The 111,340-nt window shown below is 46.0% G+C and overlaps 1 protein-coding gene and 1 long non-coding RNA gene across 2 annotated transcripts; both read right to left on the reverse strand.

Moving 5' to 3' along the window:
• Positions 1 to 45,343: 45,343 nt before the first annotated feature.
• LOC142584805 (uncharacterized) lies at positions 45,344 to 87,492 on the reverse strand. The gene is made up of 5 exons (XM_075695079.1): positions 87,125 to 87,492; positions 79,372 to 79,491; positions 57,734 to 57,842; positions 51,659 to 51,791; positions 45,344 to 45,576 (listed from the first exon to the last, which is right to left on the reverse strand). Exons 1-5 carry the CDS (start codon positions 87,275 to 87,277, stop codon positions 45,432 to 45,434), a joined length of 660 nt encoding a protein of 219 aa, XP_075551194.1. The 5' UTR covers positions 87,278 to 87,492; the 3' UTR covers positions 45,344 to 45,431.
• A 19,124-nt stretch (positions 87,493 to 106,616) lies between these two features.
• Positions 106,617 to 109,379, reverse strand: LOC142584176 (uncharacterized). The gene is made up of 3 exons (XR_012828716.1): positions 109,046 to 109,379; positions 108,360 to 108,422; positions 106,617 to 106,952 (listed from the first exon to the last, which is right to left on the reverse strand). It is a non-coding gene; the product is annotated as an uncharacterized LOC142584176 (long non-coding RNA).
• Between the last annotated feature and the right edge of the window lie 1,961 nt (positions 109,380 to 111,340).

A 111,340-nucleotide genomic window follows, 5' to 3' on the forward strand; every position in this document is an offset into this window, starting at 1 on the left:
TTAGTTAATTAGTTAATTAGTTAATTAGTTAATTAGTTAGTTAGTTAATTAGTTAGTTAATTAATTAGTTAGTTAGTTAGTTAGTTAGTTAGTTAGTTAGTTAGTTAGTTAGTTAGTTAGTTAGTTAGTTAGTTAGTTAGTTAGTTAGTTAAATGGGGTTTAATGGCGCAAAAGCGGCTGAGGTTATGCTGCGCCAAACACGAGGTGTTTTAAAATCCAGTTTATGAAGGAAAAGGCTTCGTTAATTTATATTTTATCTAAAAAGCCAGTGTCACCTAGAAATTTACGGACGTCACATAATGGTACTAGTGGACCATCACCTAAAATTAGAGCAGGGTGTAAAGGTATGTGTAGTTGATATAATTCGTGCAATAGTGTTCGTCTGTGTGTTTCAGTCTCCGTACGTGTGAGTAATATTGCATAACTGTTAGTGGCTGTTGACATTTCTCGCATGTTGGTGCGTCCTCTTTCGTAGGTAAGTAATTGTGTGTGAGGTGTGTGTGGCCAATGCGTAGTCGGCATAAAACTACTTCGATGAACCGCTCCTGATGATAGCATGATAGCAGCACTCGCCAACTATGTGTTTCGTGAGATGTAGCTTGTTGTCGGCACAACGGTCCCATTCGCGTTGCCATTTTACCGTTAAGGCTTTTCTAATTGCCCGGATGCTATCTTTATATGGGACAGTTGTGTTTGTAATGTATTTGTGCGCTGCCATCAATGCATATCTATCAGCTGCTTCGCTACCCGGTATCCCAACATGGCTTGGGACCCAGCAGAAACGAATTGACCTCCCGTACTCGTTAAAAGCCACCACGTTTAAAATATCTCCAATCAGGGGTTCACACTCAGATTTCAGATGCCTTCAGTGTGCTTAAAGAATCTGTGTATATGACTGCATTCTTGTGTTTATCAGCGATAATCTTTTTCACAACAACCCAGATGGCGTAAACTTCGGACGTGAAAACAGAAGTGTGTTGTGGCAATCGAATACTTGTTCCTCAATTTTCCGTTACGGCCCCCACACCCACGTGATTTTTTGTTTTAGAGCCATCAGTGTAGTATTGCATGTTATTTTGATATTTGTCCTGAAGTGCACGGAATTCTCGTATAATGTGTTCGTGTGGGATGTCTCTTTTCTTTAGATGTGTTAACGTCCAATCACATAAGTGTGTCAAATCGTACCACGGGGCCAACCGTTGTGGTTTCTTGGCAACCTGGAGGACTTCGTGGGGAATGTCATAGTCCCGACAGTATTGCTCATACAGCAGGACAAGTGGCCTAATCACGTTCGGTTTATCTGTGTAGTGTAAGCGTGAGTTGCATTGTGTGAGGATGTTGTAGCATATGTGTTGCGGTGATTACTGAATTCTGAGTACGTAGGAAAAAGTGAGTAATGCTCTGCGCTGCTGTAAGGAGGGTTCATTACACTTGACATATAAACTTTGATTAGGTGAAGTTCTGTAGGAACCACTTGCCAGTTGCAGTCCAAGGTTATGTACTGGATCAATTCGTTGGATGTAGGACTGTCTGGCTGAGCCGTAAACCACGAAACCGTAGTCTAAAAGGCTACGCATGAGAGACCGGTAAATACGTAAAAGACTGGTTCGGTCGGAACCCCAGTGCTCATGAGATAAAACTTTGAGGATATTCAATGCTTTATTTCCCTTAATCTTTAGTGTTTTAATGTGGGCTAGGAAGTTTAGTTTGGTGTCAAAGGTTACTCCTAAAAACTTATAGCCTTGTTTCACCGGCAGTATGACGTCATTCAATTTTAGGGCTGGATCGCTGCGTAGCCCTCGTTTCTGAGAGAACAAAAAAGTAACTGTTTTCTGTGTGGAGAAACAGAAACCATTTTTGTTAGCCCATTGTGTAAGTTTATTTATTGTGAGTTGAAGCTGCCTTTCACAGGTTAGCAAATTTGAAGCACGGCAAGCCACTTGGAGATTGTCTACGTGTAAAGAGTGCATAAGAGACGACGGTATGATCTTGTTAACCGAGTTCATTTTTACTATAAAGAGTGTCGTGCTGGGAACACAGCCTTGCGGAACATCATTTTCCTGTTTAAATGTATGAGATAGTACTGAGCAGTGGCGTAGCAACAGGAGGGGCCGGGAGACCGTGGGCCCCGGGTGCAAGGGGCCAGTGGGGGGGTCATATGCCTGAAGACTCCCCTCTCTCCGCCGGCTTGACTGGGCGTAAATGGCAAAGAATGCTCCGGTATCCAGTAGCCCGAGCTCATGTACCCAATGCGTTAGCCGCAGAATTGTCGACTGCAGCTCTATCAATACGCCACGAAATAATTGCGTGAATGTGCGGGCTAAAAATTTAATTCGCAAAATGGTCGGTAAACTATTCGCCTTAGCGGAACGTTTCATGTGGGGTGCGCTCATGCCGTGCCTTCATGCTGGGAGCAGGAGTCGCTAAACATACAGTGAGGCGTTGAGGCTTTTGGGTCCCTCTTCCGTTCAGAACGCGCAGCGAAGACGAACAAAGACAGCAGCAAGAGGGCGTTCAACGAGCGCGCCCGGCGCTCGCGTTTACGGCGAAGCGTTTGTTGAGAGCGACGTTGCATAAGTGCGGCCGTCAAAAGTCGCGTATGGGGTTCTCTGTATCGTCTTCATTCTCGGTGCGGCCGAAGAGTTTGGCGGCGTATGACTCGACCGGCTGTATATAATCGCGGGCGCCGCGATGTTCAGCTCGCTTTTACTTCCCCTCTCCCGCTCGCTCCGAGAAGCCGCTGCGAAACCTGCCAATATGTTTAACACTTTCCTTCTTACCCTCGAAAGTAGCTGCACAAAATTTATAAAATAAACGTGAATTTTGTAAGAATATTTCCCGATATTCTATGAAGTTATCTGTCTTTGTGATTACTAGGAACTCTGTAGCCTGAAAAATATGGCAGATAAGTAATAACCATATCTTTAATAATCCCTCAATTAGTACTTATAGAGGAAGCACTTCAATTCCAGAATTGAGGACTCAGAGTCATATTATTAACTCAACAAAAACTTCTTAAACAAAATCGCTTTGGGTGCTACAACCTACAGTACTTTGGCACTGCGGGCGGCGCCCAGTATATGGCAGCAGTGAAAGAAATATGAAATAGTGGACCAGTGAGGTTGATCCCTCAACCCTCTGCATTGCGAGTGCAGACCAACAGGTTTCGCTGGCACGGGCTTCATCGAGGTCTTCCTTTTATTTTTTGTGGTGACGCCAAGAATCGACGCGAAGCGTGCTCTATTCTGTTCCCAATTTTTGGTGGTACCGCAGCTCGGATAATCACGTTTGTCCGTATAGCAGCAAATAAAAACAAGGCTTTATGGATCAGAATGAAGAAAACTCGTAGTTGTCGTAACATTGGCGCGCGCGCAGCAGGGAGGCAGGTTGCGTTTTCCGTTTTTCTAATATGGTGGGGAGATCAGCGTCACTCAGACACAATTTAATTTTTGTTTTCGTTCAGGGCTGCCCACAGCCAGAATACTGCGGGCCATAGTACCTACGACGATTTTTGTGAAGTTGTTTTTGGGCAAGATATGAATGTCGGGCGTTAATTTCGCAAATGAAATGTTGCCGCTAAAATTGTTAGTTAAAACTTTAGAAAAAAAATTTTTTTACTTGTGACGTGAGCCGTATTTGCCACGATGCCGCATTTGTATTGGTTACCAAGCCTTACAGTATGACAGAAGATGTGCACATGCCCTTATCACAAGTTATTAGTGCAGCACCCTGTGTTATTTGGCGCAGAAAAAACAGCGTTTACTGGCCTCGAGCTCCACCACTGGAAAAGCTGGCGCCACCGTCGGCGTGACGCGTTACTAGGGGTCACGTGGACGTATCGGCCGCGTCGGCTGCTTCGGGAGCGCCGAAGCGAGCTGAAAACGAGAGTTTAAGTTCCCTCGTACGCTGCAGTCCTCATTTAGTGGCGAGATTTTGCCGCTTCGAGTGTCTCCTTTACAACGATTGAAAGCACTACAACAGGTAAGGTCTGCCTTTGAAGGCGCGCAACATGGTACGCTACTACTCGGTGCCGCAGTACCGGTCGTACGCAACGGAGCCCGGTGTCAGCCTTATCCATACGTAGCCGCAGGACAAGAAGCTGCGGGAAGCTTGGCTCGCGAAACATAAGACCGGCAAACGGTCATCGGCTACAACTCGGGTATGCAGCAAGCACAGACGCGAGAAAGATTTCTGCTACGGTGCGGGGTCTGCGATGTTCGAAAAAACGCGCAATGAGACGCTCGCCCAAGTCCGCTGCCCGACTAATGTCATGACGGTTTGGTCTATGAACATGTCGATGCTATAGATACTGGCAAGTTCACTGGAGAGGAAAGGCAGCGGTAAGAAGCACATTAAAAAAAAGCAAGGCATATGGTCATGTTTGTGTTATGAATTAATGCACTGGATTATAAAAAAAGGAAGCAGTGGGAAATCGCACGCTGAGAACACTGATAAACATCTGGTGCGACGCAACTCAAGGAATAATATTGAAACGTCCAAGAATTTAGAAAAAAAAAAAGAAAGGTTCAATCGTCGCGACGGCACATCACAGTCCCCGTAGGCGTCGAAGTCTCTACAATTAAGTTATTTTTCAAACAGCTCTTAAAGCGCCCACGCAACAATGGTTGCTTGTATACTGTCAAATGCTCATATTCTGCTGCCTAAAGCTCATGGCACGGTGCGAAAACGCGCACACGGCGAAAGCGAAACCGTGCATGGACAATCATGCAGACGCGCAGTCGGTTGCTGCGAAGCTGTGCGATCGCTGCATTGCGGCTTCATTCTATTACGCTCCATTTAGTTATACAAACACTATAAGAACATATTTCACATAGTTTGCTCTCAGCGCTTGTCTACCTTTCACGCAAAAAGCCGGTTCGGGAGACTCCATCGCGGCGACCGCGCACAGTGGCGTCCACTGTACGTATTCGGTAAAGAGATAGCGTCTGTAAACGATTCTGTGCTTTCAGTTTGCCCAAGATTATTATTTAGACAGTAAAAAACTTCTCTCGTTTCGAAAGTAGTTACAGAATGTCCGGGAGAGCTCCCACGTGGTGTTTTCAATGAGCGCTGACAGCAAAAGCTATGAGGAGCGCGCCGAGTGATCCCTCATACTACGCCAGCGAGGCGCTTCCGATAGATGGCGACTCCGTAACTCCCCGCGGCCAATACCTGCTGCATTCACGATCTCTGGAAAAGAAAGCGAAGGGGAGGGGGACCCGGGGGACGTGCGCGGTATCCAAGGCGGCTGTACTGGTGCTTAAACCCGGAAATTGTCGATATCCTCGCCTTCCTCGACTACACCCGGGGGGGGGGGGGGGGCGACAGAAGACCTATGGGCCCCGGATTCCAGACGACCTAGCTACGCCACTGGTACTGAGCCCAGACGTACCTGAAATGTTCTATTAGACATAAAATCAGCTAGGCAGTTCAGCATTTTACCCTGGATGCCGAGGTCAGCCCGGTCTCTTTCCATATCTTCCATATTCCATAATTCCATATCTCCAAGTGGTATCATAGGCTTTTTCTAAATCGAAGAAAACTGCAAGACAGTGTTGTTTGTGTAAAAATGCATATCGAATTTCATGTTCTAGACGGTCAAGATGGTCAGTGGTTGAACAACCCTTTCTATATCCACACTGATCGGGGTCAATAAGGTTTCTTGATTCTAAAATAAATGAAAGTCTTATATTGATTATGCTTCCATATGATTTTGCCAAACAGCTTGTGAGGGCAGTAGGTCTGTAGCTGCTTGCGGATGGGGGGGATTTATCGGCTTTTAGAAATAGAACTACTATTGCCTTTTTCCACTCTTCCAGCATTATTCCAGATTCCCAGATTAAGTTAAAAAATTTAAGGAGAGCGTTTGCAGATGCTTGAGATAGATGAGCCAGCATGGCGTAGTGAATACGGTCGTGACCTGGCGCTGTGTTTTTCCCTGCAGAAAGAACTCTGTTTATTTCTTGTTGTGGGATGAGGGGGAATTGTACGGTTCATTTGATGCGCCAGTAGTGGGCAGACAGACAGACAATGAACTTTTATTCAGGTCCTGAGGGACTAGCCGGCGGAGACCCGTTGGGGCCCCCGGCTCGCCGCTGGCTGCTCCCATGTCGGAATCGGGAGGCCAAGCCTCTCCGCTCTTTCACGGGCCCTCTGGACGGCCATGGACTGGAGCTTGAGTTGCGTACTAGATATGGCCTCGTCCCAGTCCCGTTCGCTGGTGAGGGACGTATACCGTAACGCAGGACACTGCCAGAGCATATGAGGTAGAGTGCTAACCTCCCCACAATCTGGGCACTGTGGGTAAATTTCTGGATAAATCCTGCTTAAGAAACCTCGCGAGGGATATGACCTCGTTTGAAGCATCCTAAGCGTGATCGATTGAGATCTGCGTAGATTTGGGTGTGGAGGCGGGAAGCGCCTGCGTTCTTCTTTATAGTGGGAGACGATCTCATGAAAGGTTAATAAGGGGTCGCTGTGGCCGAGCTCCTCCGGATCCAATGTAGCCCCACCGCCGTCGCGGCGCGTTAATTCTCGCGCACGGCGGTGAGCAATCTCATTGGGGTTCGGGCGACCCGGCAGCACGTTGTCGCCCATGTGAGCGGGGAACCATATAATATAATGCAGGGGGTCACAATTAGTTCTGCATTTGCTTTTCAGAATCGCCTCCACCTGTCTCGCAACCATTCCCGAAGCGAAAGCCCTGACGGCCGCGCGTGAGTCAGTGTAGATATACGGCCTTTTTGAATTCTGCATCGCCAGCGCAACCGCCACCTGTTCTGCCACGTCGGCCGTCACAGCGCCTACCGAGGCCGCAGATAGGAGCTCGCCCTTTTCGCTGACCGCCGTGACCGTGAACTTACCGGAGCGCCCATATTGAGCTGCGTCCACGGAAGCTTCCATGCCGACCGTTTTCTTCAATATCGCCCTGGCACGAGCTGCTCGCCTGCCCGCATTATGCTGTGGGTGAACGTTTCTAGGGAAGGGACCGACGACGTAGGTCCCTCTGGAATTCCCGTCCAGCTGAACCGCCTCGCTGCGACTGTAACGCGGCTGCAAGCCCGCCGCCTCCAAAAGGCGCCTACCGGCGCTGGAGCCCGAAAGCCTTGTGATCTGCGCCGCTCGTTGCGCCTCTATGAGTTCGAGGGTGGTGTTATGAACTCCGAACTGCATTAGCCTGTCCGTGCTTGCCGTGACCGGAATACCCAGTACCTTCTTGACGCTTTTCCGCATCAACGTGTCAAGCTTGTCCCTCTCAGTCTTAGTCCACTGCAGGGCCGAGACCACATAATTGATGTGGCTCATAAGAAAAGCGTGATGCACCCTAAGTAGGTTGTCCTCGCCTAGGCCCCCTTCTTATTGGAGACTCTCATGATTAATCTGAGAATATTCTCGGTTTTGGCGGTAAGATGCGCAATGGTTTTGGCATTACAGCCCCTGGCATCGAGCAACAATCCTAGAACTCTAATCGAATTCACCCTGGGGATCTTCTGGCCGTCCCGCGTGTACACATCTATGGGAACCTGCTCGAGCGGCACGAGCCCCCGAACCCCCTGCCTTGCCGGTCTGTATAACATGAGCTCTGACTTGGTCGGGGAGAGTTGGAGACCCGTGCCCTCCAGGAAGGACTGGGTCACGTCCAAGGCCTCCTTGAGCGCCTGTTCCACGGTCGCCTCCGAGCCTCCCGGACACCAGATCGTAATGTCGTCGGCGTACAGCGCGTGTCCCACGTTTGGTACGGTGGCCAGCCGCTTCGAGAGTCCGTGCATTGCAATGTTAAACAGGAGGGGGGAGATCATCGCCCCTTGTGGCGTGCCTCTATTTCCTAGCGAGAATGGTTGTAATTTGGTCTGCCCCACCTTGACGACCGCCGTCCTGCCCCTCAGGAAGGACTCCACAAACGCGAAAAATCTACCTCCCAAGTTCAATGCCGAAATCTCATTTAAGATGAAGTCGTGCGACACGGTGTCGAAGGCTTCGGACAAGTCTAGTGTAAGAATGCCCCTGACGTCTCTAGTCCTCTTGTCAATAACCTGTCTTTTTAGCAGTATATAGCATGACGTCCTGCGTGGAAAGAGATGGTCTAAACCCTACCATATTGTACGGGAACAACCCCTCGCGCTCTATGTGTTTTGAGATCCTGTTATGTATAACGTGCTCGGCAACCTTACTTAAACATGAAGTGAGCGAAATGGGCCGGAGGTTGTCCACGCTTGGGGGCTTCCCAGGCTTAGGAATCAGTACCACCGTCGCTTGCTTCCACGAGTCTGGAACACTACCTTCCTCCCATACCTTGTTGATTTCCTTCGCAATGGTGCTAATGGACCGGTCGTCCAGGTTCCTCAAAACCCGGTTGGTTATGCCATCCAGCCCAGGGGCCGACCTGCCATTGAGATTGTGGAGCACCTCCCTGATATCTGCCTCAGAAAACGGATCATCGAGCTTTGGGGCGTCCTCCCCCACGTATTGAGGGCATTCCCGTAGTTCATCCTTCCCTACCGGAAGATACTTCATTGCCAGGTCTCGGAGAAGGGACGCATCGCAATCACCCCCCTGTTTTTGCTTATGTACTAGTCTATCTACGGCGAGTCTCTGATTACCCTTGGTCTGTTTATCATCGAGCAGGTGCTTAAGAAGGTTCCATTTTTCCTCCGTGCGCATTCGCCCGTCTGCTGCCGAGCAGGCTTCGTTCCATTGTTGTCTGTTGAGCTCCAGACAGTGTGCCTCTATGCTGCGATTAAGCTCCGCGATCTTCTTTCTCAGCCTGCGGTTTAGCCTTTGCGTTTTCCACCTCTCCAGCACAGACCTCTTGGCCTCCAGGAGATGCGCCAGGCGTGCGTCCATCCTGGGGGCCTCAAGGTCCGTGGATATTTCCTTGGTGGCCCTTTCAACGTCTCTCTTGACCTGCGCGAGTAGATCCTCCAGTGCACCGTACTCCGACTCATCTTCATCCCGTATCTTTCGGAAGAGATCCCAATCAACGTACTTAAATATCCTAAGCGGGGCCGCTCTGATCCTGACTGATAACGCTACAATGTGATGGTCGCTCCCTAAATTTTCTTGCAAGTTAGTCCAGGCTGCGTCAGTGTTTCTAACAAAAGCCAGATCTGGCATCGTGTCCCTCGAGACCGAGGTGCCTATCCTCGTGGGAAAGCGGGGGTCCGCCACTAGGGTCAACGCGCAGTCTTCTGCCGTGCTCACTAAGTTCACTCCCTTCGCCGTTTGTCTATTATAACCCCAGGCCATGTGCGGGGCATTGAAGTCCCCTGCCACTATCAGAAGGCTGTCACCCGCTATGGCGACTGCCCTGCCGAGGAGTCCGCGAAAACTCTGCCTCTGATCTGTCGGAGAGCTGTGCACATTGAGGACGAATATGCTCTGTTTGATCCTGCCGCCAGGGATTATCTCAACGAGCTGCGCCTCCAATCTAGTGCTAGCATCAGCACTGCCTATTGTGATCTTGCGCTCCTGGAAGGAAATTGCCTTCTTAACCATCGTTATTACCCCTCTCCTACGGTCTCCTCTCGTCGAGACGACGAGGTATAACCCGAGAAGGTCGCCTCCTTGTAAAGGGTCTCCTCTAGGAGCAGGACATGCGGTTTGTCCGCTTGTGCTTTCACAAACTGTTGTAGCGAGGCCTTGCGCCTCTTGAAGCTGACGCAGTTCCATTGCCACACAAATAATTTTTCTGTGTTGTCCGCCATTGTGCCTCTATTTAGTAAGCATCCCCTTGAGCGCGGTGCAATTGCCCGACGCCTCGGAATCCTGATTTGCTTTCTTAACCTTACCGGCCACCTTCAGTCTGCTTACGTCAACAAGTTTAGCCTCCATTATCCTCATTCTGCGGTTGAGGGTAGCAATGGCCTCAGACTGCTTCTTGATGGTCTCGGATTGCTGCTCGATAGCTCCGGACTGTGTTTTAATCGCCTCCGCTAATCGATCGAGGAGTTCCGCAAGCGATCTTTTCGCGATGGTCGCGGCGGGCATGGAAGCTGACACGGACGCCTCCTCCATCAGCTCCACCGCAGCCTCGGTCGACTCGGGAGGGGGTGCCTTACGCTTTGCCAGACCCAGCACTGGTTTTAGTGCTGGTGCGGGCGACGTGCTGCTATGACCGTTATGTGCTTTACAAATCAATTCGAGGTCTGCCCTCAACTTACGCATTTCCTCCTTGAGCTGCGCGTTCTCCTGCTTTAAAGCCGCAAGACGCGGATCTGCGACCATCTGCTCTGGCAGTGTACCATGCGTTACCTTCTTTCGAGTCGTAGTCTCCGTGACCTTGTCCACCCAGGTAGGCCCCTCCTGGATGCGAACACTGGAGCGCGAGCGTCCTCTGGAACGGGAGCGCGCTCTGCTGACGGGGCGCCCGCTGGATCGGGAGCGCGCTCTGCTGTCAGAGCGCTCCCTGGATCGGGAGCGCCCTCTCATTGCCGACAGGCCCCGGGAAGCACGCTGGCATCACGTGATCCTGCAGCCACTTGCGCCTCTCGGGCGCGCCGCCTCCGACGCACGATGTACGGCACCTGGAAGCGCTGGCAGCACCTGCGGTCGGCCGTCGGGTGCGCGCCTCCACAGATGGCGCACTTTGGGTCGCACTGATGATCTTTTGGTGGGCAAACCATGCCACAAACGCGGCATTTCCTTTTGTCTTCGCCGTTAGGGCAGACGTCTGCTCTATGGCCGAGCTCTCCACACGTGTAGCAAACGTCTACTTGCCTGCGATACAGGGCGCAAGGCAACATGACCGTCCCGCAGACCACGTGGTTCGGCACCCTTTGTCCTTCAAAGAGCACAACGATCGTAGGGGTCTTCTTGATTCTTCGTACTCCTAATGCCTCGGGGTTTCGGTGGTTGACAATCAGCGCCTTTAGATCGGCGTCGTTGATCTCGGGGTCCACCCCCCGCACCACTCCCTTGCAGGTGTCATCCGATGCCGCCACGTATGCTGCCCCGTCGAAGGGGCCCTTCTTCGTGTGGATCCTCTGGATCCTGGCGTAGGCGCGCGCATTCACTTCATGCGGCGTGGAAATAACTAGGATGTTCTGGGTGCCGTTGGGGCACATCGTGTCATGCCGCACTTGCGCCGGCGCCAGGGCCGCCGCCATGGCCAGCGCCCGAGCAAGTTGTATCAAATCCGACTTTTTCAAGTCCAGCCCCCCTCGAGGTCGGACGATGATCTTGAATTGCTCCCTCCGTAATCTGGGGAGCCTCGAGGCGACCCCGATACGCTTCAACGCGCTCCGTAGTGGGGCAGTGCGGCTGCCGCGTTTCTCGCCTGTTTTCTTCGCTTCGGGCCCCGGCATCTTCGGCTCGCCCGGCCTGGTCTTCTTGGATTGGATTCTATGGATTGGTGCTATGGCCTCCAATCCACGCTTGGATTGGAGGCCATAGCACCGCGTCTCGCCGCGACTCGCCGAGCGTCTCGAGCGAGCGTCTCGCCGAGCGGCCACCGCTCTGCCGTTAGGCTGAGCGCGTTAGGTTTAGCGGCGCGCCAGCGTGGTCCACCAGTAAACAGCTCGGAGAAAAGTCACAAAAGCACCCACCGGTGAAAGTTCGGTGTCCTCCGGTTCCTTGCCGCCAACCGCGTCGAATAATGCAATTGTGTAACGTGGCAGCCAAAAGAACTTGCCAAAAACATTTAACAAAGCGGGAGCCGATATTCAGCCGTCCGCACTGGTATGGTATGGTATGGTATTCCTTATGCCATGGTGCACTGATGATGATGATGATGATGATGATGATGATGATGATGATGATGATGATGATGATGATGACCTCAAGTTATGGCTCATACCCACACTGGGGGATTGGCCAAGAATTGCGTGCTGAAACGTTCACCTATTCTTTTGAAGTGCTACTTATTCGATGAGAAAAAAAATATAATGAAAGAGAGATAAGAAGACATAAAAAAATACAAGACAAGCGGCTCTTCTTCTTCGTCCTCCCAGTAGTGGGCAGCTTCTGTTTTTCAGCAGACTGTATTGTAAAATTCCTTTGTATAATTCCCTGAACTGGATACATCGCGGAAATGTTCTCCAAGTATATCTGTCTGTTCTTGTATTGTTGTTTGTGTGCCTCCACTTGTAAGTAACGGTATTGTGTAAGATGAGTACTGTCCTCTAAATTTCCTCACCTGGTCCCACATTCGTTTCGATGTTACCGTACTATTAATTGAAGAGATGTATTTTTCCATGAAGATTTGTCAGCATGTCTTCGAATGAATCGTGGCTCGTTTGAAGTTTAACAGGTTGTTATAGGTGGGGTACCTCCGCAGGATTCCCCAGGCCTTATTTTGTTCTTTTTTAGCGTCGGTACACTCCTTCGTCCACCAGGGGTTTAGCTTTTTGTGCACTCTACCCGATGACAGGGGTATGGCCTTTTCTGCCGCACAGTTTATAACCTCAGTGATTTTTTTATTAAGCTCATCAATACTTAGCTCCGGTGAAAAGACATCTTCCAGTATCGCGTTCTCCATAAAGACCGGCCAGTCCGCGAGCTGTAGTTTCCATCGGCGTGGTATAGTTACTAGGGTTTGTGGTGATGATAGGTGTTTGATGAGTGCGGGTAAGTGGTCGCTACCATATGACGTGTCGAGAGCTTCCCATTTAAAATCAGTAAAAAGAGAGGGCGAACAAAAAAATTGGAGGCTTATCAAGGTTAAGGCCAGTGGATGCGAAGCATCCACTGGGCTTAACCTTAGCGTATCCTTAGCGTTTGGAGGCATCTTGACCGCATAAACGCCCGGCGCAAAGACGCTGGCGCGGTTGCGGGCACAGAGACTGACGCGACGGCGGGCGCGCGCCGCTTCATCCCTGGCGTGACGTCACATATCACGTGATGCAGCGATGGTGGCGCCGCCGCCGCGTCGCGCGCGACGGCGCGAACCGAAGCGTGGAGGCCTCCGCCGGGCGACGTCCGACGGCGCGATATGAGGCCCCATCTGCAGCCGGTGTGACGTCATCACGTGACGTCATGTCACGTGACCTACTTGAAGGTCACTTGAAAGTCAATGGTGGCCACCGCCGGGAGGCGACCGACGGCGCGATATGAGGCCCCATCTGCAGCCTGTGTGACGCCATCACGTGACGTCATGTCACGTGACCCTACTTCAGGGTCAATGGTGGCCACCGCCGGGCGTCGCGCGAAGGCCCGAAACCTACGTTAATATGCTTCGCATAAAATTGGAGAACGCTTAAGCTTCGCCTTCAAGAGTGGAACGCGACAGCGTTCCCGTCGACCCGCCAAGGGGTGTAAGACAATGGGCTACGGCGCAGCGATCACTTACGAGGCTCCCCGCATCGGACGCGGTGAGCGTCGAGCAACACAGCGTTCGGCGCGGCAACGAAACGTGCGCCTGAGCAAGCGGCGCACGCCTGAGCCTTAGAAACAGCTCGTTTCTAAGGCAACACCGCATTCACTAGAGGCGCTTTTGTACCGCTTTGAAGCATCGAATAAAGAAAAAAAACTCGTACTTGTAGCTGAGTGGTAGCGTCTCCGTCTCACACTCCGGAGACCCTGGTTGGATTCTCACCCAGCCCATCTTGCAAGTTGTTTTTTATTCATGAAGTGCCTGCCGGGATTTATCGCTCACGGCCAACGCCACCGACGCCGACGACACCGGCTTTTCTGCGACACGAGCTCCTTAACGCTGTCGCGTTAAAAAGCTAAATCTAAACAACTAAATGTGCGGGACGTCAGTGAGAAGTAAGTTGGCGCACCTGAGTTTAAGAGACAGATATTATTTGACAGAATAAAATCTTCAACGAGTTGCCCTCTTTGGTCAGTTTTGACACTGCCCCAAAGAGTACAATGAGCATTAAAATCTCTTACTAACTGATCTGTTCGATTTTCTAAGTCTTCAATAGTAAAATGTGTGTGGGGTGGTATATATAGTGAACAAATGGTGATGGTTTTGTAGGATAGAATGGTGACAGCTACGACCTCTAAAGATCTATTTAATTGGACAATTCGGGTAGGAGTGCCGCCCTGCACGACTATAGCCACTCCACCTGACAAACGGCTGGAACATTCGCGGTCCCTTCGGTCAACGGTGAAGCCTCTAAGGAATCGACTGTGTTTAGGGCCTAAGTTTGTTTCCTGTAGCAAATTGCGACTGGCGAAAACTTATTTGTTATGTCTTTAATGTCACCCAAATTATGAATCAGTCCTCTACTATTCCAATGCATGATAAAAGCCATAGTGGCAGAAGTTAGAATGTTAATTTATATATGTGTACTAAGTAACTGTAGGTGACATTTATTAGCGGAAATGTACTATTGGAAGAAGGACAACCGTTCAGGTTACCGGTCCCATTGTTCGCGTAGTTATTTTGATCTTGTCTTTCTTAGTGCGCTCCAAATAGCGCTGATCTTTTGGTGTCGATGACGCCGGAGTTTTTTTTTTCGACCTCCATAGCCTTCTCCGAGGCGCTGGATGATCGAGAACCAGGCGCTGAGACGCGCGTCTCAGGCCTGGGTGTTCGATTTAGCCTGGGGCCCTGTGGAACCGGGGTCTACAGGCCGGTCTGTTATGATGATGATGGAGCAGCACTGGCTGCTGCCACCAAGGGGACGGATGGAGTTACTACTGGGCCACTGTCTGCGGTCCCTGTAGACACCTGAGACCACTGCGGTTCTGTCCCCTGTCGCACTGCACTGGCGTAGGTTGTTTGCGGTAAGTGTGCTAGTTTCTTTCTTGCTTCATGGAAGGAAATCTTCTCTTTCACCGTAAGTGCAATTATCTCTTTTTCTTTCTTCCAGCGAGGACAAGATCGTGAATATGCTGGATGATCTCCTTTGCAGTTTGTACAGTGCGGAGCAGCATTGCAGTTCTCGGACTGATGGTCATTGGCGCTACACTTTGCACATGTTGATTTACCTCTGCATGATTGCGATGCATATCCGAACCTCTGGCACTTGAAACACCGCCTCGGGTTTGGCATATATGGTCTTACGTTGATCTTCAGATAGCCTGCATCAAGTGTAATAGGTACAATACTGGTACCAAAGGTAAGTATAACGTGTTTGGTCGGGATTTGTTCGTTATTTCTTCGGAGAGTTATCCTTTGAACCTTGATTACATTCTGTTCTTGGAAACCTTCCAGGAGTTCTTCATCGCTCAGGTTTAAGAAATCTTCTTCTGATATTACGCCCCTGCTTGGGTTAAGCGAACGGTGTGCTGAGATTGTGACTTTGATGTCACCGACACTGGCGAGATCAGCGAGCTTTTCTACTTGGTCTTTGGTTTTGAGTTCAAGGAGGAGGTCCCCACTTGACATCTTTGAAACCTTGTATTGTTTTCCCATTTTTTTCTGCTAGGCATTTTGCTGCTAGGAATGGGGATATTTTTCTCATTGGCAGAGGTCCTTCACTGTGGATCACATGGTAGCGTGGGAATGTTTCTGCGTTGGTTTTTAAAGTGAAATCAAAAATTGCTTCGGTGCGCCCTCTTTTGTTAGGACGATCTGGAAGGGGGGGAATGCATTTACCATGTCATTCTTAGAATATTCAGCGGCGATGGTAGCCACCCACCACCGAGCCCAACAAGGGGACGCTACGAGGTTAGGAATATACCTGTATACGTCAGCTATACAACGCCGCTATAACCTAATATATTTACCCAAGGTTGGGTAGATACCCACGGTTCACCCTTGCTGCCTGGAAAATGAGAAGTAAAATGAAGTGAGTAGAAGACAGGAAAGATTCAAAGTGGGAGAAAAGGACGAAGAGTGGAGAAGGGGACAGGAAGCGGCAACTACCGATTTCCCCCGGGTGGGTCAGTCCGGGTGTGCCGTCTACGTGAAGCCGAGGCAAAAGGGATGTGTTGCCTCCGCCGAGGGTCCTTAAAGGTCCTGACACGCAGCATCGGCTCAATCCCCAGGATCCACTTTTCTCCGGACACGGCTAAGCCACGCACGGTTAGACGCGGGAGGGTCCAACCCCCATGTGCTCGGGTACGTGGTGTCGCAACACACCAAACGCCTGCTGACGCAGACGCCCCTGCGGGGGTTTATTTGCGTGTAATAAAACCTTTTGCATGGCCGTGAAACGTTTTCGAGCACTTCCGGCACGTTTACGACCTCGCTCTGCCAACTCTTCCTTGCTGAGGATCCGTTTTAGCGGTATTCTTAACATTCCGTTGCATGCCGCTGCGATTTTAGACCAGCCACTGCAAGCTAAGTAAAGAAAATCGGACCAATCGCAAACGCTGGCCCCACCGTCTTCGTCCAGTTATCTATTTTCAATGAGCTCGCTGGGCCCCATTGAAACCCTCTCCACTTGAGCGTGCTCCTCGCCTCCTGGCAGCCAATTAAAAACAAAATACCACTCAATGTAGGCAATTTCTTTAATGAAAAGAAAATTGACCTCCTATAAACTAAAACTGCGTTTGATTGGGCTGTTCAGGCAACGCTGCGGGTCAACGCCCGATGCTTGCGTCGGTGGTTACGCAAATTTGACGTCAGGAGATTGGAATAAAAACATATTGGAATAGTTTTACGTTTAGGGCGCTTAGTCTCTGAAAATGGTCTATTATCTAATCGGTTTAACACCCTCCGAAGAACACCGCGTTCGTTGTCATAGAGATTAGAAAAACAGAACACGTGCTCGATGGTATCTTCACAGCTGCACGAGTCACAGATCTTTGCGTCGGTCATTCCAATAAGCAATGTGAATATTGAATATTGAATAATGAATAGTGAATCCAGTGAATATTGCATACCGTGTGTACCTGACGTCTGGTGCACATGGCATGCAATATTCACTACCTAAATCTTGAAATCTGTACACGCGACTTCGATCATAGATGTGAAAATGCGCAGCACAGCTCTAACAAGACACAAATGATAATGGGCAAAGTAACAACTGTTTCATTCACATTTGGATGAATGAATGAATATTGCCCGCGGAAAGTAATGAACAAAGCAAACCCAATAAGGAAACAAAAAGAAAGAAGGCGTGATGCGCGCATGATCTCTCACAAGTTTCTATACTTTTGTCTAGGTTGAGCAAAGGACTGATTGCGAGGGGTATGTTGTGTTGAAATCCTTCTTTTTTTTAAGCGCGTATTGGTGCATGCAAGCTTGCGATCCTATGCCACAAGGTGTGCAGCGATAGCTGTCCCCATAGATGTGGGCAACTTTGTGCAAGATCTGCGTTCTCTGAACCAACTAGTGCAAGAAAGAATGCTTGGAATCTTGATTACTGTGCATTCGTATTTACGAAACTTCATCGATGACGTTCCACTTTCTTATCATCCTCTTCTTCTTTTGCGTGCCTCTTCTTTTGCGTGCGCCTACTTAATTACGTGCGGCCAATTCAATTCGCGTCGAATACTGCGCCACTTCAACCTTGATGCACTTACCTAGGTCCACACGAACGCAAGCGCTGTCAGCCTAGCGGCTATTATTGCTAAACTCAAGCACGACCTTAAATCGTACGTAGCAGCGCATGCCACTCCCAGCAGAACGAAACTACCGCATCGACTCATGTAACGCCTGCACCATTTATTACGATTTTGACGACGCGGGGCCTTTCCACGGGAGCGGACCATTTGGTCAAATATTTTTTTCGACTACGATTTCCGTGAACTTGTACGCTTTCCCACGGTGCGCCCTGCTCGGTTTGTTTGCTGCAGCAAGCTCCTCCTTTTGCTCGAGCCATTGACGCACGCATTTGTCGTCAACGCTGAAGTTGCGGCCGCCTGCTCGCTTGCCGTGCTCGTCGAAGTACGTGACAACCTTCAGCTTAAATTTAAATGCAGCGTGGCATGCCATCAAACTATTCCTATCTATTGCGGGCTCCCAGCTCCTTACAGATGAGTTTAAGGAACTTGCTGCGAAAATTGCCCGCACAAAGAAAAAAAATGGGGCCAGCCACTTGCGCGCGGCCACAGAGTAGGATGGAGGAGCAGGTCGTGACCGACGTCCGTGGTCAAAGCGCAGCTCTCATCATCCAGCAGCGGCGCACGAGAACTCGCTGATGCGTGCGTGCGGCATCAGCGCTTCGAACGCGATTGCTTCTCGGGCGGAATTTGTTTTCTCCAAATTAGCTCTGTCAAGTTAGAGGTGCAGCCCACACGCTGGTGAGTCCAACACTCCAGCTTATACGGTATTGCTTTCTTAAAGGGAAGCTGAAGAGTTTTCCAGAAAAAATGGGTGAAGAGATGTACGTAATGGTTATCAACCCTCCGAATTCGAATATCACATCTAAATTGAGCAAAAGAAAGCGCAAACAGATTATATTTCGACGAAAAGTGCAGCAGCAGACTCGGGGCAGCTGGCGCGCCTCGTTTCCGCCTGTGATTGGTCGGGCACCTCGTGACGTCAACAATAGTGTTCGTCCGGACCGACCGTTGCCGCCACACATGAAGCACGGTGCAAGGTGGTTTGGCGCTATGGTTTGGTGAGACGGTAATGGTAAATTTCGAGAGCTTGCGTTTCTCTGAGGACTTCGGCGTTGCTCCCTACATGTACGTAGCCGGCCTCTCCAAGAAGCAAAAGATGCTGGTAGCAAGCAGTGCTTTCGACGCGAACTAAAGCGAAGTTTTAGCATCTCCTCGTGTTAGAAATGTTCTTTGGTGAGTATGTTTCTTGCAAAGCTGTATTCAGCGATCTAGTGAGTTCGTTTCTGGGCAAACAACTGTACTGTTATGTTCCTGCATGCCTCCTCGTGGAACGTAAGCAGGGATGAGATTGTCGCCATTAGTGCGCTGCATCAAAGCTTTCCGCAATCTACACAGACGGTTTACATGCGGGAAAAGTTTCCCGGCTCTTGTAGCACGTGTAGTGACCTTCATCAGAGCGCTATCCGCACGCTACTCGTAACCGGAGCCGTAAAGGCGGCGAATTCCGTCGGCTACGTGAGACAGCCGGTTTCTCTCTGTGTGCGAGGGGGAGCGCAGCGTCCTGGCGTACGCCGGCTTTCAAACACATGAAAACTTTACACTTACAATGAGTTATGGTAGCTTAATATAGGCTGTTTCCCAACGCACGTGCGAATAGAAAATTAAGGGCGGTTTGCGACGAAACCTGCGTCAAGGGTGGGAGATAAACCTGTACCTTCCGTTCAGCGTGCTAACACGAAGGAGCTAGCAGTAAATCAAAGTCCAGGTTTGGACGAGTGCGTGTATCCATAAGGTCTTCCAAGACCGGTCGCCATCCGTCCGCCCGCACCCGTCCCACCTTTCTGCGTTCGTTGCCCCGACCTTTTCGCGCTGCATTTAGTAAGCCTGCTAGCAGCAAAACGTACTCTCACTCATTCACGCATTATTGATAAACTCTGGTACTAATCGTCGCCACGGAAGTGGTTAGAGAACAGTAATGTTGTTCTCGAGCGCTTGAAATTATTTCGACTCACAGCAGCCTCCCACTTACCTGCAAGCTTCTTGTCTTGCGGGAAGCAATGGAACATCATCGTGGCCGCTTGTGTTCGTACAACCGTAGGCTGCACAGAACGCCGGCATGATCCGCCCACCACTTCAATTGATGCTGCGCAAGTCAACTACCACTCTACATGCGCACAAATAAAGGAATGCAGGGTCGAGCGAAGCAGATTATGATGGCACGCACGCAGAAACAAGCGCCGTCAGGCGCGGTCTCGGAGACTGCGAAGGAACGGAACACCAGTGCCGACGTCACTACGTCGCGGTTTCCGGTCTCCGCTCGCATCGTCAGCGTCAGCAGCAGCGCGCGGCGCTCGACGGGGGGCGGAGCGATAGTGCAATTTTAACCGGCGATTACGTTGCTCCTAAGTGAAAAATCCCGCCCAAAATTTTACCTGCATGGTTTATAAGGTTCCCACATCCGTATATGAGCGTCTTATTGAATTCGACAGACTTTGCAGCTTCCCTTTAAGCAAATGAAGCATACCCCACGCATTGCAGGAATCGATGTTATGCGAAGAATTTTGCGCGTAGCTGGCTATCCCGAATCGCTTGGAAGTACGTAAAGCGTTACCAGGTGGACCGCTGCATGCGCGTAAAACGAACGGCTAGGTCCCTGACGGGACCGTGTGACAAACAACAAGAGGACCATGAGGTTACCCGGGTTCTTTCTTGAATGCTGTTGAACGACAAACGGCACGTCCACAGTTACCTTATGCTTCCTCTTGTCAAAAGCGCGCCGGAATACCATATATCCCGTCCACAAGTGAAGCTCTAAGCTGTATTCTGCGTTCTTACAATGTTCAAGTGGCACACCATTCCAAACCAGAAACTACGACAATCGCACGTCAATGTTAAGGACAAATTACCACAAGAGAAATTCCCAGGTGTTGTGTACGGTTTCCCATGCGGGGATCGTGACAACGTGTATATTGGCGAAGCTGGTGACATTGAAAGGCGTCTTAAACAGCGCAATTATGACTTGAGAAATGAAAATGTGAAATTCAGTGCCTTGGCTGAGCATGCCGTTTCAAACGGCCGCGCAATCGACTGGGGGAAGGCACGTGTCCTTGCCAGGGAAAAAGGGCTCGAAACAACAATCCCGAAAGTCGACACCCTACGAATACTTGGACTCCACATTCACAAGGACGGATCAGGAGCTGCCAGCCTACCGAGACTAGAACGCCCCCTTTCACAACTCACACACCTCGTCAAGAGGATCCCAAGCCAAAGAAGCGGGCTCAAGCAGCAAGACACGCTAAGAATAATACAAGCACTGCTCACCAGCCGCATCACATACGGCACACCGTTGCTGGCTTTGAATGACGCTGAAATAGACAAGCTCAACATCATGATAAGGAATGCAATTAAAGTCGGCCTGGGACTCCCTGCCATGGCCTCTACTTCACGTATCCTTAAGATGGGCGTCCACAACACGTGGCAAGAGCTCGACGAAGCACAGAAGAACAGCCAACTGGAACGACTCAAGCTCACCCCCACAGGGAGATCAGTACTCCGACACCTGAACTACAGCGAGACGCACGTCGCAGACACGGACCAGAAAAAGCGAATCCCACCGGACGTTCGAGAGTGCATTAGCATCGCACATCTACCGCGCAACATGCATCCCATATATCACAAGAAAAGAAGACAGGCTAGAGTCAACGCCATCCAACGAAGTTTCAAGCATGACCCGAATGCCCGCTACACCGACGAGGCCAAGTATCCGCATCGAAACGCGTACGCTCTCAGCGTCGTAGACTCCCGAGGCTGCGAGATAGCATCAGCAACCATCAAGGCACGCAACCCGAAAACGGCTGAAGAAGCGGCGATCGCTCGTGCCACCACCACATGCACAGACGCAGCGGTTATATTCACCGACTCTCAAGCCGCATGTAGAAACTTCTCGAGGGGCTGCATCTCGGCCGATGTAATCAAGATGCTAAAAACGCGAAGCACTCCGCTCCCGTACACCTGCGTAACGTGGGTACCCGGACGCGAGGGACTAGAGGGGAACGAAGCGGCTCGCGCCACTGCCCGCAAGCACGTCAGCCTAGCTGCCCTCTCCCCACGCGTTCTCCGACCCGCGACAGGAGAGGCGCAGGCCGTACCCACCAACTATTCGGCCATATTGCAACACTACAGACTCGAGCGTCGAGTGTACCCTCCACCGCACCCTAAACTCGGCAGAGAAGAAAGCCTGATACTTAGATGCCTGCAAAGTAACCCGTACACTCACAGAACGATAATGCACATAGCCTCTACCCGATGCTCCACGGCTACCTCTACCCGCTCTGCAACGTACCCGACACTCTGGCACACTTGCTGCTGGAATGCCCGTGGCAGGAAGGCCGCGAAATACAACCGAAAACGGACGCAAAACAAGCACAAGAAGCAAACTACCTATTCTAAACATGAGAGGCCAAGCTAGCCCTCGGGGACCTGAAAGACCAACGACAACGCGTCGCCAGGGCCGAGAGGGTAGTCGAAGCCAGAGGGTTCCTGAACTAAGGAGCCTTCCCACCTTAGGGTGATACCGGGCCTTGCTCGGTACACTGTTTCGTATAATAAACGTTTCTCTTGCCCTCTCTCTCTACCTAATTACATAGTTAGTCTTAATAAATTAGCCAACTTCTCAAGTATTATTAGATGAAACGCGTCAATGAGAAAATTGGAGAGCAACATGAACAACTCCCGATACAGCTTTCTGTTGCTCAATACGCCCTACATAAAAGTTTTTTTTTTTTTTTTTACCGTGACATAAGCCCGCGAAAATGCGCAAAGTGCTTCGAGCGACGAGTCGCGCGGCACTTTCGGCATATGCTTAAGTGTTATGGGAACTCGGGTATCGGAGCCAGCATTCGAAGAAGTGGAGGATGAAGTGACTTGTGGGCGCGAGCGGTGGCTCGAGGCTCGGCAGGGGTCTCTTGGGTGCGGCCGGCCAGGGCCTGCTGACGTGGACTGAGGGACTGCGCCGTTCCCACATTGGCGCCGGTAACCTGGGGCCCCGACTGCGTTCCGGGACGGACTATGATCGTGGGGAAGGTGCGCGGCGCCCGTTCTACGGCCAGTAGCGACGCCTGCCTGGCATGGTGCGTGAACATCTCCACAACGCGAGCTGCAGCTCTGGCGTTCGCTGAGGAGCTCCTCCTCTGTTAGCGTCATCGGGTCTGCATGGGACACTGGGGCGGAGCGGTCTCCTACGCGCTGCTGAAGCTCCCGGCGCCACCGCTGGAGAAGAGACCTGCAGGCGCGGTTGCTGCATCAACGCGACGCAGTACAGCGTCAATGCGACAAGTCGTCGAAGCACGCAGACCACGCGTGGCTTCAACCTCGGCGGCGCGGCCGCGTCTAGCGACTCGGAGACGTCGGAGAGCGACGACGACTAGACCGTTGACGATGAGGAAGCCGCCAAGGCACGCGAAGGTAAGCTATCGAAGAAAACGGCTCGGAAGAACCGCTCGTCGGGTAGCGAAGCCGAGAACAAGAGCGTCGCGTCGTCCTCGTCTAAGCCCGAGAAGGCCGAAGTCTCGAACTCTGGCGGCGGTTCCTCGGTGCTGGCTGGCGGCAGCGGCATCGCAGACGACGATGACGACGATCCCTAAAGAGTTTGACAGCTACGGCGAGAACCTCACGGGCGCTTGAGGTCAGTTGCCAACGGTAGTGGAAGCGGCACCGTTCGAGCGACGATCATCTGCGATCTTCCCCTCCTGTTGACTGCGTGGTCCAGTGCCGTGCGGTCTCTGGGCGGTGGAATGGCAGCGACTAGGCGTCTGATACTTCCGGCGACATGCATGCTGCGTGCATTTGTCAGAACGAAGTCGAGGAGGAAGATCGGACCAGGTGTGCCTACGGGAATAGTTTCGGACCTTCTGGTTTACAGTGCCCCGTAAGTTGCTGTGTCGCTGTCAAGCTGTCACGGGTTTTCAAAGCGCGAAGTGCTCGCGCGATTTTCGACTGAGACCTAGTTTTTCAGTTTTTTGTAGCACTGTTTAATTTATTGCGCCCATAAAATAGTTCGTGCTGATTCGCGCAAAACACAGGCATCGGAAGCGGAGCGCTGGTGGTCCAGGTGGTGATGGTCCAGGTGGTGCCGCCGTGTAGGCACGTGCGGCGCGGACCATCCATTGACATTCGAACGTGGGACGTGTGGGAGCAAGGACATTATTTTGCCTGTTCCTTCTCGACTTCTTCATTTTCTGGCTAGTAGTGTTTTTTATTGTCACGCACCACTGATATGGATGTTAGATGCGCTGACTTGGCGCCCTGTAGAGCGGCCAGCATGTCTGAACTAGGAGATGAACTGGACACAAAGAAGGCCATCATCCGCGCTCTGCTTATTGCCGATAAGCGATCGGTGACGGTGAGAAGCTTCCTGTTTGCATTTAAGGATAGCGAGGGCCAAGAATTGCCATACGCAAAGTTTGGCTTTGGAGACCCACTAAGCTTTCTTCGTAGTATCCCGCAAGTTGATTAGTTGCACTAACCAACTTGCGATTTCTATTGCCGCCATCAATGACACGCAAACTTAAGGGTCACCTTGCAGGATGCGTTGTGATATTCTATAGTGTATTGCTGCATATTTCGTGTATGTTGTCCGACTCTTTTTGTAGGGAATTTAAGCCCTAAAAGTATGTTTAATAGATAAATACATGTACACGAATACACACGCAATAGATTGTACAGAGATCCTTTACAGTATTGCAGTTGGTCGGGCGTCGCACGCGCCAGAGGTGCGTTCGGCTCCCGCTTGCGATAAGTTGTCTTTTCGTCCATTTTAACTTGCCTTTCTCTTTATTAAATGTAATGCCTAATTTAATCTTTCTCTTTAATTCATTTCCTGATGCTTGTATAACACCTTATTATATGCTACTGTTGCTTTGAGGTGTCAATTATCATAACTATTCTTGTACAGGGGGTCCCGATACAGTCTTTGACTATGGGACCTCTTCCTGCATACTAAATACTTGTAATTTGGCCCAACTTCTAACAATAAATTCTGATTCTGATTCTCTTCAAACATTGCAGCAGAAATATTTTTCCAAAAATGTTTCACCTTCTCCGCACTTTCCTTGGCTTACTGTCGCTTGGCTTCACACAGTCATTGCGTCATGCAGTATTCCAGCTCGAGAAATCCGCGCCGACGTTGGCAGTTCTTAAAACATATACCAGCCAATTCACACCTGTGTAACATGTTGAGTCGGTAAGGACGTCATAACCATCAATAACAGGAAAGCTCTCCACCCAGACTCGCCTCAGAAAAGCCGCCCTCGGCCTTGCAAAACCGCGCGCTACATCGTATTACGAGGAGACGCTTTTAACATCTTAACGTGCGTTGACAGAGCAGTTCGGCTACGCAAAGTGTTGCGAACGAAAGTGAACGCGACTGGAGATTTTGATGTAAGGCAACTGTAGTGTCACTTAAGTTACAGCGAACCTCACGCAAAAGCGTTAATTACAAGGGATACACGCAGGAAAACTCACGTGACATTGCATGTACCGTGTCTCATGACAAGAAGCACGCGGGCTCCCCGCTCACTCTTAGCAATGAAACAAGAAGGACGCAGCCTTGAATTAAAACTCCCTCCGATGGGACGACAGGAGGTAAAGGAAGAGAAAGAAAGGCCGGACGAGAAGCGGCTTTTCCACGCGTTCTCTTCGTCTTTCCGACGCGCTGTTACGTCATTCAATCAGCTCGTCCTGCACGCACGGTACGCTCCGGTTTCTCCGCTGCGACTGCCAGCTGGGCAAGCAGCAACGTACTCGTATTTCACAACGGGCGGCAAAGGAGACTGAAATATTAAACGCATAGACGACGCAAAGCATCTCTCGCAACTCGGGTTAGCTCGTACAACAAAAACTGCTCAGTGTGCACCGAAAACAAAAGAAGAAAAAGAGCACATCCGACATTCTGAACACGTGCTAACGAAGAAAATATGCGATGGGGATAACTGAACAAACCACAGCATATATGTAAGATGCGTGATTAAAAGAAACCAGCTGAGCTCTTCTGATAGTAACCACATATTAGGCGTTTTATAGCGCAGTTCTTAGGTGCCCGTTCCTGCGTTGAGAGTCGGCGTGCCTCACCTTCCCTCGTAACCGAACGAACGAGCAAACCGAAGAATGAAGGAGCGAACGAGGAGTGCAGCGAGTGATGAAAAATGGCGGTAGCGAAGAGAACGCGAGGAGGAAAGCGGAGGAGGCTGGTACAGCGAAACCATGAGGCGTAAAGCGGAGGAGGAGGGTATGGCAAAATCGTGAAAAGAAAATCGTAGTGCCGCGCAAGATGCGCTCTGCGGCGACTATGGCCACGAGATGGCGCCAGAGCAGCGCGCGTCATCGGGCTTTCTCGAGTGACGCCGAAGGGAACAGACGGGTCGTGTAGTGGAGCCTTCTCACCGCATCAGGAGCAGGGCGCCAAAGCGATAAGCTTTTTAGTTTATATTTCGCTCGTTTGTTTTTACGAGCGTTAGGTTAGCCGACTAATCTTTATTGTTTTTCATGCTTCTCAGTTTATAGGTCTTTTTGTTTATATATAAGTAGGTAACGAGTAATCGTATTTTTTTTTCTACAAATAGGGTTACTTTGTACCGCGCCTTGTTAGTACAAAATGATGGTTGGTACTAGGAGAAACCCACGCGTACGTTGTTCTGAGTGCGAGCGCTCTTACGCGTTGGAAGAAACGCGGTTTGAATGAGTTCGCGAAGGGGACGGTGCAGCTTTTATCTGTAGGATGTGTAGACTAGGGTCGCGGCTAGACCGTCTGCAGCAGGAGAAGGATAAGCTAGCTAAGTGAGTTGGACAGCTATAAAAGGAACTCAAGAGCGAAAAGAAGCAGAGGAAGAAAGTAGAAGCAAAGCTAGCCAACGTAGAAGTGAAGCTGAGGGGCCCCATTCCGCAAAGCAATGATGAACGCTTCGATGTGAGTATGGCAAACGGGGCTGGCAACGAAGCGAGAGCCGATACTACCACTCCGGAAAGCAGTGGCGGAAATAACGGAAACGTCAGTGATGGTCACAAAGGGGCTACCACTGACGTGCCAGCCACGGCAACAAAACGGAACTGTGAGGATGAGACAAGGGGGTGAGCATCGCGATCCCGGCTGCAGCTGTCGGCGCCGAGGAGGAAAAGCGCCTAGTTATTTTTGTTGTCGATTCAAAAATGCGAAAAGTAGAACTGGTGATAATAGAGAACGAAGGAGCAGGCGAGCGAGCGCAGATTAGCAGGCTTCCGGGAAAACCGATTAGGGAGGTGGTAGTGAGAGCCAAGGAACACATGGTGGGACACCAGGGTGCCTCGATGCGCGTGCCCTCTCACGGCGGCGGAGGGGAGCGCGCACATCGAGGCACCCTATGGGACAGATGGGACACAGTGGAGGAGCGGCACCTAGTGGTGATAATGGGCGGAGCAATTGACGTACTGTAAGCACGAGGGGGCGGGTATCGCGAAGCAAATAGACGAAGGGGTCACCGACCTACGGAATGTTTCAAAGTAAGCACAAATAGCAGTATGCACGGTGCCAGAAGTTGAGAGGAAAAGGTATTCAATTGGAAGGGCCGTGCTTGCAGTGAACAGGAAAATTTGGACACTAGCTAAAGCAATGAATTTTACAGTCATTGACAGTCATTCAGTCAGTGACAGTCATTGACATTGACAGTGCACCGAAAAAGCCACGAAGGTGCTTTTGTGCATCATGGGATGCATTTTAGCGACAGTGCAGCAACAACGGTTGGATGTCGATTCGCGGCGCGGGCTGTAGCTTCATTAGGCGGGCTTCAGACAATCTGGAAGGAAGGCCAAGCATACAATGCAGCGACACACCAGCAAAGGACAAAATTACACCACAATGAGTTAGGAAAAGACGCACAAAATATAATAATGTAGAAGGTAAAATTTGTTACATAAACCTGCAAGGTGGTCGCCAGCAGGAAAAATGGCTGGAAATTTAAACGCAGCTGAGTGACTAAGCGAATTAGCGTGTACGACTTGACCAAAACGCATCTACGAGATTCGCAGTAACCACCTCTTATGGACAATTTTGTATGGTAAGGATGCCACAGTTTGGCTGAGTCAAGGAAAGGCAAAACCGTAGGTATTCTAATTAGGAGACGTCTAAGGCGCAAAGGGTAAAATAGACATGTAAGGATCATTTATGGATCAGCGGCACATGGAAACGTAAAAAGACGTGGCTTGGAGTAGCTTACGTATGGACCTGTAGTGATAGCAGGTACAAAAACAATTGATTGATTGCATAAGAACCAATATTAATGAGCTCAGGAATTCGGGCCAGGTGATATTAGTAGGAGATATGAACGCACACATGGATGATATAGGCCCACATACTGATTACAACGGTTCTCTAGTGTTGAATCTGTGCGATGAACATAACCTTATTGTAGTTAACAGGGAGAATAAGTGTCATGGACAAGTGTCATTTCGCGTGCGATGCTCTACCAATTAAGCTACCGCGAGACCATTTTCCTATCCCCTTTCTTGGGTATTTATGACGCACTGTCGCGGATTGTGCCTGCTGGCCTTGTGGATTTCCAAGCCTCCGCCCGTACGCAACTTCCTCACACAACATTGGTCATGTGCGACACATCGCAGGCAACTCCTCGCCCTTTCGTGCCCCATCAGTTTTGGCGACCAATATTCGATTCACTGCACGGGCTAAGCCATCGCGACATCAGAGTGACATAGAGGCAGACCGCTTCCTCTGGTCAGGGATCAATAAATATGTCCAAAGCTTAGCAAGAAGCTGCCAAGCCTGTCAGGCCGTGAAAGCTTTATTTATTTATTTATTTATTTATTTCATAATACTGTGAGCCTTTCTCAGGCTCTGACAGGAGTGGAATGAACAATAGGAAGTACAACAGGTTTGGTGTTATGGTACATGAATGAAAAGACACATAGCTTACATACATAATCGAATCAAAAGTTTGCAGAGCTTTAGAATCATACAATTCACGACTCATAATCAAGAAAGCTCACAATCATAATGATGAAAACTCATAATCAAGACGCCCGGCATACGCATTCAACGGTGCAGCCATTTCTACCACCAGAGAGCCGTTTAATAATAATATTTGGGGTTTTACGTGCTAAAACCACTTTCTGATTATGAGGCACGCCGTAGTGGAGGACTCCGGAAATTTTGACCACCTGGGGTTCTTTAACGTGCACCTAAATATAAGCCCACGGGTGTTTTCGCCCCCATCGAAATGCGGCCGCCGTGGCAGGGATTCGATCCCGCGACCTCGTGTACAGCAGCCCAGAGCCGTTTCGATCACGCGCATTTAGACTTGGTGGGCTTTCTTCCGCCCTGTCAAGGTTTCAGGTGCTTCCTCACATGTGTTTGCCGGTACTCAAGGTGGCCTGAGGCGATGCCTCTACAAGACATCGCGGCCGAAACAGTCGCAGAAGCATGTGCTGCTACGTGGGTGTCGTGGTACGGTTGCCTTTGCGCATAGCTACTGACCGAGGCCGACAATTCCAAAGCTCGCTTTTTTCTGTCCTGGAGAGACTGCTCGACACGCGCCTTCAAAATACCACGGCTTACCACCCATAGAGCAACGGCATGGTCGAGCGTTGTCTCCACCGGCAACTGAAGGCGTCATTGACCGCCATACTCGAAAGACAGCACTGGGTGGAAAGGCTGCCTCTTATACTACTGGGACTGCAAACAACAATCAAGGATGACCTTGGAGTCAGCGCAGCCTAGATGCTCTATGGGCCAGCAATCCGCGTTCCAGGCCAGTTTTTTATCACACAGCAAGGCAATCAGCCAGCGGCTGCACAGCACTTAGAGGCTACATTCCTGGCTCGACCAGATTCGACCTCCCACGTATTGCCTGCGGGCAGCCTGCGTTCGGTTCCTCGGCAATCTTTCTGCGGCGCGACTCTATCAAGCCACCATTGACTCCTTCCTATGAAGGTCCCTTTCGTGTGGTTTCGCGTTCAGAGAAAACCTTGAAGATTGACGTTAGCAGCAAGGAAGAGACAGTGCCGTGCGACCGCGTGAAACCAGCCTATCTTGAACGTTAACTCTTCATTACTTCCGCCATTCACACCTAAGCCTCCGGCACATCTAAGCCTTCGAGAAACGCTTGTAGCGACCGTCCGCCACTTCGTTGTCATCGCCGTGGAGGCCATTGCCCCTTGCTCCGGAAATCCAGATTGCCTCGCCATGGAGGTCTTTGCCCCCTGCTCTGCCTTGGAAGGAAAGCGGCTGGCCGACTGGGGCGCCACTACCCCCACTCAGCACACGTGATTTCACTTACTTTTCAATAAAGCCAGTCGACTCTCCATTCTGAAGCTGTAAAACGTGTATTTCTTGCCTCCGCCAAACCGAGCTCCCAACACTTACATCTACTCTCGATTACGGGAGTGCCAGCTATTTATGAAACATTCATTTGGTTCAATAAGGCATCAGTGCTTGGCGGAGGGCCTAGAAGAATGAGGATATATGCTGCACTTCCGCATACGTGCGTGCGCGCGTGTCCGACGTCGCTTATGGTGCTGGTGCTTCGTGTAACGTCGTCTAACGTCAGTTGGGGTGCGTTACTTGCCTAACGCCGGTTGTGTTTGCCTTAAGTACGTCGGCAACAGCTCCGCCGTGCATCCATGGTGGTAGGGTGGAATGGAGACGGATTTTTTTTTTAATGGGTAACCATTTCTATACATATGCTCAACGAGAAACCCGTTGTTCCGTCAGTCTGTCAAGTAAGACGAATCGCTATAAATAAATTAATGTATAAAACAGAATAACTGCGATAGCAAACACGTTGGCGGTGGTCAATGAGCACACAATAAGTTCACGTTGGTGATAATTAAGGAGCAATGAGTGCATAGATCGATCTTGTCACAGTTTGTAATGGTTTGACGCAGATGGATAAGGTGCAAAAGAGCGATAACGGCTTATAATGGTCAGGACAATCCTGTAAGGTCAATAAGCACCGATAAGGGAAGGGTCGGATCAAGTCCGATAAGGTTGATAAACACCGATAAAGTCGAAGACGGTCAGATCATGCCAGATAAGATTGACAAGGATCAGATCTATTGCAATAAGGTCGATACCGACAAGTTAACTGTTGAGAAGGCTCGGATTGAGTGCTATAACGTTGACAACAACCGATAAGAGTTTGTGTAGGTGGGATCTAGTCCTATAAAGTTGATAACGACCGATAATGGTTGATAAGAGTTTATGCTGGTCGGATCAAGTTTCATAACATGGACAACACCGGGCTGCGTGGAGATGAGCAATTGGCACAATGCCTACGCATACTTAGACAACTGCCAAAGGAGTTTCTGCGTGAATTTTCACAGCGTAGCTCTATGCCTCGACCGTCCAATTGATGAATTTCTTGTGTCCGTAGGCAAAAATGTGGGCCGCTCCCAGAGCTAGTGCAACACCAGACCGACCCGTGGTATGTGGAGCACGCTTCACGCTCTCCGACCTATAGTTATAACAACAAATGTTAGTAAATTACATACATCAATCAAGATGCGCATTGTTTCAAGTCGCCGATAACCGGAATATCTTGTGAACAGCACATGGGCTCACGAGCAGGGGGCATTGGACAAAATGTATGTACAGTTAAACCACGATGTAATGAAGTAGGTAAAATATTCGTCAATTTGCTTCGTTATGCCGAAATTTCGTTGTATTGAAATTTGACCTTTATGTAAGTAAATACAGTAGCCTATCGCTTTTTTCTTCTCTTTTTTCACGTGACGGAATCGCACAATTATCGGTATTAGCGGCCAATCGAAAAAAAAAGCAAGTTTGAATTTAATGTAGTAGGGAGTCCCATTTTGATGTAGTTGGGAGTCAGCGACGAACGATACGGTTTTATGCCACGTCGATATCTTCACATCGGCGGTACGAATTAGGCGAAGCCAGTCACACTTTCGCGTGCACTCCGCCCCCGTACCTGATAGCGTCGCCCGGACTCAGACCACGCTATCATGACAAGTGCCCGGTCACCGAAACTCGAGATTACGCAACACTAAACGCGCCGGAATACAGCTTACATGATGTCACGCCGTCTCTTCAGGCCCACTCTTTGCGCACGCGGTTGAAGCCTCTGAAGCAGCGTTCGCGGCTGCGTATGCGTTCAGCCGCGCTTACAGATATGCGCAGCCACGGCCGCGACGAGTGCCAAAAATCGCGAGCACGCCAACTTACCCTTGGTGACATTTGATCATGGTTGGAGACTTCACTGTGAACATTTCGAAAACCAGACAAGAAATGGTTCACTCAGTTTGTGCTAGAAGAGTTTGGATTGAAGTTCCACACCAGTCCAAGTCACTCTACTCAACAATGGTCCTTTATAGCTTTAACTTTGACCAAGATTTCATCCAAGGTTGTAAACAAACCAATCAGTGTATATCACGGCAGTAACAAAGCTATCGTCATTACCATTACCAAATGATGAAAATAAATAAATGTACCCTGTATAATGTGCTACTGCTTCACTGGTCATCTACCTTCACAGGGTGGAATGGCTAAGGCACCCAATAATTGTTTCCCAAGCTCCATATTTGCTAATCGTCGTCATTTTACGTGCGAAGATGGTGTGGTGGAGTTTCAGCTTCTGTACAGGAACTGTACAGAAGCGGAACGTGTACAGGAACTGGAAAACAAATTAGAATCTGCTTCATCTGTTCATGCCCCAACAGCTCTCTAAAGTGGCTTTTCTAGCATCATTAACAAAATTGATAACCTAGAAAGCCAGTGGCGTAGATCAAATGTTTCGTTTTATGGTGTTACCGATACTAACGAATCCGAAAGCTGAGAAAGTTCAGAGCGACATGTGCATGAATTCTGCTATCATAAGCTTGGTGTCACTGTGAATTCCATTGCTAGGGCACACCGTGTGTGCCATTTTTCGACTGTGAAAAAACACCCCATTATAGCCAAGTTATTCAACGATAAAGGATGTGAGGCTATATTAAGTTAAGGCAGCAAGCTGAGGGACACAGGTTTCAGCATACGACACGGCTATCCCCAAGCCGTTTGTGATAAATGCCGGAAACCTGATATTATCTAGATCGATTAAAAATCAAGGTGACCGCGTGCGCCTAACATTCGACAAGCTGCATATCAATAATGATACTTATGTGTGGGTGTCGTGGGTAGCCGTGCTGTACCAGTTCGCCATCCCACCATAGCATGACATGTGCTCACTGATAAGTCATCTTCTTCAGAGACTACGTCATTTTCGCCTAATGTGTGTCCTAATTTAAAGAGTAATACAATTTCCCGTTCACAAATATTAGAAGTGTTCTTTTCAAAACTCTCGCTCTTTCTTCGCTCATAGATTCTACGAGCACTCCACTTCTAGTATTGAGCGAAACTTGGCTGGACGATACCATTCCTGATGATAACATTCTTCAGAGTGAATCTGAATTCTGCTTTTTTCTGTGTGACATAAAAGATAGAAATGGGGTGGTGTCCTTACAGCCACAAAGAAACAATTATCTGCTGTTTGCCTTCCTGTTGCTACTTTCCTTAAATGTACATGGACAAGGTGTACATTCGGAGTTACTGATATTATTATTGGTGCTTTCTACTGGCCGCTCAGTATGTCTGATGTATTTTCTGGTGAATTCCATAGCATACTCAGCGACTTACATGTGCGCTTTCCAAACTCTATTTTCCGCGTATTTGGCAACTTTAATTTTCCAAGCATTGAATGGCCCACTCTCTGTGTTAATTTCAGTGATAAAGAAGCCCAAACCTTTCTTCATTGCTCAACTCATTATTAGTCCTGCCCGTCGCTCCACTACCACGGCAAATATCCTCGATCTTGTCCTAACAAATAATCCTGACATTCTTTCTGATATACTGCATTTAAATGGTTTATCCAATCACGACATTATCACGGGGTTCACCACGCATCCATTTACTGAAAAGAAAACTGCCATTAAGCAAATTCATTGCTACAATCGCGCCAATTTTGAGGTGATTAACTCGGAACTATATACCTTCTCTGGGAACTTCCTGGCTCAGTATTCATGACGCACAATTGAACCAAACTTGCTGTTGTTCAAAACCACCTTGTCTCACCTTGTTGATAAGTGTGTGCCAATCATCACCATCTGAAATAAAAATTCACCTTGGTTCACACATCATCTTCGTAGTCTTAATAATCAGCAAAAACGTTTGTACCACCAAGCAATGACCACAGGTATCCTGTCATCATGGAACAAGAACAAGAATTGCGATAAAGGATATCACTCCCTAATAGAACAACCCGTCGTAATTCCTTCGGTCATGACCTGTCTACTATGTTAACAAATGATTCTCATTGATTCTGGCGCATCATCAATCCGAGTTCCTATTTTGATATAGCACTAATTAATGCTGACAGACAAGTTACTGAAATGGAGTGTTCGCAGCTTCTGAACGATGCATTTTCATCAGTGTTCCCCAATGGAGATATAACTTCCTCGCCAATATTAGAGACATTGCCTAACATTTCCATGCCAGAAATTGTCATCAGTGAATCTGGTATTCTTGCCCTGATGAATAACCTCAAAATTACTACTAGCTCTGATCACTTTGGTTTCTATAATAAGATACTTAAAACGCTTCTCTAAACATCTTTCAAGTGTTATAAGCCCCGTTTTCACAATCATTATCATCTGGAATTATTCCTCATGACTGGCGAATAGCCAAATACTAATTTTTAAATCAGGTGATCGCTCTGTTGCACTTAACCATCGTCCTATTTCATTAACTAACAACATATGTAAACTTCGCGAGCATGTCATACATACACAAGTCATCAAGTACCTAGAAGACTGTATCATTTTCAAGTATCGGGGCGGTTTTCTCCACGGTCATTAATGCGACACTCAACTCACCGAATTCACTAACGATATATTTCCGCATATAATGAAAGATTCGAAGTTGACGCAATGTTTCTTGACTTCTCTAAAGCTTTTGATCGCGTCCCTCATCACAGGCTTCTAATCGAATTAACACACTTAAATATTCACCCAAATGTTCTTCCATGAATTAAAGATTTCCTCTCCAACAGACAATTCAACTGTGCTAATGGCTGTAACTCATCTTCTGTTCCTTTCACATCTGGAGACCCCCAGGGCAGCGCACTTGGTCCCCTACCTTTCTTAATTTTTATTAATGATCTACCCAAATGTGTCTCATCTTGAATTCGGTTATTCACAGATGATAGTGTTATATATCGTAATATTAGTAATGACACTGCCGCCTTTCCCTGCAAATTGATCTTGATGCAGTGACCGCTTGGTGCTCCTTGCGGCTAATGTCTTTAAATACGTCAAAAACCAAGCTAATATCATTTACCAACCATTACACTAGACTTCCTACCGCCTACTTTCTCAATAATGCTAGCGTAGAACTTGCGCACACTTACAAGTATCTTGACCTCCATCTTCAGTCTGATTTCACTTGGCATTACCATATTAACAACGTCTTAGCACCAGCTAACCGAGCACTCGATCTTCTTAAGCATAACCTCAAGCATGCACCTTCACACTTAAAAAAGCTTGCTTATATTACGCTGATCCACCCAAAAATTGAATATGCTTCTGCCATAAGGAATACCGATCAAGCATACACTATCAACAACATTGAATCTCTGCAAAACTGTGCTGTTCACTTCATCTTTTCTGATTATTCACGCTTCAGCAGCGTCACATCATTAAAACACTGTGCTGAGTTGGAACCACTATCATGTCGATGCCAGTTTGCTCTCCTAACCTTATTTCATAAACTTTATCACCATTCCACGCTTCACGATGACTTCTTTTCACCAACCTCTGCAGCCTTCCCACGCCGTGACCACACTAACAAAGTAAAACGCATAACGTGCCACTCATCGCTCTATGCAAAACCATTTATTCCTTGCGCAATAATAGAATGAAAGAACCTACCATCATGCATAGCCACTGAAGTTAACTTACCATCTTTCCAAACCTTGTTGCATGAAATCAGTTAGTGGTAGCAGATTAGTTATTATTGTTATATGTACATATTAACATATTGTGTAAAAAAGTTCTTGTGATTTCTTGAATTAGTGCGTATACCCCCTGTTCATATCTCTTTATTTTATGTTCCTTGTGCATGGTGTTTATTTCATGTAATTTTATTTCTTGTGTGTATTTCATGTTTGCGTCCCCCCCCCCCTATATAATACCCTCGCATGAGGGCCCTTAGGGGTAATGTAAATAAAATAAAATAAAGTATGCTAAGCAGCAACACTAGGTCCGTTCATATGGCTGAAAAATTGTTTAAATATTCTGGTTCCATTTATTTGGCGGATTAAAGTCGCTTTCTATCATATATGTATAGGGAAAACTTGTATTTCTACAGTGGTAACACCGAGTTACGACTCAACCTAAATATATTGGCGATAAGGTATGTCATAGGAGTTTATAATTGCTACGTGTATTTGCGTTCTCACGCATCAGGCAGTAGTCTACAGTTGCTTTGCTCCACTTTCAGACTTTTCACCTCTGCCTGTCCTCTAGGCCTCTTTTTCACTCTACATTAGAGTGTTTACGGAACTGTTTATGTCTGCGCGTAGTCTTGTATGCTCTTGTACGCCTTGCTTTATTTATTATATGCGACACTTCTGTTCTTGTTCGTAGAATGCATTCATTGTTTTTAGAATTTTCCGCGCGTTCATTTTTAGTTCCCCTGCGACGAGGTGTAGCCGGTGCCACCGCATTTCCATTAAATTCGTGATTTCAAGAAGAGGTATACATTTCCCATTCTTCACCTTCACACCCAAATATTTTCACCGGTACGTACGTACGTGTGAGGTTACCGTTTTCAAACTATCTTAGCACGTCTGCGCAATTTTTCTGCCAGATATCTCAAAACGATCAATGTTGAGCTTTTTCTTCTGTTTTGATGACAGTTTCATGTTGAGAATTTCTTCTTTAACCCAGCTACAAAGCAATTTAATGCTTGGCTATTGATAAAATAATAATTATCATCATCAGCCTTGTTACGCCCACTGCAGGGCAAAGGCCTCTCCCATACTTCTCCAACTACCCCGGTCATGTACTAATTGTGGCCATGTTGTCCCTGCAAACGTCTTAATGTCATCCGCCCACCTAACTTTCTGCCGCCCCCTGCTACGCTTCCCTTCCCTTGGAATCCAGTCCGTAACCCTTAATGACCATCGGTTATCTTCCCTCCTCATTACATGTCCTGCCCATGTCCCCCCCCCCCCATTTCGTTTTCTTGATTTCAACTAAGATGTCATTTACCCACGTTTGTTGCCTCACCCAATTTGCTCTTTTCTTATCCCTTAACTTTACACCCACCATTCCTCTTTCCATAGCTCGTTGCGTCGTCCTCAATTTCAGCAGAACCCTTTTTGTAAGCCTCCAGGTTTCTGCCCCATATGCGAGTACTGGTAACACACAGCTGTTATACACTTTCCTTTTGAGGGTTGGTGGCAACCTGCTGTTCATGATTTGAGAATGCCTGCCAAATGCACCCCAGCCCATTCTTATTCTGGTTATTTCAGTCTCATGATCCGGATCCATGGTCACTACCTGCCCTAAGTAGATGTATTCCCTTACCACTTCCAGTGCCTCGCTACCTATCGTAAACTGCTGTTCTCTTCAGAGACTGTTAAACATTACTTTAGTTTTCTGCAGATTAATATTCAGACCCACCCTTCTGCTTTGCCTCTCCAGGTCAGTGAGCATGCTGATAAAATAATGACTAGGCCCTGATGTGTGTTTAGTTGTTTTATTAAATAGACGCTACCAATACCCATGACTAATTACTTCGTGGCAATGTTGCTTTCCAGGAAACAGTCATTCATTGTCAAGGCCACGTTCATTTGTAAGAAAATCTTGCGCAGGAAGGGCACCAGTTTCATGACAATTGCGAAAAAAAAATGTACACCAATATGCTCACACTCAAGTCATCGACTATCTTGATGGCCATAGCATTATTTTAAAGCATCAGCATGGTTTTCGCAAAGGCTACTCATGCAACATCCAACTTGCCAAATTTATTAATGACATACACGCACTGACAGATGCTGGGTTCCAAGTTCACGTAATGTCTTTAGATCTTTCTAAGGCATTTTATCGTGTTGCGTGCCTTATGTTGGTAATTAAAACTAAATTATGTGGTTTTACATACCAAAACCACGATCTGATTATGAGGCAGGCCATAGTATGGCGACTCCGAATTAAATTTGACCACCCAGGGTGGGGCACCCTACACTAAATACATGGTTGTTTTTGCCTTTCGCCCGCATTGAAATGCGGCTGCCAAGGGCGGAATTTGATCCCGCGACCTCGTGCTTAGCAGCGCGACACCAAAGCCGATAAACAACCATGGTAGTTACCATAGGTTGTCAATTAAGCTTTCGCAACTTAACATTCACCCTGATATAATTGCATGGATCACAGATTTTCTCTGATCTAGAATTCAGTTTGCATCAGTTAACAATTCTAACTCATGTTATGCTGATGTTACCTCTGGAGTTCCACAAGTAAGCGTGCTTGGAGCTTTACTTTTTCTTATTTATATTAATGATTTATCCAGTTGCGTGGCATCCAAAATCAGACTATTAGGAAATTATTGTGTATTTTATCGATGTGTAACATGAACATCGATAACCAATTACTACAAACTGCTCTAGAAGTGACGTGCATTGTGTTCAAATTGGTTAATGCCATTAAATATTTTCAAAACTAAACTCATGTCGTTCACCAATAGGCCACAAATTCCAACCACCTACTCCCTTGATAACAGTACTGTAGAACTCACCACTAATCTCAAGTACTTTGGCATCAAAAATCTGTCAAACTTATGGAATAAACTTATTAATGTTACCCTTGCCTCTGCAAATAACTAGCCCTTGTGAAAGAACTCGGCTACAAAAGCATCACAACAATGTTTCAGTGTATTCCCACCCACAGTGGCATTGCTGGCAGAGAAAAAGCTGATGCTCTCGCATGCTAAGCACTCCATCCTCCCAAAGTCAAGGGCCCAAAGAGGAATCAAGTTAATAAATCTGACATTTGAAATCATTTTGGGTCACTTTGGATTCCACTACATGTCATGTGCAACCAAGAGATTTTGTCAAGAGGATGCCTCAGTTCTACATCGAATAAAGACAGGATCTGCTGGTACACCAGCATGCTTATTTAAGATGGGGCGTATCAATTCTCTGAACTGTACGACATGCGAAGACACAGGAGACACTGAACACTCGCAGTGGTCATGCCCAAAATTCTAAGATCAAAGGGCCGCTCTCCTGGAAAATCTGAAACAAGAGGAACTTCTGCAATGTGCCTGCAGCACCTTGTGTTCCCCAAAGGACCAGTTATAGCCCACGAAGAAACTTCACATCTCCTTATCACATCCTTAAGAGAGACTGGTCTAATGGACATGTAGTAAAATACCACAGTGATTCTATGAGACGCTCGGGCGGAGCAATTGCCAGCCTTGATTGCCAGGCTAACCCTGCCTGTTGCAACTTACCACCACCACCTCTGCTAACAATACTCTCAGACTTCTTAAACATAATTTAAAAGAAGTCTCAATGCATAAAAAACTAGCGTATACTACATTAATCCATCCTAAACTAGAATGTGCATCTGCCATTTGGGATCCCGAACAAACTTACCTATATCATCAGTAACCTCGAAGCCTGGCAAAACCGTGCTGTGCAATTCACTTTTTCTTTCATATTCAATTATTCTCGTTAAAGAATAAAGCTGAGTTTGACAACTTAGCCCTTCGCCGTAAAATTTATCGCCCGTAACTTTTCCATAAGCTTTACCACCATCTTTCACTTCATGAGGAATTCTTTCAGACACCACCAGCTATCTTTCCACTTCATGACCATCCATATAAAGTCAAATGCATTAACTGCCACTCATTCCATTCTGCATATTCGTTCTCACCGCGCAGAGTAACTCAATGGAACTCTTTACCATCAGACATTGCCGTGGGACCCAACTTAACAAAGTTTCAAGATATACTAATTCACTCCCGACTTGCCACTTAATATTATTTTTCTTTGCAATATTTTTCCCGGCGATGTCTGTTGCTGTGTTGCTTTTCACTGCGGTGCCCTTATGTTTCTTGTAATATGTCCTAATGTATTCTCTGCAACCTTTGCTTGAGACACATTTTCTACATTACCTGTGTTTTCATTTTATATTATTTTGTGCCTTCTTGTTTTGTTAGTACGATGTACAGTCTGCAACCAATGCCTGTGGGCCCATGCCCCCTATCTAATACCCTCTAAATAAGAGCTTTTGTGGTACTTTGAATAAATAAGAAAGTCGCAGTTTCGCCCAAAAGGTGAAGCATCGATTGCGACAGCAAATTAGTAGAGAGTTATACGAAGTAAGGGGAGTAGCTTTATCGGCACGTTTAAACTTGGAAACATTCACTTACTATCTCAATTAGCAACCATGGTGTCAGCGCACACAGGCAAACATGAACACATCACACTCAATGACCGCGGACATTCGCTGTCAGAACGCTGACGTGAGCAAGTGCGGCTGCAGCAGCGAGTGAAGTGTCTTTTGTGCTGCATGTCACTTCAACACGAACAGCGGCGAGAAAACAGCACACACAAAGGTATGAATCATCTGCAGATCGCTTTCAAGATATTGCGTGCGTGTCCACATGCCGCCGCTCAATGTACGCAGTTGCCAGCGGAGTATAAGCCGCCCTCTCCCTTACATCCCCCTACAGCCTTTCGCACGACGGAAGACAGCGCATTTGCTCTCCGCCTTCCTCCCTCGTATGCGCCAGATTGAGCCGCGATTGTCGGCTCCCCTCGCACATACAGCATAGAGTGCGCGGTGACGGTGTTATCACTCTTGGACTTTATACGGAACATCACGGCGACGGAAAAAAAATGCGCGTGGAGTGTCTATATAACTGCTATCGCAATACAAGTAATATATAAATAAATATACATATTTCTGCCGAAACAGAGGTTTGCCGAGCTGCACCGGGGATCATGCACCTCCAATGTAATTTGTAAACACAGAGGCAAGGAAGGCAGCTGAGGCAAGCAATGGATGCATCATCACGAGTTCAAACATGGCTACGCCCATGCGATCACCATGAAAGAGGCCTATATATGGAAAGAAACAGCGTAGACAAAAAAAAACGGACTGACTCACATCTGACTAGTTCCTATGAGCCTTTGTCTTTGTCCATGCTTTGTCATCTGCTATATCAGTGTTAAGCTTTGCTAAGGGTACCTTACTACAAATTTGAATTTTTAAGACTTTCTGTAGTAACGCATAGTGCCATGGCAGAATGCCTTTTCACTTCATTGATGAATACTTGCCACGTCAATTCACCCCCCCCCCCCCCCATCCCTTCTCACTGGCTGAAGTTGAGAGTATGACGGAAGCCCGTCTGGTCGGGATGATGCATACTTAAAAGGAAGAGGTCTGGACACCGACCAAAAATGGTTTAAAATAGTTATTTATGTTTCGGCTCCCCCACGGGAGCCTTGTTCACAATGAAAGAAGCGGCAGAGCTGGCACCCCTTTTTATGTGCGTCTCAAAACATGATTAAGGCACCTGGCATACATGGGCGGCAGATTGCCTTCGTTGCGATTAAGAGTGTGCGCCGTGGTTTGGATGATTAGGAACTCAAGATAAAGACGCGAAGAATGATTTCGTTCCCTGGCAATCACACAAGATTTCTCCCAGTTAATCTTGTGTGATGTGGCTGCGCAGTGTTCGGCCAAGGCATTCGATGCAATGTGTCGTTTCTGGACGTCATTCATGTGTTGCCTAAGTCTTGTTTTGAAGTTGCCGGTTTCACCGACGTAGACATACCGACAGTCAGCACAGGGAATGACATACACCACGCCTGGGAACTTGTCCTTTTCCAAAGGGTCTTTCACATGCACGAGCTCGTGTCTAAGTTTCCGGGAGGGCACGTGCGCAGCCTGCACGTCATATGACCGCAGGACGCGTGCAAGAGTCTCGCTTATGCTGGGGACGTACGGAATCGAAGCCAGTTTTTTGGGGGGTTCAGGCAGGGTGGGTACTGTGCGAGCCAGCTGGTGCCCTACTGAGTCAATGACGTACTCAGGGTATCCACAAGCCATTAATTCCTTCCGCACAAGTGCATTGTCCGCCATGTGGTCTTCCGCTGTTGTGCACACGTTTTTTGCCCTACGAAGAAGAGAGCAGACAACAGACCTCTTTGCGAAGCAGGGTGCACCAATTTGTAGTTTAGGTAGCAGCCCGTGTGAGTGTGCTTCCTAAACACCTTGAATAACAGGTTTGGCCCATCTCGCTGCACAAGAGTGTCCAGGAACGGCAGTTGCCCTTCAGATTACGGTGAACTTGATTGCTGCTTGTATATTGTTTAGGTGAGCCGTGAAAGGGTCAAGGTTTTTCCTTTGCAAAATACTGAAACAGTCGTCGACATATCTGAGGAAGACTTTAGGTGCCAATGTAAACGAGGACAATGCTTGAGCTTCGATAGCCTCCATTGTTAGGCTAGCTACTGTGACCGAAATTGACGCACCCATTGCTGCTCCGTGTACTTGCCGATAAAATTTCTTCTGGAACGTGAAATACGTATTTGATAGGCAAAATTTTAGTAGCCTACCTAGGTCATGCACATTGATGGGGGATCTGTCAGGCAACGTCGGGTCTTCGTCAAGGGCGGCGACGCAAACTTCCACGGCCATGTCTATTGGTACGCTTGTAAACAGTGAGACCACGTCAAAAGAAACTAAGACTTCGTCGGGGTGGACGCTTGTCCCTTTAACCTTTTTAATGAAGTCGTACGTGTTGCGTATGTGCGTGGCACGTTTTCCAACGAAATTTAAACCATTTTAAACCATTTTTAAACCATTTTTGGTCGGTGTCCAGACCTCTTCCTTTTAAGTATGCTTCTCACTGGCTGCATCGCCGAGAGCGCTGCACCTGAGACATTCCGCCTCCACCCCATCGCCCCCTAGTGGCACCACTGCACCCGCGCAACAACTAGCCAGCATGACAAACCGGCTCAGGGGATGCGCATAAAATGCAACAAACACAAGAACACCTACAACACATGAGGATTTCAGCGGGCGCCAATGTGCGTGCTTTGTCTAGCAAACACTCTCACGTGTAGCGTCACGTGACATAGGCCGGAAGAGGTCTATTGGACGTCCAGACAACTCAGAAGCTTGCGAATGAGAAACATCCAGTTTCAGTTATCTGGAGCACCATGCCAATGGCTGTAACGAGCCAATGGAAGCAGCACGTCACCAGATGGACATAGTGTTCACGTTGAAGGATGTGAGTGATACTGTAGCACCGCACATCATTTTAACTGTCGAAATAATAAGGCTATCCAAACAATAAATCAATACAAGTTTTTCCATAGGCTGCTTCCGATCCCTCCATTGTTGGCACTGTTTTCGGAGGGGTGGAAAGAAGACATGAGAGAGGCACACAAGGCTGGTGACAGATTGGGATCTTAGCAATGCTGCAAGGTGGGTGCGGCACCTCGTGTTCTTTTTTTCTTTTCCGAGACTTTTGCATTCCTCCTTCTTTTGTCGCAGACATCCAGTAGCCAGATGTAATTGTTACAGCCAATAATGCAGCGTCGAAGCATTGTAGTAAGCAGTGTAATTTACCGTACAACACATAGACAAAAGTTAACAGTGCCACAGCTGCTCATTCTTACGTCAGAGTATTGCAAAACCAGCAATGCTATGAGTGAGTTCGACAATACGACTTTCTGTCTAATTAAAATGTTTCAGCGTTTCTCCCCTTTGCATTTTTCGTACAAACTGGTTAAAACAATGAAATTTTCTTGGCACGAGTATTCTTATAGGTTGGTTCGACTGTATATTTACATGCATGTAATCCGAGGAGTGTAAGAGAGAAAATTGCTTTCGGGTATCTTATGCGCCATAATACAGTAAAAGAGAGAGAAAGAGTGGCACACGTCCCCAGAGCCAATGAAACGTGATACGACTGGCCAAATAAAAACAAGTTGATTTGCCTAAATCGAGACAATAAATTCACATTAGACTACCTATAAGTGAGCTAAAGTGACAGCAGTGCCCTTGCACAACAGCAGCAGCTCATCTACAGCATAATCATTTGGAACAACACTCGCTTCCATCATTCTCGCTTGAGACTTCGGTAAGTGTTATTCCTTACACATTCTGTAGTCCATGATGGTCGAAAGAAATAAGAGCCACAGCTGCATCAAAGGGTGAAGCATTGATGGTGACCACTCGTAATAAGAGTTCCCTCAATGATGACGAGCGCTCGCGGTCACAACGCTGGTGTGGCGAAGGGTGCAGGCAGCAGTGTGTGCGCGTTCTTGTCCCAAAGTGAATGTTCCATGCTGCCGCTCACTTACCATTTCACTGTGACATGCCACCAAAATTAAGCAACTCGCACGACCTCCAAGACGGGGCACACATGTAGACAGCTCGCATCAAGGCTTGCCCTCGCATTAATATAGGAAGGAAAGCCTTTCTCCATGCTCGCATCCACGGCACATTCCATGACCTCCAATGCAGAGGCACAGCGTGCAGGCAACACCAACCAAGGTGCAGGCCGCGCATGTGCCATCACACTGCATGGCCACACTGCGGTGACGACGTGAGCACTTCTTGAGCATTTGTATAGATAGAAGTAAAATAGTGCACCAATTGACTTTGAATGCTCGTTTGGTGCGCATATTACTTACCAAAGTGGATCAGTGGTCCTGGTCATCTGCTGCAGAGCACAAAGCCGTGGGTTAGATCCACAACCACATTACGTTGGGGGCCGAATGCAAAACTGCTCTCGTGTAGAGAGCTTTCAGCGCATGTAAAAGGGGCCCTCAACCACTCCTCGGGCTTGATAAAAAACACATTCTGCCAATAGCATACGCTGCTGCGAACATCTCAGCCAAATTTTGTAGTCGTGTATGGCATGCGAAGTTCACAAGTAGAGTGCGAAGTTACCTTTCTCTCAAACATCCTCCTTTTAAACAAAGGCCTCCTCACCCGATTCGAAGCTGCAAGCAACTGGCATCTGTCGTCGCATGCAAGATTCCCATAGGTGGATCCTGTCGGCCAATAGTTACCAGGGCAGGCCGCAGGCTCGTGCTACTTGCGCATCCAGTGAACGTATGCACCTGGGAAATGCTATTCCCATGGAGCAGCAGTGACTGGCCGACCCCTTCCATGTTGACAGAAAAGGTTGTCGACGTTATGGCTCTTTCGTCGCCGTTTTCCTGCTGTTCTGACACAGAGCAAGTCACTGAATTTCCATTAAATGTAGCAAATATGACCTCTGTTTCCCGGAGTCCAGTGACCCCACACGATGTTAAGAGGTGGGGTTGCCACTGGCAGGTCCGGCGGCTCAGGTACAAAGTACACAAACTGCCGGCCAACACGAGAGCCATCAGCGAGCTGTTATATGCATTATTAATGTAGGCACACTATAGAAAATAAACCGTAATGCTTTGGGTCAATAATGTACATGTCGCAGAAACACTAATAATAATAATATATGGGGTTTTACGTGCCAAAACCACTTTCTGATCATGAGGCACGCCGTAGTGGGGGACTCCGGAAATTTTGACCACCTGGGGTTCTTTAACGTGCACCTAAATCTAAGTACACGGGTGTTTTCGCATTTCGCCCCCATCGAAATGCGGCCGCCGTGGCCAGGATTCGATCCTGCGACCTCGTGCTCAGCAGCCTAACACCATAGCCACTGAGCAACCATGGCGGGTGCGCAGAAACACTGTGCACTTGAATTGGTTGCTTTGTATACATGCGTGTATTATGGGTAGATCACAATGATTGTTTCAAGTTAGCCTCAGATTCAAATTAAACGTTTCGAATACTATTACTCATACTTCAAGGTTGTCACACCAAACTCTAACCAAAACTACCCAGAGGTGAATTCCAGAGACACCGCAACAGACTTCAAACACAATGCTGCACCAGCAGGAAACCACATTTATTATTTAATTTACAAAGTAAAGGCTGCAAATAACATACTCGTTCTTATGTTCTCAGTTCCAGGATCATGGCGACAGGTTCAAACTTTCAAGATCCAGAACAGTGTTGTACTTAGAATCTGAAGTCGTGTCTTGACACACGTCTTGTACTGCTTTTAAGAATTCCAGAGCCTTGCAGCTCTCTGTGATCTCCTTCTTCAATGATGAAATCCTAAATATAACAGATGAAGATAAGAAGATAAAAAAAAGCTTCCCAGGAGGCCTCTAAGAGCAATGTCAACTTCAGTTAGTGATAGGTCAGATACTTTACTATTCTGGGTACTCTAGCCTCCAGAATAGACACAACACAAATATAACAGGGAGAAACCAGTCATTGTTTTATTTTTGTTATTCGTGTCCTGCTATGTTGCAAAGATTTTGTCAATGTAGTCTCCACCTTAGCACTCTTTTTTGTTCAAAGCACTAAGCTGAGTCCATTTCAATCAAAAGTACTATCTTAGCCACAACTTGTGCTTTTTGAATGGTATTATACACTACTCTCAGAGATGTCAAATGTTCTAGGGTGTGTTCATAGCGGTTGGGAGAGGATGCCTGGGACTTTAATGCAATAGCATTAAGGGTCCCGTGTCGCAGAAAATCTGACGTTGGCATCCGGAATCCAGCGTCACACATTGTTTCGGCAAAAAGAATTTCAAGCCATGCATACCCAGACCCTCCATGTGGTGCATGGAAGTTATTGAACTTATTGAATTTCTCAAGCTAAAATACATAGAAAAATCGTGACGTATGAATTACACACAACCTACAGACATATTAGTGTCGGATTGTAATTTGAATATAGGAGAAAACATAATTATGTTACTTGAATATTGTCAGAGGGCTAACAGCACTCGGAACACTTTTCAAATACTCACACAACTCGGTGCCAAGAGCACACATGCTCTTGATGGGCATGTATGATCGCTTGTCACAAGACAGCAGTGGTTCAAGAGAGAAAACACTACCAGTTCAACATTAATTACATTTGCAAATGAAGTACACTCATAATTCAAAAAAGAGGTGAGGTGTGCAGACAGGACACAAGAAACAGATTGCATTGCTAGCATTAAACAATCAAATTCTCATTTTAAGACATCTGACCCTGTCCGACCGTTAGTTAATTACCTTGTGGTGCATAAACTTAGACTAGTAATATCTGACAAGGAAGGTTATTTCGTAATTATGCCAGATGACACATTTTCAGAAAAAGCGATTTCCGCCATAGAAAAGAATTTACAGCCAGTAAAACTCAAGCCGTCGGCAGTTAAGCAACGTGTGCTTGACCTCCTGTCAAGACATAATCTTGATAGGGTTGTCCCTAATGTCAAGAAAGCAAAATCCCTCACCTTAGAAATGTTTTTCTCGGTGAAGACCCATAAGCAAGAAATTCCTTTTTGTGCTATAGTGTCAGAGAACGGGACGTGGCAGGTCTGTGTCGCTAGATACCTACAGAACTGCTTAGCTTCACTAGTTTTTTCAGACCCCTTTTGCTTGCGTAATTCTCAGGCACTAGTTCAGTATTTGAGAGAGGAAAATGCTGGTGATTGTACAGCTTTTAGTATGGATATCGAAGACCTGCATTATTCCTTGCCGCATGACGGGTTCCTAATTCCGTAAATGAGTGCTTTAAAGAACAAGTACAAGAGTCAGCTTTTATTGACAGATGCGGTGTTTCCATGGGAGCTTTTTCTAGAAATTCTTTCAATGTACCTGAAGTCGACGCTGATTAGGTGGAGAGATGGCGTTTTTCTGCAGAAAACAGGCATTTGTATTGGCTGAAAGGTTGCCTCTATTCTTAGCAATATTTACCTGAGTAAGCTTGACAGCTGCTTAGAGAAAGCCTTAGGTGATAGCGTTATCAAGATATTTCGTTACGTTGATGGTTACCTGATTTTCTGCAATAGGGAAGATTTAGATACCGCTGCTACCTCAGTAAGTGAGCAATTTAAACTTTATGGAGGAGGGTTAAAGTTTACTAAGGAATCTCCTCAGCGACGCACAATTCAGTTTCTTGACATTTCCTTGGTGTTCGAATAAAATCATGTTTCTTGGCAGTACTCCCCAAGATCTTTGAAGCTGTTGCTAAACTTTCAATCCAAGCATTCCAAAGTAGTAAAGAACGGAATTGCCATGTCGTGCCTTAAGTCTTCGGTCACCAGCTACTGCATGCACAAAATGAGTGCCAGTTTTAATGCACAGGTCCGGCGCCTATTAGAAGCAGGTTATCCTAGTGTAGCAGTGGCCACTGAGGCTGAGCGCCTAAAGAAGTCGGTTTCGAGAGGGACGGACGTGATGACAGAAAGCAGTAATAAAAAAAGAGTAGTGGCTATTCCATATATTAATTAAGTGTCGCAAAGGCTTAAAAAAAGTTGCAAGTAGATATGATGTTAATGTTGCTTTCACTGCTCCCAATAAGCTAGGTAAGATATGCGCTGCAGTACAGAGGAAAAAGGAGCAGGTAAAAGACAAAAAACGAATAGATATTTGTCCAGTGAAGCACAATAAGAAAAACAGTTTTACTGACTGTCGTATGGGTGTGGTTTATAAAATTCCCCTTAGCTGTGGCCAGTTCTACGTAGGGCAAACTGGACGGTGTATCAATCAGAGGCTAATGGAACATAAAAGGTCATGAACTGGTGGATCGCCTTCTAATCTTTCCCTACATTGCCAAGATTGTAACTGCACGCCAGAGTTAGATGAATGCGCGATATTGTATGGCCATAAGAATGAAGATACGCATCTTATGGTAGAGGCATGGCATATCTATAATGGTAGAAGTGCATGCGTGAGTCAGCCTTTGATTACTTTACATAAGGAAGAGATTGAGTGCCTTAACAGTTATCTCTCACGTAGACCGGCACGTGTACCAGACTGACACGTGGTTTTACCATTCCTGAGCTTGCGCAGATGAGTTTTTGTGTCTTCTTTCTTTTTTTTCGCCTCAGTGCTCCCTTCAGTTGATAGTCTGCATTCGTGTTGTCCACTTCTCTACTCTTGTGTCCTGTCTCGACGCCTCACCTCTTTTTTGCATTATGAATCCTTACCAACTAGCTCAGCTTTCTGTCGTTTTGAAGTACACTCTTTCCTAACTTTTCGGATGATCATTGAGCAGGTTCATCTACGTCAGGCACAAGATTAGGGTAATGAAATGACAGATACATAAATTTAACATTAATGGAAAATTGCTACGACCACAAAACATATATATGCGTGTTCTTTGTGTGTTAAAGGGAAACTAAAGAGGGACACTGTGTTGTGAAAATGTAACACTGACCTTGTCACTGACCAAAAATGACCGAAATGCGAAAAATACTTTTCAATCAGTGACATCACGCTGACATACCCGTCCTGGTGTTCCGCCATGAAATATGAAAATGACACTTTAACCGTCAATTTCTCTTTCAATAATCAACCTATTATATCGTGAAATCAACAAGAGTAGCGTTCTTCAAGAATACTTTATCAGTCAAAACTGATTGTTTCTTTTAAGTGCTTTCATATTTATTTAGGTGTCCCTTAAGCATTAAAAATAACAGTAAAGAGCGACAAGAAAATACAATTTTGGCAAAATTTGCAGAAAACACTTCTGGCTGAAAGGCGACTTCCCAATTCTGCATGTAGACAAAACGTGTTTTGAATACAAAACCATTAAGAGAATTAACTCCTCTATTGCATGAACATGTAGCATAGAAGTGGGCAGCCCACATTGCAAGAAGCACATGAAAATACACAGTGGACCACTTGACTCTTGGCTGAGTGGGCTCCAGAACCAAGAAAATTCCGATATATTGAAGTTCCCACATTTTAGTTTCCTGGTGTTATGGATGCCATCAGCAAAACAAAAAACATTACAAAATGAAATAATAATCATCATCAGCCTCGTTACATTTCCTGCAGGACAAAGGCCTCTCCCATACTTCAACTACCCCGGTCATGCGCTAATTGTGGTTACGTTGTCCCGCAAACTACTTTATCTCATCCGTCCACCTAACTTTCTGTCACCCTCCGCTACGCTTCCCTTCTCTTGGAATCCAGTCCGTAACCCTAATGACCATTGATTATCTTCCCTCCTCATAACCTGTCCTGCCCATGCCCCCCCCCCCCCCATTTCTTTTTCTTGATTTCAACTAAGATGTCATTAACTCGCGTTTGTTCCCTCACCCCCAATCTGCTCTTTTCTTATCCCGTAACGTTACACCTATCATTCCTCTTTCTATAGCTCGTTGTGTCGCCCTCAATTTAAGTAGAACCCTTTTCGTAAGTCTACAGGTTTCTGCACCGTACGTGAGTACTGGTAAGACACAGCTGGTTATACACTTTTCTCTTGAGGGATAATGGCAACCTGCTCTTCATGATTTGAGAATGCCTGCCAAACGCACCCCAGCCCATTCTTATTCTTCTGATTATTTCCGTCTCATGATCCGGATCCGCCGTCACTACCTGCCCTAAGTAGATGTATTCCCTTACCACTTCCAGTGCCTCGCTACCTATCGTAAACTGCTGTTCTCTTCCCGAGACTGTTAAGCATTACTTTAGTTTTCTGCAGATTAATTTTTATGTCCACCTTTCTGCTTTGCCTCTCCAGGTCAGTGAGCATGCATTGCAATTGGTCCCCTGAGTTACTAAGCAAAGCAATATCATCAGCGAATCGCAAGTTCCTAAAGTATTCTCCATTAACTCTTATCCCCAATTCTTCCCAATGCAGGTCTCTGAATACCTGCTGTAAACACGCTGTGAATAGCATTGGAGAGATCGTATCTCCCTGCCTGACGCCTTTCTTTATTGGGATTTTGTTGCTTCCTTTATGGAGGACTATGGTGGCTGTGGAACCGCTATAGATATCTTTCAGTATTTTTACATATGGCTCGTCTACACCCTGATTCCGTAATGCCTCCATGACTGCTGAGGTTTCGACTGAATCAAACGCTTTCTCATAATCAATGAAAGCTATATTTAAGAGTTCGTTATATTCCGCACTTTTTTCTATCACCTGACTGATAGTGTGAATATGGTCTATTGTTGAGTAGCCTTTACGGAATCCTGCCTGGTGCTTTGGTTGACGAAAGTCTAAGGTGTTCCTGATTCTATATACAATTACCTTAGTAAATACTTGTTGTAGGCAATAGTAGTTGTAGGCAAATACTAGTTGTAGGCAACTGACAATAAGCTGATCGGTCTATAATTTTTCAAGTCTTTGGCGTGTCCTTTTTTATGGATTAGGATTATGTTAGCGTTCTTCCAAGATTCCGGTACGCTCGAGGTCATGAGACATTGCGTATACAGGACGGCCAGTTTCTCTAGAACAATGTGCCCACCATCCTTCAACAAATCTGCTGTTACCTGATCCTCCCCAGCTACCTTCCCCCTTTGCATAGCTCCTAAGGCTTTCTTTACTTCTTCCGGCGTTACTTGTGGGATTTCAAATTCCTCTAGGCTATTCTCTCTTCCATTATCGTCGTGGGTGCCACTGGTACTGTATAAATCTCTATAGAACTCCTCAGCCACTTGAACGATCTCATCCATATCAGTAATGATATTGCCGGCTTTGTCTCTTAACACATACATCTGAGTCTTGCCTATTCCTAGTTTCTTCTTCACTGCTTTTAGGCTTCCTCTGTTCCTGAGAGCATGTTAAATTCTATCCATATTATATTTCCTTATGTCAGCTGTCTTACGCTTGTTGATTAACTTGGAAAGTTTTGCCAGTTCTATTCTAGCTGTAGGGTTAGAGGCTTTCATACATTGGCATTCCTTGATCAGATCTTTCGTCTCCTGCGATAGCTTACTGGAATCCTGTCTAACGAAGTTACCACCGACTTCTATTGCACATTCCTTAGAAGTCGGTGGTAACTCCGTTAGACAGGAAGCCAGTCTTTTCACAAAATGAGATATTCAAGCATAAAAGCAAGCAATCTGCTTGTAGATATCAAATCAGCCATTCCTTACGTCTCTTCACCCTAAAAAAGCTCATAAACGGGCCACTAATTCCGTAAAAAAAGAACTCATCAGTTTTATTGTCCAACAAGTCCCAGACGATGCCCAGCTGATCTCTACCTTTTGCCTCACCTGTCCCACAAGTCAGGTTCTGATAATAAGGACGCAGAGCTCATAAGAACACAGGAGCCCGCAATGCCTGCATTTCGGGGAGCTTTTAAAAGAAATGCCTCTCCTGTGGTGGCTGTTTGAAATGCCTCTTTGGACGGAACTGGTCTACTTCAAAGCACGGAGTGCAACAGGAGCGAACATTTCCCTACCTGGACAGCTCCTGTGCACCGACCTTGACCCCTTTAACAAATTTCATGCGTGCCTCTGACGCATCGGCAAGAGGCAGGTGCTTTAGCTCTCCACCCTTCGCAGCCATCGCCGACAGACTTGAGCCCAGCTTCTCTGCAATGACGAAACAAGGAACAGTAAAGAACATGAAGGCGGCCAATACAGTCGAACAACGAGAAGCTCTGCTTACTCCGACAATCACCTTTAATAGTTTCTATTTTCTTTTGTTCCAACATCCACGGTCTTTCGCTCTTTCTCGAGTTTCCTTGTTTCTCCCAAGATAGGTTTATTCCCGTGTCACCCTGACATGACTAGAGTTTCATAACCAACACTACCAGAACCACTACCAATGGTGCTTCATTTGCACAACTAGTACAGCAGATGATGTGTACAGTATCAACACGCGGTCGCTAACTTGGCCGTAAGCTGTGCTGAGTATGTGCTTGTGCTTTCTCTTAAACATTCAAGTTCATTGCATGTTTGTACGAGCATTTATTTATGCTAATTTAGTTCTCGAGGTTTAAAACCACTGCAGTTTTTTGCAGAATTCTGTGTCACAAGAAAATTTAAAATGAGGCTAAATAACAACACCAGATCAGTTTAAAATGGTAATCTTTCAAAACACAATTTTCAATATTTGTTTTAAAAGGCTTGGCTGATAGCCATAGAAAATTGAGACTAAGCTTGCCTTTCTGAATTTTGCACCAAATTTTTCGCACCATTAAAGGGGCCCTGAAACATTTTTATATCTAATCATAAAAAAGTCGCAGTTTCTCCCGAAAGGCAAAGCATCGACTGCGATAGTAAATTAGGAGACAGCCATAATAAGTAAGGAGATTAGTTTAACCTGTCATATAACATTTTAAACACATACTTATCAACTAAATTAACAAGCATGGTCTAAGTTAGCACAAGCAAACATGCACACATCACACTCAATGACTACAGACAGTCGCAGTCAAAACGCTGGCATGAGGAAGCGTGGCAGCAGCAGCGAGCAAAGTTACCTTCGTGCAGTCTATCACTTCAATGCAAAACAGAGTGGCGAAAACACGGCAGATGCAAAGCTGCAAGCCGTCAGCTCACCTAAACACTGCCTCCAAAGCAGATCGTTTTCAAGATAAAGCCCGCGCAACCGTGCACGGCCTCACCGTACGAAATTGCTGCCGAAGTACATCGCCACCCTTACCTCACTTCCCCCTGGTTCCTTGCACACGACAAAAGACGTGTTTCCTCTCTGCTTTCCTCCCTTGCAGACATGAGATCAAGCCGTGATTGTCGGCTCACGCTCACACGTTTTCACTCGCACATACAACATACGGCGTGCAGTGACGGTGTTATCGCCCTTAGGCATTATACGGATCATCACAGCAATGCCCACAATGCGATAAAATGGCTTCACAAAAAGATGTCATTTTGCAAACCCCATGCAAGAAAAATTTTTCAGATTCTTCAACTATGAGTGAAGTTATCACACCAATACCTTTCTTCCTCTTTTTGTCTTCCCTTGCATGCAGGAAGCTACACCGCAGTGAGGTCAAGAGGGCAAAGCCCCCCCCCCCCCCCCCCCGAGTGTCGTGGCTGTGAAAGGGCTCGTCGTTGTAACCTGTGGCAGCTGCAGTAGACTACACTATGCAGCATGCCTCGGCAGACGCAGTTATGTGCAAGTGCCATGTGTAGACCAGCAGTGCAAAGATGAGTTATTTTTCTCTTTCTCAGATCACAGACATACATATGTTTCATTTATGCAACTCAGAATTGGCAATTATGTGTTACTGAGAATGGTCTCCCCATCTCAACACTGTCAAAATCCATCAAGTCATAGAGAGCTGGTGTGGGAACTTCAAATCAGGTGTCGCCACCTGTCTTTCCACGAGAAGACTCATACAAGACACTTTGCGGTATGTATGCAAGTAGGTTCCTGTGTCGCATTGTTTCGGGCCTCTTCAATAGAAGAAAAATTTAGCATCTAATGGTGGGATCGAACCTTTGCACCCAAACACAACGACCTGGTGCTAAAAACATAGGCCACATTCACGCAGCACATATTTCTTTCGTGCCGATGGAAACTGGCTCTTCCAGGCACAAGCGAGAGCCCATGCACGCAGGTGCTCGTCTCCATTTGATGATGGACAATTACCACTGTCATTCGTGTGCATCATGTTGCATAACACCAAGTACTACATACTACCATTCTAGTGCATACAATTACCAACATGTACTATAGGAAATTTCCTGATTATATAGAGAAATAATGTTCATAAGAGTCCAAACACAATGTGAATAGTGGTGCACACACTCGGATGTATGTGACCGACAACTATGCTGGCCGCTATTGTAGCTCAAGTGTTGCTTTTTTACTGGGCAAAGAAACTTGAGAATAAGGTAAGGACCGTCAAATGAGCGATGGAGCGAAAAGTGCCAGGCACGACATTAAGACCAGGAAGGTGGCGGTGTGGATAAGAGAGTAAATGGAGGTAGCCAGTGTTGGGCACTATCGAAGCTACATGTAACTTAGATACTATCTTAGATACTCTTTGGGTACCTTCTATCTATCATGATACTTCGGACAAGGCGTGTATCAGTATCTGTATTTCCGCTACATGAAAGAATGCATCGTGTATCTTAAGATACAAGATACTGCTGCCGTAACATCACCATGAGAAACTATAAACCTTGGCTGAGCCCCACTTCTGAAGCTGATACTGCTGCCACTAAGCCACCTGAATAAAACTAAAGGCAGTGACATTTTTTTATCTTTCTGCCAGAGCCCTCAAGCAATGGCAGGCGGTGAGGTCTATGCATCCCTATTGGTGGAGCAGATTGATGTGGTGGTGCCTGCACCACATCGACGAACACAGGTGCGCGAACGTCTGCGTGCAGCCTACTTTTTTTTTCTTTTTAGTTGCGTCGGTGCCATGACACTTGCTCGCAGCCACCGTACTGTAATGCGTACACCAATGCACGTGGCGTATTTCCCGCAAATTCTGATGACACTATAATGTCGTTACCAAAGTTTCTCTTGCGTGGTGCTTTGTTATGAAGTCTGAAGAATACAAGAATAGGGTTGCCTTGCATCTAGTGACTTTCACACATCAGCAATTTGAAGGATCTTGTGGATGTAAGTTTGACTGTTTTGAACCAAAGAGTTGATGATGCTGATTCCAGGTGACAAGGTATTCAAGGTATTTTGTGAACGTGACTGCCGCTAGCAAGCACCAAAAGCAATTTTTTAGACTATGTCACATGATAAGAATTCTGTGAAATATGATTAAGCTACGAACCTGCATACTACAGATGGGCTAGTGCTTGTTTATATGTCATGAAAGTGAACTTTCATAACTATCAGTGGCGCCATCTGTATTGTGTTCACTGTTGTCGTGTGATGCGAAAGAGCCTTTCTATATTACTTAGGTAAATTTTTATTTTTTTTCAGCTCAACCTTAAAGGGCTCCTCACCAGGTCTGGCAATTTTGAGCTGACAAGCACAATGCATACAATGAAGGCTAACGTTCATGTCCGCTACGCACCGCAGAAAGAGCTGCAATTTCAAACCGTACACCGTTTGCCCTTGTCCTCGTGGGCGCCGCACTCCCAGCCGGATAGTCGACTTATAGCACACAAGTGCGCCTACATACATCACACTGTTGTGACGTCACTTGTTCATGCTCTATGAACAGCTTGTGTCTACCTCAGTATTCGTGTAGCACTGACTTATAACGCTAGTCAGGTGTTCTCGTGCACAGTGCATAAAATAGTATGCTGCGCAGCAAAAAAATTTAGGAAAAAAATGAAGGCGAGGCCCATGACGTATGCATCACACAAGCCTCAAACTCCAGTATAGGAGACTGCAGGGAAGGAATTTCGCTCGCGGAGGCTAAACGGCGCACGTGGAGAGAATGTCTCTCTTGGCAGTGGCCCTCGCCTCCTAAAGTCGTGAGTTCAGGGCACTGAAATATTTCTATCTCCACTATTAATAGACTAATTTGAAAAATTATTGCTGCAGAATGCTCCCTAGATGGCACATAACTTCCAGCATATAACTTGCGGGAAGGGCGCGGTCCCTCAGTCCCCGCCAGAAGGCCCCAGTCCTGGCCGGCCACGCCCAAGGGCGCCCAGCCGTGCTTCGAACTACTGCCCGCGCTCACAAGATACCTTGTCCTTTCGAAAGGTGAAGCGCCAATAGTGACGACACACAAGAAGGAATATAGACAGGAAGCGCCTTGTCCTGTCTGTATTCCTTCTTGTGTGTCATCGCTACTGGCGCTTCACCTTTTGAAAGCTATGCACCAACTAGCCCCACAACGTGTTTTACTGTAATACCTTGTCTTCTACTTCTTCGACTGCTGGCTGCGATGCCCGAGTTCCAATGATGCCGGTGGCTTCTATGATGATGATGGTGGAGTTCCCATAAACCAAAATTTGCTATGTGGCCTGGTGAGGAGCCCTTTAAATTTTTTTACTGTTACAAATCACCAGGTAATCAGAGCTATAAGTAGCAGTAGTATGAATAGCGGCAGTGTCCAGTGACGCTTTGTGCCAATACAGTACGTATGAAACATTTTTGGGCTGGAGAAGTTTCCTCACAGAAAAAAAATTGTTAAAGGATTGCATGTTAATGAATCTGCCACTAACAAATGATTTGCGCCAGCAGATAAGTAGAATATATAAGGTCATTGCAACTTTATGTGCTCTCTGTATACACAATGCATAAAAAAAAGTGTCACTACCAGCATTGTTGCTGCTGTACACCTGTCCAGTGATCCGGTATTGCATAAACTGTGATGCAGATTACGGTTTACGGACAACGTAAAACTTCACAGGGGTATTTGCGCCACTGTGCGGAGGCTTCTTATTGACATTCTTGTAATCAGATGGCGACCCACTAGCTGGTCGGCAAGCAGAGCAGTGACTCCCATCATTTACAAAAGTGACAAGCGAAAACCGCTGACCACATAGCACATAAAGAGCTTTCATGTTAAGCAGCTAAAGCAATTCTAATAAAATGTTTCAGAACAAAAATATTACACTTTGAGCAAGAAAGGCAAAAATTCTGAGATGCTAACAGACATTTCATTCAAGTGAAACAAGGTTGGTCGGAGTTAAGAAATTTTCAAGCAAACATTTTTGTGCATACGCATTTGCTGTTACATTATATAGCTCAACAATAAGAACTTTGCAAATATATCAAAATACCTTAAGATTCAAATGGAAAGCATTGCATTGGACACAATTATTGCAGTAGTATCTTGTATCTGTACCTGAAAAACTTGTTGTCCGAGTATCTTTTGTATCATGATACAAAACAATACTTTGCCCTAGGGATGGGAATAGTGCATCTTTGCCCAACCCTAGGGGTAGCCAATATTCAGTTGACATTAGGAGGGGAAAATGTAGCTGGGGAGGCCATGTAATGCATAGGGTAGATAACCGGTGGACAATTAGAACTACAGAATGGGTGCCAAGGGGAGGGAAGTCCTGTCGAGGACAGCGGACAATCAGGTGGTGTGACAAAATTAGGGAAATTTACAGGCATAACGTCCAATCAGCTAGCGGAAGGCAAGGTTAATTGGAGACCACTGGGAAAGGCCTTTGTCCTGCAGTGGACATAAAAAAAAATAGGCTGGCGGTGATGATTTTTATCTGGCACAATTTCACCCAATAATAAGCTAGATTCCTAATTAACAGTTTGACAGTGTTTACCTTTTCATCGCCACTACAATGTGACAATGTATTAAGCTATACTCATACTTTACACCTCCAAAAAGCTTGATTGGTGCATTTCTGCTACCACGAGGCTCTCGTGCGGATGCAAAGCTCATGCAAACACATGGGCACATTTCTTAACTCAACTTCCATCCCAACAGCAAAACAAAGAATGCTTTAAAAAAAGGAGAAATATATCTGCATAGTTCATGCAGTTCCCAATCAAGCTAAACCCTCAAACATAATGCCTCCAACATACGCTGGAATAAGATTTGCTTACACTGATGGCTGCATCGAAACAGATGCACAGCATGCAAAGCGAAAACAAAGTAGGCAAAAGGAGGAAGTACCTCTATTGACAGGCTTGGCATCTCTGATGACCACGACACCAGCATCCAAGTACTTCTTGCTCTGTTCAGCAAACTCATCCCTCAGATCCCCAATGTCACCGTGTGTATTCTGCAATGTCAACAAAACAGTAATGTGCATGAACAGTGATGCCACTGGTGAGATACACTTATCCCGTTCACCAAGGTGCTAGTTTCTGCCTTTGCAGAGTTTAACAACTCTAACCTTTCAACTAGGCAGCTTTCATATGACTGTAAACCCTACACAGATGCCTGCAAAACGTGCATTCCCAGACACGAAGGCTTTCATCTCTATTGTTAGCTTTTTTTCATACACATGTAGTTTACACCTAAATGAACATGAAGCTTTTATGAGAGATTCTTTAAACTAAAAGAACTCTATTACATGCCCTGCACATAAAAAAATTATACTTGGTGAGTGTGCAGTTTATGAAACAAGATATTTAACGCGATGCTACAGTTGGACTCGAAACACCAGATCTTGCGCCACTGACATTATTGCAACGTCATGACAAAAAGCAAAATTTGCTGATGTCAGGTAGCAATAACGGGATGCTCTGTCTCACTATCTCAATGCAGTGCAGTCAAACAAGAAGCCTTGTCATTTGATGAGGGAAGTGAACATGCGGCTGTGTTGTCTGCTGGCGGGAGCAGATAATGCATGCTTGCGCTATAGATGTCCCCTAGAGACAGTATTTCCTTGGAGCAGTAATAAGTATGTTCTTTTTTTTCATGTTTAAAGGACTGCCAAATCCAGGTGATTTGGGGGTCCTTTAAACAAGTGAGTGAAATCACTCACTTGCCTTTGAGCTTCAATTGTTTTACCCAGTACGACGTCGAACATGAGGCTCTCAGGACAGCATTGAACCAGTGGACCCTAGATTATTTTTGGAAATGAAGATCCTTGGGACATGGTCATATGCGTCGATGGCACGGAAATCCACGAAAGCGTTGTTGAAGTACCTGAAGTCGACAGGTCTCGGCAACTGTGTGTGGACTCGGTGCAAACCTTCAAATATGCGCGAAACTATGCTCCATCTCCTCTCTGTCTCTTTCTCTTCGTCCCTATGCCCATTCCCCCACTGCAGGGAAGCAAATCGGACGTGCGTCTGGTTAACTTCCCTGTCTTTCCTCTTCTCTCTCTCTCTCCGATTGTTTTAAAGGCCCTTTGACGTCCCTGACATTACCGAATTCGCAAATGGCCTGAGTAACGTGAATTATTAGGTTGATGTTTTGCAATGACTATTGCAGCTTCCTTGGAAAATACCCGTTATTGCACTGGGTATGTGCCGCTGAATGCGTGGCCAAGCAAAGGATGTTCAATTTCTCAGCATTCTCAACTTCTCAGCATTCGCAGGCACTGGCACACCCCGCTTCTCATCTTGAAAGCCGGGCAGAGACTTCTCGGCATTGCCACTAGCTGGCGCAGCATGTCCAGAAAGAAGTGCGAGAGAGGAGTCTGGTTGCCGCATGAAGCGTTTCTCAGCGTTCTCATGCACCGGCGCATGATGCATTTCAGAGTCCATGCACCAGCGCACGATGCATTTCAGAGTCCATACACAGGCTTTCCCAGTGACAGCTCTAGATGACACCGAGTGTTCTTAGGGAAGCACAAAAGAGGAATCCCACTGCAGTACATGCCTCATACATAAATCGTTTCAATGGTGGCAATACGTTGTGTCATTATACTGATTCAATGCTAAGGCACTACTGTCCACAGCCACCATGACATGGGTTCTGCCGCAATTTTTTGTTGTGTAACAAAGGAGAACCACCAGTCAGCCAGGTGCATCTCCAGCGTAATAAATACAACAAAGAAAAAGTGTCAGTCAGTCAGGCGCATCACCAGCGTCTACGCACGGGACCGGTTCTGGCTGCTCGAAAGGTGAAACCTGCGTACAGAGTTCGACCTCTCCCTCCTTGCATACATTTTCAATAAACACCTTCAGTTTATGTTTATTATTCGTTCATAAGAATTGGTTACAAGAAATGGTATACAGACAAGGGTCCCAAAGTCAGAGACTGCACCGGGATCCTTGGATTAGAAGTTATATATAAAATTAAAGCGAAATACAGAGCATAGAAACAAAATATGGGATAAGCAAAATATAAGCGAGAAATTGAGTGATGACACACAAAGAACAAGAGGAAGAGGAAAGATGCACAATCATATCTAACTAAACAGTTACTAATTAGCAAAATAATTTTATATGAAATTAATCAGACAGCAAAAAATTCTTGAGTTCGTATTTAAAAGAGTACAAGGTAGATGACAACTTAATGGAATACGGTAGATTGCTCCAAAGTTTAAGCGCACAAAGAGAGGAAGCCATCTTTCTGTAATTAGTATGACATAAAGGCAACTGGAAATATCCTTGTGCTGCAAACCTTGTGTTATTAGAATTAAAAAGGAGATCAGAACTAACATAGCTGTAAGAAACTTGTTGAGTTACTAATTTGAGAAATAATATCACTGAGTGATGGTTAAACAAATCAGTAGCTTGAACAATGCGGTTTGTACGTAGTTGTGAAGAGGCGTTAGAAAAAAAATGACTTCACGTTATAATGTGGATAACCTGATTTTGCATGTGCTGAATAGAGGAAAGATGACAATGATAAGTATTACCGCAAGAAGCGATACTATAAATGATATGAATATGAATGAAAGCGAAGCATACCAATAATAATGCGTCTTTGGGAAAAGATGCACATGATTTGAGTAGTGCTCTAATGGCAAATGCTGTTTTTTGTTTAATGTGTGTGGTGTGGTTAGTACGCTTAAGGCGGGGATCTAAATTGATGTCGAGGAAAGAAACACAAGCGGCAGAGGCAGGAATGTCATGCTCATTGAGATATGGTCGGAGAGCAAGGTAAATAAATGTCTCTGCAACGACTTAAATATCACGAATTGCATTTTGGTAGGGTTTATCATCAGAAAATTGGCGTTACACCAATCAGTAATATTAGACAGATCACTGTTTAGTTTAACAACTAGCAAAAGTAAAGATTTATCGGAGAGGGCAACAGTCGTGTCATTAGCGTATGGCCCCTTCAGTCACGGCATACACGTTTATGGATGCGACTTATTTTTGCCATTACTGTGCAGTGGTTAGAAGGAATAGACAACGAACATTAAGCTTTGGGTAAATTGAACATTCTGCTTTGCTGAAGTACACCCATTTCACTTCTGAGTGAAATATATCGGTTCAGACGACCGCTTCGGTGAAGGCACTACCTGTTTGACGGGACGTCTCAAGTTCAACGTTTCGGTAGTAATTGGCAAAATAATTTTTTTTCCATTGTAATATTTGCACCCAATAATTAACCTGCCCATGTAATTCGAGCAGATGATTCAATATTTCTAATGAAGAAATGTAGCATGACTGACTGCACAATAAATGAATATTTAAGTACTATGTAATTATCATGGGTCTCTATAAAATGCACAGAGTCATTCTCATCCCACCTTGACTTGCTTTCTATGCAGTCTCCAGCGCCTTGGCATAAGATTAGGCAAGTTTCACAAATTTATCGACAGTCGATCGTAATTCGTGACTGAAGGGGATAATATAGGGAGTGTATAATCAAGGCAGTCACGTAAATAATTAATATAAATGCAAAATAATAGTGGACCTAAAATCAAGCCCTGAGGCACTCCTTGGTTAATAATTTTGCTTCCAGAGAAAGCCCCGCCTGCGTACACTGTTAATTTACAATTAAATAAATCATCTTTTAATATATTAAGAGTTGAACCAGAAATCCCAATAGACACCATCTTAGTAAACAAAACTTCGTGGTTTGTTGTATCAAAGGTTTTAGTAAAGTCTAAAAAGACCGAGCCAACAAAGTATCCGAGATCAAGTGAATGTCGAATATAGTCAGTTAATGTTCGCAAAGACAAGTTAGTCGAGCTTCCTGAACGAAAACTGAACTGATAAGGTTTCAGCAAGCTAAATTTGTTAAGGTAGTTCTTAATATGACGAAGCATTAACTTTTTAACAACTTTACTAATTGAAGGTAAAATACATATAGGACGATAGTTACCGACTGGAGCTTTGTCACCCTTTTTATGAACAGGAATTACTTTGGCTTTTTTTACTTCTAGGAAATATACCAGTTTTGAACTGGTATAATTACCGTTAAAGGTTGGTTAAGTTACAGAGAACATCAGAAATATTCGGAGCAACAAGCTTTAAATGAAACGCGAAAATTCCATCAAGACCAGGACTTGTGTTCTTCAAGTTGTGAATCTCAATAGGGATTTCTTCAGATGTTAGAGGAAACAAAAACAAAGATTGGTTGCATCAGTCGTATGACAAACAGAAGGAACATGGGTAGTATTATCAATTTCATAAAAGTGATTACTGAACGCACGAGCAATGCTAGGCGGGTCAGTTATAGTTACATTATTGTAAATTACTTTTTCAATGGAACTGCCAGAATGCGGTACATTCAAAAACTTGTTTATAAGTTGCCATTGTTTATTTGGATGAAACTTATTCTTCATGAATTCATTTTCATAATATTGCCTTTTTGATTTTTTCAATAAATTACTCAACATGTTGCAATATTTCTTATAGCATAACACTAAATTAACATTGAAAGGCTGTTTCTTGGTCTTCCTACACATGTTTTCTTTTTTCCTCATGCTCACAAGTAGCCTATTAGTGATCCAGGGATTATGCGGAAATTCAAATTTCTTTTTGCACTTAAAAGTGACACTGTTAGCATGAACAGCTTTTAACAATAAAGCAGTGTAACCTTGACAGTTGTCACAATCACAAACAAAATCGTTTGCTCGTGTTTTACTTGTGGCAGGTGCGTCTGATGGTCAGGAATGCGAACCTAAACATGTGGGCAGGAGGAGACAAACACACTGGTCTACTTTCAGCATCTTTCATTGTCGTGGATGCACTCTGGGTGGATGGATGAAAGTTCTTTTCTTTTGTATTTTGTTCCTTCAGGTTAGCCTTACTACAACATAGACACTAATCGACAAAGGCAACCAGTAGTGTGCTTCACTGTGAGAAAGAACTATTCGTGCCATTGTTCAATATGTTGTATTCCTGTAGACACTACACGCAGCAACAAATCAATGATGATGCACCAAGGCAGCACTCGTCGCCCACAAAGCGTAGGGGTAGGGGGAAAACACTTTTCTCAAACAGCATTTTTTTCTTCGGTCATGAGTGAGTAACGTCGCCTGGTGGTGGAATCTGAACTACTCGCAAAATGGTTTCTGTGGCACGTAACCTTAAGTGGTTCGAATGTCCCGCAGTGGGTTACTGTAGTACTCTCAGAATGTTCAAGCATTCTTTTTGTTCCATCCTTTGCTCCATAACTGGTTGGTCCATCCAACATAATATAAGGGCGACAGAAAAGGAAACAGGAATGAATGAATGATGTGTGGTTTTTATTGGCGCAAGGGCCAGGTATGGCCAAAGAGCTCCAAGCATGTGTTAGTGATTTTGCAGTGGAGTGATGGATTCTATGAAGTTGATGTGATGTGGCTGTAAAGGGGCCTAAAATATTCACTGTAAAGTGCGTAAAATGTACGTGTAATAAGATTATGGCGATGACAAATGATGTGTACTATGTGCATAAAGGTGCATTGCAAATAATGATACGATATAAAAATATGTAAGATGCTGAAATTCACTAGAGCGCCATTGCCTCCTTACAGCCCTTGAGACACAAGGGTCTGGAGGCATGTGCTATACAAATCAACTATCACAGCAGCATCCTCTGGAAAGAGGATGCACTACGAATTTAATGGGCTGATAACATGTAGGATAACATCTTTTAAATAATTGAGGACTGCTTTGGTGTTAAAAACCTGTTCTTTACCAAGAAACATAGCTGGGTGAAGAGGGATGCAATAATGATATGCAAGAGGAAAATGTTTCTTTCTCTCAGATTCGGCTTTCCGACACTCCAAGAGGACGTGGAGGACGGTCAGCCTTTCCCCACATGGACCACAGGTCGGAGGTTCATTTCCAGTAAGCAGAAAATTATGGGTACCAAGTGTGTGCCCTATTCTGAGATGACAGAATAAGACATCTATTCGCGTGATTTTGTTGGGGAGGGCCATAAACCTAACCGTGGCTTTATAATGTGCAGTTTATTATTGATTTCTGCATTCCACATGCGTTGCCAGTGCTTTCACTGTTCCTTTTGTAAGAAAGGCTTAAGATCTGTGACAAGGACCGCAGCCGTAGGAATAATGGTTAGTGATGACAGTGATCTGGCCATTTTATCAGCTAGTACATAACCCTCGATGCCTCTATGGCCAGGTACCCAGCATATCACTGCATGTTTGTGTGATAGTTAAATATTGCATGAGAGAGTAGAGTTCATTGAAGACAGAATTTCTATGCTTTTGTAAAGAGATGAGTGCTTTTACAAGGCTTAACGAGTCTGTGAATATAATTGCTCTGTCAAGTTTTAGTTTAATTATATGTTTTACTGGCAGCTAGTACTGCATAGGCTTCTGCAATGAAGATGCTTGTTAGTGGGTTCAATATGTCAGATTTAAAGAAAGAGGAACCAACAGCAGCATAAGATGCACCAGCATGTGATTTTGACGTGTCTGAGTAGAATTCGGAGCAGGAGTTCTTATATTGAAGTTCACGGAAATGCATAGCGATTTCGAGGTCATGTGCGTGCTTTGTGACCTCTACAAAGGATACATCACAGTCTATCACCTGCCATTCCCAGGGCAGTAATAGCTTAGCTGGAGGCATTAGGCGGTGTTCGAGAACTGAGACATCCATTTTTCCGCTAAGTTCTCTTGCACGCAGTGACAAAGGAAGTCTCATAGAGGGTCTATGGACGACCGCACGCCAAGTTTCATCCTAGACGCCAGCGCTCGTTTCTCCCCTGGCGGAACGATTTCATCTCCAACGGGTGTAGGTTTCCGCCGCCGCTTCCCTTAGCGGTCGTGCCCGCGTTCAGTTCGCGCTGCGCGCGACACGTCTCTTGTTTGCGACGGCGCCTCTTCGAATGACCGGAAATTATTATTGCGTTGTTTACTGTCACGACAGCAATGTAAACACGAAAGGGTTGATGCCACCAGTGAAATTCTGCCGATTCACAAGAAAATGGTATGAAAAAAGCAGACGACAGACATGGATTACTGCGGTGCGCCGAGTGAAGTAAACAACTGGCAAACGAAGCGAGTGCGTTCATTAATCACTCCTGAGTGTATGACGGTTTTTATATGTAACCCACATGAATTTAATAATTACTCGGTACATAATTCTTTTATTCATATAAAAACTTTGAGTTGTTCGACGAGCGCTTGTCCTGTCTTCTTTCTCGTGTTTCGTTTGTGTGTGCGCTGCCAAAAAATGGAAACCACTTCTGTTGTATGCGCTAGCAGTGGCCGAAGTTCACGCATGCCGAGAAATTGAATACATGCACGATGCATTGAACATGACCGGAGTTCATTCCCGCTTCACCACTGCATCGCTCGATCGACTTACTGGACGATACACGCCCGCGTCTTGGTCGCGACGGCATTCCTGAAGCAGGAATGATTACTAATACTTTCAACTTCCGTCTCTTGGGCACTGTTAAAAAATGGCCAAGCTGTCTACATTGCTGCCTCTATTCCATATTGTAGGGGACATACTAGTTAAAGTTGTGTGCGCATGTCGTACTTGTGCTATGCAGCGATATATTTTTTATTTCCGCACAGTGTCGATGGAAGTCCGTTGTCGCCATCAGAGACAACACGGATTTGTAGCAAACATTGTGAGACACTGCAAAAATGACTTTAGCTCGTGTGTGCCGCATCGTATGTGCTGACGATTTTTCCAGCGGCACATACGATGTCGTTTACAATTACCTGCTCAGCGTCACTTACACGGTTAAACAGAGGCTGCCCTTTTGCAGCCATAAAAATAATTGTCAATCGTACCGATCTTCTTAAAGGCAAATAGAAGCGTGTACAGTCTGTTTCACACTTAGGGGAAAACTCGGAACGTATTGCATCGCGATGCGGCAAGCAATGGAGTCGTGCGGTGGCAGCAGCTCGAGCAGGCGCAGACGCTCGAGGGGCGGAGTCGTGATCTGCGTCGTCTGCTACGGTGGCGCGCGCTGGCCGCATTGTCGGGAAGCGGGCTACTGTCAGGGGCAGTGCACCGATTTCATCGGTACTGCGGGAGCTGAGCTTATATTCTTTACTAAACGTTGTGCGAAGCCAAACTCCGAGCCTTCATTGGCGATAATGGAGTTCCACAAACTTCTTTTGACAGCATGCTTCGTTTGTTCTTTCGAAAGGCCGGGGTACTGAGCGCGTGCACGTATATTTCTTCACTCTGTGTGCTACCGTAATAAGCAGTGACAAGACGCACCAAGATGTGCGCGCAACGTGCTCAGTCTTTGTTTGACTCGAAAGCAAAACAAAGCCCTCAACAATGATAACTATGGGGGTCGAAAACGATGAAACAAATGGATACGATTAAAGGAATGTTTTAGGTTAAGACAATGAGCCGGAAGTGATTTTTCTCGACAATCATTCACTACACCAGGCAGACCCTGCCCGCCGGCGGTGAATCGGACACGTCACGCTCGGAACCTTAGTTAGTATCTCGTCATGTCCCCAGCGGCAGCGATGACAGCGCTCATCCTGGAAGGCAGTGAAGTGTAGAATGACTTGATCAGGGATGTCTTCATTCGCAACACGTCTCAGTCGCTGACAATGGTGGATCGAAGCCTATCCTCGGGGGCGACTGATAGAGGGGATGTTGCGCCAATGATACTTTCAACGAACCCCAGACATTTTAAATGATGTTCGCGCGCGAGGATTCAGGCGGCCACTACAAGAGAGTGACTGCGCGCTCTTCCGGCAGTTCTTGCACAACAGGAGCAGTGTGGATCGGCAACCTATCGCGTTAGAATATACAGTCGCCTTCCATAAACGGGCCATCAAGAGTGTATGGAATCAGTACATCGTCTATGACTGCCCTGCACCTTTCAGCGATGAACTCAGTGGGCGTCGCACAACGCTTAGTAAAGAATACCGGCTCATTTCACGCAGTAACCATGAGATCGGCGCCCTGCAACTGACAGTAGAACGCTGCCCGACAATGCGGCCAGCGCGCGCCGCCGTAGCAGACGACGCCGTTCAAGACCCCGCCCCTCGAGCAGCTGCGCGAGCTGCTGCCGCCGCCTGACTCAAGCGCTCGCCGCATCGCGATGCAACGTGCTCCGAGTTCACTAAATGTGAAACAGACTGTAAATCGCCCTTCGAATGAAATGTCCACGCGCACACACGTAGGCACACACCGCGCGCGGCACGAAACGTGCCCAAACACGCGCAGTGCAGGAGGCAGTCAAGGCGGTGCGAACGAGAGATGGGAGAGGGGTACCACCCGCTATTAGAATTTTGCTTCGCATGCGGCGCTCTCAACGCCGGCGCAGCAGCGCTGCTCTCGGTGCCGTTCTTGTCCATTACGAAGAAGTGTTGCACATGTCAAGTTGTTATTGGTTGTGAAACACGGATGTTCTTTACTAGAGCGCACTTTGAGAAAATAGCTGAAGCTGATGTATGTTCTCTGAAAATTGAGTGTCCACTCATCTGACTCTACATATAGACTTTCGACAAGGCCTGTTCTAAGTGCGCCAGTGGCGCATTTAGAATTTAGAATTTAGTGGCGTAGATGATGAACGGGGCCTAACACCTTTAGCATGATCAGTGTAGCAGAGTGATATACTACGGCACCATAATCTAATCATGATCGAACCAGGCTCCTATAAAGATTCACTAAACACTTTCTGTCGCTACCCCATGTTGTGAGGGATAGGATTTTAAGTAAATTCGTTGTTTTTAGACATTTTGCTTTAAGACATTTTATGTGTGAAATGAAAGTAAGCCTGGAGTCAAGTATAACACCTAGAAATTTATGCTCTTTGTTGCAAGGGATTTGTTGTCCACGAAGTTCTACACTTGGATCAGGAACCAAGCTTCTCTTTCTTGTAAAGAGAACACGAGAGCGTTTTTGGGGGTTGATTTTAAATCAATTTTGGTCTGCCCACTTGGACACCTTGTTTAAGCCGTGCTGTACCTTTCTCTCACACACTGTAAGGTTGCACAATTTGAAACCTATTTGTATATTGTCTACATAAACAGAATAAAAGATGGCCGGTGGTAGAGAAGCACGAAGTGTGCTCATCTTAGCGATAAAGAGTGTGCAACTGAGTATGCCTCCCTGGGGTACACCAGTTTCTTGTATAAAAGGTCGCAATAATATGTTGCTGATTTTCATGCGGAAGATACGATTCGACAAATAGCTTTCAATTATTTTCAGCATATTTCCACAGATGCCCATTTCCGACAAGTCTCGCAAGATCCCGTAACGCCATGTTGTGTTGTACGCCTTCTCCATATCGAGGAATATCAACAGGAAAAACTGTTTGTGTACAAACGCATCGCGGATATATCCTTCAATGTGCACAATATGATCAGTTGTCGACCGCCCTTCTCTGAAGCCAGACTGATAGGGACCTAGCATATTGTTGAGTTCAAGGAAATGTACGAGTCTGTGATGAATACTTTTTTCGAAAAGCTTACACAGACAATTTGTAAGAGCTATCGGACGGTAACTTGCCGCCAAGGAAGGGTCTTTACCCTGCTTCAGAACAGGGGCCACAATCACTTCTTTCCACATGGATCGAAGGTATCCCGCAGCCCAAATAGTGTTGGAAATTGCGAGTAGTGTACCTTTTGTGTCAGTATGTAAGTTTCTGATCATGTCATACATGACCGTCAGGTCCTGGTGCAGCGCTCTTGCATGTGTTCAAGGCAGCTCTCAACTCAGCAATACTGAAGGGCCAGTTGTACGGTTCATTCTGTTTGCATTTACGTGTGATTGGCTTACATTCTTCTATTTCTTTGTGTTTAAGAAAGGATTGAGAATAATGAATTGAGCTCGACACACGCTCAAAGTGCTCCCCAAGAAAGTCTGCCTGCTCTTCTAAGGTATTTCCTTGATTGTTCACCAGAGGCAACGGATTTATTTGCTGCCCTTTTAAAAGCCTCCTTACGCTATTCCAAACTTTCGCCTCCTGTGTGTACAAATTTATACCCGAGAGGAACGTCTCCCAGCTTTCTTCCTTCACTTGACGTCATATCCACCTTCCCTGAAATCTTATGTGTTTAAATTCAATTAGATTATATGTATTCAGCGATCTGCACAATATTCCCCATGCCTTATTCTGCCTCTTTCGCACATTTCTACAGTCATTATTCCACCAGGGAACACGTCTTTTAGGTGAACCACTATTCGTTTGTGGGATAAACTTTTCAGCAGCATCACAAATAAAAGCGGTGAAATATACGACAGCATCATCTATACTAAAATTGTTTATAAAATCGGGTGATGAATGGGTAGTGTCTTTGCTCCCAGTCCGCCGATGCTAATTTCCAAATGGCAACACAAGGAAGGTTGTCATGCTGCATTATTGAGTTTAAAGTTATAGGGAAGTGGTCACTTCCAAATGGATTATTCATCTCATTCCACTCCAGATGAGGCAGAAGGGAAGCGAAGCCTATTGCTAGGTCTATGGATGAATATGAATCGTGTTGAATGCTGTAATATGTTGGTTCCTCCTTATTAAACAGGCAGGCACTAGAGGTCAGAATAAAGTTTTCAATGAGTCGGCCTTGTGTGTCGCAGTGTGCATCTCCCCATAACGTGTTGTGGGCGTTAAAATCGCTCAGAAGTATGTAGGGTTCTGAGAGCTGTTTTATGAGGTCATAAAGATTGGCTTTTTGGAGTTGATAGCTTGGGGATATATATAGTACAGACAGTTACCAGCTTATTGAAAAGAACCCCTCTAATTGACACTGCCTTGAGGGGTATCTGTAAGGCTACGTGGCTACAAGCTACAGACTTGTCTGCAAGGATTGCTACACTGCCGCCTGAGGTGTTAGCCTCATCACGGTCCTTGCGGAAGATGGTGTACTGGTGAAGAAAGTTTGTGTATGTTTTAGATGCGTCTCCTGAGCACACAGCAACTTTGGATTATGTTTGTGTAGGAGTTCTCTAATATCGTCAAGGTTATGGAGAAGTCCTCTAACATTCCGTTATAGTAGTTGTGTATCCATTATGTTACTTCTGTTTAGTGCTGTGTGTTTAAGAGACGAGGATTAGCTCACGGGCCCTTTGCAGGCGCCGTGACGGGAGTTTTGTCTTTTTTGGAGCAATCTAGAGAGCCTCGCCGCTCCTTAGGTGCTGGTGGCGCCGCCTTGCTGGTGGTTGTGTCCATCGCATACCTGCCAACCCTCCCGATTCACCCGGGAGACTCCCGATTTTTTACTGAACTTTCTGATTGTACGATCACTATCTTATATCTCCCGAAAAGTGGTCTCTGTTCGCGCAATAATGGTTTTTGCGAAACTGGCACCGCGGAATCTACAGCCGCATCGTAATCGTCAGCATCACCAACAACGGCAGCACTAGCACCATCGGTATCATCGACTAAGCAGCCGACTACAGCGCCTAGTAAGCCGGCCAGAGCCAATTTAGTTCTTGCATTTCATGCATGCCTTCCTCCATGGTGCATCTTGTTGCTGCTGCTTTTGTGTATGATTAATGATGGCTAGGCCGTGTGTGCGGTGCTCCGTGTAAAGTTAGAATTCTCGTGTGCTTGATGCCATGGCGCTACCAAAGTCGAAGAAAAGGTATTTGCAGAAGTTATTGCGAGCTTCTGAATTTCCATGCTTTTTGACGTCAAGAAAAGGAGAACATTTTGCATTTTGTAGAATGTTTGGATGCGACGTCAGCGTGTCTCACGGTGTCAACGGCGACTTAAAGCTGCACGTTTCCACAGCAAAGCATCAAAGCTATGTTTGTACCGCTGAACAGCAAGGGAACATAGTGAACTTTCTCCGGAACAAGTGCGACGACAGTGTCATACGTGTGGAGTGCCTGTTTACGGGATTACAACCTACCCCTTAGTGTCAGCGACTACATTGGGTCTCTTCTACAGAAAAATTTCCGAAATGAGATGAGGCGAAGCGCTATGGATGTAGATGCAACTCTGAAACGCAACTATGAAGAATGCGGAGGTGGCCAACCTGAAATTTCACAGGCATCGCTCTCGAGTCTTCGTTTCTTTATTCAGATTTTCCCTCAGCTGCTGCCCCGAGATGCCAATGAATCTGTTGAAGACGCTTTAGATGCTCTCGAAGCTGAGTATGCCACACTACAGGCGTACAGTCTTCCAGAGGACATGCTTAATGAAGAAAGGTGGGACATGCAGTGGTCTATGGTTGGAAAAATGGAAAACACTGATGGAAAACATGTTTCACCGAGTTGCTAAGGCCACCGGAAGTTGAAACAGTGCTAATAGGCTAACGAGTAAGATATTAACGAGGCTAATAGCTTACTGCATCATTATTGGTGCAAATGTGCACAGCTTTTAATTCATACTTTCGCTTCATTTCTGCAAATCCTGACAATAGGAGGACACGCACATTAGAAGCGCTAGTGGCGGCTGCCTAATCCGTATTTTCTCACTTCAACATTGTTTTAATTTATACTGCAACCACTATGCACACACAGAATATATGTAAATATACACACAGGACAAAGTTTATTATATTCTTGAAGGGCATGGAAGTAGCCAATACAAATTATTTCTAAAGGTATGAATAGCCTATGCCTAGGGAATGAATATGTTACTGTATGTTCAGCAAGCTTCAAATTGCTTTGCGTGCTTTCTTGACCATGAAAGAAACCTACAGACTTCATTAAACCCTTCGGCAGAGTCTTTTATCAAGTGCATGTGAAATGCACATGAATGTTGTGTGTCTCAGTATTGCTTCTCTTTCCAGTAAGCAATGCTAACGACTCATGAAAAAAAAAGCTTCTAATGATTTACAACATTCATTAGGGATGGAAACATTGTCACTTGCATGCAAAGGTCATAAATATATGCATGGTGTTCCAATAACTATCATGCACCAAGAGTTCAAAAAATAGCAATGCGTTACTCTAAGAAAACCTAGTACATACTGCTTACAGTGCAGTGGAGTAGCTGGCTGTGCAGCATGGCAGTGGAGTAGCTGCCAGTAATTTTTTGTTACTGATATTTAATTAGGTAGTTGTAATTAATTATCTAACTCGAAACATACTATCCTAATTATCAAAGTGTCAATGAGGCATTTGAAGGCACAGCCAAGGGACGTACTAACTGCGTGCTAACTTTTTTTCACCTGATAAATAAACCCTGCGAAATATGGAGAATACCACGTGACTGCGCTCCCACCCGGATCATAAAGCAGCACTCTCAAACAGGCTCCCTCTGAGTTAGCCAGAAGGAAATAAATAAAAACATGGTGATCGAGCAAGTACCTTATTTGCCACGCTCCCGCCGAAGTAGACTGTTGCGTTTGGTGTTGGAAACGAGCTGTCATAGCTGCTGTCTTAGCGTAGATAAAGTGCAGGATGCTATTTTTTTCCACAAAACCTACTGCCACAAAAGAGAATTGACAACGTCAGTGTAAAAATTTAAAGGTGTGTTTTGTTTCGCCCCAGTCGACATGTCTTTCTCTAATGAGCAGAAGGTAAACATGATCCTTGTGTTGGGATCTGCAGATGGCAACAAGAGGAAGGCCGCAAATATACATCAGTCACGAAAGTGTGGTGGTAGACCAAACGCATCGACTATCATCAGAAATTATGAAAGCCTGAGACAAACTGGCAGGGTCAAGAAACAGTGGCAAAGGACTCCATCTTTGAGTCCTTGCCTATGCACTGATGTTCTAGCATTTATAGCCCGAAACCCTCATGCTAGCGTGCGGGACAAGGCCGCCCAGGTACCAATTTCCAAGTCATCGGTTTGGAGGATTCTAAATGAGGGCCTTTCACCCATACCACCTTAACCAGCACCAATGCTTTGAAGGTAGGATACTGTAGAATCGTCTAGATTTCCCAAATTGGGTCCTCACAAAAGCCGATGAGTTATCGGACTTTTTGAGCAACATCATGTGCACAGATGAAGGCAATTTTCGTAGAAACGCCTAGGTAGATTTACATAATACAAACTATTGGACGAACTCCAATCTACGCTGGGTAAAGTGCAATCGGCACCAGTACCAGTGGTTGTTCAGTTTGGAGCGCTGAATTTATGCCGGTGCTATAATAGATCCCACCTCCTTCGATCATGCACTGACAGGGCAACGTTACGCGAATGAAATCCTTGAATAAGTGGTGGATGAGTTTCTCAACGAAGTCCCGCTGTCACGTCTTCCACTTCTATGGTATCAGCAATATGGGGCACCCGCACACAGCAGCAGCCAAGCACGAAACTGGCGGGATGCAACATTTCACGCGCAGTAGATTGGAAGGCATGGCCCTGTTATTTGGCTGGCTAGGTTCCCTGACCTTTCTCCACTCGATTTCTTTCTTTGGGGTCATGTGGAAAATTGTGCTTACATGATTGAGACAGGCGTGAGATTAGCTAAAGACAAGAATAACGGATGTTTGCCGTAGAATTCCGGCATCAGTCATCAAGAAAGCCTCCGAAGATGTGATGAAACGGAAACAGTACTGCATAGCTGCAAAAAGAGACTTTTTCGAACACGTCCTCTAGGCTACTGTTCAACGGAGCTTACGAATTCATAGGTAATAAGGGCACACTGAATTTCTTTTGTGTGTGTGTGTGTGTGTCTGTGTTTTTCTTTGTGCAGACATCCTGAATGCCCATTGGGCTCATTTAGAAGTGGTATATTTACTTTCTTGAACGCATCGGTTTTGCCTTTATCTACACGTTGGTCGCTTCTCATTCTGTTTATTTCGCTTTTTATTTTTTGACACGAACCTGTTTTTGCAGCACGTATATACTTTCATGAAAAATAAGATGTTCTCTTTAATTTGACTTTGGTCCAAAGCAAGTTTCTGGCTCGAAATATACCTTCGCACGCACTCTTTCAATGCGGTGCAAGCAAAGCCTGGGATTTAGAAACAATCTCTGCCTATTACATTGCTTGTCACATTTCGCGCGTAGACAAAGCGGCACTTCGGCCGCGTTATCAAGGGGCTTTTGTTATCAATGTGATCAGTCGGCCTTGAGAGACGGATAATAAATGTGACGAAACCGTGAAACCTGATGTTGGTGCTCGTTCCATATTATTCTCAAGGTGATGCGCTGTTTGTTTGGGTTTACGACACGCAAATCAGTTTCCTTGAATTAGCTTATTTGAGGGCGCTGCTTTATAAGGCAGGCGGGAGCGCACTCACGTGGTCTTTGTCATACTTCATGAGGCTTTTTGCCAGTGGAAAAATTTGTATGCAATTAGTACGTAGCTGAAAACACCGCAGTTAGATGTAATTTTGAGATGCCTACAAATGCCTCTCTGACACTTTGAAAATTAGGACGGTACTGCTCGACTTAGATACTCAATTGCAATTACTGAACTAAATCTCAATAACGAAAGAATTACAGGTGGGTACTCCACTGTACTGGAAACAATGTGCACTAGGTTTTCTTAGAGTAATGCAGCTGCTCTCTTTTAAAGCCTTGGTGCATGACAATTGGAGAACACTGTATAATTCACTCAGTAACCGAAATGAGGACAAGCTGGATTCATTCGAAATCAGAATCAACAGCAGTCATGCGCAGTAGTGCTTATACTCGCACTCACAAAAAAAAGAGACAGTTTCACCGGACAGGCGAAGCAGTATTAGTGATAGCCAAGTATGCGACAATTACACGAAGGGAGATCACACCACCCTGAGGGCTCAGGCTGTGAAATAGAATTGTCTCCTACTACGAGATCTTGTATATACTCATTTAACGCCATCACTTCAGCGCAGTTTCTTCAAGCGCAAGAAATTATATATATATATATGGTTCGGAAAGCTGGTCAGGCCCCAGCCCCTCCTGGAAAAATGAGAACTCTCCGCCTATGGATGCCCCAGCGGAGGACTCTGGATTCATTTTGAGTGACACTAACAGATGGCACCCCCACACTTATGTAGATAAGAATCCTTTCCTAAGCCATGCATCGGAGCATGCAGAGGGATATTTTCATTTGCAGCTTACAAATCATTTAACTGCTGTCGCAAAAGAGCATTCTTCAATCAAGTGCACTTGAGAGGTCAAGATAAAGGGTTTCAGAACACACATTTGTCACTTGTGCTGTGTCCAGCATAGCTTCTAGAAGCACTAAGTGTAGCTTTCCCGCACAACTATGGTCTCTTGGAGCTGCAAGATCATGAACCTCTGTGGAACTCCATCCCCTCAGGGACCATATCCGGTAACTAAGTATGGTTAGCTTAGGTTATGTAACTATGGTTAAGTAACTTACTCCGCTACCTTGTCAGCAGTTTGAGAACTACTGTATTGATTTCTATGGTGCTCATTACCATTTTCTGCTTGGTGGAGATTTTTAAGCTACATCCAAAATTTACGTGTTGTCACAGAAAAACATCAAAATCAAGTGCTATAAGGACCATCAAGAAGAATATGAAACAAACGTCTTCTGCAAAAACTGAGATTTGCACTTCTGATTTATGACGCTGAAGAACTGCTTTGCCCGTTAGTGCATCAGCGATCAGGATTCGCTTGATATTAAATAGCTCAAAAACTGTTTGAGCTACAACTTCAGTTCTTTTAGAGCTTTGCATTGACCAAATGGTTACTTTTCTTTCTTCTTTTGAGTATGGGCACATCTGTTACATGCTTGGACAAAATCCATGGAAAACCGTTGTTTCATGAAATAAATAGCCAAACCTCGACATAATGAACCTCAGTTTAATAAAATTCACGATGTAACAGACTGTGTTCATGTCTCGACCTTAGCTGCATGAAAACCGTGTATTTATTTTTTGCGATCTAAAAAGTAACTTTGTGACAGTTTCAATTTAACAAGCTTTTTGACCATTTCAATCATGTACTGGGAGCCTGCATGGCTAGTAAATAGAGCAAAAAACTATGACAGCCGAGGAAAAAGTTATTTCAAGCGTCCTTCTACATGAAAAGTTTGAGCAGCAGAACTGCTGTCAAAGTGCGCGCACCGGGACGTGGTGGTAAGCAGGAAACACTGCTGCGCCATTTGCCACGTTGGTAAACAAGTCGGAGAAACATGAGAGCTGACGATTCCTTTTGTGCAAAAGGGATGGGGAGGGAGTGAACAAGCGGCAACGTGTTCAAACATCCGCTGGGCGGGAGGGATGGCCAGGAACACGTGCCTATCTGCCTTCTCCTCCTCGGGCGTGTCCGTGCACGGGCAATAAGCCTTATCGATCTTGGAGGTAATCTCCTCGCGGCAAGCCAAAATGGATGGTGCCTTCACACACATTTTGTTGTTTCCGCACATCCCCCAGTGCTGGCGGTCGCGTAATCTCATTTCCGGGAAATGGCACGAAGCGCTCACTCTTGTTGTAACTGCGAGTTTGTGGTCATCGAGTGAGATCTGTTAATGTTGGCCGAGCCCGCATGACACTGATAAAACTACGAACCTTACTTCGTGTAGTCTCTTTGCTATCGACATCAACGCTCCATCTTTCTGGCTAAAGCCATTGGGGGGGGGGGGGGGGGGGGGGGGGCTCAGGACCAATATCCGCAACTTTTTACACTTGTTTTTAATATGTGGGCACCACCTGCATTAATCGCGGTCAGCTATGGCGTCCAAGATTTACAACACCGTACAACGCAACATACGCAGATCTCGGACGCCGTGAGCCACGTCGATGCATTGATCTTGGTGCTATCAGCACTGCAGGCGCCGGTGCTCATAGCCACACTGTTATGACCCGACCTTCTTGCAATATAAGTGCTTACTGCCAAGAAGTTATCCACCTGGAATGCTCTGGCAATTTGTGAAGTTTTTTTTTTTTTAAGCCTGAAACTTTAAAATGTCGAATTAACGAAATTTGCAATTTATCAAAGTTTTTTGCTGCAAGGACAACTTCATTACATCGTGGTTCGACTGTTACTGCTTTTGTAATCAAGACTCCATTGTCAAATTTACGCCCTTCCAAAACATGTTTATTTAACTTTATTTCTATGTATGGCATCACACCTTAAACAATACAGCCTGGAAGTTTTTTGTGCATAGGCTATGTTTTGTTTCAATAGGTATATCTCTTCAATTCCCTTATATTGTGTTAACATTGTTACGCCACATTTTCTATACCTTCATTCTGTCAGTGCAATATATTTGACTCACATCTTTTTACTACCTCTACCAATGTAAAGGAGTTCACTCTTAGAAAAGCATTTACAACCAGCATTTAAAAGCACTGCATGATAAAGCAATCAAGGGTCAAGTTGCCTCACAAAAAATTAAACATACTTGACACAGCACAAAAAACAAAGAGTGTAGACAGAAAGGAAGCCTAAAGTGTTTCGGATACTTACAGAGCACTGATATTCATCAAGAAGAGCTCCGAGCAAGATGAAAATGCATGCCTCAAAATATCATATTGTGCACAATCTTAGCAAGGCACCTAAATATGGCACCAGAAACAATATGGAAGCTGCAGAAATAGACCACACGAAAGAACACTATGCCCAGTCCACCAGTTCAAGTTGTCGGTTGACGTCCCCGGAACTGAGCAAGGCTGTCCAGTCAGTCTCGCTGCTGACGGGGGGATGAGAGAACGGGAGCGAGGTGCATTCCCACATTATGTGTGTGAGTGTTCCTGTTTTTGTACAGAGCCTACATTTGTCGCTTTCCTTGCCCCCTGTGATTTTGTTAATGTATTTTGGGTGTGGGTATGTATTTGTCTGAAGTCGCCAAAACACGACCGCTTGCGTTTTGTCGAGTTGCTTGGCCGGTGGTGGGAGCGTGCGACACCTCAAGCGATACCGATGGGCTATTTCATAATAAGTCTCGCAGGGTTCCTCGTGTCTCTCCTCCTCATTCACGCCGTCCACATCCGCGGACAAGGCTCGGCGCGCGAGATTTCGAGCCGAACTGTGAGCCGACGCGTTGCCAGGCACAGCCGCGTGAGCAGGGATCCACACGAGGGTTTTCAAGCTGCTTAGGGGGCGTCGTGTGAGGACATGGTACGCCTGTTTGGAAACTCTACCATGGACGAAATTGCCAATGGCCTGCTTGCTGTCGCTGATGATGGTATTCGCTTCCGCATGCATGGCCATGCCAATCGCGGTTTCCTCCGCTTCCCCCACTCGGCCACCCGTGATTGTTGTATGTTCTATCAATCCTCCGTTGTGATCCGCTACCACCGCGGTCATGAGGTCGCCGCGAGGGTGTCTGGCTGCGTCTGTGTAGACCACTCCATCTTGCGAGCCGTAGCGTCGCCAAATGGCTTCACTACGGACCTGCCGACGGCCCTGATGGAACTCGGGGTTCATGTTGCGGGGTAGAGGTGGGGCATAAATATGCCCCCTGACCTTTCGCGGAATCGTCATGTACTCTGTAACCTCGGGGATAGCCTTGAGACTGAGCTTCCGGAGGACTGTGCGGCCAGCCAGGGTTAACAAGAGACGACGGACTTGGGCTGTGTGGTGAGCGTCTAAGAGCTCCTCGATCGTGTTATGCATGCCTAAGGCCTCTAGCCTTGCGGTGGCCGCGTGGTCCGGAAGGCCCAAGGCTGCCTTTGTGCTTCGTCGGATCATTGTGTTTAATTTGGCTAAGTCCGTGGCTGCGAGTTTGACATATGGTGTCGAGTACATGGTTCTGCTGGTTATGTATGCCTGCCGGGGCAGCGTGTTTTGAAAGTCTAGCCCCAATATTTTGATACTGGGGCGCTCCGGGATGGTAAGTTCTCCGACCTTAAGTTCAAGGAAGCGCCTTCTTCGTGGTAATCCCCTGGGACAGCTACTTCTGCCGGGCTTGATCAGGAGGTATTCGGATTTTTCCGGTGAGCACGTCAGGCCCCTCGACTCCGCATAAGCTTGTACGACGTCAATGCCGCGTTGCATGATCTCTTGAAGAGTTTGTGGATCATCTGCCGCTGCCCATAACGTCACGTCGTCAGCGTAGAGGCTGTGGTGAAGCCCAGGGATAGAACACAGCAGTTCTGGGAGGCCACGCATCGCCGCGTTAAAGAGAAAAGGGGAGATGACTGATCCCTGCGGCGTGCCTCGGCTCCCCAACTCTATAATGTCAGTTTCATGCTCACCAACTTTGATCCGGCACTTCCGGTCGGTGAGAAAGTTTCGGACGTATTGGTATGCTCGGTTTCCGACACCCAGTTGGGTCAGGCCCTCGAGTGCACTGTGACGTACCGGTGAGTCAACGGAGAGTTTTGCTCCTTATTTCTTGAATGTGCAGTGAGGTGGCTCCATGATGAGTCAAATCAGAAACAACAAGTATCCTATCCATTGATGTCGAGCGAAAACATCGGTTGCCCACTGCAGGAAAACCGCACGTAGCCATACAGGGTGAATAACTACCATGACCCACCAGGCGTGAAAGTGTTGTTTGTGCAACGAGCAATGGTTCACTATTTTAGTTCTTCTCACCCACAGAACTGTCGAAAGTAGCACTTGTGCTCCTTTTCACAGTTGTCTGTCAGTGTTGCAGTGCTAAGTAATTAAATATGGTAAACACCAAACAGGCCAAATTACATCAGGCATAGGTGAGCTAAGGGTCAAGGCAACCAGAGTTACGCCATTCTGGCAGAGAGGGTACATACCAGTGTCACCAGGTCGTCTTTGTTTGTCACAACTGCCTTAGAGTAGGCGATTTGAGCTTTCAGGTGCTTCTCCTCCTTCAAAGCCTCGGCTATTTCGCAGGTGTACTTGCGCCTAAGAGCCTGTAATTCAGATAATACAATCACTGATAAATGCGTTGCCTGAAGCAGAGTCGTCAAGTGCTGCAGCTGAAAGCTTTAAAAGTTCAAAAACGTTTTGCCGCAATTACATTTCTAGCGTTTGGTGGAGTAGCGATTCTCATAGGTGACAACAAAGACGCAGAGAAACGAAGACAGTGTACTGCAGGGGAAGACAATATGCTGTATACATGACTGATTGAGTGATTGATTGAGTGGGTGAGTGACAGGGTTTAATATTCCACAGGAATACAGGGCTATACGAGATCCTGTAGTAGATTATTTCCACCACCTGGTGTTCTTTCATAGACATATAAATTTAAGTACATCAGCATTTTTGCATCCGGCATTTATCGAAATATGGTGGCCACTGCAGGAATCAAACTCACAATGTTGTACTGTGCACCAGAACACCATAGCCACTGGGCCACTGCGACAGCAGCTGTACGCATTATGACGACAGAGGTGCCACAGCAGTACAGTGTACCACAGTGAAGCGGCACAACTTTGTTTTCATAGTTTATTTGCTTGCACTTAGTGCAACAATAGGTATAGTATTTTTACAACGTGTGAGTGGCTATGGAGAAGCAGAGCTGAAACTTTACGTGCGGACAGCCGCGCCGTAACATAGTCTACAAGCCAAACACGAAACAGCTTTTCGTAGGGCATGCTGCAATTTCATGTTAGCAAGTTCACCGCTCATTTTGAGGTACATGTACCTTGAGGCATCCTTGAGGTCTGACCTGACTCGCTGACATGCTAGAACGTGGGAGCGGATGTGCTCCTTGGAAAGCACGTTCCTATGGACAGAGCTTGGCTGGATGCATCAGGCATTAGCGAGCTTTAATACAGGGTCATGTTTGTGATTGTTTAAGATATTGTGCCATTTTGGTGACCTTCCTACTGTATGGCGTCAACACATTTTAGTAGGAAAACCGTACTGCTGCAACACCTCCTGGCCAGCACTAGTTCCCTGTAGACCTACTACAAAATTACCAAAAAAATAAAGAGGGTGCTGCTGTACGATTGGAGAGGGCCGGAATGGTTGTGTCGCTGTCGTCTACTCCCACCTAGTTCAGATATTGAGTCTTGTCTAACGACTCACTTGAGTCCACAATGCAGAATACATACCACACTAGCATCAAATGTAAAGTCAAAAAGGGGGGTCGACATATGGAGTAGCACACGTGGTATAAAGGTTATAAACTGGGATAAGGTGCCTCAGAAAGGCTGGCCAACATTTCGATAGGAGAACCTATCTTCTTCAAAGGCAATCTCATCATCTTCGGAGGATTAGATTTAATGAGTTAGTGGAGTGACGTCATGTGCGGTCGTTGTCGGTGGTGGCTGACTGTAAAGGGGAAATGAGCGATGTCGTTTGACGACACTAGGCCTGGTAGTCCAGAGTAGCCTACAGACGCAACACTAACTTCAAGGACATTCTTGTACATGCCATGCTAAAGTCAAAGACAAAGCCAACATCCGGTCTGTGTGGCCACCCTAGGTGCTCTACATGCAAACATATTTAATCTACTACTATAGTAAAAAGTACAGCATCAGGTTACCTTTACAAGGCAACTTCGAGTTTCACCTGCATGTCAAGCAATGTAATCTACTGTCTAGAATGTGCCACTTATAACAAACAATACACAGGTGAGACTGAACAACAAATTCTTACAGGACTCAACGGTCATCACGCAGATACCAAACACAACTTACCTAAAGCAGTAGCCAGCCACTTCAATGAACATGCCCATATATTCAATAAATCAACACTCTATATTACTACAAACAAGTTTCCGTTCACCACATGAGAGGAAATATACAGAATCATACCTCATACACAGATTTCAATGCCTACACCTGACAAGGATCAATTTGGCACGTGGCAACTTAAAATTACTAAAAGCTGCAACTTGAATCAGAAATTATAATATCATTAACAAAGGCCCAAAAGATGTTATGCCACCAGCTAACCTTGATTTTTAGTCTTACCTGTTCCTCCATTTCCAGTTCTTTCCTGCATCCCCACTAACACTCAATTTATTATTCTCTTCCACGCTTTTACACATATATCAACCATACGAGCAATTTTCCAATGTACACCTTCCCATTTTGCCCCTTCCCATTTTTACTGCTGTCACCCTTATATTTGTTCTTCCATTTTTTTTTCTTTCCTCCTGGTTTTCTTTCTTTTTTCACTTGCTTTTTCCTTTAAAAGCCCACATTGACACATTCCAAAGCACCAGACGCCAGGATACTTTTCTTAGTGCCTCGACCACACACGGTCCCCCCCTTCTGTATGCCACCGCGACGAATCCTACGCCGAAATAATGAGGCTAACGTCCCTCAAAAGACCAATCCGCTGCCTTGCAACTATCCTATCCATTTCCCCCAGACTTCGTGTCGCCATCTTAAAGTGCAACTCAGGCGATTGTTTTTACTATGTCAAGGTAATATAATAGTTAGGTTCCCGAGACCCTCCTGTCACGTGTCTGATAGTAGAATTGTTTTACAAATTCGAAAAAAAATTTTAAATAAGCAAGAAAGCACAAAAATGAAACCGAAACCTGACTTAGCAGCCGAGCAAACCTCTTCATGTGACGTCAAGGGTGTCTCCACCGGGGAGCATATATTCAAGGAGCAAAGGCCCCAAGATTTTCTCTCATTTTTACAATTCCTAGTAGATACAGCAGGGTGTGGCATTTCTAGCGGTGCTCAACGTTTCTTTGGAGGCATGAGTAAGAGTGGGTGCGAGAGAGAAAATCTGGGGGCCTTTGCTTCTTGAATATGTGACTCTGCCTAGGCACTATGGAGGAGGTTTCTTAGCGCGTGCTGTATGCATTTGTCCCCTAGACATGCCGGCATTGCGGAGTGCGGTCGAGTTTGTTTACGCTGTGCTGCTAGCTGCCTGCACGGTGAGGCAGTGGAACCGAAAGCCCCATTTGGTGATCGCTGCGTCTGAAGGGGAAATAGAGCCATATCTTTAAGGTGTAAAAGTCCCGACATTTCCTCTCTCGCACCCGCTCTTACTCCCGCGTGCGTGCAAACATCCGGCGTCTCCGCAAGTGCTACACTCCGCTGTACCTACTAGCAATTGTAAATACACATCCCGGCATGTTATGAGTGGGACTCCCCTGATGTCATACCAGGCACGGTACTCAGGATTTTTTTTTCGGGGGGGGGGGGGGGGGGCAACCCAAAGTAACTTTTCTATGCAAATAAGGGGTAGGGGTGCCTTCACTAGTACAAATGTGAATAATGCCCACCATTCGCCATAAAGACACATAAACCCGCAAAATAGAAATGAAATAAGGTGTATCTCATTGGTACACCTGTGTGATGATACACCTCTCCTTTACTTGGCAAATAAGGAACCACATCAAATGGACTCGCAAAAGAACACGGCCAAGAACAAGTAAACAAGCGAAACTGTAAAATAATGATTTCCATAGTAGCATACAAGTAAAAAAAACAGCAGTTGGCAATCGAGGCACACGGACCGCACGGGGTTGTGTTACTCCGCCAGCCAATCACAGAAGCAAACAAAATCGTCACCTTTTCAAAATGGCGTGTGTACCTGATACCTCCAGAGCATCTGCCGTTCTTGAAGAGTCTTTTCATCGACTGAAGCAATGAGGTGTGCAACAGACATGGACAAAGTGTATGGAGTCTGAGCATTTCACTCTTCAAAAGCCTACCTGTCATGGTTACTTAGTGGCTATGGTGTTGGGCTGCTGAGCAAGAAATTGCAGGATCGAATCCCGGCCACGGCGGCCACAGTTTCTACGGGGGCGAAATGTGAAAACACCCGTGTACTTATAATTAGGTGCGCATTAAGGAACCCCACGTAGTCCAAATTTCTGGAGTCCCCCACTACGGCCTGCCTCATAATCAGATTGTGGTTTTGGTACGTAAAACTCCATAATTTATTGACTACATCTTCAAAAGTCTGCGGTACCATTCACTTCACTGGAAAGTTAAGTTCAGTTGAACTGAACTTAAACTTGCCAATACATTTGTGCAGCGAAGCAAGCATTTTATTTCAGTTCAATAAAGAATTAGACTTTTGCCATTCCGCTTTAATAGGCGAGGGAAAATGTATAAAATTACGAGCTAATAATTTTATTTTTGTGGTTACCACCTTATATGGGTAACAGGGAGAGCTTGAAGTACGAATTATTTGCAGCCTCACGGAAGAACAGTGGCTGGCCTCTATGAGGGCATGGGTGGAGCTTTACTGCAGACTTAAGTTGTACCTATCATAGTCTTTCTTTGAATTAGCTCTGGAAGAATTATAGAGAAATATATATTTGCAGAACAATCACAATTCTTTTGGATCCCTCGTTTACTGCTCTGTCAAGTGCCAAAACCGACTCGTATTGTTATTTGGAAAGTTGCATAACGATGAGTGGCCGCCTGTCCCATACAACCGCGTAGAGCGCAGGACTCTGTGGTTCCAGACATACTGCGGCCACTGCGGAAGGTTAGAAAAACAACTACATAAGCACAGCAGAGAAGTGGCTGCAGTGTCAGGTGACTCGACCGATAACTATAGAAGTGCAATTCCAAATACACGGAATGTTCTTCACTTCCAGTGCTGTTTTCTCTACTTTCTTTTTAAATAAAAAGATGTTGGTCAGTAAATATGTTCATAAACAATGGTTAAATTTGTTAATTTTCGCTTTTCCTTCCTGTTTGGCTGTTGCCATGGCTCTCTCCCCCTTAGTATATCAATTAATTTCTCAACTCCTTGCGACTCTTGTTTCCAGTTGCCAATTTTGCACAAAACGTGCTGTACAATTAGGGAAAAACAAGAAAAGGTTATGGGTGACAGTCATATTGCTTATGGGTTTAAGGGTTATTGCAGAGTTTGATGATGGATGCTGTTTCGCATTATTTTATTTTCCACCTTTCCAACTCATATCGCGGGAATATGGTTCCAAGGATCTGCCAGCGTCGTGGCGAGCCATTACTCAAGGGAATAATGAAGCAAAAAGAAAAGTTAAACGCAACTGGCGTTTTATCCGGCCGCAACTTATTCCTTTAGCATACGGACCAGCTCACTATGAAACGAATGCCTTTCCTGGTCCCTGGATCAATCTAAACAAAGAAGGTTGAACTAACAAAGCAACAGCGATGTGCATGACCGTTGAATAAATGGTGACACCTGAACACATCCCGAGTTAAGCGCACGGGCACCGAATCGATGAGAAAACTGGGCTTCACACCCCAGGAGATGCCGATAACTACCGCCATCCAAAAGAAGTGAAAAAGGCAGCAAAATGTTGACCATCGAAAAGCTGTCAAGTCTCAACATTGATTTGACAGTGATTATGGAATGTGTGAGAGGAGTGGTGGCGCGGGGTGGGGGGTATGCCGCTTAATTTCGGAGGGGGAAGGGTCAAGCCCCGCCCCCACCCCTGGGTATGTTCCTGCGCCATACACAATATCTAATGAATACGCTGTTGCGCCAAAAACGACAATAAAGACTTAGGAGGGAGAGTATGAAACGACAGATCGAGCGCTTGATCTGTCGTTTCATACACTCCTTCTTAAGTCTTTATTTTCCTTTTTGGCACAACAATGTATTCATTAGATCCCAACTAACTCGCCCAGCAACAAGTTCTAGTCATACACAATGTTGACATTAACTGAGGAGCAGGTAAGGTGGGTTGTTCGAGGCAATTTATTAAATTCATTTGTAAAAACCTTGTGCACATCTGAAACTTGTTTTTTGAGGACATGACGAGAGTGTGCAGAGGAACGTACTCAGCGAATTTCATTGACATCCGTTGGCATCGAAAAATCGCCGGAGTTGCCCTTTAACATCTTCAAACTTGCCCAACACACTGCTGCTACGCTACTCAAGTCATTGTTCGAATTCACATCTTGTTTGTTACTCGCACATTGACCGGCTCTTCTAAAACCACAAACGCCTGCCGCCTGTAACACCTATGAGCTGGTAGCAGTCTGAGGAAACTGAAGTCCCAGAGCTGTCAGCATCGGGAAAGAGAACTTTTCTATCAATAATGCAAATGGTCTAATCGTGCGAATAAGACAAAATAAGACAAAGACTTGAATGTGTAGAGTGTAGCTACAATGAAACTGAGACTGTGGTGAGTCGGTAATGCTTCATTTTGAATATAAAACAGCCCGCATAAAAACCAAACAGCTGACCAGCAGCACTCATGGATGTCAGCACTCATTCTGTACAAGCACAAGTTAGTGCACGGGTCCAGGAACATCGGAAAGCGATATGCCATCAACATCATCCTTTTTTGCGAGGAATAGGCTGGGATTGAATTGCGCTCTTGTCAACAACTGAACTACTAAACAGCATGAGGCAGCTCAAGACAGGTGTGGTATCAAACACACGCTAAAGTTGGTACCCCGTTATAGTGGCATGGTTTATAATATGTCCTCATCATGTGGCAAAACTTCCATGGAACAGGCAGGACACGAATGTACAGTTAGGAGCACAGTGCGTCTGTCAGGAATGCAGCTTCCAGCAGTCTATCCCTGTGCTGCTTATCGTGCAATTGTTAAAACACAAATATCAGACTTCCCGAGAAGTGGTTGAAGCATATCACATAAAAAAAAATAGAAAACTGTTAGCTGGACATCAGTCGGTTTGCATGACAAGGAAATGCTGTTTCCGAGGAAGTAATTTTCTTTACATTAACTGAATCAGGTGGCTTTGGCAATTCAGGCCACGTTTGTATTTCAGCTTGTTTCAGCATATATGTATATGGTATCAAAAAGTACTTCAGTTTGGAATTCTGTGCTAGTGGTGTGTCGGTATTCCTTTCTGTGCGTCCTGGTTTTTATGTGCGCTACCTTATATCCAAAATGGAGTATTGCTAACACAACACCTTTAATGAAGGTACACCCTTGTCTGACAGGATTTTTCAACAGGCCACATTTCTCCGGCCAATGGTAAAGGAAACGTTTTTCCTTCCTCCTAATGGCTGCAGCGAATAATTACCTCGTGCCAGTGCTTCGAGTGAATCATTCAACTCTCTTTATGAAAAACATGACATGAATGGCTATGCAGTGAATCAATGTAATTACAGAGTAATTTTTGGGGACTCCTTGGAAAATGCACAAATACCCATCCTAGTGCCTTGACTTTCTTTCAATAAAGTCCGCAGCACCAGGGAATAAACTTACGCAACATATCAACACATTTATTAATTACTGGCAGCCCATCATAATTCATAACTGAAAGGGCACACAAATCGTAATTAGGAGGATTACAGCGTTAGCAGACAGCCTCTGGCAGGCGCTTAATTTGTCCCCAAACAAGGCCCCTTTGGCTTTCTAGCGAGTTCCCACTCCGAAGTGCCACGGGGGCAAAGAATTAGGTCGGCCTCTCCACAGTCTCCAAAATTCGGAATGACTTCAAAGGATTTGCTGCAGGCCTAGTTGATGCGTACGTGACATAGTAGGAGAGTGCGCGCACGCACAACTGTCAATTTCTGCTGTGGTGCGTCTTTGTGATTCTTTACTACGCGAAGTATGCACCAAATAGGGCCACAGACCGCGACAGACAAATCCAGTCACAGTATGCAAAGTACGCACTCGAAACAACGCTGACCCAAAGAGTGATGCTCACCTTAGTTTTGTCCACGGCGCTGCGTACCTTTTCCTCCATATCTGCTGATTCCGCTACAGACTGCACGTATTCAACCCAAGCAAAATATGCCTCCGTTTCCTCCGCCGTCATTCGCGTCAAATTGCCGTCAGCGCTCGCACCGCTCGTCGCCATGCCAGCTGTCAGGTTGTTATGGGTATTCTTTTAACGAACCTTCGCGTCGCTCTTCGTAGGCTACGAAAAATGCGATTGATAAGACCTCCCTAGCTATGACCAAACGAACGCATGGAATGTCAAAAACAAAGAAGAAAACTAAAATAAACGCTGTGCACGCAGCACGAGCTCCGATCTTAAAAGCTACCGCCCTACCATTAAGATAACAATGGCGATGCGGCTTTAGCAGCTGTCAGGAGGCACCTGCAGTACTCCTATAATATACAAATACCTGCAAATGCATATCATATCTGCCAGAGCTGTCATTTTCTTTTACTGCACCGTTATTTAATTTTAACTATAGTGTACTACAAATAGGTTGAGTGAGCAGGACGGCGCTCACACCACAAAACACCTATACAATGCCGCCCAGGAGAACGTGAACCATGGCGGCACCTCGATTTTCATATGCCCTCATCGTGACAGAGAAAACACGATTTATTACCGCTGAGCACAGCAGAGCAGCAAATGCAGCAGGGTGCGTGTTTCAAGCTGTGCAGACAGCGTTGCCTAGGGACGAATAGATCTAGGGGCGTTTCCTGCGTTAGTACCTAGGCAAATGGCATTCTTAGGGACAAAAGTGCCCAGTGGTGCGGCGCCACAGCATGTGGGTGTTCTGTGGCCACAATCGAGGGCCCTGCTGCCCTGCAAAGTGAATTACGCAGCCCGGCCGGTGGCACCACAATTGAATATTACGTAACCGGGGAAAATAAGTTCTTGCATTTTCTTGTCCTCCTCTCAAAACTTCGCCTTTCTCTCTTTGAACGACAGAATGCTGAGCTGGTTGGTAAGGATTCATTATGCGCAAAAAGCGTGAGGCGTGCAGACAGGATACAGGACTCTTAGTTCAGTCTTTCCTGTCTTCTCTTCGTTTTCTTCCGATTTCCCAGGCAGCAAGGGTTAGCCTGGTGTAGTCTATCCAACCTTGGGTATCTTATAATGTTGTGGTACCGTATTTACTCGATTGTAACGCGAGGTTTTCTGATGATTTTCGTTGCTTGAACTCGACCCTCGCGTTACATTCGAATAACGGCAAAATCGGCCATTTTAACACAAATATCCTAAATATTTCGGTTTTTTTATCGTCATATTGACGACATGTATGTCTTGATCCAATCTATAAAGAAGTTTATTGAAGCCAAAACTTTGTTGTAAACGACGCCATTTTCGCTGAGCATGGACTAAGGTTACAGTTACGGTGCTGCAGCACCCTGTGGCCTTTCGCACTTCGACTCCGTTTATTCGGGACGTTAATCTGGCAGCTTAGTGCATTCGGTATGTCGACCAATACGAGAGACGAGCAATTTTGATGGCCGAGAGGATGTGGCTCGCCGTCAACGAGTCAACGATTCGCGTGAGACACTCTTTCAATCCTAGGCCGGTAGGAAGGGCTGTGGAGCTTTTAGTGGCCTGCTCCCCAAATGAAATGGTTTTGCGGCCCCTTAAGAATCTCAAACAAGCTCGAAGCTTCGGAGATATTTTCGCTTTCGCGAGGCTTGGCTCGTCCCGCCAACGAACCCCTCGAAGTACACGGCTGACAGCGAGCGCTCTTGGTACTGATAGCGACCTTGGCCAAGCGCCAGAAACACCTGTCGGGGACGCTTTTGGAGCCAAGTCACGCGAAATTTCACTTAGACGACCTCTGAAAGGGACCGCGTCCAAGAGAACTTATTTCCGAATTGTGATTTCTTTAATAAAGGCACCATTTCTTCTTCATTTCGTCTCGCGTTACATTTGCGATTTATTTTATTATTTCGCTTGACGGGAAAGTCGACCCTCGCGTTACCATCGTGGCCGCCTTACATTCGACTAAATATATGCTAGCTACGTACAGCTGGCGTCTTCGTTTTCTTCGGAACTCGTAGCGTCCCCTTGTTGGGCTAGATGGAGGGCAGCTGGCGTAGCTGTTGAAATCAAATAAATTCTGTATGGCTAAGACATCGTTCACCCCACTTCCAGATTGTCCTCTTTCCAAAAGGAGACGCATCCAAAACAATGTTCAACTGTTAAGCCAGCGCAAAGAAACATTCCCACGCTTCCATGTTCTACATTGTCGAGATCATGAAGAGACCGTCCGAACCATTTCAATGTGGCTAAATGTATCGCCAAAACACTAGGTGCTGGCTACAAAGTGTCAAAAATGAGCAGCAACGACCTCCACCTTGGGGTGCGCAACACTTAACACAGCAAACACGCGAAGCTCTTAGCATATTGGTACTGTGTCAATAACTGCGACCCTCCATCGATCGTTCAACACAGGAAGTCATCTTCGATGACGATCTCTTGAGCCTAAGCGAGGAAGAGCTGCTGGAGGGCTGGAAAGGATACAGTGTGATTAAAGTGCGAAGAATAAAGATCAAACGAGATAACCAGGATATTCCAGCTAAAATCTGATTCTCACCTTTGCTTCGGGTGTGCTACCGGAAACCCTAGAAACAGGATACACCAAAATTCCAGTCAGAACTTACATACCAAATCTCCAAAGATGCTTCAAGTGTCTCAGATATGGCCGTGGTTCGCAAAGCTGCCGAGGCCGACTGACCCGTGCGAAATATGGCGAAGACACACACGCACCCAACAACTGTACAGGCAGGCTCCGCTATCCCAACTGCGACGGTGGACACGCAGCGTACTCTCGAACTTGTGGGCTCGGTCACTGCCCCACAGCGCAGCCACTTAATCGACTTGCCTTTGCGATGCAGACGGCCGCCCTTGCGATTACCAGCCTGCTGCTGTCGACCGTGACGCACCTCTCCACGAGTGCGTCATCCGTGTTGCACGAATAAGGCACCAGCTTGAAGAAAGCAAAATATCCTCAGTGGTGGTGGTGATAAACTTTATTTCTTCTATTTACAAGAGAGGTGTGAGCTGAGCCCTAAGGGCCCAGCCCTTACAATGTCTAGGGGGCGGTCCCTAGTCCGGGACCCCCGGTATCCTCAGTCGCCACCCTCAAGTCTCTTAAAGTAATGCATATTATTCATCCCGGAGCTTGTTTTCCTACACATATGTACACTCCGTAACCTAACACTGCCACCAGACTTCGTGTGGTTGCGGTGAAAACGAACTGACCGAGCATGGGAGGTGTAGGGTTGCTTGCGTCACCTCATGTGCTCGTGCTTTCTCCACGAGAGGATGCAGTGCACCGTTGAAAGGCGCGAACCCGCAACCGGCCAGGTCTTTGAGGCCCAGGTAGTTCGGCGCACGGCGCAACGCAATAAGGGCAGGGCTGGGCCGGGCCATGAGTGGGGCTCGCATCTGAGTTGCTGCATTGAGGGAAAGACATCTGATTGAATGTCCTATGGTTCCATTACGACGGCCTTGATGAGAACGTGTGCTCCGAGCAGCACGCGAATAGCCGACAGATCATTCAAGGTGTCTTGCGCTTGTTGTAACTGGACACGGCGTAAGTGCGCGTAATTGAGCTGTGAGAATTTAGCTGGGCGGGATTATGCAGTATTGGTTCCAGAAGACAAGGCTCTCGCTGCGAGCAGTTTTTATATCATCATCATTCATTCATCATCAGCCTATTTATGTTCACTGCAGGACGAAGGCCTCTTCCCTGCGATCTCAAATTTCCCCTGTCCGGCGCCAACCGATTCCAACTAGCACCCTCAAATTTCCCAATTTCGTCGCCCACCTAGTCTTCTGCCATCCTCTACTGCACTTCCCTTCTCTTGGTACCATTCTGTCACCCTAATGGTCCAACGGTTATCTAATCTGCGCATTACATGACCTGCCCAGCGCCATTTTTTTTCTCTTAATGCCTATTAGAATATCGTCTATACCCGTTTGCTCTCTGATCCAAACCGCTCTCTTTCTGTCTCTTAAAGCTATGCCTATACTTTGTTCCATCGCTTTATGAGCGGTCCTCAACTTGTTCTCAAGCTTCTTTGTCAGTCTCCAAGTCTCTGCGCCGTATGTCAGCACCGGTAAAATGCACTGATTGTATACTTTCCTTTTCAAGGACAACGGTAAGCTCCCAGTCAGGAGCTCACGATGTCTGCCGTATGCGATCCAACCCATTTTTATTCTTCTGTGAATTTCCTTCTCATGGTCAGGGTTCCCTGTGATTAATTGACCTATAGGTAAACGTACTTTTTCACAGACTCCAGAGGCTTACTTACGATCTTGAACTCTTGTTCCCTCTCTCGGTTATTTACCATTGTTTTCTGCATATTAATCTTCAGCCCCACCCTTACACTCTCCCTGGTAAGGTCCTCAATCATTTGTTGTAACTCGTCCGCAGTGTTGCTGAATACAACAATGTGATCGGCAAACCGAAGGTTGCTAAGATATTCGCCGTCGATCTTTACTCCTAAGCCTTCCTAGTTTAATAGCTTGAATACTTCTTCCAAGCACGCAGTGAATAGCATTGGATAGATTGTGTCTCCCTGTCTGACTCTTTTCTTTATAGCTATCCTCCTGCTTTTCATGTGTAGATCGAATTAAGGTAGTTGTAGAGCCTCTGCAGATATTTTCCAAGGTATTTACGTAAGCGTTCTGTACTCCTTGATTACGCAGTGCCTCTATGACAGCTGGTATCTCTACTTAATGAAATGCCTTTTCGTAATCTATGAAAGCCAAATAGAGAGGCTGTTTGTACTCTGCGGATTTCTCAATTACCTGATTGATGACATGGATGTGATCCATTGTACAGTATCCCTTCCTGAAGTCAGCCTGTTTCCTTGGTTGACTAGACTCCAGTGTTGCCTTACTCTATTGGAGATTATTTTGGTAAATATTTTATATAATACTAATAAGTTAACGGAGTAAGCTAATGGTCCTAAATTTTTCAATTCTTTAACGTCTCCCTTTTTGTGGATTAGTATAATGTTTGCATTCTTCCAGTTTTCTGGGACCCTTAATTGCAGTCGATAGACACTTTGCATGTAGAGCCGTCACTTTTCCAAGCATTATGTATCCCCCATCTTTGATTAAATCGACTGTTATTCCATCTTCTCCTGCCGCTCTGCTGCAAGGCCCTTCTGACCTCATCGCTTGTTACAGGAGGAGTTTCTGTATCCTGTTCATTACTGTTTCCACTTGAGGTATATCTTGACTCCTCTGGGTACTGTACAGGTCAGTATAGAATTCTTCCGCTGCTTTTTCTGTATCTTCGAGTTTGCTGATGATATTACCGTGCTTATCTTCTAGTGCATGCATCTTGGTTTGTCCTATGTCAAGTTCCTTTCCCACTGATTTCAGGCTGCGTCCATTTTTTACGGCTTCTTCAGTCTTTCTCACGTTATAGTTTCGGGTACGTATCACTTATTTTCGCCTTGTTGATCAGTTTGACAGTTCCGCGAATGTTATCTTATCTCTTGAGTGGGACACATTTATTTTTTGTCGTTTCTTCCTTAGGTCCTTTGTTACTTGGGAGAGCTTGCCTGCTGCTTGCCTTGATACCTTGCCTCCCATTTCAATTGCTGCCTCTGAAGCCAACCTTGTTTCTGTTTCATTCATTAGCTCTATGTCATCATCATCTCTCTGTTCTAAGGCTGCATATTTGTTTGCAAGTACCAGGCTGAATTTGTCTGCTTTTACCCTTACTGCCTCTAGGTTGACCTGTTTCTTCTTGACCAATTTTGCTCTTTCTCTCTTCAAATTGAGGTGAATCCTAGCCAGCATGCACTAACCTATGATCACTGCACTTTACCCTACCTATCACTTTTACAACTTGCACTATGCTGGGATCGGCAGAAAGTATGAAATCAATTTCATTTCTTGTTTCACCATTACGGCTTCTCCAGGTCCATTTTCTGTTGCTAGTTTTGCTATAGATTCTCATAAGATTCCCAGATGAAAACAGGTGGTGTAACTAAGTATCAGTGAAATCGCCGCAAAACTCATCTCACGGTGGCTGTCGGCGGTGATGCGTTAGCCTAAATAGGCAATATTGTCACGTTGTAGTGGCAAAACTGTGAATCACGGAAGTAAATTTTTATTGGGCGAACCTGACATGGCGCGGTGGCTTAGCGGGTAGGGACGAAGATAGCGCGCTAACAGACGCGCTGCGCCAGCTATGACATCAGCTCCAATAATCTCCCGCGTAAGTTGTGATCATTGCAAGCTTTGGTATAAATTTTCCTTTTGAGACTGCTCCCAGATGAATTTTTTTCATACTTAATTACACCAATGTAAGCATGAAAAGAATTGCGGCGGGAGCTATCTCAGGACGACTGAGCGGTGCAATGTGTGTCAGCATTTAATCAATATAAAGACACAATTCATTGCCAACGTCGGAGCGTGACATGTGTGAGGCGTGCACCAGCAGGACTCCTCTTCCTGGTCCACCACAGCAGCAGTGCGTGACAAAATTCCGAAAATCTGTATCTACGTTGACATTCCCGCCAATATCCTCGAATTAGACGTCCAGGATATTGGCGTAAAGGTCCGTGCTGTTGGTGGGAATGTCCTACGTACCATGCTAGAGCGCTGTACGTAGCAACATTTCTTCGATATTCGAAAGCGAGATGAAATTGCTGGCATGTGTGTGCAAGTGTACGGCCACGTATGGGCTGCCGTACAACCATTTGACAAACGTGTACTTTCTCTTTATTCTGCTCATTTATGGGCAAAAAATTCAACGGGAAGAGCAGGGGCGAGAATATAGCGTACCACGTACACCATTTTAATATTCCGTCGAATCCCTGGAGCAAATTGTGCGGAAAGCGGGAAAAACATAATGGCCGAAATTGTGCCCCGCTGCGCCAGAAGAGCTACCAGTCAGTATATGCTACCAGCGCCAGTATATGCTACCAAAGGTAGCATATACAGTAACTCTAATTGGTAGCACACAGTGGCGTAGCAACAGTGGGGGCAGGGGGGCCGTGGGCCCCGGGTGCAAGGGGCCAGAGGGGGGGGGGGCGGAGTCATTTACGCCTGAAGACACCCCTCTTTCCGCCGGCGCGACTGGACGCAAATTGCAAAGAATGCTCCGGTATCCAGTAGCCCGAGCTCATGCACCCGATGCGTTGCGCCGCAGAATTGTCGACTGCAGCTCTATCAGCACCCCACGAAATAATTGCACGAATGTGCGGGCTAAAAAAATTAATTCGCGAAATGGCTGCTAAATACTCGCCTTAGCGGAACGTTCTATGTGGGGTGCGCTCGTGCTGTGCGTTAATGCTGGGAGCAGGAGTCGCTAAACACACAGTGAGGCGTTGTAAGGCGTTGGGGTTCTTGGGTCCCTCTTCTGTTCAGAACGCGCAGCGAAGACGAAGAGGGCGTTCAGCTAGAGCGCCCGGCGCTCGCGTTTACGGCGAAGCGTTCGTTGAGAGCGACGTTGCATAAGTGGGGCCGTCAAAAGTCGCGAATGGGATTCTCTGGATCGTCTTCAGACTCGGTTCGGCCGAAGAGTTTGGCGGCGTATGACCCCACAGGCTGTAGTCGCGGCCCGCCGCGATGCGATGCTCGGCTTGCTTTTACTTCCCCTCTCCCGCTCGCTCCGAAAAGCCGCTGCGAAACTTGCCGTTATGTTTCACGCTTTCCTTCTTACCCTCGAAAGTTTCAGAAAACTTTTGTTGTTGCGTGACTTCATGTTACAAGTACAGTGTCTGTATCAGCTGCACAGAATTTTATAAAAAAAGGTGAATTTTGTGAGGATATTTCCCGATCGAGATTCTATGAAGTTATGTGTTTTTGTGATTACTAGGAACTCGGTAGCGCGAAAAATATGGCAGATAAGTAATAACCATATCCTTAATAATCTCGTATTTAGTACTTATAGAGGAAGCACTTCCATGCGAAGATTGAGGACGCAAAGTCATATTATTAGCTCAACAAAAACTTCTTAAACAAAATCGTTTTGGGTGCTACAACCTACAGTACTTTGGCACTGCGGGCGGCGCCCAGTATATGGCAGCAGTGAAAGAAATATGAAATAGTGGACCAGTGATGCTGATCCCTTAATCCCCTCCATTGCGAGTGCAGACCAACTGTAGTGCAAGCTTTCGCTGGCACGGGCTTCATCGCGGCCTTTTCTTTCTTTTTTTATGGTGACGCCAACAATCGACGCGAAGCGTGCTCTATTCTGTTCCCAATCTTGCGGTGGTACCGCAGCTCGGATAATCACGTTTGTACGTATAGCAGCAAATGAAAACAAGGCTTTATTGATCAGAATGAAGAGAACTCGTAATGCGTCAGTGACAAACAAATTAATTTTCGTTTTCGTTCAGGGCTGCCCACCGATAAAATGCTGTGTGCCATAGTACCTATGACGGTTTTTGTGAAGTTGTTGTTGGGCAAGATATGAATGTCGGGCTTCAATATTGCAAATGCAATATTACCGTTAAAACTGGTAATTAAAGCTTTATTATAAAGATATCTTTTGTTACTTGTGACGTGAGTCATGTTTTCCACGATGCCGCATTTGTATTGGCTGCCTTACCGTCTTACAGTCTGACAGAAGATGTGCACTTGGGCTTGTCACACGTTATCAGTGCAGCACCCTGTGTTATTTGGCGCAGGAAAAACAGCGTGTATATTTTCTGCATTCGCGATCTCTGGGAAAGAAAGCGAAGGAGAGGGGGACCCGGGGAACGTGCGCGGTATCCAAGGCGGCTGTATACTGGTGCTGAAACCTGGAAATTGTCGATATGCTCGCCTTCCTCGACTACATAAGGGGGGAGGGGGGTGACAGAAGACCTATGGGCCCCGGGTGCCAGACGACCTAGTTACGCCACTGGTAGCACATACAGGAACACTACACCCAATTAATGAAGCAGGGTTCGGGTACGGGCTAGTTGGTATTCTATTGCAAACCTCACTTACAGCGCGTGCATATAGATAGGGACCAAAAGAACGACGAAGACAAACGCTGACTTACAACTGATTTTTATTTTTAATAGCACGCATATAAAACGAGACACCAAGACAAAAGCGCCTCCCCCCTCCAAAGCATAAAACCGACATGAGTATTCATTCAAAAATCTAAGAAACCATGACAGTTTCCTTAAGATGAAGGAGAGCGCATGTGTGACCTCATGTCAGTAAGTGATGTTTGCACCCAATTAAGCTCCATGAATAAATCTAACAGAAGCGACATCTTTTTTTGTTTTTTTTTATCTTGCCGTCCAAGCCGGCTAGTAGCGAGGACACGCCGGCTTGGATAGGTCGCGAGCAGGTCTTGAGCTTATCCGTGCCTCACTGTCGGTGGATCGGAGCTATGTGGTTGTGCTGGCGCCGATTCCGCGTAAACGGGTGCCAGCTACAGTCTTTAGGGAGTTTTAGAATAGGGGCCCCAATAGTTTGGGGCCCCAAAGAGCTTTGCGGGTGTTAGCGTTGGGACACGTAGGAGTGAAGAGTTTTAGAATTGGGTTTTACGTTTGCGGATAGCGTCTTGCGCTGACAGCGCCACTACGGCGTCAAAGAAAAGCTATTAGAAATAATTAAATAAAATATACCATTGTATGATAGGAATAATAATTTTGACTTGCGTGTATTCGCGTTTAATTACAATTTAGAGGTTATTCTGTAAGCAGCAAACAGTTAGTTGCGCTTAGTTTTGAGCAAACCAACTTTACTAGCCTTCACCAGCCAAGCTTAGCCGTGTTAGGCCTACGAGCCATAAAATCCACAATCGAATTCAATATCAGCGGCGTCTAATGAGTTAATCTTCATAACACACGCTAGTTGAGAGAAAGCGATAACCGCAGTTACTTCTCCTAGCTTGCGAACTTCACGCGTTACCGCGAATCGAACCCAGTTTTGTGCTAGGGTGAGCCGTCGCTTCGATGGGTGCCGCCATGTTTGCCGACGCAAAACTTTTGGGGCCGCTATTTGGGCTCCCGCTAAATCGGTGAAATAGCGTTCCCAACGCAAAACCCAAACGCAGTTTGCGTCTTGCGCATGCGCAGTGGCTTCGACGCTATTTCTTTGGGGCCCCAAAAGGTTTGGGGCCCCTATTCTAAAACTCTCTTTTATTCTATTCTACACCCAATGAGTCAACGTGCACTCCGAATGTCCAGGTGTTTCTAGTGAGCAGTAAAGCGAAGTCAGTCATGTGCAGAGACTTGGTTTGAAATAATTTTCACATTCACCTTCCTAGAAATGTCTTCGAATAGGATCAAAGTGCTGATGACTAACCCTAGCTTCTTCGCAAGGTCTGTTGGAAATAACGTCCAGTCTCTTCATCTGCACTTAATACAAAAATAGTATGAAAAACGCTTTTAGACTTCACTTGAACATGTATTTAACGTTGCAGAATGCAAGGCTTTGTGTATGTTATTCTACTTGATTATTGCAATGCTCTGAACAAAAATTTACGTACTCCAAACCATTCCAATAGTAAGACGTATGTGCTGCAGATTGCTGCCAAATGAGTTTGTCTGCTCCTGTCTGCTTTAGAATGAAATTTCCTATTTCCTCTGCTCCAAATAATGCTACAAATTGGCTGTGTGCATTCTCATCCCCGAAAGAGTGACAAAGACAAATCTGTGTCTAGCCCAGAACGTCCGTGCGGCTGGCGTTCTCACAGTACATGAGAACAGGACTGCGCTTGGATTAGGCTCAAGGGATAACGGGTCGAAGCGAGCAAGATAGGGACACGTGTATGAAACCACCGGAAGGAGCTCGGTTGTGCCAGCGTATGACACTTTCGGGGTTGGACCGGGCCATAGACGGAAAAAAATCGACCTCTTTATAAATACATTAAAATCGGGAGTTTAACGTGCCAAAACCGTAATAAGATTATGAGGCACGCCGCAGTACTTCATAATGCAGAGTAATCCGGGCAGCGGAATAATTTTGACCACTTTCGACCACTTGTGCACGCGATGCACGAGACGGGCATTTTAAAGCGATTTCTTTGCCTCCTCCTTCGACTTTCCCACTGCTGCTGCTGCTGTGGTCTGCTGTCGCCCACACTGTGTCGGGGAGTGGTTCAGAGCGTGTATATACTATACGACAGGCGCGAGTAAGACAGGAAAGGCGACAGGAGAAACAAGTTTTCACCTCACCGCGTCGAATAGGCACAATGCCTTCTGGAGCTCCATGGCCGTCACCACGTTAGCCGATTGACAGCTGTAATTATCCATGACTCCCTTCAGATATTTGGCATGCTACTCCAGGTGGGATGAGGAGAAATGAATGAAACGAAGAGATGCAAAAAGCAGAAACAAGGCCCACACACGCTAATATATACACACCCGCAAAATGCACTAAACAAACGTTATTTACTGAGTAATCGGGGCAGTAATTCTGGCTAGTGTGGTCTGTCATACCGGGATCTTAAGAAGCGCTAAGAAGGTATGAGGCCTGTCTCCCGTATAACGCAGGATACTCCCTATAAGGGCACATGTATATTGGCACATGTATTGATGAGAGAGGGAGAAAACACTTCATTGCTGGAAATGTGGGTAGAATGTCGAGGCACATACCGCCAGGGCGTTACTTGCAGCGTTCTCCAGCTCATCACGGATGAACACAGCAAGGTATTGCCGCAGCGGAGCGCCAGAGCAAGAAGAGCAGCATATATAGCCGGCTTTTCAAAACGATGTGCCCGTGCCGTGCTTGCGCATCGAGAACGCGCTGCCCATATTTATTTTTCTCGTCTTTTGCAGCCGGCACCAAGGCGCCTGCTGAAAGTGCCGACCTTGTCGTCGCGCGTTGCGGCGTTGGGTGGGCGCTACAGCCCCCCCCCCTACTCAGCAGGAACGGCGAAATGCACGCGTCGATGAAGCAGGCATGGGAATATCTTGGTGACATGCAGCTCGGTGGATACGCTGGTGACATCCGCCAGCTCCGTGGGAGGCTTCTCGAGGTATGCCGTAGCCTTCGCATTGCAAGGCACTGAAGAAGAAGTGCAGCGGTGGCGTAGAGGTAGAACACCCGCCTCGCGTGCAAGAGGTCCGTGATTCGAATCCCGGTGCCGGCAAGTTTCCACCGGATTAAAAAAAAATCCGCGTGTTAATAAAATTGCACAAACAGGCCTGGAGTGTGGCCTGATCCCGGTGACCAGAAGCGGTAACGCACTCCCTCACCAGAGCAGGATTGGCCACCCTGGTGCAGTACTTGGCCACAACCTCCTATGAACACAACAATCAAACCCCGGCCCTCAGTCCCCAGCAGCTGCGAAGCAACTGACCACGGCGGCGGTCAGACCTGCGACGCAGCAGAGGGTGCTAAGAATCACTGGCTCTGGACAGGCCGCCATTGGAATATGAACCTGGCAACGTTCAACGCTAGAACGTTATCTAGTGAGGCCAGTCTAGCAGTGCTATTGGAGGAATTAGAGGGCAGTAAATGGGATATAATAGGGCTCAGTTAAGTTGGGAGGCCGAAAGAAGCATATACAGTGCTAAATAGCGGGCACGTCCTGTGCTACCGGGGCTTAGCGGATAGAAGAGAACTAGGAGTCGGATTCCTGATTAATAAGAATATAGCTGGTAACATATAGGAATTCTATAGCATTAACGAGAGGGTGGCAGGTCTTGTTGTGAAACTTAATAAGAGGTACAAAATGAAGATTGTACAGGTCTACGCCCCTACATCCAGTCATGATGACCAGGAAGTCGAAAGCTTCTATGAAGACGTGGAATCGGCGGTGGGGAGAGTGAAAACTAAATACACTATACTAATGGGCGACTTTAATGCCAAGGTAGGCAAGAAGCAGGCTGGAGACAAGGCAGTGGGGGAATATGGCATAGGCACTAGGAATAGCAGGGGAGAGTTATTAGTAGAGTTTGCGGAACAGAATAATATGAGGATAATGAATACCTTCTTCCGCAAGCGGGATAGCCGAAAGTGGACGTGGAGGAGCCCGAACGGCGAGACTAGAAATGAAATAGACCTCATACTCTGCGCTAAACCTGGCATCATACAAGATGTGGACGTGCTCGGCAAGGTGCGCTGCAGTGACCACAGGATGGTAAGAACTCGAATTAGCCTAGACCTGAGGAGGGAACGGAAGAAACTGGTACATAAGAAGCCGATCAATGAGTTAGCGGTAAGAGGTAAAATAGAGGAATTCCAGATCAAGTTACAGAACAGGTATTCAGCTTTAACTCAGGAAGAGGACCTTAGTGTTGAAGCAATGAACGACAATCTTGTGGGCATCATTAAGCAGTGTGCAATGGAAGTCGGTGGTAACTCCGTTAGGCAGGATACCAGCAAACTATCGCAGGAGACGAAAGATCTGATCAAGAAACGCCAATGTATGAAAGCATCTAACCCTACAGCTAGAATAGAACTGGCAGAACTTTCGAAGTTAATCAACAAGCGTAAGACAGCTGACATAAGGAAGTATAATATGGATAGAATTGAACATGCTCTCAGGAACGGAGGAAGCCTAAAAACAGTGAAGAAGAAACTAGGAATTGGCAAGAATCAGATGTATGCGTTAAGAGACAAAGCCGGCAATATCATTACTAATATGGATGAGATAGTTCAAGTGGCTGAGGAGTTCTATAGAGATTTATACAGTACCAGTGGCACCCACGACGATAATGGAAGAGAAAATAGTCTAGAGGAATTCGAAATCCCACAGGTAACACCAGAAGAAGTAAAGAAAGCCTTAGGAGCTATGCAAAGGGGGAAAGCAGCTGGGGAGGATCAGGTAACAGCAGATTTGCTGAAGGATGGTGGTCAGATTGTTCTAGAGAAACTGGCCACCCTGTATACGCAATGCCTCATAACCTCGAGCTTACCGGAATCTTGGAAGAACGCTAACATAATCCTAATCCATAAGAAAGGGGACGCCAAAGACTTGAAAAACTATAGACCGATCAGCTTACTGTCCGTTGCCTGCAAATTATTTATTAAGGTAATCGCAAATAGAATCAGGAACACCTTAGACTTCTGTCAACCAAAGGACCAGGCAGGATTCCGTAAAGGCTACTCAACAATAGACCATATTCACACTATCAATCAAGTGATAGAGAAATGTGCAGAATATAACCAACCCTTATATATAGCTTGCATTGATTACGAGAAAGCGTTTGATTCTATCGAAACCTCAGCAGTCATGGAGGCATTACGGAATCAGGGTGTAGATGAGCCATATGTAAAAATACTGGAAGATATCTATAGCGGCTCTACAGCCACCGTAGTCCTCCATAAAGCAAGCAACAAAATCCCAATCAAGAAAGGCGTCAGGCAGGGAGATACGATATCTCCAATGCTGTTCACAGCGTGTTTACAGGAGGTATTCAGAGACCTGGATTGGGAAGAATTGGGGATAAAAGTTAATGGAGAATACCTTAGTAACTTGCGATTCGCTGATGATATTGCCTTGCTTAGTAACTCAGGGGACCAATTGCAATGCATGCTCACTGACCTGGAGAGGCAAAGCAGAAGAGTGGGTCTAAAGATTAATCTGCAGAAAACTAAAGTAATGCTTAACAGTCTCGGGAGAGAACAGCAATTTACAATAGGCAGCGAGGCACTGGAAGTCGTAAGGGAATACATCTACTTAGGGCAGGTAGTGACGGCGGATCCGGATCATGAGACGGAAATAATCAGAAGAATAAGAATGGGCTGGAGTGCGTTTGGCAGGCATTCCCAAATCATGAACAGCAGGTTGCCGTTATCCCTCAAGAGAACAGTATATAATAGCTGTGTCTTACCAGTACTCACCTACGGGGCAGAAACCTGGAGGCTTACGAAAAGGGTTCTACTCAAATTGAGGACGACACAACGAGCTATGGAAAGAAGAATGATAGGTGTAACGTTAAGGGATAAGAAAAGAGCAGATTGGGTGAGGGAACAAACGCGAGTTAATGACATCTTAGTTGAAATCAAGAAAAAGAAATGGGCATGGGCAGGACATGTAATGAGGAGGGAAGATAACAGATGGTCATTAAGGGTTACGGACTGGATCCCAAGGGAAGGGAAGCGTAGCAGGGGGCGGCAGAAAGTCAGGTGGGCGGATGAGATTAAGAAGTTTGCAGGGACGGCATGGCCACAATTAGTACATGACCGGGGTTGTCGGAGAAGTATCGGAGAGGCCTTTGCCCTGCAGTGGGCGTAACCAGGCTGATGATGATGCTGATGATGATGATGAAGAAGGAGCGGAAGCACTGCAAAGGGCAGGTTTGATTGCCAATAACTCCGCTTCTGCTGAACGCATATTGAAGTACTCCTTGCGGCAAAGTATTTCTGAAATAGCCTATTTTAACTTCGTACATTTCTCCACCTAAATAGAAAGGGGTTCAGAGCCCCTTTAAGTAACAGAGAACTTCGCAGGGGTTTCTGCGTTGGCAGGCGCTTAGTTTGCTGCGACACAATGGACCCGACCACACGTGGGTTGTGCCCTCCCGCGTGTAGCCGTGCACGGCTTAGCCGTGTCCGGGGAAAGGGGGATCCTAGGGATTCAGCCGATGCTGAGTGCTTGGACCGACCTTTATGGCCTCTCGGCAGAGGCAACACACCCCTTTGGCCTCTGCTTCACGTAGACGGCACCCCCGGCCTATAGTGAACTACAATATATACTATAGTGACACAACCGGTGGGCCGCGCCGCCTCTCAAGGCGGTCGGAAACAGTACGGACCACCGTAGGGTTTCCGGTAGCTCTACTGCACCTTTTCCGGCACGTGTGGGCATGGCTGCCTGAGTCTCGCGATCCAGCTGCGTCGGCAGCCATGAAGTGACGGCTGCGTACGAGTGTGCCGGTGTGTTCTCTAAAATTACCCGAGTGTTTTGCGGACATTTAGAATTGCGAGGACATGTAATTCGCGATATGCCAAAGCGAAGGACGGACTCGCACGGTTTTTCTCCGGGTTGCCGGAATACTGCTACCCGGGCGCTCCGAAGGCGTCGTCGTTTGCAGCTTCTAGGGATAACCAGCTAACGTTTTACATAGCAGGGTGCGTAGCTCGAAAGTGCATACTGAAGACAGGCTGCGAAGAGTGTCTGACACTCCTAATGCAAAAGAAGTCAGCTGATAATACGAACCTAGCACAGTTGACACGCATGAAGGACTATGGTAGCCTGCTTTAATTACTCTTCCAGCCTGTTGCATAAGTTTGTTCTTGGTCTAGAAAAAGATTTCACTATGTGTTTCCGTTTGCTCGAGCTGCACTCTGACACCACACTAAATATCCAGCTTTTCTGAACACGTACGAACTAGCGCCTCAAGCGGCGCCGGCATGAACGCTAGTGCGTTTTCAATAGAACAACCGGTTTTTTCGCGAATAACTAAAGCTGAAGGTTTATTACTGAAAAAGGCAGGTGACAGACGTGTTCTGGAAGACAATCCACACGAGCCGAATGCAGTGATCACGCTGTGGCAAGCAAGAATTTTGGCCTCATTAGCGCATAAAGATTCAGCAATGGAAGCATATGGATCGAAACGATCAAAATTGTACTCGATTTTTAAGACAGAAACTGTAGCTGCACATGATATTATGAATGTTTTTAGTACGAAGATATTAAAAACATTTACCAATAGCAAAGAAATTGGCAGTTAATGTTAATCTTGTATGCTGTGTATGACAGGGAAGACCGTTATACATTAACTTATTTCACTCCCTAAAAGGAAGCAGTTACGAATGTATGTTCCCTTTTGCAATGAAAAAGTACATAGTGACTTTTGTACTGTAGATAAGGTATTTTCGCTTGAAATTACAATTTATAATGGCAACTCATTACATAATGTGCAAAAAATCTGTAAATATATACACAGGTTATATGCACAATTTGCACACTTCAAATTGGCACGCAAAATATATCGGCATATTATTTGCTCTTTATTAGCGTACTGTGAAATCATTTTATTAGGGCACTGTGAAACCAGAAATAAATTTGGCTGGTTCCGTGAGGCAAGCATGAATTGCTGTATCAGATACGATACAACTTGCAGTTCTGGCAGATTGGACGAATTGGTGTTGATTCATGGCAATGGGCAGCACAAACACATGGAACAGTGTCTTTTGTACTAGAAATGATACTCGAAAGAACGGAAAACTGGGACAGTTCTGCTGATTCATGGTAATGGGCAGCAGTAATGAGTCTAACATTGACTGAAGAAAATTTCCAGCGATTATAATATGGAAGCAGTGTTCTTGTCAGGCTGCAAGCTTGGGACAATTTGCTCAGCAGTAAGGGCATGTGCCTGCACCAACGCTCCCGAATGAGGCACTAGCAAAGCCAAATGCACCATTCATTTTGTGCCTTGTAAAATCGGGCTTGTATACTGTCTATCGATTTCCTGCGGTCGAGTATAAGTAGGCCGAACTGAATGATGTATAGATGCACTGCATTTTCACGTCTCACTACAAAAGTTGTGGTTGAATGCCGATAAGCGCTTTTCCAGCACGCAAATCAGAGGGCGTGACAGCTGCTTGAGGCATACCACGTAAAGAGGAAGTGCGCGCATCAGCCAAGCATCGGTATCACATTTACAAAGGGAAGTAACCGTGTTAGGAGAGGGCTACGCACATGTGCAATTTTTTACAAGTGATTTTGAACTAGTGTTACGATAACTGTTGTCAACATATCAGTTTTCTTGTGCTTTTAATAAAAGTCTTTGTTGTCTGTGCAGTTTTTTTTTCTGTCCTGTCGTACGATAGCTGGGCTTAGATAGCCTTGCTTGTATTTAAACAATAGGTTTCTGTGAATAAAATGTAGTTGAAGTTCATCACTCGTCCTGTGTGGTTCTTTCTTAGTCTTCCCCACGAAACACGCAAGCAGCTATTTGATGTCTAAAAGATGTCTTGAACGGCTAATTCAAAAGCCTAGTAGCTGTCTTGATCAAGACATTTTGTAGCCATGGACGTCTAGAAGTACTTCAGTAAGCCCTGCTAACGTTACGCTAAAAGTTGGCTAATGGACGGCTTGACAAGAACAACTGAAGACTTTCATTAGACATTCCCTCAATTTTTTTTGCGGCAGCTGTTACAGTAACCCGACGTTTGCCTACAGTTACAATTTATTTTAAACGAGGCATGGACATCAGAAAAAAATGTATATTGTCGGATAGAGTGATGCACAGGTAGTTTTTCCAGATGTGAACCATGGGAATAGTGTAGTAAAGCCTCATTGGTCAATTAGTGCTTTTTAATTAGACCAATCAATTGCATGCCGCCTGTCAGAATTATTTTGCAAATAAAAGAAGTTCTGTATTGTATGCTGATATCATTCCAATGTTCGCCCATTGACCTAAACAAGAACATCTCTGCATGAAACACGTCATTATTGACAAAACTTCGCCCTGCTGGGTCTCCACCAAATTGAAATAGTTTCTAGCAAAGAAAAATTTTGTGAGTGATGCTGCAGTTCAGGCAAAAATTACATTGTTTTCAGGTACAGGAGGCGCAATAGCCTGATACCAGTATACGAAACAGAACGCTGTGCTGCAATGAGTTAAGAAATAAAGGATAGTACACATCTGGAAAAACACTCTGCGAACCACTCTAACTAGCAATATAAATATATTTTTTCTGATGTCCATGCTTCATTTAAAAGTAAATTGTAACTTACTTTGTGAATGCCTCTTGTAAGGTAATGCCACATGCTTGCACAGCATCACGCAGAAATAATGGCCAGTTCTTCGGCATATCGTCCATTAGTGAATTCCTTGTACGTTGCACATTACCAAAACTGAAAGATAAATCACAATATGCTGTTATTTTTTTCATAAACTGTACGATGAGCTTTTCATGCATAAAAGATGATTGCATGCGAAAATGCAGCAAGACATCAACTTCACACCACGTCACATACTCATACTTTATTACCTAATAAATGAGAAAAGATGCAGAAAGTGTAATTAACAAGAGTGACAAATAGCAGCAAAGGTGATCATGGATAAATCTTGAAGATGATTGCCGCCGCTGCCAGAGCAGGCCAGCCTTCGTAGGAGAGCACTTGCTGCCCACAAAAGCTTGCTGTCACAGGCCACGCGTGATGGTTCTTGTAGACATAAGCAAGCAATACCTGCACAGAAGAGGGGGAGAAAATGCGAGGGAGGAAATGGGAATATTGAAATTGGAACTTCAATTAGCAATATGTGCTAAGTAAGAAGTTTGCCTCACATTAAAAATAAATATAAGCACTCCTTTCCCTTAAATTACGGGTATCTTAAGGCATGAATGCTTGTACGCTTAAGGTATGTACGCTTAAGTATTTCCTGGCATATAGTCATTAAATTGCATAGCAGAGTCAAAGTCAGCCTTTAAATTAATATATGGTATTTTGTGGCTAAAAAGCCACTTATCAACCTGTCAAACAAGTCTGAGAAGAAAAGAACTATTTTAATGACTGGAAAATGTAGAGAGGTCAGCCGGATAATGGAGCATCTGGCCTGCTATTCTACATAAAAGAAGGGGAAGAGGGGAAGAAAAAGGGTCCCGATTAGGCGTCGCCTTCACGCGCAAATATTTGCACATTATTGGACGGACAGACTCCCCGGACTGTTCAGTGTGTGGCACTGTAGAGACTATAGAACATGTGCTCGTGGTGTGCCCTGAGTATGCGCGCGAAAGACTGACAATGGCAGATACCTTGAGACATTTACACAATGGTCCACTGTCGGAGAACCTCTTGCTAGGCGCATGGCCACAGAGTTGGCAGATGACAGAGACAATGCGTGCTCTTTCACGTTTCCTAGGTGACACGGGCTTGGACTTACGCCTGCGATACCAGTTGTGTAATGTGTCCTTCACCTCGTTCCTCCCATTATCAAGTCTGAGAAGCTTCCTGCAAGATATAATCAGTTTAAAATAGTAATTCACTCTGCAGGTAAAGGATGTACTAGCTTAATTAAAAAGTTAAACAGTGTTTTATATTGTTAACTAAAAGCAAGTTTGGCATTTTGCACTGCCTTTCTTTCAAACTTAAACGTGACGCAGTACAGAGTAAGCAGGTAGCATGCAAAGGAGGACTGGTGATAAAGTAGCGTTCCAAAGCAACACTCCTAGCTGGATCAATCACTTTTGTTGATATATTTTCATGTGACCCTAATTGGTTTAGGGCAACACCTCACACAAATGATGCGTCATACAATATTGAAAGTATCTCATGATGTGATCAAACGATAAAATTGTCCACTGTCTTGGAAGTGTTAACATGCTGTTTGCGCGAGAAAGTGCAAAGTGATTCGTATAGGTAGCAAATTCATCAGTGCATCCATAGCATGAGGTAATTATGAGCCTCTACGTTGACCCACAATTGAGAAGCCACTGCACACAAAAAGGTGTATTCAAGTAATGGTCCATGCTGAATAATTGCCCACCTAGTGAAAAGTCAAATATGGCAGGCTAATGGGCCAGGGCAAATAAATTGCTAAATTCTGACACCTCCAATTATATTATTGAAACAGGTGACAAAAAACAGCACAGGTAAAAAAACAGTTATGAGAAAATTTTAAAAGCACCTCTGCAAACTGCTGGAACCCTCAGCATCATGCCTGTTCTACACGCACATCTGTTGCAGCACAATCTATATCTCAGACACAGGCGCCTCCACACATCACTTCGTGATCTCCTCACAATAAGGTTAAAAAACAGTCTGACACAAGCTACCTGATGTGCTTCATTTTGCAAGCGCCAGCCAACTGCTGACGGTGGTAGAGCGAAATTGAAGTTTGTCCTTGTATGGAAGCCTCGGCCCATGTTTTATCAATTCTAGCGGCAAAGCACACCTTTTACAGCACACAAATCTTAAATTAGACTGCTTGCTGATGCTGTACAGTAAATTCCTGTAAAAAAACTAAATCACACAGAAAACATTTAGAATACCAAACTAATCAAATGCTGGCTTGAATACATCTGTGTATTAGGGAAACAAGGTGTAACGTACACTGTTGTAGCAAATTTTCACTCATGTATGGAATACTTGTATGACACAACATAGTTAATTTGCGAGTTCTTACGTAGCACTACCTAGAGTTAAATTTCTTAAGGCTTTGGGGGAAACTAATAGTAGAACTGTGTATGTACACTGGCACTGAGAAATTGGTTATAATAGTGGCAGCGTATAAAGAACCAGCGCAAAAAATGCCCGTTTTGAGACACCAACTAGCTATTTTACCACGAAGCGCTCCCTGGCCTTAACCCATATAAAAAGCACTGGGAAGGCCAGAGAGGGTACAGTACATTGGCTTACACTGATCACGATGAGGTCCCGCCATCCAGCTAGCGCCAAGCTACAAGAAGGATGTCCAGCCGTCTATAGAGTGAAAGGAACAAAAGAGAGCATCAAGTCAGTTGAAAGGCAGATTTGCAATTACAAATAAGGTGACCCCCAGTCACAGTCATTCATTAATAAATGCCAAGCTGTCGTGATTTCACTCCCAGATGAAGCACCTACTAGGTTAAAGGTTTTGCTGCTTATTTAGAACAAAACACAAGTGAAATTTGTACATCAGCAGACGATTTAATTTGGGAAGTAAACATTGCAGTTATAATTTTGTTTTGCTATAAAGTGGGAACGCTACAAACTGCATAGTCACTGACACACACGCGCGCACACGCAAGAACAAAAGGACACAAAATAGGGCGAGTTCAGTCCGGTTCAGCATTACAGCCAGCGCGTCGTCTTCGAATGCACTCCTTCGGTTGGTTCGTGCTACGTTAACCACAGACTAACAAGCAGGGCAAAGTTCTGACTGGTGTTGCGGAAGTCATGGAGCGTGGTAGTGCTGGACGGCTGAACACAAGCAGAACCCTCATATAAAAGTAAAGACGAAAACTCGCAGAGCAGGAGAGCCCATCTATCAAGAACCGTCGTGGGTAACACCTAAAAATATTCACATTGTTGACGAAAAACGAAGTGCAATGTATTTCACTTACCGGAAAAAGTGTTATCCGAACGTGCGACGTACAAAGACACACCGAGACACGAAGGCCGCGAACGCAGATCCCGCCATTGTGGTAGTAAGCCGTCGGCGAAAACAGGCAATACAGCCGATGTCACGAAGCACTAATGCAAAACACACGCAAAAAGCATCAGCACAGCTAAATGACTCCACTTAATATCCAGTATAAATGTACAGAACGGCTTAGAATGACGCACAACTGGCATAACGAACCCACGTACGAAACATTACGGGCGGCAGCGACCGTTTTTTCAAACTTCCTGCCAGCCAGTGTTTCCAGCACGGAATGAGATGTCTGACAAATTTGGATTGTGCCGCCGAAGTGATCGCAGCGCGGTGGCTCTGTTGGTGAATTCCATTGGGAGAACAGGAGTAGAGAGCCGAGCAGTGCGGAGTCGGGTGGCAGCGCAGTGAGAGCAGGAACACTCGACCCGCCACTGGAATGCGGCGTTGATCCGGAGAGCAGGTGGGAGGGGGACGTGTGAGGAGAAATGTACCACGTGACACAAGCAATCGACGTCCCAGCATTCTCTGCGGGAGAGCGGCAAAACACGTGTAACCGTGTTGTGGTCGTCGGACGTTCACCGGTTTGCCGCAGCGTACAACGTGCATTTGTGCAACGCCGACGCATCCCGCAACGTTTCCGCCTGCAAGATTATCCGAAATGGATTCTGAAGCTCAGCGCATCCTGCTTTCTATTATTCAGGGGAAGTCGCCGTGTGATGCGGAAATTTCTTTTGAACTAGAAAGAAAAACGGGCACTTTAACGATCTGACTTCCCTCGGAAGCTGAACAACGCACCTCCTCGTCGGAGTATGAAGAGACAGTCTTTCCAATGTACGAGTCCACTTTTGGTCTTTCCTCCGGCAACGCAAATAGCTCTTGAGAGATCGCCGCGTACATTTCGTAGTCGTCATCGCTACTAGTGTCGTCCGTAGAACTACAACTCGAATCCGAAGTTGAGCTCCAGATGCTGTCGCTGCTGTCACCGTCGAGCGTCTCGAGCACTTCAGCAAGGCGAAGACGCTTTGCTGCCACTGTTTCCCGCGCATCCGAAGAGAAGCAAGGTGTACTAGAAATGTTGGTATCTCTCGCTGAATCGTTAAGCCCGTTCATATTAACGACGTCAAAGTCACTGGGGCCAAAACAGTGCCTACGCTTGGTTGCCGCCGCGCTCGCCGGCTGAAGCAAAATGAGGACGATATGACGTTTGGATCACGTGACTTCCTCGGTACTCCGCTTTTCAGGCGAGAGCAGTGCGGACTGCTCCCGGCTGCTCTCGGCGCAGCGAAACTGCTCTTGTTCTACCACTGGATGACGGCGCTCCCACTCCTGTTCGACCAATGAAACACGCCGCGCCTGGAAAGAGCACTTTCAGCGTGCTTTTGAGTGCTCCTGTTCTCCCAATGGAATTCGCCGTGTGACACCGCTTTGCAACGCCGGCGTTTCGCTCCTGCTGCTGATGGTTTCCAGGCATCGTGTGCCCGCCCCGTATGGAAAACAATAACACGCCCTTGATTGTTGAAGTTCTGGTGTGAAATTATTTAACCTTAAAGCCAATTAACTTACGTTGCTTCCAACGAGTTCGATTTGTCTGCGGCGTTTTTTATTCGCTAAGGCCGACGGTAACCGCACTTTTAACACGTTGTTTGGCATTTTATGCGCTTTCAGACAAAAAGATCTAGAAAAGTTCTTGAGTTAGACATTCTGAATGTGTTTACCAAAATAGACTCTAGTGACACCAGTAGTGGGTTTTGCCGCAGGTAGAATATATACTAGCATATTCCAAGTGCTGAAATTATGTTTAGAAGAAATTCTATTTTCAGTCTTATCATAGACCAAGACGTCTATAGCCGTTTGTAGCCGTTTCAAGAAGTTTTTAAGAGGTTCTGTGTTTCGTGGGTCGTTGTTTGTGCTGCCCAAAACCATGCACTTACAGGTTGTATTGTGGAGAACAGTAGAGATGTTTTTTTCGCGAAGGAACAAGTTTCGTGGCAAAATTTATTCGTTTGCATCAACTATACTTTTTATTAGAACGATTACTGGTGCAGCATACGTAAGAAAATGAAAATGCTGGCAGTGTTAACACTGAACAGCTTGGGCCCTGCTATGTTGCAGAAGCTAATATAGTAGAAGCAATGAATAACTCCCAGATGAAAAAGAAGGGTTTCTTTGGGCTTGCGCCAAACTCAGACTACGCATAGCAAGAGTAAACATAAAACCAAGGTCTATAATCGTCTGTAAAAACCTAGAATTGAATAAAAGAAAT

This window comes from Dermacentor variabilis, chromosome 6, assembly GCF_050947875.1.
Source record: "Dermacentor variabilis isolate Ectoservices chromosome 6, ASM5094787v1, whole genome shotgun sequence".
Classification (NCBI taxonomy): Eukaryota; Metazoa; Arthropoda; class Arachnida; order Ixodida; family Ixodidae; genus Dermacentor; species Dermacentor variabilis.

Excerpts from the sequence above, each read along its gene's own strand:
- LOC142584805 (XM_075695079.1), bottom strand. The coding sequence starts at position 87,277 with ATGGCGACGAGCGGTGCGAGCGCTGACGGCAATTTGACGCGAATGACG. Across the intron at positions 57,843-79,371 it reads AAGACGACCTGGTGACACTG|AATACACACGGTGACATTGG; the intron begins GTATGTACCCTC and ends TTGACATTGCAG. Across the intron at positions 45,577-51,658 it reads GGTGCACAGGAGCTGTCCAG|GATTTCATCATTGAAGAAGG; the intron begins GTAGGGAAATGT and ends TGTTATATTTAG.